This window comes from Apium graveolens, chromosome 5 (assembly GCF_009905375.1).
Source record: "Apium graveolens cultivar Ventura chromosome 5, ASM990537v1, whole genome shotgun sequence".
Classification (NCBI taxonomy): domain Eukaryota; kingdom Viridiplantae; phylum Streptophyta; class Magnoliopsida; order Apiales; family Apiaceae; genus Apium; species Apium graveolens.
The window spans coordinates 106,365,180-106,509,358 of record NC_133651.1 but is presented as its reverse complement, the minus strand read 5'-3'; positions in this window follow the sequence as shown (position 1 = coordinate 106,509,358).

Here is a 144,179-nt window from a genome sequence, read left to right as displayed (position 1 = left end):
TCTTCCACTTCAATATATTCTGGTTTAAACTGAGACTGTTTTTGAATTTTATCCACAAATAAGTCAAGTAAAGAGGTAGAATTTAATATCAGAACTTAGACTTATATCAGAACTTAACAGTCATCAGAACATGATTTCTTAACTCGAAAAATGAATGCCTATCTTAGTAAGTCCTCACACAAATTCTGATTTAGATTCTTCAGAACTTAATCATCAGAACATGCAATCAGAACTTGTCCTCAGAATTTGTGCAATGTGACACAAAAACTGTTCATCTAAAATGACATAGATCACCACAGTTATTTTTATCATTCATATGGAGTGTTTAGTGTGTGCATTAAGCTAATTATCAGACAAAGAGTAAAGTCTAATTCACTTCAGTACATCTTAGAAATAAGGCATAACTAAAATTTTACTAAAAACCTGTCATTATTCTGAAACCTACTATTGAATGAATTCATGCTTGAGTCCACCTCAACTATTTTGTGCTAATTTTGTGCATCTTTTTAAATTCCATTTTACAGTGGCTTCTCAGTGTAAGTGAGTCACGACTGCTTATCAGAATTTATGCTATTATCAGAGTATTTCTCCAGTAATCATAGAGTGTGAAAAGTCACCAAGAAAATATTTTATTTGCTTTTCTGATGCATATTACTTAATACCAGCAATGCACTTGGGTCTTCCCTTCCACATTTTTTCTCTAGATCTCAAAGGAGTACCTGATTTTTAATCCTTGTTTCTTTTTCTATTTCTTTTGATAAGTGAGGTTTATCAGCACTTAGTACATTTAACAGATTTATTAGCATCAGAACTTAACAGATGAGTAGCATTATTCTAGTTTGTGACTTAGTAATAAGATAGACAAAGTAAACTCAACTAAGCTCAATATCAGAATTTGCTTGTGTCAATGAATTTCCACAAGAATAATTACTTTTAACATGGGATCCCTTGTTTATTGAAGACTACTAGGTCAGCATCTAGCACGGGTATCCTCATAGGATTGAATAGTTACCTAAAAAGACATATCACTATCAGAGTTTAGAAAGTTACATCAGACAACAGTCAGTACTTAAGAAAGTTTTCAATTAAGCACAGAATACACAAAGAGAGTAATTTCTGTAAATACTGATCATAAAGTCTGATGCATCAGAACAAAACTAAGCAGATTTAGAAAAAGAACCTGAAACCATTCCAAGTTCATTTACCAATCTTGTAAAAGTAGCTTCACACAATGGTTTGGTTAAGATATCTGCTAGTTGTTGATCTGTTGGAACAAAGCGCAATTCCACTGTACCTTCATCCACATGTTCCCTTATGAAGTGGTACCTGATGCTGATGTGCTTTGTCATTGAGTGTTGAACTGGATTACCTGGCATAGCAATAGCACTTTGATTATCACAGTAAATAGGGATTTTGAAATATGTTAACCCATAATCCAGTAACTGATTCTTCATCCAAAGAATCTGTGCACAACAGCTTCCTGCAGCAATATACTCTGCTTCTGCAGTTGATGTGGAAATTGACTTTTGTTTCTTGCTAAACCAAGAAACCAATCTGCCTCCAAGAAATTGGCAGCTTCCACTTGTGCTTTTCCTGTCAATTTTGCAACCTGTAAAATCTGCATCTGAGTAACCTATTAGTTTAAAATCTGATTCTCTGGGATACCACAATCCCAGATCAGTTGTTCCTTTGAGATACTTGAAAATTCTTTTCACAACTGTTAGGTGAGTTTCTCTTGGATCTGCTTGAAATCTTGCACAAAGACATGTAACATACATGATATCAGGTCTACTAGCAGTTAGATAGAGTAGAGAGCCAATCATACCTCTGTAATCAGTAATATCTACTAATTTACCAGTATCCTTGTCCAGTTTTGTTGCAGTGGCCATGGGAGTGGATGCACTTGAACAATCTTGCATTCCAAATTTCTTCGGCAAGTTTCTGGTTTACTTAGTTTGACAAATAAAAGTGCCTTCTTCATTCTGCTTGACTTGAAGGCCTAGAAAATAGCTAAGTTCCCCCATCATACTCATCTGATACCTTGACTGCATCAGTTTGGCAAACTTCTTGCACAGTCTGTCATTTGTAGACCCAAAAATGATATCATCAACATAAATCTGGACCAGAAGTAAGTCCTTTCCATGGTTGAGGTAGAACAGTGTTTTGTATATTGTTCCTATGGTAAATCCACTTTCCAGAAGAAACTGAGCTAAAGTCTCATACCATGCTCTAGGAGCTTGCTTAAGTCCATAAAGTACTTTATCTAGCCTGTAGACATAATCTGGAAATTTGGAATCTACAAAGCCTGGAGGTTGTTCAACATATACTTCCTCCTCCAATTCTCCATTGAGAAAAGCACTTTTCACATCCATTTGAAAGACAGTAAACTTTTTGTGAGCAGCATAAGCCAAAAATATCCTTATGGCTTCTAACCTAGTAACTGGTGCAAATGTTTCATCATAATCAATTCCCTCCTGTTGAGAATATCCTTTTTTTGATCCTCCTGAATACCCACTTTATACCAACAACATATCTATTTTTTGATCTTGGCACTAGGGTCCAGACTTTGTTTCTTTCAAATTCATTTATCTCTTCCTGCATTGCTTGCACCCAATCAGCATCTTGAAGAGCTTCTTCCACTTTCTTTGGCTCAGTCTGAGAGAGAAAAGAATTGTAAAGACATTCGTTTGAAGTACCTGTTCTAGTTCTGACACCTGCATCACGATTTCCAATTATCAAATCAGGTGTATGTGATTTAGTCCACTTCCTTGCAGATGGAAGGTTTTCTCTAGAACTGGATGCTCCCCCATGATCCATGCTATCTTCATTTTCATTTTCTGATGCTCCCCCTGAAACTATGCTCTCTGAGTTGGATTCTTCATAATTTAGATTTTCAAAACTATCAGAACTTGGCTTATCAGAACTTGATGGATCAGAACTTGAAGAGCCAGATGTATGTTCTGATGCTTCTTGAGATGTGGTAAGATCTTGAGTATGCCTCCCTGCATAGGTGCATCTTCCTTTGGCGTAGTCACCACAGTTTCAATAACATCAGAGTTTAATCCATCAGAGTTTATAGTATCAGGACTTAGACTGTCAGGATTTTCAGTATCATAATTTGAGTCTTCATTTTCAAATCTCAGCTGATCATGATCAATAAAATCTTCAAGTCCAGTAATCTTCTTGTCATCAAAAGAGACATTGATAGATTCCATGACCACTCTTGTTCTCAGATTATAGATTCTGAAGGCTTTTGTAGAAAGTGGATATCCAACAAAGATTACTTCATCAGCTTTTAGATCAAATTTAGATAGCTGTTCAGGATGAGTCTTGAGAACAAAACACTTGCATCCAAATACATAAAAATACTTCATATTTGGCTTCTTTTTCTTCACCATCTCATATGGTGTTTTTCCTTGCTTGTTAATGAGTGTTGCATTTTGAGTAAAACAAGCAGTCTGCACAGCTTCAACCCAGAAATAGGTTGGAAGCTTTGCTTCTTCAAGCATTGTACGTGCAGCTTCAATGAGAGTTCTATTCTTCCTTTCAACAACTCCATTTTGCTGTGGAGTTCCAGGAGTAGAGAATTCCTGCTTAATTCCATGGTTTTTGCAGAACTCTTCCATTATCAAATTCTTGAACTCAGTGCCATTATCACTCCTTATTGTCTTCACATAATCTTTGACCAATTTATCCAGTTGTTTGACATGATCAATCAAGATAGATGCAGTTTCACTTTTTGTGTGCAAGAAATACACCCATGTGTATCTGGTGAACTCATCCACTATGACCATAACATATTTCTTCTTTGCAATAGACATGACATTCACTAGACCAAATAGATCAACATGTAGTAGATGATAAGGCTCAAGAATTGATGATTCAGTCTTGCTCTTGAATGAGGATTTTCTTTGTTTCGCCTTCTGACAAGAATCACAAAGGCCATCAGGAGCAAATACTGACTTTGGAAGTCCTCTCACAAGATCTTTCTTGACTAGTTCATTTATATTGTTGAAATTTAAATGAGAGAGTTTTTTGTGCCAATTCCAGCTTTCTTCAATTGATGATCTACTCATCAGGCAGATTGTAGAACCATCAGTACTTATTGAAAGCTTAGCTTCATAAATGTTACCACGCCTGTATCCTTTCAGAACAACTTTGCCTTTAGATTTACTCACAACTTCACAGTGTTCTTCAAAGAAATCAACATGATAACCTCTGTCACAGATTTGACTTATACTTAGTAGATTGTGTTTAAGTCCTGAGACTAGAGCTACTTCTTTAATGATGACATTCCCAAGATTGATATTGCCATATCCCAATGTTTTTCCAATGTTGCCATCTCCATAAGAAACACTTGAGCCAGCTTTCTCCATAAAGTATGATAGCAGGGCTTTATTTCCAGTCATATGTCCTGAACATCCACTGTCCAGAACTAGGATATTTTTCCTGTTGCCCTGCAATCACAAAGACCACTAATGATTAGTTTTAAGGACCCAGACTTGCTTGGATCCTTTGGTCTTATCAAGTTTGTTAACATTTGCAGCGGATTTAGCATCAGAGTTTATGTTAACATTTTTCTTATCAGAATTTATACTATCAGACTTTGAATCAGAATTTACACTAGAAGGAACAATGGAAACTTTCTTTAAAGAAGGTTTTATTTGATAATAATCATAGTATAAACTATGATATTCCTTACAAGTATAAATGGAATGCCATAAACTACCACAATGAAAACAAGGATTTTGTGGCTTATATCTAACAGACTGACTCTTAACTCTTGACTTTGAAGGTAAGGAGTTTATGTTCTTATTCTTCCTGTAAAAAGAAGCCAGATGGTTAGAACTTCCACAGTTATGACACGTTTTCCTAGGAGCTTCAGGAACAGGCTTATAATTATTACTTTTATTCACACCTTCCTTTCCATTTTCTATTTTTCCTAGGTGATTTTACCTTGTTTGCATTCTTAACATCTTTCAGCTTATGCTTAAGCTGCTTCTTAGTCATTAAGCCTATGTTTACTTCAGCTGTCTTTTCCTGTTTTAGTTTGTCAAAAGTTAATCCCTCTTTAACTTCTAATTTCTCATTATCAGACTTTACAGTTACAAACTTAACAGGTTTTAACTTTGGCTTTTGCTTAACAACAACAGGCTTAATTTCTACAGTTCCTTTATCATTCTTGTCCTCTCCATAACCTAAGCCCTCTTTCCAGTTTTCACTACTTAGCAAATTTTGAGTTGTTCTGCCAGAGTTAGTCCAAGTCCTGATAATCTCTCTTTCCTTTTCTAACTCAGTTTTTAGAGATTCATTCATTTTTAGCACTTCATCCCTAACATAAAAAGCATCATCTCTATCCTTTTGAGTTTGATGGAACATAACTAACTCTTTTTCTAAGAAATCATTTCTTTTCTTAAAAGCAAGATTTTCAGAAGTTAATCTTTCACATGTTAAAGTTTGATCTCTATAACTAACAAACATGGTTTTAAGATATCTTCTTAACTCATTAATATCATCAGTATGAAAAGCATAAGTAGTCTGAGGTACCTTTGATTCAGCAGCTTCAGAACTGCTTTCAGCACTTGCTTTATCAGCATTTGCCATTAAAGCATAATTCTCCTCACTTTCAGAGTCTGAGGTGTCTGTCCAGCTTTTCTTTTTTGTGACAAGAGCCTTGCCTTTGTCACCCTTCACTTTCTTGCAATCAGGAGATATGTGGCCTTTCTCACCACAGTTATAGCATTTGACATTGGTATAATCTCCTCTATCAGACTTTCCTCCTCTGCCCTCAGATCTTCTGAAATTCTTCTTATGAGAACTTGTGCCTTTCCTGGAAAACTTCTTTCCCTTCCTGAATTTTCTGTATGCAATCTTTGTGATCCCTTTCACCATAAGAGCACACAGCTTCATCATCTCCTCATCAGCATCAGTCTTAGGTAAGCTTTCAGAATCTGAGTCATCATCACTCTCAGAACTTGATGACTCAGTATCAGACTTTGTGAAAAGAGCTTTACCCTTGTCTTTCCTTGAGGTAGCTGCCTTGGGGGATTCTTCTTCAGCCTTAAGAGCAACTGTCCTTGACTTTCCTCCTTTCCTCTTGCTTCTTTGTTCCATCTCAAGTTCATGAGTCTTGAGCATTTCATAAATTTCATCAAGAGTTGTTTCATCAAGATTGTAGTTGTCTCTTATTGTTGTTGCCTTCAAATCCCAGCATTCAGGAAGAGCTAACAGGAATTTAAGGTTTGAATCTTCAAGATCATACTCTTTATTAACCAATGACAAATCATTCAAGAGTTTGACAAATCTATCATATAAATCAGTCAATGACTCATTAGCCTTTGAGTCAAAGTGTTCATACTCTTGAGTGAGTATTGTCTTCCTGTTCTTCTTAATTGTATCAGTTCCCTGACACCTTGTTTCCAGAGCATCCCATATCTCCTTTGCAGTCTTGCAGTTAATTACCCTGTTTAACATTACATTATCAATGGCACTATGCAGTAAGTGTCGTACCTTAGAATCCTTAGCAATTGATGCGATATCTTCGGCAGTATAATCACTCTTCTCCTTTGGTATAGTCTTTGCTGCTTCACCTGCAACTGCAACTGCGAGCTTGGTTGGTTTGTGAGGTCCTTCCTTGATTCTATCAAGATATTCTGGATCTGTAGCTTCCAGAAACATGGTCATCCTCACCTTCCATATGGCATATTCAGATGGTCTCAGTATGGGAACTCTGATGGTCTCATACCGACTTTGAATTTGTGTCTTTGGAGGTTCTTCAATTTTGGTAGGCTTAGTTGGAGTTTCTGTGTCAGACATGATTGTGTTTGGATCTTAAACTGTATGTGCGTTAACAAAAGGCTCTGATACCACTTGTTAGGTCACACACACTGTAGAGGGGGTGAATACAGTGTAAAGTACAATCAAATCGAACTCTAATAACTCAAGTAACAGAAAACAAACTTTATTGAAATAATAAACTTTATTACAGTATGGAACTGTTACCTCTCAGTGATGAATAAATATCACGAGAGCTGCTAGTGTTATATGAATAATCTTCTCGAATATATTAACACTTATAGTGTAAACCCTATGTCTGTGTTTATATACTACACAATTACAAGATAATCGCTAATTGATATGGAATATAATTCTGCTTCCTAAAATATATCAATCAGATATCTTTTCTTCTAAGCATTCTATTCTTCATAGAACTCCCTCTTCATGCATATCTCTTCTTATGTTTATCTCGATCTTCTTTCCTTTAATCAGCTGTTGTCCTTATCTGAACGTCCTTCAGTACTTAAGTTCTGATATCCATCTTCTGATGATTATCTCCTGATAATATAAGTACTGATATCTTTAAGTCCTGACTTCCAGTTAGTACTGATTTATCCTGTTTAAGTAAGATCTGAAAACTAAACATAAATCATATTAGCCATGACATTATCAAATATATCTAACAACCATGCCTCCCATGCCTATGAATGCTATGTCTACACAGAATATGAATGCATAGTTTGCTAACATGCCATTTGCACCTAATCCTTATTATGCTGCATTTAGTATGCCACAAATTCCATTTAGCATGTCCTACCGGAATAACATGTTTACTAATAGCATGCCATTCCCTGTTGATTATAATATGTATGATAATTCTGTTGCAATGAATGGTTTCAAAGGCCCAACTCAAATGACCAAGGATGAATCTGATATCCCCAAGTCAAATGAGATAAAGCCTAAGAAAAAGAAAGTTAACAAGGCAGGACCCAAGGAAACTTGGGTACCAAAATCAACTTGATTTGATTTTGATGTGTGCAGGGATACAGAAAGAATCTTTGGTACTTGGATAGTGGTTGTTCAAGACACATGCCTGGTGATTCTATCCTGCTCACAGAGTTCAAGGAGAGAGCTGGCCCAAGTATTAATTTTGGAGATAACAACAAGGGTTATATTGTGGGATATGGCTTGATTTCAAAAGACAATGTCATCATTGAGGAGGTTGCCTTAGTGGATGGTCTCAAGCATAATCTGTTGAGTATCAGCCAGCTTTGTGATAAAGGCAATTCAGTAACCTTCAACTCAGAAGCCTGTGTTGTGACTAATAAGAGGAGCAACAAAGTGGTTATCACTGGTGTGAGAAAAGGAAATGTGTGCCTAGATGACTTCAACTCATCAAATGCAGAATCTATTACTTGTCTTCTCAGCAAAGCAAGTCAAGATGAAAGTTGGCTATGGCACAAGAAGCAATCCCATTTAAACTTCAAGACCATGAATGAGCTAGTAAAGAAAGAACTGGTTAGAGGTATTCCTCTAGTGGAGTTTTCTAAGGATGGATTGTGTGATGCATGTCAAAAAGGGAAGCAGATTAAAGCATCATTCAGGAAGAAACTTGATTCAACAATTAAAGAACCTTTGCAACTGCTACACATGGATTTGTTTGGACCAGTCAATGTGTTGTCTATCTCAAGGAAAAGATTTTGCCTAGTAATTATAGATGATTTCTCAAAGTTCTCTTGGACATATTTCCTAAAGTCTAAAGATGAAGCTAGTGAAATCATCATCAATCACATAAGGCAAGTCAATAATCACCCTGATTTCAAGGTTAGAAGAATCTAGAGTGACAATGGAACTGAGTTCAAGAATTCTGTCATGAGAGCATTATGTGAGGAAAATGGGATTCTGCATGAGTTTTCAGCAGCAAGAACTCCATAACAGAATGGAGTAGTGGAAAGGAAGAACAGATCACTTATTGAAGCTGCAAGGACAATGCTTGAAGAATCTAAACTGCCAACATATTTCTGGGCTGAAGCTGTAAATACTGCATGCTACACTCAAAATATTTCACTGGTTAATCAAGCAAGATGCATGACTCCCTATCAATTGTTCAAGAATAAGAAGCCAACTCTAAATTTTCTTCATGTCTTTGGCTGCAAACGCTATATACTGAGAAATCAAAGTGATCAAAATGCGAAGTTTGATGCTAAAGCAGATGAAGGAATTTTTGTTGGATATGCTGTTGATAAAGCATATAGAGTCTACAATATAAGAACCAACATTGTTGTGGAATCAATACAAGTTGTATTTGATGATAAAAAGATTGAAGGACTGCAAGATGGAGATTACCATGAGAGCCTAAAATTTGACAATATGGAGATGGTCAGTGATGATAGTGATGATGAAAGTGATCAAGAAACGGTATCTAAGGATAATGCAGAAAAATCTACTACCAATGAAGCACAAAACTCAACATCTGTCGAGTTGCATAATGCTTCATCCGTCGGGAGGCAATCTGTGTTATCCGTTGGGAGACAACCAGCTTCATCCGTCGGTACTCAAAATTCACCATCCGTCGGGTTTTTGTCAAGATAGATAACCTACAGAAAGTTCCCCTTTCTTAAATCTAAGATCCACAAACTCAGGGGGAGTTTCTAACAGTCAAAACTCAATCACACATCAAGACAACAATGAGGCCTCTTCATCTAGAGCTAATCTACCTCAACAAAGGAAATGGACAAAAGATCACCCCTTTGAGCTTATTATTGGTGATGTTTCTTCTAGAGTTCAAACCAGAAGAGCAACTCAAGAAGAATGTCTATACATCAGCTTTCTTTCCAAGGAAGAACCAAAGAAGGTAGAAGAAGCTTTGTTGGATATTGATTGGATTTTAGCTATGCAGGAGGAGCTAAACCAATTTGAAAGGAATAATGTATGGAAGCTGGTGCCCAAGCCTAAAGGAAAGAATTCAATAGATACCAAATGGGTATTCAGAAACAAGATGGATGAAAATGGCATAGTAGTCAGGAACAAAGCTAGATTGGTTGCTAAGGGCTATTGTCAACAAGAAGGAATAGATTTTGATGAAACATTTGCTCCTGTTGAAAGACTTGAAGCCATCAGAATCTTCTTAGCCTATGCAGCCCATGCCAATTTCAAGGTCTATCAAATGGATGTCAAAAGTGCCTTTCTGAATGGAGATTTGGAGGAGGAAGTCTATGTTAGTCAATTTCTTGGTTTTAAAGATCCAAATTTTCCAGAACATGTCTATTATCTTTTGAAAGCACTTTGTGGACTGAAGCAAGCACCTAGAGCCTGGTATGACACTTTATCAAAGTTCCTTTTGGAAAATCACTTCACAAGAGGTACTGTAGATAAAACTTTATTTTTCAGAAATGTTAATGGCTCTAGTATACTTGTTCAAATTTATGTAGATGATATTATTTTTGGCTCTACAGATGGGAAACGTTGCAAAAAGTTTGCCAAATTGATGCAAAGTAAGTATGAAATGAGTATGATGGGAGAACTGACTTACTTTCTTAGTTTACAAATTAAGCAAGTTAGTGATGGAATATTCATTAGTCAAACTAAATACATTTTTGAACTTTTAAAGAAGTTTGATCTAGTGGATTGCACATCTGCAAAAACTCCCATGGCCCTGCAACTAAGCTTGAATTAAACACTACTGAAAAGTTTGTGGATATTTCAAGTTATAGGGGCATGGTTGGCTCACTTTTGTACTTAACAGCTAGTAGGCCAGATATAATGTTTGCTACATATTTATGTGCTAGATTTCAGGCTGATCCTAGAGAATCTCACTTAATAGCTATTAAGAGAATTTTCAGATATCTCAAGGGAACACCAAAACTTGGCATTTGGTAGCCTAGAGATTCTGGTTTTGATATAACTGGTTATTCAGATGTAGATTATGCAGGTTGTAGAATTGATAGAAAAAGTACAACAGGAACCTGTCAATTTCTAGGAAACAAGCTTGTGTCCTAGTTCAGTAAAAAGCCTAATTCAGTTTCTACTTCTACAGTTGAAGATGAATATATTGCTGCTGGTAGTTGCTGTGCACAGATTTTATGGATGAAAAATTAATTGCTAGACTATGGTTTGCAGGTTGAGAGGATTCCCATTTTCTGTGATAACACAAGTGCAATTGCCATCACTGAAAATCCAATACAAAATTCAAAGAAAAAATATATAGACATCAAGTACCACTTCATAAGGGAACATGTAATGAATGGTACTGTAGAACTATATTTTGTTCCAAGTGAGAAGCAGCTTGTAGATATCTTTACCAAGCCACTGGATGAATCCACCTTTTCAAGGTTGGTAAGTGAGTTAGGTATGCTTAATTATTCCTAAATTCTTATGAGATTATTTGCAAGTTGAAATGCAGCCAGAAATTTAATTAATTTTTCAATCTAGGATGAAATTTTGGCTAAGTCAAAATTTACATCTCGACGGATGATCTTTATCTATCGAGTTTGATCATCCGTCGGAATACTATTTGCTAATAAAAATCAATTATTTTTCTGGAATATTTTATGACTCGACGGATAACAGTTTTTCCTCATCCATCGAATTGTCTTAATCTTAGTCGTTAATTTTCTGAACATTATCCATCGAGTATACTTACAGTTTGTAAGCATTGCATGACGGATAGTGGGTGGAATTTTCACAGTTTATTTTTAAACGGCTATTTTAGGCTATTTCTATTGGTTACTTTATTTTACTTTACTATTTTTAACAGTTAGTTTTGAGATAGTATAAAAGCTTATTTCATTTCAATCACTTTTCTTTTATCTTTCTCAATTCAACTGCTCAAATTTCATTCTCTCTCAAAGAACTTACTCTCTTTCTCTTCAAGCTCTTATTCTCTAATAATGGCACCTGTTGTAAAGATTATGTCTCAAACTGGGTTCATTTATGAGAAGAACAATTTCACTGCATTAGTAAACAAGGGCATTCAGTAATCTGGTAATTATCACAAGATGATGGACTTTGTGAAGAATTGCAAGCTCAGCTATGCCATGCTGGAATCACCCACAATCTTCTGTGAAGTTGTTGAAGATATGTGGACCACTGCTACCTACAACTTAACAGATAAGACAATCACACTCACCATTAAAGGTAAAGAGTTCTGTATCAATAATGATGTTATAAAAGCATGTTTCAAAATTCCTGATAACTCTGTGACCTCACCACACACTGACACTGATATAATCAATATGCTTAATTCCATGAACTATGCTCTTTCTACTTCTAAGTTAAGTGACATTAGGAGAATGGATCTTAGGAAAGAATGGAGTTTTATGTGTGATGTTGTGACAAAAGTCTTTTCAGGAAAAATCAGTAATTTTGATTCAGTCAATATATCCATGCTTAACATGCTCTACATGCTAATTACAGATAAATTCTATAATTTCAGTGACCTTGTCTTGTTTGAGTTAGGATTTAAATTAGGAGAGTTAAATAAAAGAGGTAAGAATGTGTATTATGATAGATTCTTTATGATGTTAGCTAACCACCTCTGTGAAGAGATTGTGCTTGAGAACCCTAACAACAAATTGGATTATTGGGTTCAAGGGAGAATGCTCATTGCAGATTTGAACAGGGCCAATCATCACAATGATGTGCCATTGTTCTATTTTCCTGTAATGCAAGCACCTCAGGTAAGTGAGGTAAGTTCATCTTTCCCTACCACTATTCCAACCTCACTAATTTCTTTGAGTTCTAGTGTGGCTATGGCAACTGTGTCAATGACCAAACAGTTGCCTACCCAAGCTACCAAAACTGCAAAAATTTTCAAACCCAAATCAAAGAAAGCCCTTGAGTTCTAGTGTGGCTATGGCAACTGTGTCAATGACCAAACAGTTGCCTACCCAAGCTACCAAAACTGCAAAAATTTTCAAACCCAAATCAAAGAAAGCCCCCTCTGGTATCTCTCAAAAGATGCCAGTTGAAAAATCCACTAAATCCAAATAGGGGAGTGCGAAGGAGGGCAAGATAGGTGAGGAAAGGGATGAACATAAAAGAAACCCTAAGGATAAGGATGGATAGTTGAGTGGATCCCAGCCTAGCCACACTGCAGTTTTCCAACAAACTGCAGTGCTTAAAAAGGATAAAAGCTCATTTCTAACTGCATCCTCCTAAAAGGATGTAGTCATTGAACAAAGCTCTCAACCAAGAGCACAGGCCAAGAGGGTTAGGGACACAAGGTCACCCCAAACTTATGCCAGAAAGAAGAAATATAAAACCCTTGGGGATGCACAGGGTACACACACTGTGCAAACTGGTGCAAAAGGCACAGTCACTGCACCTTCACAAATTCAGTTTGATGTGGCTCCAATAAATGTGGAGTCACAGCCAAAATCTCTAGTCATAGAAGCACCTCAAACAGCAAACTCACCAACAAATTCTATGGATGTGGATATGATAAACACATCAATTCCTGATTCCCCTTCTTTAACTCTGTTGGGGAAGCCAAAATCTAGTGCAAGTGAGCATCATCTTTTAGATGATTTGTTGGCTCACTTGCCACTTCTTTCAGGAACTGTTGTATCATCTGTGCCCAAAATATCTTCAATCAGCACAGAGTTAACAATAGTTTCTTTTCCCAGTTCATTCATTTCTACTCTCTCGATGGATATTGCTCATCCGTCAAGTAATGATTGTATCCCGACGGATAAGCTTCACAGCAGCTATCCGTCGGATAGCAAAACCACTCACTCGATGGATATCACTCATTCGTCGAGTATCTCTGCACAACTTTAAACTTCATTTATTTTAAGTGCAGAAGATTTAGTGGTTGTACAGTCACTCTTAGGATTGAGAGAGAAGAGTGTTTTAAGTGAGAGTCTGGGTTGCTCCCAGGAAAAAGGAGAGGAAATGAGTGAAACTATGCAATCCATTTCTTCAGGATTGGCAAAAGAGAGTGAGTGGAGTCCCACCTTAGATGGTGAAGGTGAGGGTGGGGAGCCAGGGTGAGACCCTGATGCAGCAAAAGAGAGAAAATGAGAGAAATGCAGGTACTTGAGCTATAAGGATGAATGTCATTGCTAGTGAGTTAATGAATGTCCAGGATGCAGACAGGGAGGGACTATCTTAGCATCCTAAAGCTGTTATAGATTCTACCTCCCTTGATGTTGAGGCATTTACTCACCCTGTTCCATGCAATGACAATGCAGAAAGGATGCTGAATTTGGTGGAAACCACACAGTCTATGATAAGAGCTAAGGATGCCATCACAGCTTTGCCTTCTACAGCTGGTGATGTGGACTATGAGACTGGTGGTTCAGCTGATTTCTTTGGTGATGAGAGTGGGGATAGTGAAGCTGAGGCAATGGACATAGGGGGAGAAGTAGGTTCAAGTTCAAGATCAGGTATGCCATCATGGGCATTTTCAAAGCACTGTGATGAGCACTACTTCAAGACAACCCTGATCCAGCTAATCAATCAGACAAATACTGCCCTTCAAACCACTACTAATGCCAGCACCAAGAAGCTCCTTTAGGCACATCTAGCCTCCCTGCAACTTCAATAAATCCAGGGCTTCCAGCATGCTAGGGATGTAAACACCATGAAGGGTGGTATTGAGGAGATGAAGAAGGCCATTTTAGACAAGATAGATTCTAAGCTTCCAGAAGCTACAATGCTTGACATCAAGAGGCAATTAAGAAAAAATTCTGATCTTGCAACCAAGATAGATGCCTTGGACACAAGAATGTCAGCCATGGAAGCATCTTTAACAGCCATTCAACTTCATCAAGCCCAACAGACAGATCTACTTCAAAAATTGGTGGCTGCTCAAACCTCCTCCTCTACTCAACTTGATGATAACGAAAAGGGGGAGAAAGGACCAAGTGAGGGGGAGAGGCTTCAGATTCATATCAGTAAAGTAATTGTGCCTTCAATTACTATCTCAAAGCCACCAGTCACATACAATATAGATTTGATCAATGCAGTAGCAGCCAACATAAGAGCAGCTGATAAGGAGAAGTTGAGTTTAGTCAACTGGGAGAAAATTGATGAGGATACACAAAAGAAGTTTGAATTAGTCAATGAGCCAGTTAAGTCAGCCATTCATCACTCTCAAGTCAAGCAAATTAGTGTGAATGAGATGAGCATGAACTATCTGGAAAGGGGACAGTCATCCTGCATCAAATCTCCAAAGGCTGAAACAATTCTGAAACCAAGGGTAAACTACTCAAAATCATCATTGAAGAATCCTTTTGATACTTTGTATGAGACACCTAAGCCTGATGAAAAGAAGCTTCTATCAAGGTCAATTATTTTCTACAAAGATCCAGCTGATTCAGCCTCAAAAAGAAGAATAGCTAAAATTTTCAGGAATGGGAAAGAAATTTGTGTGGTGGCTGGACATCCTCAATTTGCTTAAGCAAAGAGAGAAGAAAAGGCTAGATTGAAGCAGGAAAAGAAGCAAGCTGCTCTGGATGCTAAAAAGACTAAATAAAAGAAAGATCAAATTGCTATCTTAGCCAAGCTACATGTTGTAAATTCATCACAACAAATTCCTTCTCAGCCATCTGAAGTTATTGAATCAAAGAATCAAGTTGAACAACAGAAGAAATCTCCAAGAATCAAGGAATTGGCTAAAAGAATTAAAAGGAAACTGAACATTGTTGATAAGGAATTGGAGAATCAGTTTCCCAAGGAATCCACTCCAACTACAACTCAAGCATCAAAACCCTATGTGGTATTTGAAGATATCAAAGTGGTGGATCCTTACATGAACATCCATGGTGAACATATTGTGCCTAAGGATGAACCAGTAGAATGGGAGAACATACCAATTACTGACTTCTATTTGCCAATCCTTAACAAGCCAAATAGAACAAAGTCAAGAGCAGTCAAGAAAGTGAAGCTGTCACCTCTCAAATCCAAATCAGTAGTCAAAGCTCAATCTAAAGTCAATAAGGGAGATTACATGTACTTGTGTGACATCAAAGAATTTTCTGATCTAAACCTCTATCTAGATGAACTAGATGAAGTGAGAGGAATTGATGCATACAGAAACCTACCTAAAAGGTTAGTGTTCAAGTACAAAGGAGGAAAGGAGATTCAGTGGCCACTTCACAGGATCCTTCAAGAAAGCCAAGTTGTACTGATTAAAGTTTATTCATCCTTCATGAAGAACTTTGGGTTCAATATTACTGGAAGAAGATTGGTATTGAAGAAGATTGAAGAGCTAAGGAGTGTTAGAGCTAAAGATGCACTCCCAAAGACTCTAATCATCCCTTACACAGGGAGAAGAGTACATCTAAGGCCCTACTGGCTGATGGAGTTCATGGATGACAAAGGAATGAGAAGATTTTTCAGATTAGAAGATCAATTGAGTATCTCCAGCAATGAGACTCTTTTGGAAATGCAAGGAAAGTTAAATCTCTCAGAATCTGATGAACTGGAATTCCACAGGTAGCTCCAAAACCAGATTGAGGAAAGTAACAGAAAGCTTGGAAAGAGATCCAGACCTTCAAGGAACTAGATAAATCTGCTCAGGCTAGAGGAGCATCTTGAAAATGACTGTGAGCAAAACTTTGTACATTTTGTTAATTGAAGCACTTTTCAGTATTATCTACTGTCTTTTAAAAGTTGTATTTTTAAGGTATTTTGTTATCATCAAGTGTCTCTTAATTTATGGCTACAATTCCAGTAGATATAAATTGGGGGAGATTGTTGTGTATATGTTGTGTACTTGATGATTTCATGAACAAAACACCTTGGTAGATTTTACTTAGTGAAATTATGTAGCACTCGACGGATAAGATTTATAGTCCCGATGGATGACTCAATATAGTCCCGACGGATGATGACTTATTATCCATCGAGTGAGTAGCTTATGTAACAATAAGTCTGTAGCACATTTCTGCATACGCATTGTTTAGAATCTGTAGTAGTACTTAAGTCATGATTCACTTTAGTTAGATATGCAGAATAGGTTGATTAATTTTACATAGATGATGTCTTGTAATTCTGCATAAGTGAAATGAAGTCAAGTGCCTGATTGCTATCCGACGGATAAACAACAATGAATTCGACGGATGATCAACAACCCGACGGATGATCAATAACTCGACGGATGATCATGAATCCGACGGATAAAGAATTCAAATATCTGTTGACAGTGACAACACAGTCACATGCGTCGAGTAGATGCAAATGGAATGTGGTAGCCTATTCAACTGGGTTTCGAGAACAAAGAAGCATTGCCATTTCCATGCTATTATGAAGATATTCAAATATGCTGGAATAGAGTAATGAAGTAGCATTGTAATAGACTAGATAGTTTTTGTTTTATTATCCTGTCTTATTACTTTGTAATCTTGGTGATATATAAACCAAAAAGTAGCAACTAAAAAAAATATACAGGAGATACAAGAAGAAAAACATTTGTAAGCAGAATTCTTAGCATTTCTATGTATTCTTAGTTGTAAGCAACTGTGAGCTTTTTGCACACAGGGTTCTCTCGATATATATTATATATCTCTGGTGGAATCATTCAAATCCACCCGAAAGTTTTTAAAGACTCTTGTTTTTAATTACTTGTGTTTTGATTCATTTAAGTAACTATTCCGCATTGTGCTAATCAATTCACACTTATATATATATTCGAGTTAGAACATTTGTAATCAAGAAAAAGTTTCAAGAATTCCATTTAACCCCCTTCTGTAATTCTTGTCATATTGTTAAGGGACTAACAAAATTCGAATATAAAAACTTGTGTAGTGTATTTTTTTTATTATTTGGATCTATATGGTCAGTTGATGAAGAAGATCCGACGATCGTGATTGAAAGGAATAAGTAAAATAAGGGGTTAACCAAACTACAAATTATACCCCACACCGGTTATTATATAGTATAGTATAGATGTGATCGATTCTATTTCTAAGATCTGATTAATCTCTAATTTTTTAATATTTTTTAATCAGTTTATTGAAAATAAATTATTCCATATACAATAAATTGAAAACGAATTGAGGAGAAAGACACTCTCGACATTTTATTAATCTCTATGTATTTTTCTTGATTCTAATTTTTGTGTGTTACTTTTATTTCTACTAGTCTAAAACTCGTGCGATGCACGGTTGTTTCAAATTATTGTAATAATATTATTCTTATTTTAATATTTTTTGTTAACTAGATTTGTTAAAATAGAAGGTATCTCTAAATAAGTATAGTTAAATATATTTTCATTAAATTACAATAATTACTTATAATAATTTGATTTTGAAATTGATGACTCCAAACCCAAAAAATAGGTTATGAAAAATATACACCCGACCCAATTAAATAGGTCATGTGTTTGATTAACACATTTTATTTATAGTTACTTAGGTTGCTGATAAAATTTAAATCTTCAACTCATTTTATGTAATGACTATAACTATTATGTGTAATTATAAATTTGATTTGAAAAATTTAATGATTAGAATTTAAGTGAGCAAACTAAAACTGAGTTTACCCGAGATTTGAAGTGTGATTTTTTATTTATTGTTTAACATGATAGATATTAGTGTGTTCGGGCTTGATGTCAGCTTCAAAACGGACAATGCGAGTCTGTGTTTTTTAACCGCATCTGTAGTATTTATTATTTTATTTTAACTTGATGCAACAAATCTAATTACCTATATTTATTTATTTTAATTTTTGAATTTAGCTTGTATAAATAGTGTAATTTTGTTTAAACCAAGATGAATAATGTATATATTTTTCTTTTATCCGGGGCCATTATAAGTACCGACAACTTATCTTGATTTAAATTTGGTTTTAGAAGGTTCAATGGTAAAAATTGTATTGGCCTAGGTGAATTGTTTATGTTATTTTATCTTTTTCCGAGGTATTTTATATATTTAATTTCATTTGTATTATTATTATTATTATTATTATTATTTTGTGAATAATAATTAATTAATAAGAGTATTTTATTTTTAAATATAATAATAAATTAGAGTATGAGCAAAATACAGGTGATCGGACCACACTACCAACAAAACTTTTCATGTTTCATATTTATTATAACTGACTATATTTTTTTTATATTCTTTCAATTTTAGCCCGGATAAATTTCAAAATTTTATTTAATTTCGGATGAATAATGTGTATAGATTATATTTGTATATACATAATTATTTTTTGAATATTAATATTATTAGTCGCTAAACACGCGCTAATAATACACGCAAGTATACGAGTTCGCAAGTAGTATAGAATCTTTTCTAGTTCGTTCCCACATAGACTGTATTGGTTAACTAATTAATTTACGCACTTAAGCAACAATGTACGGTTATTATTCAATGCTAAGATGATAACAAATTAAGGTTGTTTATAACTAAGAATTAAACTAATGATTAGAGCTACGAGAATAAGATTGACTGAATTAATATATATAACAAACATGGGATTCTAACTTCATTAAATACTTCATTCAATAGCCTTATTATTCTTAACCTTAGCATGCAATGGTGATGACACTAATCAGACAACACGAAACTGATAAACGCTAACTTTCGTTGCACGAGTACCATACTACCCGACATCCACAAAAGAGATAGAAGCTGGATAGACACCAATTATATTTTGACCCTATATGTCTATAGAATTTGACAACATAATAGTTTAAGCACAAGTTATCTATCTTGATTACACAGGGCAAGTAAGATGGTTAAAATTACCTACGAATCATGCATATCGAATAAATGAACCTATGCTAGCATGGCAAGTTCTAAATCCTTAAGATCACTTTCGCTTCATTAAGAATTAACATATTATCTTATAAGTTTGCGACGCTCATAAGACGAATACGCACAACCAATACTAGGATATCATATAATCACCACATACTAAGACATCAAACAATTCAACTAAATAAATCCATACATAAATCCGCTAGAACCCCACAATAACGATTAGCCCATAATCGGACTCATCATCAACGTGGGTTCCGATGAAAGCATGGTATATAAAACGTAGTCTTTATAACGAATAAATAAAACCAAGTACAAAACAAGATTAAGGTTCACAAATAAGAAAACTAGCATCCAAATACAACTTAAAACAAAGGTTCACAAGTAAAAATAAGATCTTCTTCGTCTTCATTGAATCGTGCTAAATCGGTCTTCTTACACTCTTCTTGATATGTCTCTGGCTTGATTACTTATTAAAAACGATCTAGAGTTGTTTATATAGCAGCCTCATGCAGCATAGAAGTCTCCCAATTCGAATTAGAATAGAATCAGAATTCTGCATCTCGACACGGCGCGGCCGTGCGCTTGATCAGCGTGGGTGCGCTGGCATTCTGTAATTCGGCGCGGCCGCGCGCTTGATCAGCGCGGGCACGCTGGGCTTCTGCCAAAACTGACTCCTTTATTTTTCTTGCAGCTTCGAGCCGGCTTTTAACGAGCTTTTATTCCAACACCACCTTGACACCAAATTTGCCCCAAAATAATGCTAATGCACCTGATTACCGAGATAATGCCTGAAATGCAAAAACATTCGAAAACACGTTAAAACACTTAACAACTTGAGTACAAAGGCATCAATTTAAAGCTTATTAGAGCATTATAAAGTGTCATAAATGCCACTCAACATACCCCCAAACTTGAATCGATGCTTGTCCTCAAGCATAAACAGACTCAAAGAATAAGAAATAAAAAATGCATGACTGCAACTAATATGAATACATTGATCCCAATAGAGTAACTAAACCAATCAATGAGCAATATCTCAGCAAATGCAATTATTCATATAAAGATCAACCAAATCTCACAAATCAAACTACAAACTAGAGACGCGCGTGTGTGCAAATGCTTACAGTTGTACTATCGCAACTAGATCGACAATCATGACTCACTACTTATCAAGACAATCACAAGTTTATAAATAAAATAAAAGCTAAACTCAAAATAACTTCTAACACTTCAATTCTTATATCAGAATTTTGTATGGATTCATGCTTTAATTCACAATAAAACAACACAAGTATGCTTATTTGATCGTGCAATGAGTGAGTTCCACAAAAGACTTATATAATAGTACCCATGTAGCGAGCGTTAGGTTAGCGGATCCCAGACTATAAAAGCCTTAGGTCACTAGGCACAAAGTCTCCTAAGAACTTAATAACTCGAGTACTAAAGAGCTCACTCGTGATCAATTATACATACACTTATTCTTTTCTTTTTTTTCTATTTTTTCTATTTTTTTTCTCTTTTTTTCCAACAATTTCTGAATGAGTGCATTTCGCTCCATCTCATTCAACCCTAGACTACTCATAAAAATATGAGCTGGCTACTAGCCATTTGACACCTAGCCACACAACTAACAATGAAATCCAATTTTCTATAATTTTTAAATATTCATGTCTTTTATTACTAAGAGAATATCCTAAATTCCAAATATAAATAAGCGATTAAACCTCGACAAACAAACAAACAAACCATGACTATGATCTAGCACTCTAGCAACCTATAAGACTTAGTGAAATACAAGTGTCTCTAGCATGCAAATCAATCCAATAAGACTCAACATTACTAAATACGACATCACTACACTAGCATCAATATCACAAGTCAATCGGAAAATTATCTAAGGGATCATGTTATAATGCAAATGCATGAAACTACATGAACAAAATATCATAAAACTACCAAAAAAAAAACTACATGGCAAAATATGCAACTATATGAAATAAAACTATCATGAATATGCAACTATATGAGAGTCACACAAACTATATTCCTTCAACTACTACCCCCAAACTTAAAATATTCACTGTCCTCAGTGAAGGTAATAGTAAGGAATCATGCATACCTACTATGAATCAAAATCATCACCCTCAACGGGTGGAGTGTCAGGCGTGTCCAGAGGTGGATACACGAAATCCTCACCAAATACTGGCCACTGGATGTCAACACCGGTGGCTCTAAAAGCTATCCCAAGTGCCTGGGTGAGATCGTGTGCAAACCGACTATAGATGTCATGTATCGCATCCATCCTCCTCGTGAGACACCTATACTGCGTCGAACTCAAACCAGCTCCCATCTCTGCTCCTGCTGCTGCTGGTGTGATGAACCAGCCTCCTCTCCATACAGAGCTCTCCAAGCTGCTCAGCGGGCATGCTGAGAACCTCCTGCAGTAGCAGCCTCCATGGGCACACCACCTGGAAGATGATCATATGAATAACCAAGGCCCTTCGTATCGAGTTTCCCTCCATACCACTTCTGCATACTCATGTGGGAAGCGTAGAACTATCAATAGGAGCACTGGGAAGCTGCAGCTGCTCATGTGGTGGCCAATGAACACCAACTGCCACGTACAACTTCGTCACAACAAACACATACAGAATAGCACCTGTAGTACCTCCTCTTAAAAATCTCAAAATCCCCTAATATATCACCATCCCCAATCAATGTTATCACCCTGCAGAATCCCCCACAACAGACGAGCACGCTCCACACTAATCTCATGCACATGCGAAGATGGCATGATGTTAGCACAAATAAACGAGTTCCAAGCCCGTGCAAACCTGTTCATGCATGACGCAGGGAACGTGGAGTAATCAGTAGTGCCCCTCTTGAACTTCCAATGAGTCTCAGGCACACAGAGAGTAGGAACGATAAGATCTAAATCAAAGTCCTCCGGAGTCTTATCGTTCCAAGTGTCCTGACCCACCTTCCTTGTGGGCTTCTCAATCACCGCCCTTATAGCATCAGCACTGTACTCTACAGTCCTCCCCCTCACCACCGTGAAGCCATTCTTCTCCGCCTTCGCGTTTGCATAGAACTCCCGCACAACACTCATGGGCACAAAAGCGAGTGCCTCATAAAAAGAAACCCAGCCCATCTCGAGAATCATCTCTAACAGCTTACCATCCTTCCCTGATGGCAGAAAACTTCGCTCCTTAGCAATAGGCTTCGAGAGAAGCCTAGTGTACTGTTCCTTAACCTCAGGATTAGAAAACCCGGGCCTCACACCACCTGTAGATGAAGAATCAGTGGTGCTGCTTCCAACTTGTGTTCTTTGTCTCTTGGGTGCCATCGGGATTGAAAAAGAGAGAATAAAAGTTTAAGTATTTTAGAGAGATTTTGTGTTTGAGAGTTTGTGAATTGGTGGAGAGGTGTGAATTGTATAAGGAATATAAGTGAGAATTGATTATGGGAATCATGGGAATAATGGAATTGATTAGGAGAGGGAATTATGGGATGTAGAAGAGAAAAAATCGGGTTGGGATTGAATTTTTAGTTAAAAATCCTGATTTTCTCTTAACACTGCCGTTTTTATATTTTTTTTCGATCAGGGACCCGGCGCGGGCGCGCGCTAGGACAGCGCGCGCGCGCTAGGACAGCGCGCGCGCGCTCACTCTCTGGAAAATCGGCGCGGCCACGCGCTAGGATAGCGCGGGCGCTCTTGGTTACTGGAAAACGGCACGGCCGCGCGTTTAGTCAGCGCGGGTGCGCCCATCTTTTGTAGTTGGCCCTGAATTTTTTTCTTTTTCTGATTTTTTTGTGTTTTTCTCCTTTCTTCTTGCTTCTTCTACCTACTAATATACAACATACTTGGTTTGTCTCACAAGAAGCGCTTCTTTTATATCACTAGCTCGACGTAGAATCTCGAGATCAAATGGACAAAAACGGCACTAACCACATCGCGGGTTGCCGTGTCACCATAGTAATGCTTCAACCTCTGACCATTTACCTTGAATGCTTGGCCCGGATTATTCTCAAAAATTTCCATCGCTCCATGTGGAAACACAGTTTTAACATTAAACGTCCGTTACCATCTTGACTTCAACTTTCCAGGAAAAAGACGGAGACAAGAGTTGAACAAAAGAACTTGTTGCCCCGACACAAATGACTTGAGCATTAAACCCCGATAGTGCAACCTCTTGAATTTTTCCTTATACATTTTGTTGTTCTCATAAGCTTGAAGTCGAAACTCGTCGAGTTCATTCAATTGAAGCATCCTCTTTTATCCGGCCGCATCCAAGTCCAGATTCAACTTCTTCAAAGCCCAATATGCCTTATTGTTAGAAATATGTTGTGTACTTGATGATAAGCTAAACAAAACACCTTAGAAGATTTAACTTAGTGAATTTTGTAGCACCCGACGGATGATCAATTATAGTCCCGATGGATGATTCATTATAGTCCCGACGGATGACTAATTGATATCCATCGGGTGAGTAGCTTATGTAATAATAAGTACTGTAGCACATTTCTGCAAACAACTTTGTATAGATTCTGTAGTAGCTTATGAATCATGTAGAATACTAGTAGATGTGCAGAATAGGTTCATTAAATGTAAATATAAGATGTCTTGTAATTCTGCACAAATGAAATGAAGTCAAGTGATAAATGGCTACCCGATGAATGATCAACAAAGCTACCCGACGGATGATCAACAAGGCTACCCGACGGATAACAAGCATGTACCCGACGGATGATCAATTCAAATATCTGTTGACAGTGACAACACAGTCACGTACATCGAGTGTTTGAAAAAGGAATGTGGCAGCCTGTTTAGCAGGGTTTTGAGAACAAAGAAGCATTACCATTTCTATGTTATTATAAAGATATTCAAAGATGCTGGAATAGAGTAGTGAAGTAGCATGGAGTTAGACTTGATATATTTTGTTTTATTATCTTGTCTTATTATCATGTAAACTTGATGATATATAAACCAAGTGTAGCTAGTAGAACAAAAAAACTAATTAAGCAAACACATTTTTAGCAGAGAAACATTTGTAAGCTGTATTCTGTAGAATTTCTTTGTTGTTTGTTTGTTCACTTGTAAAGCAGCTGTGAGCTATTCAAGCTTCACAGGGTTCTCTTGATATATATATATATATATGTGGTGGATACATTCAAATCCACCAGAAAATTTTAAACACCTGAGTTTTTATTGCTTTATGTTTGATTAACTTAACTCTGTATTCCGCACTTTGCAAATCAAACAGTTAGATATAAATTGAGTTAGAACCATTTTTTATAAATCTCAAAAAGTAGCCAGAATTACATTCACCCCCTTCTATAATTCTTTTTGTATTGTTAGGGAATAACAATTGGTATCAGAGCAAGCTCTTGAAGTACAAAGAGTTTAAAGATCACAACAAAACAGCAAGATGAACAAGAAGGATGTTGGAGTCAAAATTCCATTTTTGGATAAAGACAATTATCATCACTGGAAGGTGAAGATGCACCTACATCTTCTTTCTCAAGATGAGGCCTATGTTGATTGCATAGAGAGAGGTCCTCATATTCCAATGAGAGCTGCTACTGGCAATGAGCCTTCAGTCCCCAAGCCTAGGAATGAATGGTCAGATCTTGATATTGAGCAAGTCATGGAAGGACAAAAAGACCATGAATATTTTATTTAATGGAGTTGATGGTGACATGTTTGAGAACATCATTAATTGCAAGACAGCCAAGGAGGTTTGGGACACCATCCAAATTATTTGTGATGGTACTGAGCAATTTAGAGAAAATAAGATGCAGCTGCTAATTCAGCAATATGAGTACTTTCATTGTGAAGACAGTGAAACTCTCACTGACATATTTAGTAGGTTTCAAAAGCTACTAAATACTCTGAAGTTGCATGGAAGAGTCCATCAGGAAAAAGACTCCAATATGAAGTTACTTAGATCTCTTCCAAAGGAATGGAAACCAATGATAGTCTCACTGAGAAATTCTCAGGATTACAAGGAGTTTATCTTGGAGAGACTGTATGGCATCCTGCAAACTTATGAGCTTGAAATAGAGAAGGATGAGAGGATGGAGAAAGGAAAGAAGAAAGGAGGGTCCATAGCACTTGCTGAGTTGGAAAAGGAGAAGGAAGTGAAGGTAGAAGCTGTTGAGTCTACTTCAAAGGTCTGTGAGAACAAGGGCAAGGGGCTGGTAGCTGAAAATGAAGATTCTTTGAGCCAAAATGATATGGATGATATTGATGAACATCTTGCATTCCTTTCCAGAAGATTTTCCAAGCTCAAGATTAAGAAGAACTTTGGAACAACTAAGCCAAATAGAAACATGGTGGATAAATCAAAATTCAAATGTTTCAAATGTGGCTTGGCAGGGCATTTTGCCAGTGAGTGTAGAAAGTCAGATTCCAGCAAGAAGAAGTTTGAGCCTGTGGATTATAAATAGAAGTATTTTGAGTTGCTCAAACAAAAGGAAAGGGCTTTTATTACACAAAAAAATGACTGGGCAGCCAATGGACTGGATGAAGATGAAGATGTCAGCTATGTCAATCTAGCCCTAATGGCCAAGTCTGATGAAACAAAAATATGTTCTTCAAGTAATCAGCTAATCACCACCAACCTAGCACATTTATCAAAAGCTGAGTGTAATGATGCAATTAATGACAAGTCTAAAGAATTATATCATTTGCGTGTTACATTTAAGTCTCTCACTAAGGAAAATGCTAAAATCAAAGAAAATAATCTGTTTTTAAGTGAGAGGAATAATGTGCTAGAGTCTCTATTTATTAAATTTGAGAAATTGAGAATAGAATGTAAGATTGCTAAGGAGGAATTAACTGAGTCCTTGAAGAAATAAGAGATTTTAAAGAAGCAACTTGAACGAGAACATGGGGTGATTAAGGCATGGAAATCATCTAGAGATGTTCATGATCAAATCACCAAAGTTCAAGGTATTGAGTCATTTTATGATGCAGCCTGGAAAAAGAGTAAGGAGAAGTTGGAATCCAATTTGGTTGAAGGATTGCTAACAGATGTGGACTCGACAGATGATGAGAGTCATCCGTCGGATAATCAAAAGGATTATCCGTCGAGTGACACAAATCCTCATCCGTCGACTGTGAGCAGACCTGTGAGCAAAGCCAAACTTGCCAAGTTAAATGAAAAGTATGGATCAGTTTCCAAAAACTTTGTTCCAGGAGAATCAAGTCAAGTGAAGAAGGAGAAAAAAGTGAATGTTGGTCATCTATCTATCAAGCAATTGAATGACAGATTAGAAAAGATTAAGGTTAAAACAGAAACTAAAATGAAAAACAATAGAAATGGGAAAGTAGGGATTAACAAACATAACAGCTACACACCTGATAAAATGCTCCAAGAAAAATATGTGTTAAGTGTGGTAGTGTCAATCATCTGTCTGTTAATTGCAAACTTGCTATGCATATTCCTATATCTATACCATCTTCTTTTTCCAACATGAATGCCATGCCTTCTATGACTATGGATGTTATATCTGCACATAATATGAATGCACAATTTACTATATGCCATTTGCACCTAATCCCTATTATGCTGTATTTAGTATGCCTCAAATAGTTTCAAAGGCCCAACCCAAATGTAAGGAAGAATCTGAAATTCCTAAGTCAAATGAGTTAAGACCTAAGAAACAGAAGAAGAAAGCTAACAAGGCAGGACCCAAGGAAACTTGGGTACCAAAATTAACTTGATTTAGTTTTGATGTGTGCAGGAAAACAGAAAGAATCTTTGATATGTGGATAGTGGTTGTTCAAGGCACATGACTGGAGATTCTACCCTGCTCAGAGAGTTCAAGGAGAGAGCTGGCCCAAGTATTACTTTTGGAGATGACAGCAAGGGTTATACTGTGGGATATGGCTTGATTTCAAAAGACAATATCATCATTGAGGAGGTTGCCTTAGTGGATAGACTCAAGCATAATTTGTTGAGTATCAGCCAGCTTTGTGATAAAGGCAATTCAGTAACCTTCAATTCAGAAGCCTGTGTTGTGACAAACAAAAGGAGCAACTAAGTGGTTCTGACTGGAGTGAGAAAAGGAAATGTGTACCTAGCTGACTTCAACTCATCAAATGCAGAATCAGTCACTTGTCTTCTCAATAAAGCAAGTCAAGATGAAAGTTGGTTGTGGCACAAGAAGCTGTCCTATCTAAACTTCAAGACCATGAATGAGCTTGTCAAGAAAGAACTGGTTAGAGGTATTCCTCAAGTGGAGTTTTCTAAGGATGGACTGTGTGATGCCTGCCAGAAAGAAAAGCAGATTAAAGCATCATTCAGGAAGAAGCTTGATTCAACAATTGAAGAACCTCTGCAATTGCTACACATGGATTTGTTTGGACCAGTCAATGTGTTGTCCATATCAAGGAAAAGATTTTGCCTAGTAATTGTAGATGATTTCTCAAAGTTCTCTTGGACATATTTCCTAAAGTCTAAAGATGAGGCTAGTGAAATCATCATCAATCACATAAGGCAAGTCAACAATCATCCTGATTTCAAAGTTAGAAGAATCAGGAGTGACAATGGAACTGAGTTCAAGGATTCAGTTATGAGAGCATTTTGTGAAGAGAATGGGATTATGCATGAGTTTTCAGCAGTAAGAACTCCACAACAAAATGGAGTAGTGGAAAGAAAGAACAGATCACTTATTGAAGCTGCAAGGACAATGCTTGAAGAATCAAAGTTACCAACATACTTCTGGGCTGAAGCTGTAAATACTGCATGCTACACTCAGAATATTTCTTTGGTTAATCAAGCAAAGTGTATGACACCCAACCAATTGTTCAAGAACAAGAAGCCAACTCTAAATTTTCTTCATGTCTTTGGCTGTAAATGTTATATCTTGAGAAATCAAACTGATCAAAATGGAAAGTTTGATGCTAAAGCAGATGAAGGAATTTTTGTTGGATATGCTGTTGGTAAAGTATATAGAGTCTATAATCTAAGAACCAACATTGTTATGAAATCAATACATGTTGTATTTGATGATAAGAAGATTGAAGGACTGCAAGATGGAGATTACCATGAGAGTCTCAAATTTGATAATGTGGAGATTATTAGTGATGACAGTGATGATGAAAGTGATCAAGAAACAGTATCAATGGATAATTCAGAAAAATCTAATACCAATGAAGCACAAAATTCAACATCTGTCGAGTTGCAAAATACTTCATCCGTAGGGAGACAATCTGCTTTATCCGTCGGGAGACAATCAGCTTCATCCGTCGGAACTCAAAATGCACCATCCATCGGGTCATCAAAAGAAGCTGAAAGTTCCGAATAGATTATTTACAGAAAGTTCCCCTTTCTCAAATCAAAGATCCATAAACTTAGGGGGAGTTTCTAATAATCAAAACTCAGTTACACATCATGACAACAATGAGACCTCTTCATCTAAAGCTAATCTACCTCAACAAAGAAAATGGACAAAAGATCACCCCTTTGAGTTCATCATTGGTGATGTATCTTCTAGAGTTCAGACAAGGAGAGCAACTCAAGAATAATATCTATATAGCAGCTTCCTATCTAAGGAAGAACCAAAGAAGGTAGAAGAAGCTTTGTTGGATCCTGATTGGATTTTAGCTATGTAGGAGGAGCTAAACCAATTTGAAAGGAATAAGGTTTGGAAGCTGGTACCCAAGCCTAAAGGAAAGAATCCAATTGACACCAAATGGGCATTCAGAAACAAGATGGATGAAAGTGGCATAGTGGTCAGGAAAAAAAGCTAGATTGGTTTCCAAGGGCTATTGTCAACAAGAAGGAATAGATTTTGATGAAACTTTTGCTCCTGTTGCAAGACTTGAAGCCATCAGAATTTTCTTGGCCAATGCAACCCATGCCAATTTCAAGGTCTATCAAATAGATGTCAAGAGTACTTTTCTAAATGGAGATTTGGAGGAGGAAGTCTATGTCAGTCAGCCTCCTGATTTTGAAGATTCAAATTTCCCAAATCATGTCTACTATCTTTTGAAAGCACTCTATGGACTGAAGCAAGCACCTAGAGCCTGGTATGACACTTTTTCAAAGTTCCTTTTGGAAAATCACTTCACAAGAAGTACTGTGGATAAAACTTTATTCTTTAGAAATGTTAATGGCTCTAGTATACTTGTTCAAATTTATGTAGATGATATTATATTCGGCTCTACAGATGAAAAACTTTGCAAAAAGTTTGCCAAATTGATGCAAAGTAAGTATGAAATGAGCATGATGGGAGAACAAACTTACTTTCTTGGTTTACAAGTTAAGCAAGTTAGTGATGGAATATTCATCAATCAAACTAAATACATTCATGATCTTTTGAAGATGTTTGATCTAATGGATTGCATATCTGTAAAAACTCCCATGGCCACTGCAACTAAGCTTTAATTAGACACTACTGAAAAGTCTGTGGATATTTTAAGTTATAGGGGCATGGTTGGCTCACTTTTGTACTTAACAGCTAGTAGGCCAGATATAATGTTTTCTACTTGTCTTTATGCTAGATTTCAGGCTGATCCTAGAGAATCTCACCTAGTGGCTATTAAGAGAATTTTCAGATATCTCAAGGGAATACCAAAACTTGGCATTTGGTACCCTAGAGATTCTGGTTTTGATCTGACTGGTTATTCAGATACAGATTATGCAGGTTGTAAAATAGAGAGGAAAAGTACAACTGGAACCTGTTAGTCCCTTAACAATATAGCAAGAATTACAGAAGGGGGGTTGAATGGAATTCTTGAACCATTTTCTCGAAATAAAAATGTTCAACTCGAATATAGATATAAGTGTTTTGATTAGTACAATACGGAATAGAAACTTAATTGAATCAAAACATAAGTAATTAAAAACAAGAGTCTTTAAAAACTTTCTAGTGGATTTAAACAATTCCACCAGAGATATATATTATATATCGAGAGGACTCTGTGTGCAAGAATGCTCACAGCTGCTTACAAATCAAACTACTGAGAATACAGGGAAATGCTAAGGATTTTGCTTACAAAGATTTCTCTCTTTTTGTATCTCAATTATATTCTTTTATTTCTAGTTCTTGGTTTATATATTACCAAGATTACAAAGTCAAAAAGACTAAATAAACATAAAAACTATCAGTCTTAAGCTTTGCTACTTTTCATCCTCTATTACCCAGTTAATGGGCTTCCAAATATACATCTCGACGGCTGTGCTCAGTATTCACTGTTCAACTACTGTTTGAATTCTTTATATGATCATCTGTTGGACTTTATGAATATCCGTTGGATATATGATCATCCGTCGACTTTCAGAACATCCGTTGATGGCTTCATTGATCATCCATTGACTGCTATATTAAACATACGTTGATAGTCATTTAATCATCCGTCGATGGCTTTGTTAATCATCCGTCGGTAGCTATTTTGGCACTTGACTTCATTTCACTTATGCAGAATTACAAGACATCATTTATATACAATTAATCAACCTATTCAACATATCTAGTTAAAGTCAACATGACTTATGGGCTACTACAGAATCTATACAAAGATGTATACACAACTGTGCTACAGACTTATTATTACATAAGCTACTCACTCGATGGATAATTAGTTAACATCCGTCGGGACTATAATAAGTTATCCGTCGGGACTATAATTCTTATCCGTCGAGTGCTACATTATTTCACTAAGTAAAATCTACTTAGATGTTTTGTTTATGAAATCATCAAGTACACAACATATGCACAACAATCTCCCCCAATTTATGTCTACTGGAATTGTAGCCATAAATTAAGAGATACTTGATGATAACAAAACATCCTAAACATACAGCTTTAAAGATAAGCAGATAATACTGAAAGTGCTTCAATTAATCAAAATGTACAAAGTTTGGCTCACAGTCATTTTAAGATGCTCCTCTAGCCTGAGCAGATTTTTCTAGTTTCTTGAAGGTCTGGATCTTCTTCCAAGCTTCCTGTTGTTTTCATCAATCTAATTTTGGAGCTACCTATGGAATTGCAGTTCATCAGATACTGAGAGATCTAGCTTTTCTTGCATTTCCAAGAGAGTCTCATTGCTAGAGATACTCAATTAGTCTTCTAACCTGAAGAATCTTCTCACACCTTTGTCATCTATGAACTCCATCAGCCAGTAGGGCCTTAGATGCACTCTTCTCCCTGTGTATGGGATGATTAGAGTCTTTGGAAGTGCATCTTTAGCTCTAATACTCCTTAGTTCTTCAATCTTCTTCAATACTAGTCTTCTTGCAGTTACATTGAACCCAAAGTTCTTCTTGAAGGATGAATAAACTTTAATCAGTGCAACTTGGCTTTCTTGAAGAATCCTGTGAAGTGGCCACACAGTATCCTTTCCTCCTTTGTACTTGAACACTAACCTTTTAGGTAGGTTTCTGTATGCATCAATTCCCCTCACTTCATCTAGTTCATTCAGATAGAGGTTTAGATCAGAAAATTCCTTGATGTCACACAAGTACAAGTAGTCTCCCCTGTTAACTTTGGGTTGAACTTTAACTACTGATTTGGATTTGAGAGGTGATAGCTTCACTTTCTTGACTACCCTTGACTTTGTCCTTTTTGGCTTGCTAAGAATTGGTAAATTGAAGTCAGGAATTGATATTTTATCCCACTCTATTGGCTCATCCTTGGGCTCAATAAGTTCACCATGAATATTCCTGTAGGGATCCACCACCCTTATATCTTCAAATGCCACAGAGGGCATTGATGCTTGAGTTGTAGCTTGTGTGGGTACCTTAGAGCTAAAGATAATATCCAGTTTCCTTTTTGTTCTTCTAGCCAATTCTTTCTTTCTTGGAGATTTCTTCTGTTCTTCAATTTTCTTCTTTGATTCAGTAGCTTCAGATGGTTGAGAGGGAATTTGTTGAGATGAATTCACAGCCTGTAGCTTGGCCAAGATAACAATCTGCTCTTTCTTTTGTTTAGTCTTCTTTGCATCTAGAGCAGTTTGCTTCTTTTCCTGCTTTATTCTGGCTTTTTCTTCTCTCTTTGCTTGAGCAAATTGTGGATGTCCAGCTACCACACAAATTTCCTTTCCATTTCTAAATATCTTAGCAATTCTCCTTTTTGAAGCTGAATCAGCTGGATCTTTATAGAAGACAATTGATCTTGATAGAAGCTTCTTCTCATCAGGCTTGGGTGTCTCATACACAGTGTCCAAGGGGTTCTTCAAAGATGATTTTTGATAGTTTGCCCTTGGTTTAAGAATTATTTCAGCCTTTGTAGACTTGATGCAGGAAGATTATCCTCTTTCCAGATAATTCATGCTCATCTCATTCACACTGATTTGCTTGAGTTGAGAGTGATGGATGGCTGACTTAACTGGCTCCTTGACAAGTTCAAACTTTTTCTGTATCTCCTCATCAATCTTATCCCAGTTGATCAAACTCAACTTTCCTTTCTCAGCAACTTTCAAATTTGCTACTGCTGCTTTAATTAGATCTATACCATCTGTAACTGGTGGCTTGGAGACAGTAATTGAGGGTACAATTACTTTGCTGATTTGAACTTGAAGTTTCTCCCCCTCACTTGGTTCTCTCTCCCCCTTTTTGTTATCATCAAGTTGAGGGGTTAGGCCTTGTGCTTTAGCCAGTTGCATGAGAAGATTTGTCTGAGTCTGTTGATTTTGAAGAAGGGTAGCCACTGAATTCTCAATAACTTGAACTCTATCTTCCAGCTTGGCCAGCTTCTTTTCAGAATCTGATTCTCTCCTCAATCTTAGTAATAGATCCTGCATGGTACCATATGGCATGACTGAATCTAGCTTCTCAGAATTGTAGGTCTTCAAGTTAGCTATATCCTTTTTGAGTTCATCCACACTCAGATTCTGTCTTAATTGCTGGATCTTCATGAGATGTAGAGAGACTAGGTGATCTTGAAGAATAGCCTTGGTACCAGCATCTGAAGTTTCCTGAAGGGCCTTTTGAATAACCATAACCTGTTTAACCAAAGATACACCGAATTGTCCTGGTGTAGATTCCTTTATCCATGCCCATTCAGGTAAAGTTGGAACAGAACTTGGGCCTTCATCTCCCCCTAAGTTCATGCTTCCATCCAAAGAAATAAAGTCATCATCATTAGAATTTACTCCAAATTCTTCAGATGGCTCATCAGCTGTAGGAGGCATTAAATTGACAGCAGCTTTATCCCTTTTCAGAGATTCTGAAGTATGCACCAAATTTAATATCTTTTCTGCCTCCTCATTACCTTGAGCAGCCAACAATTGATAGGCTGACACAGGATGAGTAAAAGTGTCAGCATCCAAGGAAATGTTATCAATTACAGCCTTGTAATATTGCTGAAATTGTCTTTCCTTTTCAGCATCATCCACAATCATTGACTCATGAGCAATGGCTGTATCCACCCTTATTACTTCTGTACCTGCTTTTCTCTCAAATTTTCTCTTTTGTTGTATCAGGGTCTCACCCTGGCTCCCCACCCTCACACCCTCACCTTCACCTACTAAGGTGGGACTCCTCTCACTCACTTTTGCCAATCCTGAATAAATGGATTGCTGATTTTCACTCCTTTTCTCTCCTTTTGCCTGGGAACAACCCAGCCTCTCACTCAATGCACTTTCCTCTCTCAGTCATAAGAGTGACTGTACAACCACTAAATCTTCTGCACTTGAAATAATTGAAGTTTAAAGTTGTGCAGAGATACTCGACGGATAAGTGATATCCGTCGAGTGAGTGGTAATGTTATCCGACGGATAACTGCTGTTAGGCTTATCCGTCGGGATACAATCACTACTCGATGGATAAGCAATATCCATCGAGAGAGTAGAAATGAATAAGGTGGGAAGAGAAACTATTGTTGACTCTGTATTGATTGATGATATTTGGGGCACAGATGTCACAATAGAATCTGAAAGAATTGGCAAGTGAGCCAACAAATCATCCAAAAAATGATGCTCACTTGCACTAGATTTTGGCTTCCCCAACAGAGTTAAAGAAGGGGAATCAGGAATTGAAGTGTTTATCATATCCACTTCCAGAGAGTTTGTTGGTGAGTATGGTGTTTCAGATGCTTCTATTATTAGAGATTTTGGCTGTGACTCCACATTTATTGGAGCCACATCAAACTGAATTTGAGAGAGTGCAGGGAATGTGTCTTTAGCACCAGTTTGCACTGTGTGTGCCTTGTGCATCCCCAAAGGTCTTAGATTTCTTCTTTCTTGTGTAAGTTTGGGGTGAGTTTGTGTCCCTAACCCTTTTGGTCTATGCTCTTGGCTGAGAGCTTTGTTCAATAACTGCATCCTTTTGGGAGGATGTAGCTAGAAGTGAGCTTTTATCCTTTTTAAGCACTGCAGTTTGTTGGGAAACTGCAGTGTGACTAGGCTGGGATTCACTCAACTTTCCATCCTTATTCTTGGGGTTTCTTTGATGTTCACCCCTTCCCTCACCTGACTTTCCCTCCTTCACACTCCCCTCTTTTGCTTTTATGGATTTTACAACTGGTATCTTTTGAGAGATACCAGAGGGGGTTTTCTTTGATTTAGATTTGGAAATTGTAGAGGGTTTGGAGGCTTTGGTAGTCAACTATTTGGTCATTGGCACAGTTGCCATAGCTACTCCTGAAATCAAAGAAATAGTGGAGGTTGGAATAGTTGTAGGGATGGATGAACTTACCTCACTTACCTGAGGTGCCTGCATTACAGGAAAATAGAACATTGGCACATCCCTGTGATGGTTAGCTCTGTTCAAATCTGCAATGAGTCTTCTCTCTTGAACCTAACAAGCCAGTTTGTTGTTTGGGTTCTCAAGTACAATCTCTTGACATAGATGGTTAGCCAATAACATGAAAAATCTAGCATAATACACTTTCTTTCCTCTTTTAGCTAACTCACCTAGTTTAAAACCTAACTCAATCAAGACAAGATCACTGAAATTATAAAATTTATCTGTAACTAGCATGTATAGCATGTTAAGCATGGAAATATTCACGGAATCAAAATTACTGACTTTTCCAGAGAAAACTTTAGTAAACACATCACACAAGAAACTCCACTCCTTCCTAAGACCCAATCTCCTAATATCACCCAGTTTAGTAGTAGGAAGTGCATAATGCATGGAATTAAGCATATTGATAATATCAGTGTCATTGTGTGGTGAAGTCACATTATTATTAGGAATTTTGAAACATGCTTTTATCACATCACTATTGATACAGAACTCATTACCATTGATGGTTAGAATGATGGTCTTGTCAGCAGAGTTGTAGATAGCAGTGGTCCACATCTCTTCAACAACTTCATAGAAGATTGTGGGTGATTCCAGCATGGCGTAATTTAGCTTGCAATTCTTCACAAAGTCCATCATCTTGTGATAGACCTCTGATTGCTGAATACCCTTATTGACCAAAGCAGTGAAGTTATTCTTCTCATAAATGAACCCAATTTAAGACATAATCTTTACTACAGGTGCCATTGTTAAAGAATGAAAGCTTGAAGAGAAAGAGAATATTTGCTTGAGAGAGAATGAAATAAAAGCAGTTGAATTTGAGAATGATAAAAGAAAACAATTGGAATGAAATAAGCTTTTATACTATCTCAAAAATAACTGACAAAAATAATAAAGAAAAGTAAATTAACCAATAGAAATTGCCTAAAATAGCCGTTTAAAAGTAAACTGTAAAATTCCACCCATTATCCGTCGTGTAATGTGTTAGGAATATATGTGCATTAGTTTGATGATATGTTTAACAAAACACTTAAGTAGAAATTCAGTGTCTGTAGCCTCAACGGATAAGACCACTTTGGCTATCCGTTGATGGTGTAGCTTTACTTAGAAATAAGTCTAGTGTTGTAGCATATTTCAGTCTCTGTATTTAAGATGTAATTCTTAGAAGTTGAGAGAAACTATGAGTCATGTTGACTACTAGAAGATATGCAGATAGGAAGGCCAATTGTAAATATTTCATGCCTTGTAATTTTGTATAAATGAAGTGGTATCAACGGATGACTTAAAGACCTTCAACGGATGAGAAGCTAAGCTTCAACGGATGTCTCTAAAGCTTCAACGGATAACATCCTTTAACGGATGAGTGCATCAACGGATGAAAGCTTCAACGGATGTTCTGTTGATTAACCGTTGATAAGTGGTAGTTGTACCTACAAACAGAGGCACGTGGGTGAACAGAGATAACTGAAATGTGGCAGCCTAATTTCAGGAACATCAGAAAAAGCAGCCGTTCTACTCTAGTATAAAGAGACATTAAGTCAACAAAGTACTGGAGTGAACTGGAGAAGAAACAAGTGGAGATCTTACTTTATTATTTTATATATCCTTGTCTTCACTTGTAAACTTGGTAATATATAAACCAAGTAGTAGCTAGTAATTAGATAAGAATTTTTCCAGAGCTGTTTAGAAAAATCTTGAGAGAAAAATTATCTAGTTTGTACTAGGATGCAGCTGTGATCAAATTCTTAGATCACAGAATTTCTGAAATACCATCTCTGGTGGAACAACAAATCCACCAGAAAAGTTTTTAAAGGTTTATTGTGTTCTTTACATTTGTGTTTGAATATATATCTGTCTGTATCAGCTTAAAGCAATTCACACACTTGTTCATCTTGAACACACAGTCTTTATAAACTGCTCAAAACTTGAAAAAGTTTTGAGATTTACATTCAACCCCCCTTCTGTAAATCTCATTGTTAGTTCTCTAGAAATAACAATTGGTATCAGAGCAAGCTCTTGACAAACAAAGAGTTTAAAGATCTTGGAATCTAACAAAGATGAGTAAGAAGGATATTGGAGTAAAAATCCCAGTTCTTGACAGAGACAGTTATCACCACTGGAAGGTGAAAATGCACCTTCATTTACTCTCCCAAGATGAAGGTTATGTAAACTGTATTGAGAATGGTCCTCACATTCCCCACAAAGTAGCCACAGTTGCTACGGCCACAATTGCTGTTGGTCAATCCATTCCAAAACCTAGAGCAGAATGGACAATGGAAGACACAGAAGAAGTCCACAAGGATAAGAAGGCTATGAACATTTTGTTTAATGGTCTTGACAAGGATATGTTTGATAATGTGATAAATTGCTCAACTGCCAAAGAGGTTTGGGACACAGTTCAGCTGCTGTGTGAAGTTACAGAACAAGTAAAAGAGAACAAGATGCAGCTTCTCATTCAATAGTATGAGTATTTTCATTTTGAAGAAAATGAATCTTTAAATGACACATTTAACAGATTCCAAAAGCTGTTGAATGGATTGAAGCTGTATGGTAGAGTGTACCAGGTGAAGGATTCAAATCTTAAATTCTTAAGATCCTTGCCAAAGGAATGGAAACCCATGACTGTCTCCTTAAGAAACTCTCAGGATTATAAGGACTTCACTCTTGAAAGATTATATGGAATCTTGAAGACTTATGAACTAGAGTTGGAACAGGATGAGGTATTGGAGAAGGGGAGAAAGAAAGGAAGTTCAGTTGCATTGGTAGCTGAAAATGAGAGGGAATGCAGACAAGAAACTGTGAGATCTACATCAAACTCCAAAGATGGTACAAGATATCAGGAATCAAGCAAAGGAAAAGAGCAAGTTGCTGAGAATGAAGACAACTCCAGTCAAGATGACTCTGATAGTGTTGATGAGCATCTTGCATTTCTGTCCAGGAGATTTGCAAAGATGAAGTTTAAGAAAAACACTAGAGCCACTAAACCTCATAAGAACATGGTGGACAAATCAAAGTTCAAGTGTTTCAATTGTGGTATAAGTGGACACTTTGCAAGTGAGTGCAGAAAGCCAACTTCTGAAAAGAAGAAATTTGACCAAGTAGATTACAAGAAGAAATATTTTGATCTGCTCAAGCAAAAGGAAAGGGCTTTCATTACTCAAGAAAAAGATTGGGCAGCTGATGGAGAGGAAGAGAATGAAGATGTGGAGTATGTCAACTTAGCTCTCATGGCTGATTCTGAGGAAAATGAAGTTAGTTCATCAAGCAATCAGGTAACAACTCAGGTAATCACTACTGATGTAACACAACTTACTAAAGAAGAGTGCAATGATGCTTTTAATGACATGTCTACTGAATTGTATCATTTGCGTGTGTCTCTTAAATCTCTTGCTAAAGAAAATAGTAGGATTAAAGAGAACAATCTGTTTTTAAGTAATAGAAATGCTATGTTAGAAGATAAGTTGATTGACCTAGAGAAAACCAAGCTGCATTGTATATCTGTTGAGAATGAACTAGCTGAATCTATTAAGAAAGTAGAAATACTTTCTAATCAATTAAAGAGAGAGCAAGAGGTGATTAAAGCCTGGAAAACATCTAGGGATGTTAGTGCTCAAATTGCCAAGGTCCAAGGAATTGAATCATTCTGTGAAACTGCCTGGGATAAAAACAAAAAGAAACTGGAATTAATTGATGGGCTGTCAACGGATGTGGAATCAACGGATGATGAAGGTTATCCGTTAAAGGAAGAAAATGAGCATCCGTTGAAGGTTCCTCAATTAAAACAGGCAGATGTTTCTAATAGTGAAAATCTAAAGAAACTCAACAAAAAGTTTGGTTCAACTTCCAAGAACTTTATTAAAGAAGAAGCAAGCACATCCAAAGATGTCAGTAAGGTGAATATAGGGCACATGACCTTAGAACAGTTAAATAATAGGCTCAAGATGGTTGAGGATAAAAAGGAAACTAAAAGAAAATCTAACAGAAATGGGAAGGTAGGTGTTAACAAACATAACAATTACACACCTGATAGGTATGCTCCTAGAAAAAGCTGTGTGCATTATAGTAGTGTTAATCATCTATCTGCTAATTGCAAATCTATTAAGAAAACCCCCATAACTGTACCCTCTTCCATGCCTAACATGTCTGCATCATCTCTACATGCTATGCCTACTATGTCTCAACATAATCCTTATGCACATTTTGCAAACATGCCATATTTTAACAATCCTTATCTTGCTGCATTTAGTATGCCTCAAATGCCATACAATATGCCTATGTGGAATAACATGTATGCACAATCCATGCCTTATCATATTCCAAATGTGCTAAATGATTCTGTGACTAACCCTACACCTCAACCAACTACATCCAAGACCAAGGTTGACTCAAAGTTACCTAAGTCTAGAGATGCAGGAGGAATGAAGTCTAGGAGAAAGGCTAACAAGAATGGACCCAAGGAAACTTGGGTACCAAAATCAAATTGATTGATTTTATGGTGTGCAGGGAAATAGAAGAAATCTATGGTACTTGGACAGTGGCTGTTCAAGACACATGACAGGAGATTTCTCCCTGCTCACAGAGTTTAAGGAAAGAGCTGGCCCTAGCATAACCTTTGGAGATGACAGCAAAGGGTTTACTATGGGATATGGCTTGATTTCAACAAGGAATGTCATCATTGATGAAGTTGCATTAGTTGATGGTCTCAAACATAACTTACTGAGCACCAGTCAACTATGTGATAAAGGGAATACAGTTTCCTTCAATTCTGAAGCCTGTGTTGTCACTAGTAAGAAAGACAACAAAGTGGTTCTAACTGGAGTTAGAAAAGGAAATGTGTACTTAGCTGACTTCAACTCTGCAAATGCAGAATCTATTACTTGTCTCTTCAGCAAAGCAAGTTCAGTTGAGAGTTGGCTATGGCACAAGAAGCTATCCCATTTGAATTTCAAGACAATGAATGATCTAGTCAAAAAGGACCTAGTAAGAGGAATTCCTCTTGTTGAATTCTCAAGGGATGGTTTGTGTGATGCTTGTCAGAAAGGCAAACAAAGGAAAGCATCATTCAAAAAGAAGCTTGAAACAACAATTGATGAACCATTACAGCTGCTACATATGGATTTGTTTGGACCAGTCAATGTATTGTCAATTGCAAGAAAAAGATATTGCTTAGTGATTGTAGATGATTTCTCAAAGTTTTCATGGGTCTATTTTCTTGGATCAAAGAATGAAGCAAGTGAAATCATTATCAATCACATCAGGCAAGTCAATAATCATCCTGACCTGAAGGTTAGGAATATCAGGAGTGATAATGGAACTGAGTTCAAGAATTTATCAATGAGGCTGTTCTGTGAAGAAAATGGAATCATGCATGAGTTCTCAGCTCCAAGAACACCTCAGCAAAATGGGGTAGTTGAAAGAAAGAACAGATCCTTAATTGAGGCTGCCAGAACAATGCTTGAAGAATCAAAGTTACCAACATATTTCTGGGCTGAAGCTGTTAATTGTGCCTGTTTCACTCAAAATATCTCTTTGATCAATCAAGCTAAAGGCATGACTCCTTATCAGTTGTTCAAGAGAAGAAAACCAACTCTAAACTTTCTTCATGTCTTTGGATGTAAATGCTTTATACTAAGGAATCAATCTGACCATAAAGGGAAGTTTGATGCAAAGGCTGATGAAGGGATATTTGTTGGTTATTCAGCTGGAAAATCTTATAGGGTCTACAATCTAAGAACCAACATTGTTATGGAATCTATGCATGTTGTGTTTGATGATAAAAAGATTGATGGACTAACAGATGAGGGACAATATGAGAGACTCAAATTTGACAACATTGAGATATATTGTGATGATAGTGAAGAGGAGACTGATGGAGATAACACTTCAAAAGGGATTCAAAACATGCCCTTGGATAATGCACAAAATACTGCATCCGTTGAAAGTCAGAATTCTGCATCCGTTGATAGAGGCAATGCAGTATCCGTTGAAAGACATGGTGTATCATCCGTTGAAGTACTAAATGAAGCATCCGTTGATCATAGTTTATCAACGGATAATCGATTTACATCATCAGTTGATAGAACTCCAAGTTCCCTGCAAAGGACCAACAACTCAGGGGGAGTTTCAACTAGTCAACACTCTGTCTCACATCATGACAATACTGAGGCCACCTCATCTAGAGCACATCTTCCACTTCAAAGGAAATGGACCAAGAATCATCCCTTTGAACTGATCATTGGTGATGCATCATCTAAAGTGCAAACAAGAAGAGCTACTCAAGATGAATGTCTGTATAGTAGTTTTCTATCTCAGGAGGAACCTAAGAAAGTGGAAGAAGCCTTATTGGATCCAGATTGGATATTAGCTATGCAGGAAGAGCTAAACCAATTTGAGAGAAACCAAGTTTGGAAGCTGGTACCCAAACCAAAGAACAAGAGTCCTATTGACACAAAATGGGTATTCAGAAACAAGATGGATGAAAATGGCATTATCATAAGGAATAAAGCCAGATTGGTTGCTAAAGGCTATTCTCAGCAAGAGGGAATAGATTTTGATGAGACATATGCTCCTGTTGCAAGACTTGAAGCCATCAGAATTTTTCTAGCCTATGCAGCTCATGCCAATTTCAAAGTCTATCAAATGGATGTCAAGAGTGCATTTCTAAATGGGAAATTAGAGGAAGAAGTCTATGTAAGTCAACCTCCAGGATTTGAAGATCCAAATTTTCCAGACTATGTATATTATCTGTTGAAAGCACTCTATGGACTGAAGCAAGAACCTAGAGCCTGGTATGAAACCTTATCAAAATTTCTTTTGGAGAATCACTTCACTAGAGACTATGCAGGTTGCAAAATAGACAGGAAAAGTACAACAGGCTCCTGCCAATTCCTGGGAAACAAGCTTGTATCATGGTTTAGCAAAAAAGCAAAATTCAGTCTCTACTTCTACAGCTGAGGCTGAATACATTGCTGCTGGAAGTTGCTGCTCTCAAGTGTTATGGATGAGAAATCAACTCCTTGACTATGGACTTCATGTTGATAGAATTACTATCTTTTGTGACAACACAAGTGCCATAGCCATAACAGAGAATCCTGTACAGCACTCAAGAACCAAGCACATTGATATCAAGTACCACTTCATTAGGGAGCATGTCATGAATGGTACAGTGGAACTACATTTTGTTCCAAGTGAACAACAAATTGCAGACATATTTACCAAGCCACTTGATGAATCAACATTCACAAGATTAGTAAGTGAGCTAGGTATGCTTAATTACTCTTAAAATTCATGTCCTTATTGCAGTTTGAATTGAAGCCTGAAATATATTAGTTGCTAGAACAAATTTGACTTTTAACAAAGTTTATTCCATCAACGGATGTTTCCTATCCGTTGAAAGTCAAAATTGCTCTATCAACGGATATTCATTATCCGTTGAAAGACAAATACATTTCTGGAATTTTTATCCGTCAACGGATAAAACTGAAGTACCTTTCAATGGATGACAATTTGCCTTATCCGTTGAAATGTCACATCAGTCGATTCAGGTGTTTAACAGCCGTTGATTCTAATTTCTTAACCGTTGATACTCATACATACATCTGTATGTATTGGTTTTAAAGGTAGTTGTTAGAATACTTACAGTTTATTCTTAAACGGCTGAAATTCACTAACATATACTTATTGATTAATCTTTTACTAATTTTTTTTAAAGCATATAAGCCCTTCTGATTTTTCATTTTTACTTTACGCTTTCTTAAAATTTCAAGCATTTACCATTTTCTCTCTGCAAAACCTTCAAGTTATTCTCTGCAATTTCTACTCACAACAATGGCACCAGTCGTGAAAATTATGTCTCAATCTGGGTTCATCTATGAGAAGAACAATTTCATAGCTTTGGTAGAAAAGAATGAAGCCCATTCAGACTATCACAAAATGATGGACTTCATCAAAAACTGTAAACTTAGCTATGCAATGCTGGAAGCCCCAACGATTTACTGTGAAGTAGTTGAGGAGATTTGGACAACTGCTGAGTTCAACTCCATAGATATGACTATCTCCTTCACTCTCAAAGGTAAAAATCACTGTATTAACTGTGATGATTTACAAGCATGTTTTAAATTACCTGAGAACAATGCCATGACACCACACACTGATAATGATGTATCCAGCATGTTAGATTCCATAGGTTATTCTCTTAACTCTGCTAGTTTAGGGAGTATTAGAAGAAAAGGCCTTAGGAAAGAATGGAGTTTTCTTGGGGATGCCTTTATAAAGGTTTTCTCTGGGAAAATTAGTAATTTTGATGCCATAACTTCATCTCTTGTTAATATGCTCTATATGCTTGTTTCTGATAGGTATTTTAACTTTAGCAACTATGTGATGCTAGAATTGGGTACTAGATTAGGTAACAAAGCTAATAGACCTAATAACATCTATTATGCTAGATTCTTTATGTTATTGGCTAACCATGTTGCTGAAGGTTTGGTCATAATCAATGAGAATAATAAACTCAAGTGCTGGGCACAAGAGAAAAGAGTTCTTGCAGATTTATTGAGAATGGATCTCAACAGCAGTGTGCCATTGGTATATTTACCAATCATGAATGCACCTCAGGTAGGTGAGGTAATTGCTTCTACAACTCCTACTTCTTCCAACCCCTCTATTTCTTTATCTTCTAGTGTGGCCATGAAATCTGTGACAATGCCCCAACAGATTTTTACCAAGGTCACCAAAACTAAACTTTCAAAATCAAAGACAAAGAAAACCACCTCTGTTGTTTCTCAAAAGACAACAGTTGTAACACCAACCATTAACCCTGAGGGGAGTGAACAGGGTGTGAGTGGTGAGGGGAGGGGTGAACATCAAAGAAACCCCCAGGATAAGGAAGGAGAGTTAAGTGCTTCCCAAGCTAGCCAAGCCACAGTTTCTCAAAAAGCTGTGGTGGTTGAAAAGGTATCTAGCACATCCCTAGTTGCATCCTCCCAAAAGGATGTTACTATTGAAAATAGTTCCCAACCAGGAACACAGAACAAACGAGGGAGGGACACTGAAGCCAAACACTCACCAACAAAAGCTTTTATTAGAAGAAAGAAGGCTAGAACCCAATCTTCTACACAGGGTGCACACACTGCACAGATACATCCATCTGTATCTATGCCTTCTCAAACTCAGTTTGATGAGGCTCCAATAAATGTGGAGTCACAGCCCCATTCTCTCACAATAATCACACATCAATCACCAAACACTTCATCACCATCTCTGGATGTGGATATGTTATTCCCATCAATTCCTGATTCTCCCTCTTTACAACTCAGGGAGGAGCCCCACTCAAATACAGGTGATCATCATCTCTTAGATGATTTGTTGGATCACCCGCAAATTCTTTCAGATATAATTGAAGGATCTGTGTCACCACATCTCAAATCAATCTACACAGATTCAACAGTTATATCACTTTCAATTTCAACTTCTTTTCCTTCTTCAACGGATATCACTCATCCGTTGACAAGTGGTTGCTCTTCAACGGATAAGCTTAACAGCAGTTATCCGTTGATAACATCAGTTTCACCTTCAACGGATATTCCACATCCGTTGATAGTCTCTCCACACATAACTGAATCAATTCCAAGTGTAGAAGACATGAATACTGTGCAATCACTCTTAGGATTGAGGGAAGGGTGTGAAAATTTGAGTGAGAGGCTGGGTTGCTCCCAGGCAAAAGGAGAGATTGAGAGCTCAAAAATGCATGCTATTTCTTCCAGCATGGCAAAAGTAAGTGAGAGGAGTACCACCTTAGTAGGTGAAGGTGAGGGAGTGAGTTGTGTGAGCCAGGGGGAGCCCCTGATGTAAGAAAATAGAGAAAAAGAGAGAAAGGCAGGTACAGTAGATATAAGGGTGGAACCAGCCATTGCTATTGAGTCAATGATTGTGGATGATGCTGAAAAGGAAAGACAATTTCAGCAACATTACAAAGCTGTAATTGATAACATTTCCTTGGATGCTGACACTTTTACTCATCCTGTGTCAGCCTATCAAATGTTGGCTGCTCAGGGCAATGAGGAGGCAGAAAAGACACTACATCTAGTACACACAACAGAATCTCTTCAAAGGGATAAAGCTGCTATTAAAAAGATGCCTTCTACAGCTGGTGAGCCATCTGAGGAATTTGGAGTAAATTCTGATGATGATGACTCTGTTTCTTTTGATGGAAGCATGAACTTAGGGGGAGATGAAGGCCCTAGTTCAATTCCAAATCTACCTGAATGGGCTTTGACAAAGGAGTATAGATCAGGGGAATTCAATGTCTCCTTAGTCAAACAAATCAACACTATTCAACAGGCCATTCAGACCACTTCACATGCAAGTATCAAGGCTATCCTTCAAGCTCACCTGGACTCACTGCATCTCATGAAGTTGCAGCAAGTAAAGCAGAATCTGAGTATGGATGATCTCAGGAAGGATATTGCTGACTTGAAATCCTACAGTTCTGAAAAATTGGATTCAGTCATGCCCTATGGTACATTGCAGGACTTGGTTTTGAGATTGAAAAAGGAATCAGTTACTGAGAAAAGGCTGGCCAAGTTGGAAGACAGAGTTCAAGTTATTGAAGATTCTGTGGCCACCATTCTTCACAACCAACAATCTCAAACCAGTCTCCTAATGCAGCTGGCAAAAGCACAAGGCTTGACCCCTCTCCTTGATGATAACAAAAAGGGGGAGAGTAAAAGGGAAGGGGAAGGAGAGCCATCTACAAAAATCAAAATATCTAAAGTGCTAGTTCCTGCCATCACTACTTCTCCAATCATTCAAATCAAAGGAAAGCCTGATGGAATTGATTTGATTCAGCTAGCAGCAGCTGAAATTCAAGTGAAAGAGCAAAGGAGGAGAATTGATGAAAGGTTGCAACTGTTGTTTAGCTCTACACAAGATAAATCAACATCTGTGAAATATAGCACAAAGATTGAACCAATCAACATGAAGCTCAAGCCAGTAGGGAGACATAAGGATGGAGAAGCTTCTTCCAAAGAACTACAAGCTATAATTCTCAAGCCCAATAAAAGATCCAATAAGGACTCTACAAAGAATCCTTTAAAAGAAGTGGACTTTCCTCCTCCAAAAGCTGATGAGAACAAGCTTTTAGGTAGGAGTATTGCTTATCTCAAAGAGACCATGGATGAGGCTGTAAGGAGAAATAGGGCTATTATCTCTAGAGAGGGAAAGAGCATATGTGTGATGCAAGGACATCCCAAATTCTCAATAGCCAAGAAGGAAGAAGTCAAGCAACTAAAGGCTGACAAAAGAGCACAAGCAAAGCTTGAACAACAGCTAAAGTCAAGTCAAGTTGAAGAAGAGAAAAGGAATTGAAGTTAGGGGTGAAGACAAGATTGCAAACCTAGATGAGGTTTTTGGGAGTATATTTGGTGAGAGTATGGAAGAAAGAGAGGAATGGCAGAAGGGAAACAGAAGAAAGGCCAAGGCACATAGAAGGAGTGAAGATAATACTGAAGTAACCAAATCTATATCTAAACCACTACCTTCCATACCTGAACCTCTTGTTGCTAATCCCACTATAAACATCCATGGTGAACCAATCATTCCAAAAGAGGAACCTATTGATTGGGACACCATCAAATTGCCTACCTTTCTAACCACTCTTCCACTACCAAAGAAACAGAAAAGAAAACCCAAATCTACACCTCCCATAACCTCTAAGAAATTCACTCAAAAACAAAAGCCTAAGCCTAAGCCATCCATTTCTAAAGATGATTATGTTCACATCTGTGACATAAAAGAAATTTCAGACATTGAACTCTATCTGGATGAGCTGGAGGATGTAAGAGGAATAGCTGCTTACAGACAGCTACCAGAGAGATTAGTGTTCAGATACAAAGGAGCTGGGGAAAGAACATGGCCTCTCCACAGGATTCTGAATGAAGGCTACTCTACCTTGATTAGAGTCTTTTCAGCTATACAAAAGGATTCTGGCTTTACCAGAACTGCCAAGACTGAAATTCTCAACAAGATTGCCAATATAAGGAAAACTTGGAGGGAGCCCAATGCTTTACCCAGGACTTTACTCATTCAAGAAAGGGGAATTACAATTCACAAATCACCTCATTGGTTGATGGAATTTAGAGATGATAAAGGAGTCAGAAGATTTTTCAGACTTGAAGACCAACTCAAGATTGCGAGCAATGAAACTCTCAAGGAAATGCAATCTAAGTTGGATATCAGTGTTGAAGATGAAGCTGAATTCTTCAGACAACTCCAACTCCAAATTGAGGAAAATGACAAAGGGCTAGGAAAGAAAACCAGGGAACAAAGAAGAAAAAGATGATTTGCTCAGGCTAAAGGAGTATCCTTGGAAATACTGTAAATCTTCAATTTCCTCCTAGTACATACATTTTTGCAGCATTTTCAAATTTCTACTTAGTTTCAATTCATATATCTGTTAAGTGTTTTGTTATCATCAAGTTAACCTGAATTTATGCCTACAATTCTTATAGACATAAATAGGGGGAGATTGTTAGGAATATATGTGCATTAGTTTGATGATATGTTTAACAAAACACTTAAGTAGAAATTCAGTGTCTGTAGCCTCAACGGATAAGACCACTTTGGCTATCCGTTGATGGTGTAGCTTTACTTAGAAATAAGTCTAGTGTTGTAGCATATTTCAGTCTCTGTATTTAAGATGTAATTCTTAGAAGTTGAGAGAAACTATGAGTCATGTTGACTACTAGAAGATATGCAGATAGGAAGGCCAATTGTAAATATTTCATGCCTTGTAATTTTGTATAAATGAAGTGGTATCAACAGATGACTTAAAGACCTTCAACGGATGAGAAGCTAAGCTTCAACGGATGTCTCTAAAGCTTCAACGGATAACATCCTTCAACGGATGAGTGCATCAACGGATGAAAGCTTCAACGGATGTTCTGTTGATTAACCGTTGATAAGTGGTAGTTGTACCTACAAACAGAGGCACGTGGGTGAACAGAGATAACTGAAATGTGGCAGCCTAATTTCAGGAACATCAGAAAAAGCAGCCGTTCTACTCTAGTATAAAAAGACATTAAGTCAACAAAGTACTGGAGTGAACTGGAGAAGAAACAAGTGGAGATCTTACTTTATTATTTTATATATCCTTGTCTTCACTTGTAAACTTGGTAATATATAAACCAAGTAGTAGCTAATAATTAGATAAGAATTTTTCCAGAGCTGTTTAGAAAAATCTTGAGAGAAAAATTATCTAGTTTGTACTAGGATGCAGCTGTGATCAAATTCTTAGATCACAGAATTTCTGAAATACCATCTCTGGTGGAACAACAAATCCACCAGAAAAGTTTTTAAAGGTTTATTGTGTTCTTTACATTTGTGTTTGAATATATATCTGTTTGTATCAGCTTAAAGCAATTCACACACTTGTTCATCTTGAACACACAGTCTTTATAAACTGCTCAAAACTTGAAAAAGTTTTGAGATTTATATTCAACCCCCCTTCTGTAAATCTCATTGTTAGTTCTCTAGAAATAACATAATGCTTACAAACTGTAAATATACTCGATGGATAATATTCAGGGAATTAATGACTGAGATTTAGACAATTCGACGGATGAGGATAAACTGATATCCGTCGAGACATAAGTATTCCAGAAAAATAATTGACTTTTATTAGCAAGTAGTATATCGACGGATGACTAAACTCGATGGATAAGGGTCATCCGTCGAGATGCAAATTTTGACTTAGCCAAAATTTCATCCAAGACTTAAAAATCAACTAAATTTCTGGCTACATTACAACTTGCAAAGTAACTCAGATAAATTTAAGAGTAATTAAGCATACCTAACTCACTTACCAACCTTGAAAAGGTGGATTCATCCAGTGGCTTGGTAAAGATATCTGCAAGTTGCTTCTCACTTGGAACAAAATGTAACTCCACAGTACCATTCATTACATGTTCCCTTATGAAATGGTACTTGATGTCTATGTGCTTTATCCTTGAATGTTGCACTGGATTTTCAGTGATGGCAATTAAACTTGTGTTATCACAGAAAATATGAATCCTTTCAACTTGCAAACCATAGTCCAGCAATTGGTTTTTCATCCATAAAATCTGTGCACAGCAACTGCCAGCAGCAATATATTCAACTTCAGCTGTAGAAGTAGAAACTGAATTTTACTTTTTACTGAACCAGGACACAAGCTTGTTTCCTAGAAACTGACAGGTTCCTATTGTGCTCTTTCTATCAATTCTACAACCTGCATAATCTGCATCTGAATAACCAGTTAGATCAAAGCCAGAATCTCTAGGGTACCAAATGCCAAGTTTTGGTGTTCCCTTGAGATATCTGAAAATTCTTTTAATAGCTATCAAGTGAGATTCTCTAGGATCAGCCTGAAATCTAGCACATAAACATGTAGCAAACATTATATCTGGCCCACTAGCTGTTAAGTACAGAAGTGAGCCAACCATGCCTCTATAACTTGAAATATCCACAGACTTTTCAGTAGTGTTTAGTTCAAGCTTAGTTGCAGTGGCCATGGGAGTTTTTGCAGATGTGCAATCCATTAGATCAAACTTCTTTAAAAGATCAAAAATATATTTAGTTTGACTAATGAATATTCCATCACTAACTTGCTTAACTTGCAAACCAAGAAAGTAAGTTAGTTCTCACATCATACTCATTTCATACTTTGCATCAATTTGGCAAACTTTTTGCAAAGTTTCTCATCTGTAGAGCCAAAAATAATATCATCTACATAAATTTGAACAAGTATACTAGAGCCATTAACATTTCTGAAAAATAAAGTTTTATCTACAGTACCTCTTGTGAAATGATTTTCCAAAAGAAACTTTGATAAAGTGTCATACCAGGCTCTAGGTACTTGCTTCAGTCCATAAAGTGCTTTCAAAAGATAATAGACATATTCTGGAAAATTTGGATCTTCAAAACCAGGAGGTTGACTAACATACACTTCTTCCTCCAAATCTCCATTTAGAAAGGCACTTTTGACATCCATTTGATAGACTTTGAAATTAGCATGGGCTGCATAGGCTAAGAAGATTCTGATGGCTTCAAGTCTTGCAACAGGAGCAAAAGTTTCATCAAAATCTATTCCTTCTTGCTGACAATAACCCTTAGCAACCAATCTAGCTTTATTCCTGATTACTATGCCATTTTCATCCATCTTGTTTCTGAATACCCACTTGGTGTCTATTGGATTCTTTCCTTTAGGCTTGGGTACCAGCTTCCATACATTATTCCTTTCAAATTGGTTTAGCTCCTCCTGCATAGCTAAGATCCAATCAGGATCCAACAAAGCTTCTTCTACCTTCTTTGGTTCTTTCTTTGATAGAATGCTGCTGTATAAACATTCTTCCTGAGTTGCTCTTCTTGTTTGAACTCTAGAAAAAACATCACCAATGATAAGCTCAAAGGGGTGATCTTTTGTCCATTTCCTTTGCTGAGGTAGATTAGCTCTAGATGAAGAGACCTCATGATTGTCTTGATGTGTGATTGAGTTTTGATTGCTAGAAACTCCCCCTGAGTTTATGGATCTTTGATTTGAGAAAGGAGAATTTCCTGTAGGTGATCTGTCTTGACCTCCTGCTCCTTTTGATAACCCGACGGATGGTGAATTTTGAGTACCGACGGATGAGGCAGGTTGTCTTCCGACGGATAATGCAGATTGCCTTCCGACGAATGAAACATTATGCAACTCGACGGATGTTGAGTTTTGTGCTTCATTGGTGGTAATTTTGTCTGCATTATCCTTAGACACTGTTTCTTTATCACTCTCATCATCACTGTCATCACTAACCATCTCCACATTGTCGAATTTGAGGCTCTCATGGTAATCTCCATCTTTCAGTCCTTCAATCTTTTTATCATCAAACACAACATGTAAAGATTCCACAACAATGTTGGTTCTTATTATAGACTCTATATGCTTTACCAACAACATATCCAACAAAAATTCCTTAATCTGCTTTAGCATCAAACTTCCCATTTTGATCAGTTTGATTTCTCAGAATATAGCATTTGCAGCCAAAGACATGAAGAAAGTTTAGAGTTGGCTTCTTGTTCTTGAACAATTGATAGGGAGTCATGCATCTTGCTTGATTAATCAGAGAAATGTTCTGAGTGTAGCATGCAGTATTTACAGCTTCAGCCCAGAAATATGTTGGTAGTTTAGATTCTTCAAGCATTGTCCTTGCAGCTTCAATAAGTGATCTGTTCTTCCTTTCCACTACTCCATTCTGTTGTGGAGTCCTTGCTGCTGAAAACTCATGCAGTATCCCATTTTCTTCACAAAATGCTCTCATGACAGAATTCTTAAACTCAGTTCCATTGTCACTCCTGATTCTTCTAACTTTGAAATCAGGATGATTGTTGACTTGCCTTATGCGATTGATGATGATTTCACTAGCCTCATCTTTAGACTTTAGAAAATATGTCCAGGAGAACTTTGAGAAATCATCTACAATTACTAGGCAAAATCTTTTCCTAGAGATGGACAATACATTGACTGGTCCAAACAAATCCATGTGAAGCAGTTGTAAAGGCTCTTCAATTGCTGAATCAAGTTTCTTCTTGAATGATGCTTTGATCTGCTTCCCTTTTTGGCAGGCATCACACAGTCCATCCTTTGAAAACTCCACTAGAGGAATACCTCTTACCAATTCTTTCTTTACCGGCTCATTCATGGTCTTGAAGTTTAAATGAGATAGCTTCTTGTGCCATAGCCAACTTTCATCCTGACTTGCTTTACTGAGAAGATAAGTTACAGATTCTGCTTTAGTTGAGTTGAAATCAGCTAGGTACACATTTCCTCTTCTCACACCAGTGAGAACCACTTTATCGCTTTGATTATTAGTCACAACACAGGCTTCTTTATTGAAGGATACTGAATTACCTTTGTCACAAAGCTGGCTGATACTCAACAGATTGTGTTTGAGACCATCCACTAAGGCAACTTCCTCAATGATGACATTGTCTTTTGAAATCAAGCCATATCCCACAGTATAACCCTTGCTGTCATCTCCAAAAGTAATACTTGGGCCAGCTCTCTCCTTAAACTCTGTGAGCAGGGTAGAATCACCAGTCATGTGTCTTGAACAACCACTGTCCAAGTACCAAAGATTCCTTCTATTTCCCTGCACACATCAGAATCAAATCAAGTTGATTTTGGTACCCAAGTTTCCTTGGGTCCTGCCTTGTTAGCTTTCTTCTTCTGTTTCTTAGGTCTTAACTCATTTGACTTAGGAATTTCAGATTCTTCCTTAGTCATTTGGGTTGGGCCTTTGAAACCATTTAATGCAACAAAATTATCATGCATATTATGGCTAACAGGAAATGGCATGCTTGGTGTAAACATGTTATTCCAGTAAGGCATGCTAAATGGCATTTGAGGCATACTTTATGCAGCATAATATGGATTAGGTGCAAATGGCATATTAGCAAACTGTGCATTCATGTTCTGTGTAGGCATAACATTAACAGGCATGGGAGGCATTGCATTCATGTTAGGAAATTGAGACTGAACAGACATGGGAGTAGGCATGGAAGATTTGCAATTAACAGACAAATGATTTACACTACCACACTTGACACAGATTTTTCTAGGAGCATATTTATCAGGTTTGTAGTTATTGTGTTTGTTAATCCCTACTTTACCATTCCTGTTGTTTTTCCTTTTAGTCTTTGTTTTTAACTCAATTTTCTCAAGTCTGTCACTTAGCTGTTCGACAGTCATGTGACCAACATTACCCTTTTTTCCTTTCTTAACTTGACTTGACTCTCCTGAAACAAAGTTCTTGGAAACAGACCCATACTTCTCATTTAGCTTGATTAGTTTGGCTTTGCTAATGGGCTTGCTCACAACCGACGGATGAGGATTTTCATCTTTCGACGGATAACACTTTTTGTTATCCGACGGATAGTCCTCATCATCCGTCGAGTGTCAGCAAACCATCTACCAAATTAGGTTCTAGTTTCTCTTTATTCTTTTTCCAGGCTTCATCACAAAAAGACTCAATTCCTTAAACTTTGGTGATTTGAGCATGGACATCCCTGGATGTTTATGCTCGAGCCGCTTCTTTAAAATCTCTTCCTTTTTCAAGGACTCAGTTAATTCCTCCTTGGCAATCTTACACTCAATCCTTAGTTTCTCAAAATCAACAAACTAAGACTCAAGCACATTATTCCTCTCACTTAAAAACAAGTTGTTTTCTTTGATTTTAGCATTTTCTTTAGTAAGAGACTTAAGTGTAACACGCAAATGATATAATTCTGTAGACATGTCATTTATGGCATCATTACACTCAGCTTTAGATAAATGTGCAAGGTTTTTAGTAATTACCTGATTGCTTGAGGAACTTGTCTCTGTTTCATCAGACTTGGCCATTAGGGCTAGATTGACATAGCTAACATCTTCATCTTCATCCAAACCATCTGCTGCCCAGTCATTCTCTTGTGTAATAAAAGCCCTTTCCTTTTGTTTGAGTAGATCAAAGTATTTTTGCTTATAATCCACAGACTCAAACCTTTTCTTACTGGAATCTGACTTTCTACACTCATTTGCAAAATACCCTGCCAAGCCATATTTGAAACATTTGAATTTTGACATATCCACCATGTTTCTATTAGGCTTGGCTGCTCCAAAGTTCTTCTTAAACTTGAGCTTGGCAAATCTCCTGGAAAGAAATACTAGGTGCTCATCAATGTCCTCCATGTCATCTTGACTCAATGAATCTTCACTTTCTACTGCAATCCCCTTGCCCTTGCTTTCACAGACCTTAGAAGTTGACTCAACAGCTTCCATCTTCACTTCCTTCTCCTTTTCCAGATCAGCAACTAGTGCAATGGATCCTCCTTTCTTCTTTCCTCTCTCCATCCTTTCATCGTGCTCTATCTCAAGCTCATAGATCTTCAGGATGCCATACAGTCTCTCCAAAGTAAACTCTTTATAATCTTGTGAGTTTCTTAATGAGACTGTCATTGGTTTCCATTCCTTTGGAAGAGATCTAAGGAATTTCATATTAGAGTCTTTAGTCTGATAGACTCTTCCATGCAACTTAAGAGCATTTAGTAGTTTTTGGAATCTACTAAAAATGTCAGTGAGTGACTCACTTTCCTCATTGTGAAAATGCTCATATTGCTGAATCAAGAGCTGCATCTTATTTTCTCTAACTTGCTCGGTGCCATCACAGATTATCTGTATAGTATCCCAGACTTCCTTGGTAGTTTTGGAGTTAATAATGTTGTCAAACATGTCTACATCAACTCCATTGAACAGAATATTCATGGCCTTTTTATCCTTCCGGACTTGTTCAATGTCAGGATCAGACGATTCGTGCTTTGGCTTGGGAACTGATAGCTAGTTTCCTATTGCAGCTCTCATTGGAACATGAGGACCTCTTTCTATGCAGTCCACATAGGCCTCATCTTGAGAAAGCATATGAAGATGCATCTTTACCTTCCAATGATGGTAATTATCTTTATCTAGAAAAGGAATCTTGACTCCAACGTCTTTCTTGTTCATCTTGCTGAATTATTCTGATCTTTAAACTCTTTGTAGATTAAGAGCTTGCACTGATACCAATTGTTAGTCCCTTAACAATATAGCAAGAATTACAGAAGGGGGGTTGAATGGAATTCTTGAACCTTTTTCTCAAAATAAAAATATTCAACTCGAATATAGATATAAGTGTTTTGATTAGCACAATGCGGAATAGAAACTTAATTGAATCAAAACATAAGTAATTAAAAACAAGAGTCTTTAAAAACTTTCTGGTGGATTTAAACAATTCCACCAGAGATATATATTATATATCGAGAGGACTCTGTGTGCAAGAATGCTCACAGCTGCTTACAAATCGAACTACTGAGAATACAGGGAAATGCTAAGGATTTTACTTACAAAGATTTCTCTCTTTTTGTATCTCAGTTATCTTCTTTTATTTGCTACGTTCTTGGTTTATATATTACCAAGATTACAAAGTCAAAAAGACTAAATAAACATAAAAACTATCAGTCTTAAGCTTTGCTACTTTTCATCCTCTATTACCCAGTTAATGGGCTTCCACGGTAGATTTGTATACATCTCGACGGCTGTGCTCAGTATTCACTGTTCAACTGCTGTTTGAATTGTTTATATGATCATCTGTTGGACTTTATGAATATCCGTTGGATATATGATCATCCGTCGACTTTCAGAACATCCGTTGATGGCTTCATTGATCATCCGTCGACTGCTATATTAAACATCCGTTGATAGTCATTTAATCATCTGTCGATGGCTTTGTTAATCATCCGTCGGTAGCTATTTTGGCACTTGAATTCATTTCACTTATGCAGAATTACAAGACATCATTTATATATAATTAATCAACCTATTATGCATATCTAGTTAAAGTCAACATGACTTATGGGCTACTACAGAATCTATACAAAGATGTATACACAACTGTGCTACAGACTTATTATTACATAAGCTACTCACTCGATGGATAATTAGTTAACATCCGTCGAGACTATAATGAGTTATCCGTCGGGACTATAATTCTTATCCGTCGAGTGCTACATTATTTCACTAAGTAAAATCTACTTAGATGTTTTGTTTATGAAATCATCAAGTACACAACATATGCACAACAGAACCTGTCAATTTTTAGGAAACAAGCTTGTGTCCTGGTTCAGTAAAAAGCAAAATTCAGTTTCTACTTCTACAGCTGAAGCTGAATATATTGCTGCTGATAGTTGCTGTGCACAGATTTTATGGATGAAAAACCAATTGTTGGACTATGGTCTACAAGTGGATAGGATTCCTATTTTCTGTGATAACACAAGTGCTATTGCCATCACTGAAAATCCAGTACAACATTCAAGAAAAAAGCACATAGACATCAAGTACCACTTCATAAGGGAACATGTGATGAATGGTATTGTAGAACTGCATTTTGTTCCAAGTGAAAAGCAGCTTGCAGACATATTTACCAAGCCACTGGATGAATCTACCTTCTCAAGGTTGGTAAGTGAGTTAGGTATGCTTAATTATTCCTGAATCATTTCAGATATTTTGCAAGTTGTAATGTAGCCAGAAATTTAATTGATTTTTCTGTTTTAGATGAAATTTTGGTTGAGTCAAAATTTACATCCTGACGGATGATTATTATCCATCGAGTTTGATCATCCGTCGAAATACAATCTGTCAATAAAATCAATTATTTTTTTTGGAATATTTTGTAACTCAACGGATAACTGATTTATCCTCATCTGTCGAATTGTCTCAATCCTAGCTGTTAATTCCCTGAACATTATCCATCGAGTATACTTACAGCTTGTTAGCATGACACGACGGATAAGTGACAGAATTTTACAGTTTATTTATTTTTAAACGACTATTTTGAGAAATTTTTATTGGTTACTTTATTTTACTTTATTATTATGACAGTTATTTTCTGAGATAGTATAAAAGCAAATTCACTTTTATTCATTTCTTTTATCATTCTCAAGATTCAATTGCTCTAATTTATTTCTTCTCAAAAGCAAACTCTCTCTGCAAATTTCAAATCTCTAACAATGGCATCTGTAGTGAAAATTATATCTCAAACCGGTTATATCTATGAGAAAAACAACTTCTCAGCTTTGGTAAACAAGGAGATTCAACAGTCTGGTGACTACCACAAAATGATGGATTTTGTGAAGAACTGCAAACTCAACTATGCCATGCCGGAATCATCCACCATTTACTGTGAGGTTGTTGAAAAGATATGGACAACTACAGTGTACAACTCGATATACAAGACCATCACATTGACTCTGAAAGGTAAACAGTTTTGCATAAATAGTGATATTGTTAAAGCATACTTCAAGATTCCTGATAATACTGTAACTGCTCCAGACACAGACACTTACATTGTTAATATGCTTAATTCCATGGGCTATGCACTAACTACTTCTAAATTAAGTGAAATTAGGAGGTTGGGTCTTAGGAAAGAATGGAGTTATCTGTGTGATGTAGTAACTAAGGTGTTTTCTGGTAAAATTAGTAACTTTGACTCTATAAACATTTCTATGCTTAACATGCTTTACATGCTAGTTACTGATAAGTACTTTAATTTCAGTGATTTGGTTTTGTTTGAGTTAGGCTTTAAGTTAGGAGAGATCAATAAGAGAGGTAAAAGTGTCTATTATGCTAGATTGTTTATGATGCTTGCTAACCATCTTATTGAAGATATTGTGATTGAGAACCCAACTAACAAGTTAAATTGTTGGGTTCAAGAAAGAAGGATCATTGCAGATTTAAACAGAGCAAACCATCACAAGGAGGTTCCCTTATACTACTTTTCAGTAATGGAGGGACCTCAGGTAAGTGAGGTAATTTCTTCTGTCTCCACTCTTCCAACCTCACAAATTTTTTTACTTTCTAGTGTAGCTATGACAACTGTGTCAATGACCCAACAGTTGCCTACCCAAGCTACCAAACCAACAAAAGTTCCTAAATCCAAAGCTAAGAAAGCCCCCTCTGATTTCTTTCAAAAGAAATCAGTTGTAAAATCCACCCAACCTAAAGAGGGGAGTGTGAAGGTGGGCAAGAAAGGTGAGGGACAGGGTGAAAATCAAAGAAGCCCTAAGGATAAGGATGGAGAGGTGAGTGTTTCCCAGCCTAGCCACACTGCAGTTTCTCAATAAACTGCAGTGCTTAATAAGGATATTAGCTCATTACTAGTTTCATCCTCCCAAAAGGAGATGTTACCATTAAAATAAGCTCCCAACCAGGAGCACAGGCCAAGAGGGTAAGGGACACAAGCTCACCCCAAACTTATACCAGAAAGAAGAAACCAAAAACCCTTGGGGATGCACAGGGATCACACACTATGCAAACTGGTGCTAAAAACCCAGTCACTGTACCATTTTAAAGTCAGGTTTATGTGGCTCCAATAAATGTGGAGTCACAGCCAAAATCTCTCATAATTGAAGCACCTGATACACCAAATTCTCCCACACACTCATTGGATATTGACATGATAAACACATCACTTCCAAATTCTCCATCTTTAACTCTCTTGGAGAAGCCAAAAATCCATGCAAATGAGCATCATCTTCTAGATGATTTGTTGGCTCACTTGCCATTTTTTTCTGAGACTGTTGAGACATCTGTGCCAAAATTTTCATCAATCTGCACAGAGTCTACTATAGTCTCCACTCCAAACTCAATTATTTCTTCTATCCCGATGGATATTTATCATCCGTCGAGTAGTGATTGTATCCCGACAGATAAGCTTAACAGCAGTCATCCGTCGGATAGTCAAACTGCTAAACCGATGGATATTCCTCATCCGTCGGGTGTCTCTGTACAGCTTCAAATTACATCAATTCTTACAAGTGCAGAGGACTAAGTAGTAGTGTAATCACTCTTAGGACTGAGGGAATGGAGTGATTTGAGTGAGAGTCTGGGTTGCTCCCAGGAAAAAGGAGAGAAAAAGAGTGATCTAATGTAGTCCATTTCTTCAGTACTGGAAAAAGTGAGTGAGAGGAGTCCTACCTTAAATGGTGAAGGTGAGGATGTGAGGGTGGAAAGCCAAGGTGAGACCTTGATGCAAGAAAAGAGAGATAATGAGAGAAATACAGGTACAGGAGAAATAAGGGTGGATGTCTTTGTAAGTGAGTTAATGAATATCCAGGATGCTGACAGGGAGGGACTATCTCAACAAAGTCAAGCTGTTATAGAATCTACCTCCTTGGATGCTGAGAGATTTACTCACCCTATTCCAGCATATCAACTTCTAGCTGGACAGGGCAATGATAATGCTGAAAGAATGCTAAATTTGGTGCACACCATACAGTCTATGCAAAGAGCAAAGGATGCAATCACAGCTCTTCCCTCTATAGCTGGTGATATTGACTATGAGACTGGTGGTTCAGAAGATTTCTTTGGTGGTGAGGATGAAGAAAGTGAAGAAGAGCCATTGGACATAGGGGGAAAAGTAGGCCCTAGTTCCAGATCAGACATGCCATCACGGGTCTTCCCCAAGAAATGTGATGAACATCATTTCAAGACCACACTCATCCAACTTATCAGTTAAACATAGTATGCTCTTCAATCATCCAAAAATTCTAGCACCAAGAAGCTTCTGCAAACACATCTTGCTTCTCTCCAACTACAACAAATCCAAGGCTTCCAACACAATCAGGATATCACTTCTATCAAAATAGAGATCACTTAAGTGAAGAAGGATATAGTTGATAGATTAGATGCAAAACTTCCAGAAGCTACAATGCTTGATATCAAAAGACAATTAAGGAAGAACACTGATCTTGCCACCAAGGTGAATTCCTTGGACAAAAGAATAACAGCAATGGAAGCCTCTCTAACAGCTATACATCTACATTAGGCATAGCAAATAGACTTGCTTCAAAGGCTAGTAGCAGCACAAATCCATTCTTCTACTCAACTTGCTGATAACAAAAAGGGGGAGAAAGAAACCTCTTCTAAGGGGGAGAAAGTAAGCTCAATTGTCTTATTTAGTCAAGGGTAATCAAGAAGTGAGGGGGAGCAAAAAGTGCTAAACATACAAGTCAGGAAAGTGATTGTGCCAACAATTGCTTTCACAAAGCCACCAGTGTTGGATAACATTGATCTAATCCAAAGAGCAGCTGAAAAGATTGAGTTGAAATCCAATCCCAAGATGCTTGATATTACATCTCTAGAGAAAGAAATAAAAGAAAAATAAAGAAAAATACAGATATTCAACAAAAGTTTGGGCCAATTCAGAAGCCAGATAAAGCCTTCAATCATCACTCTAAAGTCATGAAAATTTCTGTGAATGACATAAGTATGAACTATCTGGAAAGAGGTCAAACTTCCTGCATCAAATCTCCAAAGAAAGATCTCATCATGAAGGCCAAAAGGAACTACTGTGTTTGAAACACCTAGGCCAGATGAGAAGAAGCTGTTGGCTAGGTCTATTGTATTCTACAAGGATCCAACTGATTCAGCATTGAAAAGAAGAATTGCCAAAATTTACAGAAATGATAAGGAGATTTGTGTGGTGGTTGGACACCCACTGTGTGTGGAAGCTAAGAAGGAAGAGAAAGAAAGAATCAGGCTAGAAAAGAAGCAAGCTGCTTTGGATGCTAAGAAGCAAAAGCAGAAGAAAGAACAAACTGCTATCTTGGCCAAGCTTCAAGCTGTAAAAGCCACAACAGAAGTTCCTGTACAACCAACTGTAATTACTGAACCTAAGGATCTGAAAATGCAAGAAGAATCACAGCACAAAAGAAGATTTAGATACAAACTCCATTCCAAGAGGAAAGTGAACTTTAATGATGAGGAATTGGAAGACCAATTTCCCAAAAAGCCTATGTTAGTCCCTCAACAATTCAACAAGAATTACAGAAGGGGGTTGAATGGAATTCTTGAAACTTTTTCTTAAATAAAATTGTTCTAACTTAAATATATATCAGTGTGAATTGATTTGCAGAGTGCGGAATAATAACTTCAAATAAATCAAAACACAAGTAATTAAAAACACAAGTCCTTAAAAACTTTCTGGTGGATTTGAATGTATCCACCAGAGATATATAATATATATCGAGATAACTCTATGTAGCAAAAAGCTCACAGCTGCTTACAAATGTTGAACAACTAAGAGTGCAGAGAAATGCTAAGAATATAACTTACAAATGTTTCTCTATTGGTTGCTTAGTTAGTCATTCTATTTGCTGCTTCTTGATATATCACCAAGATTACAAAGTAATAAGATAAGATAATAAAACAAAAACTATCAAGTCTAATACTATGCTACTTCATTACTCTATTCCAGCATCTTTGAATATCTTCATAATAGTATGGAAATGGCAATGCTTCTTTGTTCTCGAAAACCCAGTTAAATAGGCTACCACATTCCATTTGCATACACTCGACGTATGTGACTGTGTTGTCACTATCAACGGATGTTTGAATTGATTATCCATTGATTACATGATCATCCGTCGATGGCTTTGTTGATCATCCGTCGACATCTTTGTTGATCATCTGTCGACAGCTATATTGATCATCCGTCGATGGCTTTGTTGATCATGTGTTGGTAGCTATTTGGCACTTGACTTAATTTCATTTATGCAGAATTATAAGACATCATTTATGTACAATTAATCAACCTATTCTGCATATCTAGTTAAAGCCAATCATGACTTATATGCTACTACAGAATCTATACAAAGGTGTATGCAGAAATGTGCTACAGACTTATTGTTACATAAGCTACTCACTTGATGGATAATAAATCATCATCCGTCGGGACTATATAGAGTCATCCGTCGGGACTATAATCTATATCCGTCGAGTGCTACATTTTTCACTAAGTAAAATCTACCAAGGTGTTTTGTTAATGAAATCATCAAGTACACAACATATTCACAACAATCTCCCCCAGTTTATGTCTACTGGAATTATAGCCATAAATTAAGAGAAACTTGATGATAACAAAACACCCTAAAAATACAACTTTGAAAGTAGATAGATAAAACTGTAAAGTGCTTCAAATAACAAAATGTACAAAGTTTAGCTCACAGTCATTTTCAAGGTGCTCCTCTAACGTGAGAAGATTTATCTAGTTCCTTGAAGGTTTGGATCTCTTTCCAAGATTTTTGTTGTTTTCATCTATCTGATTTTGGAGCTGTCTGTAGAATTTCAGTTCATCAGATTCTGAGAGATTTAGCTTTTCTTGCATCTCCAAGAGAGTCTCATAGCTAGAGATGCTCAATTGGTCTTCTAATCTGAAAAATCTTCTAACCCCTTTGTCATCCATGAACTCCATCAGCCAGTAGGGCCTTAGATGCACTCTTCTCCCTGTGTAAGGGATAATTAGAGTCTTTGGGAGTGCATCTTTAGCTCTAAAACTCCTCAGTTCTTCAATCTTCTTTAGAACCAATCTTCTTGTAGTTACATTGAACCCAAAGTTCTTCTTGAATGATGAAGAAACCTTAATTAGTACAGCTTGGCTTTCTTGAAGGATCCTGTGAAGTGGCCATTGAATCTCCTTTCCTCCCTTGTACTTGAAAACTAACCTTTCAGGTAGATTTTTGTATGCATCAATTCCTCTCACTTCTTCTAGTTTATCCAGATAGAGATTTAGATCAGAGAATTCCTTGATATCACATAAGTACATGTAATCTCCCTTGTTGACTTTAGATTTAGCTTGGACTAGAGATTTGGATTTGAGAGGTGACAACTTCACTTTCTTGACTGCCTTTGACTTTGTTCTCTTTGGCTTGCTAAGGATTGGCAAATTGAAGTCAGGAATTGGTAGGCTCTCCCAGTCTATTGGTTCATCCTTAGGCACAATAGGTTCACCATGAATGTTCCTGTAAGGATCCACCACCTTGATGTCTTCAAATACCATAGTGGGTTTTAATGCTTGAGTTGTAGTTGAAGTGGATTCCTTAGAAAACTGATCCTTCAATTTCTTATCAACAGAATCCAGTTTCCTTTTGGTTCTTTTGGCCATTTCCTTGTATCTTGGAGATTTCTTCTATTCTGATTGAACTTGCTTCTGTGGATCTTGAGATTCAGTGATTCCAGATGGCTGAGAAGGAATCTGTTGTGTTGGTTTCACAGCTTGTAGCTTGGCCAAGAAAGCAGCTTGCTCTTTCTTTTGCTTAGCCTTTTTGGTATCTAGAATAGCTTGCTTCTTTTCCTGCTTCAATCTTGCCTTTTCTTCTCTATTTGCTTGAGCAAATTGAGGATGTGCAGCCACCACACAAATTTCTTTCCCATTCCTGAAAACTTTAGCAATTCTTCTCTTTAAAGCTGAATCAGCTGGATCCTTGTAGAAGGCAATTGACCTTGAAAGAAGCTTCTTCTCATCAGGTTTAGGTGTCTCATACACTGTATCCAAAGGGTTCTTTAATGATGATTTTGAATAGTTCACCCTTGGCTTTAGAATAATTTTAGCTTTTGGAGATTTGATGCAGGATGGCTATCCTTTTTCCAGATAGTTCATACTTAATTCATTCACCTGTTTGACTTCAGAGTGATGAATGGCTGACTTTACTAGCTCCTTTACTAGCCCAAACTTCCTTTGTATGTCCTCATCAATTTTCTCCCAGTTGATTGGCTTCAATTGCTCCTCTTCAGCTGCTCTTAAGTTGGTTGCTGCTGCATTGATTAGATCAATACTATCTGTTACTGGTGGCTTGGGGAAAGTAATTGTGGGCACAATTACTTGACTGATTTGAATTTGAAGCTGCTCCCCCTTACTTGGTCCTTTCTCCCCTTTTTGTTATCATCAAGTTGAGTAGAGGAGGAGGTTTGAGCAGCCACCAGTTTCTGAAGTAAATCTGTCTGTTGGGCTTGATGAAGATGAATGGCTGTTAGAGATGCTTCCATAGCTGACATTCTTGTATCCAAAGCATCTATCTTTGTTGCAAGATCAGAATTTTTCCTTAGTTGCCTCTTGATGTCAAGCATTGTAGCTTCTGGAAGCTTGGAATCCATTTTGTCTGAAATGGCCTTCTTCATCTCATCAATATCACCCTTGATGGTGTTAACATCTCTAGCATGTTGGAAGCTTTGAATCTATTGTAGTTGCAGAGAAGCAAGATGTGCTTGAAGGAGCTTTATGGTGTTGGCATTTGTAGTGGTTTGAAGGGCAGAATTTGTCTGATTGGTTAGTTAAATTAGGGTTGTCTTGAAGTAGTGCTCATCACAGTGCTTTGAAAATGCCCATGATGGCATTCCTGATCTTGAACTTGAACCTACTTCTCCCCCTATGTCCAATGCCTCTTCTTCACTATCTCCACCTTCATCACCAAAGAAATCTGCTGAACCACCAGTCTCATAATCCACATCACCAGCTGTAGAAGGCAAAGCTGTGTTGACATCCTTAGCTCTTAGCATTGACTGAGTGGTATGCACTATATTGAGCATCCTTTCTACATTGTCATTGCCCTGTTCAGCTAGAAGTTGATAAGCTGGAACAGGGTGAGTAAATGCCTCAGCATCAAGAGAGGTGGAATCTATAACAGCTTGAGGATGCTGAGATAGTCCCTCCCTGTCTGCATCCTGGACATTCATTAACTCACTAGCAGTGACATCCATCCTTATAGCTCATGTACCTGCATTTCTCTCTTCTTCTCTCTTTTGTTGCATCAGGGTCTCACCCTGGCTCCCCACCTTCAAACCCTCACCTTCACCATCTAAGGTGGGACTCCTCTCACTTTCTTTTGCCAATCCTGAAGAAATGGATTGCATATTTTCACTCTTTTGCTCTCCTTTTTCCTAGGAGCAACCCAGACTCTCACTCATAGCACTCTCTTCCCTCAATCCTAAGAGTGACTATACAACCACTAATTCTTCTACACTAGAAATGAATGAAGTTTGAAGCTGTGCAGAGACACTCGACGGATGAGTAATATCCATCGGGTTAGTGATTTTGCTAACCGACGGATAACTGCTGTTAGGCTTATCCATCGGGATATAGTCACTACTCGACGGATGAGAAATATCCATCGAGAGAGTAGAAATGAATGAACTTGGAATAGAAACTATTGTGGACTCTGTGCTGATTGATGATATTTTGGGCACGGATGATTCAACAGTTCCTGAAAGAATTGGCAAGTGAGCCAACAAATCATCTAAAAGATGATGCTCACTTGCATTAGATTTTGGCTTCCCCAACAAAGTAAAAGAAGGGGAATCAGGAATTGATGTGTTGATCATATCCACATTCAGAGAATTTGTGGAAGAATTTGGTGTGTGAGGTGCTTCTATTACTAGATATTTTAGCTGTGACTCCACATTTATTGGAGCCACATCAAGCTGAATTTGAGAAGGTGCAGTGACTGTGTCTTTAGCACCAGTTTGCACAGTGTGTGTACCCTGTGCATCCCCAAGGGTTTTAGATTTCTTCTTTCTGGCATAAGTTTGGGGTGAGCTTGTGTCCCTTACCCTCTTGGCCTGTGCTCTTGGTTGAGAGCTTTGTTCAATAGTTACATCCTTTTGGAAGGATGCAACTAGAAATGAGCTTTATCCTTTTTAAGCACTGCAGTTTGTTGGGAAACTGCAGTGTGGCTAGGCTGGGAACCACTCAACTCTCCATCCTTATCCTTAGGGTTTCTTTTATGTTCACCCTTTCCCTCACCTACCTTGCCCACCTACACACTTCCCTCTTTGGTGTTGGAGGATTTTGCAACTAGCATCTTTTGAGAGATACCAGGGGGGCTTTCTTTGATTTGGTTTTTGAAATTTTTGTTGGTTTGGTAGCTTGGGTCGGCAACTGTTGGGTCATTGACACAGTTGCCATAGCTACACTAGAACTCAAAGAAACTAGTGAGGTTGGAATAGTAGTAGGGATAGATGAACTTACCTCACTTACCTGAGGTGCATCCATTACAGAGAAATAGAAAAGTGACACTTCTCTGTGATGATTTGCCCTGTTCAAATTTGCAATGATTCTTCTCTCTTGAACCCAACAATCTAATTTGTTGTTTGGGTTCTCAAGCATAATTTCCCCAGAGAGGTGGTTAGCTAACATCATGAAAAATATAGCATAATAAACACTTTTACCCCTCTTATTTAACTCCCCTAACTTAAAACCTAACTCAAACAGAACAAGGTCAATAAAATTAAAGTACTTATCTGTAACTAGCATGTAGAGCATGTTAAGCATGGAAATATTAACTGAATCAAAATTACTGATTTTACCAGAAAAGACCTTGGTCACTATATCACACATGAAACTCCATTCCTTCCTAAGACCCAATCTCCTAATGTCACTCAACTTAGAGGTAGAAAGAGCATAGTTCATGGAATTATGCATATTAACTATATCAGTGTCTGTGTGTGGTGAGGTCACATTATTGTCAGGAATTTTGAAACATGCTTTGATAACATCACTATTAATGCAGAATTCCTTACCATTAATAGTGAGTGTGATGGTCTTATCTATTGAGTTGTATGTAGCCGTAGTCCACATTTCTTCAACAACTTCACAAAAGATAGTAGGTGATTCCAGCATGGCATAGCTAAGCTTGCACTTCTTTACAAAATCTATCATTTTTGTGGTAGTCACCAGATTGCTGAATCCCCTTGTTTACTAAGGCCGTGAAGTTGTTCTTCTCATAAATGAACCCAGTTTGAGACATAATCTTGACAACAGGCGCCATTATTAGAGTATGAGAGCTTGCAGAGAGAGAGTAAGTGCTTTGAAAGAGAAAGAAATTGAAGCAGATGATTTGAGAATGATAAAAGAAAAGTATTGGAAATGAATTTGCCTTTTATACTATCTCAAAAATAAATGTCAAAAATAATAAAGTAAAATAAAGTAGCCAATTAAAATTGCCTAAAATAGCCGTTTAAAAAATAAATTGTAAAAATTCCATCAATTATCCGTCGTGTTATGCTTACAAACTGTAAGTATACTCGATGGATAATGTTCAGGAAATTAACGGCTAAGATTAAGACAATTCGACGGATGAGGATAAACTATTATTTGTCGAGTCATAAAGTATTCCAGAAAAATAATTGATTTTTATTAGAAAATAGTATTCCAACGGATGATCAAACTCGATGGATAATGATCATCCGTCGAGATGTAAATTTTGACTTAGCCAAAATTTCATCCAAGACTGAAAAATTAATTAAATTTCTGGCTACATTACAACCTGCAAATTATCTCATAAAGATTTAAGAATAATTGAGCATACCTAACTCACTTACCAACCTTGAAAAGGTGGATTCATCCAGTGGCTTAGTAAAAATATCTGCAAGCTGCTTCTCACTTGGAACAAAATATAGTTCCACAGTACCATTCATTACATATTCCCTTATGAAATGGTACTTGATGTCTATGTGCTTTGTCCTTGAATGTTGTATTGGATTTTCAGTGATGGCAATTGCACTTGTGTTGTCACAGAAAATAAGAATCCTTTCAACTTGCAAACCATAGTCTAGCAATTGATTTTTTATCCATAAAATCTGTGCACAGCAACTGTCAGCAGTAATATATTCAACTTCAGCTGTAGAAGTAGAAACTAAATTTTGCTTTTTACTGAACCTGGACACAAGCTTGTTTCCTAGAAATAGACAGGTTCTTGTTGTACTTTTTCTATCAATTCTACAACCTGCATAGTCTGCATCTGACTAACCAGTTAGATCAAAACCAGAATCTCTAGGGTCCCAAATGCCAAGTTTTGGTGTTCCCTTGAGATATCTGAAAATTCTCTTAATAGCTACTAAGTGAGATTCTCTAGGGTCAGTCTGAAATCTAGCACACAAATATGTAGCAAACATTATATCTGGCTTACTTGCTATTAAGTATAGAAGTGAGCCAACCATGCCTCTATAACTTGAAATATCCACAGACTTTTCAGTAGTGTTTAATTCAAGCTTAGTTGCAGTTGCCATGGGAGTTTTTGCAGATGTGCAATCCATTAGATCAAACTTCTTTAAAAGATCAAAAATGTATTTAGTTTGACTAATGAATATTCCATCACTAACTTGCTTAACTTGCAAACCAAGAAAGTAAGTTAGTTCTCCCATTATACTCATTTCATACTTACTTTGCATCAATTTGGCAAAATTTTTGCAAAGTTTCTCATCTTTAGAGCCAAAAATAATATCATCTACATAAATTTGAACAAGTATGCTAGAGTCATTAATATTTTTAAAGAATAAAGTTTTATCTACAGTACCTCTTGTGAAGTGATTTTCTAAAAGAAACTTTGATAAAGTGTCATACCAGGCTCTAGGTGTTTGCTTCAGTCCATAAAGTGCTTTCAAAAGATAATAGACATGTTCTGGAAAATTTGGTTCTTCAAAACCAGGAGGTTGACTGACATATACTTCCTCCTCCAAATCTCCATTCAGAAAGGCACTTTTGACATCCATTTGATAGACCTTGAAGTTGGCATGGGCTGCATAGGCTAAGAAGATTATGATGGATTCAAGTCTTGCAATAGGAGCAAATGTTTCATCAAAATCTATTCCTTCTTGTTGATAATAGCCCTTAGCAACCAATATTGCTTTGTTCCTGACTACTATGCCATTTTCATCCATCTTGTTTCTAAATACCCATTTGGTGTCTATTGGATTCTTTCCTTTAGGCTTGGGCACCAGCTTCCATACATTATTCCTCTCAAATTGGTTTAGCTCCTCCTACATAGCTAAAATCCAATCAGGATCCAACAAAGCTTCCTCTACCTTCTTTGGTTCTTCCTTGGAAAGAAAGTTGTTGCATAGACATTCTTCTTGAGTTACTCTCCTGGTTTGAACTCTAGAAGAAACATCACCAATGATGAGCTCAAAGGGGTGATCCTTTGTCCATTTCCTTTATTGAGGTAGATTAGCTCTAGATGAAGAGGCCTCATTGTTGTCTTGATGTGTGATTGAGTTTTGATTATTAGAAACTCCCCCTGAGTTTGTGGATCTCTGATTTGAGAAAGGGGAACTTTTTATAGGTGATCTATTCTAATTTCCAACTTCTTTTGATAACCCGACGGATGGTAAATTTTGAGTTCCGACGGATGAAGCTGGTTGTCTACCGACGGATAACGCAGATTGCCTTCCGACGGATGAAGCATTATACAACTCGAAAGGTGTTGAATTTTGTGCTTCATTTGTAGTGGATTTTTCTGCATCATCCTTTGATACAATTTCTTGATCACTTTCATCATCACTGTCATCACTAACCATCTCCACATTGTTAAATTTGAGGCTCTCATGGTAATCTCCATCTTGTAGTCCTACAATCTTTTTATCATCAAACACAACATGTATTGATTCCACAACAATGTTGGTTCTTAGATTGTAGACTCTATATGCTTTACCAACAGCATATCCAACAAAAATTGCTTCATCTGCTTTAGCATCAAACTTCCCATTCTGATCAGTTTGATTTCTCAAGATATAACATTTACAGCCAAAGACATGAAGAAAATTAGGAAGTCATGCATTTTGCTTGATTGATCAGAGAAATATTCTGAGTGTAGCATGCAGTATTTACACCTTCAGCCCAGAAATATGTTGGCAATTTAGATTCTTCAAGCATTGTCCTGGCAGCTTCAATAAGTGATCTGTTCTTCCTTTTCACTACTCCATTCTGTTGTGGGGTTCTTGATGCTGAAAACTCATGCAAAATTCCATTTTCTTCATAAAATGCTCTCATGAGAGAATTCTTGAGCACAGTTCCATTGTCACTCCTTGAAATGGACAACACATTGACTGGTCCAAACAAATCCATGTGTAGCAGTTGCAAAGGTTCTTCAATTGTTGAATCAAGTTTCTTTCTGAATGATGTTTTAATCTGCTTTCCCTTTTGGAAGGCATCACACAATCCATCCTTAGAAAACTCCACTAGAGGAATACCTCGAACCAGTTCTTTCTTTACTAGCTCATTCATGGTCTTGAAGTTTAGATGGGATAGCTTCTTGTGCCATAACCAACTTTCATCCTGACTTGCTTTGCTGAGAAGACAAGTAACAGATTCTGCATTAGATGAGTTGAAATCAGCTAGGTACACATTTCCTTTTCTCACACGAGTGAGAACCACTTTGTTGCTCCTCTTTTTAGTCACAACACAGGCTTCTGAGTTGAAGGTTACTGAATTGCCTTTATCACAAAGTTGGTTGATACTCAACAAATTATACTTGAGACCATCCATTAAGGCAACCTACTCAATGATGACATTGTCTTTTGAAATCAATCCATATCCCATAGTATAACCCTTGCTGTCATCTCCAAAAGTAATACTTGGGCCAGCTCTCTCCTTGAACTCTGTGAGCAGGGTAGAATCACCAGTCATATGTCTTGAACAACCACTATCCAAGTACCATAAATTCTTTCTGTTTCCCTGCACACATCAAAATCAAATCAAGTTGATTTTGGTACCCTAGTTTCCTTGGGTCCTGCCTTGTTAGCTTTCTTTTTCTGTTTCTTAGGCTTTATCTCATTTGACTTGGGGATATTAGATTCATCCTTAGTCATTTGAGTTGGGCCTTTGAAACCATTCAACACAACAGAATTATCATGCATACTTTGATTAACAGGGAATGGCATGTTATTAGTGAACATGTTATTCCAGTAAGGCATGCTAAATGGCATTTGTGGCATACTAAATGCAGCATAATAAGGATTAGGTGTAAATGACATGTTAACAAACTGTGCATTCATATTATGTGTAGACATAGCATTCATAGGCATAGGAGGCATGGCATTCATGTTGGGAAAGTGAGGTGGCACAGATATGGAAGTAGGCATGGCAGATTTGCAATTGACAGACAAATGATTTACACTACCACACTTGACACAGATTTTTCTTGGAGCATATTTATCAGGTGTATAGTTATTGTGTTTTTTAATCCCTACTTTACCATTTCTATTATTTTTCTTTTTAGCCTTTATTTTAACCTCAATATTTTCAAGTCTGTCACTCAATTGCTTGACAGTCATATGACCAATATTAGCCTTTTTCCCTTTCTTAACTTGACTCGATTCTCCTGTAATAAAATTCTTGGAAACTGATCCATACTTTTCATTTAACTTAACAAGTTTGGCTTTACTGATAGGCTTGCTCACAGTCGACGGATGAGGATTTACATCACTCGACGGATAACCCTTTTTGTTATTCGACGGATGACCCTCATCATCCGTCGAGTCTACATCTGTTAGCACTCCTTCCACCAAATTTAGATCTAGCTTCTCCTTGTTCTTTTTCCAGGATGCATCACAAAAGGACTCGATCCCTTGAACTTTAGTGATTTGAGCATGAACATCTCTAGATGTTTTCCATGCCTTAATCACCTCATGTTCACGTTCAAGCTGTTTCTTCAAAATTTCTTTTTTCTTCAAGGACTCAGTTAATTCCTCCTTGGCAATCTTACACTCAATTCTTAATTTTTCAAAATCAATAAACTGAGACTCTAGCACATTATTCTTCTCACTTAAAAATAAATTGTTTTCTTTAATTTTAGCATTTTCTTTAGTAAGAGACTTAAGTGTAACACGCAAATGATATAACTCTGTAGACATGTCATTTATAGCATCATTACACCCAGCTTTAGATAAATGTACAAGGTTTGTAGTAATTACCTGATTACTTGAAGAACTTGTCTCTGTTTCATCAGACTTGGCCATTAGGGCTAGATTGACATAGCTGACATCTTCATCTTCATCCAGACCATCTGCAGCCCAATCATTTTCTTGTGTAATGAAAGCCCTTTCCTTTTGTTTGAGCAACTCAAAGTATTTCTGTTTATAATCCACAGGCTCAAACTTGTTTTTATTGGAATCTGACTTTTTACACTCACTGGCAAAGTGCCCTACCAAGCCACATTTGAAATATTTGAATTTTGATTTATCCACCTTGTTTCTATTTGGCTTGGCTGCTCCAAAGTTCTTCTTGAGCTTGGCAAATCTTCTAGAAAGAAATGCTAGATATTCATCAATATCCTCCATGTCATCTTGGCTCAAAGAATCTTCATTTTCAGCTACCAGCCCCTTGCCCTTGTTTTCACAGACCTTTGAAATTGATTCAACAGCTTCCATCTTCATCTCCTTCTCTTTTTCTAACTCAGCAACTAGTGCAATGGATCCTCCTTTCTTCTTTCCTCTCTCCATCCTCTCATCTTGCTCTATTTCAAGCTCATAAGTCTTCAGGATGCCATACTGTCTCTCCAAAGTAAACTCCTTATAATCTTGAGAGTTTCTTAATGAGACTATCATTGGTTTCCATTCCTTTGGAAGAGATCGAAGGAATTTCATATTGGAGTCTTTTGTCTGATAGATCCTTCCATGCAGCTTCAGAGCATTTAGTAGTTTTTGAAACCTACTAAAGATGTCAGTGAGAGACTCACTTTCTTCACTATGCAAATGCTCATATTGTTGAATCAGTAGTTGCATCTTGTTTTCTCTAACTTGCTCAATGCCATCACAGATGATCTGTATAGTGTCCCAAACATCCTTGGCAGTTTTGCAATTGATGATGTTGTCAAACATATCACCATCAACTCCATTGAACAGGATATGCATGGCCTTTTTATCCTTCCTGACTTGTTCAATATCAGGATCAGACCATTCATGCCTAGGCTTGGGGACAGATGGCTCATTTCCAGTTGCAGCTCTCATTGGTACATGAGGGCCTCTTTCTATGCAATCCACATAGGCATCATCTTGAGAAAGTAAATTACCTTCCAATGATGGTAATTATCTTAATCCAGAAAAGGAATCTTGACTCCAACATCCTTCTTGTTCATCTTGCTGTGTTGTTGTGATCTTTAAACTCTTTGTTCTTCAAGAGCTTGCTCTGATACCAATTGTTAGTCCCTTAACAATTCAACAAGAATTACAGAAGGGGGGTTGAATGAAATTCTTGAAACTTTTTCTTAAATAAAATTGTTCTAACTTAAATATACTCCCTCCATCCCTTTCATGGTGCATATAAAATATAGTTATGTAATTTTTTTTACAATTTTGTTTTTCTGAATAAAAATTAAAACATTCAGTTTGTATTCAGAAAAAGAAAATTATAAAAATAAGTTACATAACTATACTTTTTATGCACCTTAAAATGCGTGCCGGACACTTCCCCAGAAATGTAAACAATTGAAAGGGATTGAGGGAGTATATATCAGTGTGAATTGATTTGTAGAGTGCGGAATAATAACTTGAAATGAATCAAAACACAAGTAATTAAAAACACAAGTCCTTAAAAACTTTCTGGCGGATTTGAATGTATCCACTAGAGATATATAATATATATCGAGAGAAATCTGTGTAGCAAAAAGCTCACAGTTGCTTACAAATGTTGAACAACTAAGAGTGCAGAGAAATGCTAAGAATACAGCTTACAAATGTTTCTCTCTTGGTTGCTTAGTTAGTCATTCTATTTGCTGCTTCTTGGTTTATATATCACCAAGATTACAAAGTAATAAGACAAGATAATAAAACAAAAACTATCAAGTCTAATACTATGCTACTTCATTACTCTATTCCAGCATCTTTGAATATCTTCATAATAGCATGGAAATGGCAATGCTTCTTTGTTCTCGAAAACCCAGTTGAATAGGCTACCACATTCCATTTGCATACACTCGACGCATGTTACTGTGTTATCACTGTCAACGGATGTTTGAATTGATTATCCGTTGATTACATGATCATCCGTCGATGGCTTTGTTGATCATCCATCGACAGCTTTTTTGATCATCCGTCGACAGCTATATTGATCATCCGTCGATGGCTTTGTTGATCATCCGTTGGTAGCTATTTGGCACTTGACTTCATTTCATTTATGCAGAATTACAAGACATCATTTATGTATAATTAATCAACCTATTCTGCATATCTAGTTAAATTCAATCATGACTTATATGCTACTCCAGAATCTATAAAAAGGTATATGCAGAAATGTGCTACAGACTTATTGTTTCATAAGCTACTCACTCGATGGATAATAAATCATCATCCGTTGGGACTATATAGAGTCATCCGTCGGGACTATAATCCATATCCGTCGAGTGCTACATTTTTCACTAAGTAAAATCTACCAAGGTGTTTTGTTACTAAAATCATCAAGTACACAACATATTCACAACAGCCTACAACTATAACTCAGACATCAAAACCCTTAGTGTATTTGAAGAATTCAAAGTGGTTGATCCAACAAGAAATATTCATGGTGAACCAATTATTCCTAAGGATGAGCCAGTAGACTGGGATAGTTTACCAATTCCTGAGACAAATTTACCCATTTTCAAGACAAAGAAGACAAAGACTAGAGCTAGCAAGAAAGTGAAGCCTGTATCTCTCAAATCCAAAGCTCTAACCAAATCCCAACCCACAGTCAACAAGAGAGATCTCATGTACATTTGTGATATCAAGGAATTTTCAGACTTGAATCTCTACTTGGATGAACTGGAAGAAGTAAGAGGAATTGATGCTTACAGACATCTTCCTGAAAGACTGGTATTTAGATATAAGGGAAGGAAAGAGATGACATGGCCTCTTCACAGGATTCTCCAAGAAAGCCAATCTGTTCTGATTAAAGTCTATTCATCCTTCAAAAAGAACTTTGGATACAATGTGACTGCAAGAAGAATAGTTCTAAAGAGGATTGAGGAACTAAGGAGTATTAAAGCCAAAGATGCACTTCCAAAAACTCTATCTATTCCCTTTACAGGAAAAAGAGTGCATCTAAGGCCCTATTGGCTGATGGAATTCATGGATGACAAAGGTGTTAGAAGATTCTTCAGATTGGAGGACCAATTGAGTATCTCTAGCAATGAGACTCTTTTGGAAATGCAGGAAATGCTAAATCTCTCAGAAGCTGATGAACTTGAATTCCACAGACAACTTCAGAATCAAATTGAAGAAAACAACAATGGCTTGGGAAGAAATCCAGACAATCAAGGAAATAGATCTATCTGCTCAGACTAGAGGAGCATCTTGATAATAATTGTGAGCAATTTCTTTGTGTATTTTGCATTGTTCAACTTTCAGCAATTTATAGCACTTATCAGTTTTATATACTATTTTTCAATCTGTATTTTTAGGATGTTTTGTTATCATCAAGTTTCTCTTAATTTATGGCTACAATTCCAGTAGACATAAATTGGGGGAGATTGTTAGGAATATGTTGTGTACTTGATGATAAGCTAAACAAAACACCTTAGTAGATTTAACTTAGTGAATTTTGTAGCACCCGACGCATGATCAATTATAGTCCCGATGGATGATTCATTATAGTCCCGGCGGATGACTAATTGATATCCATCGGGTGAGTAGCTTATGTAACAATAAGTACTGTAGCATATTTCTGCAAACAACTTTGTATAGATTCTGTAATAGCTTATGAATCATGTAGACTGCTAGTAGATGTGCAGAATAGGTTGATTAAATGTAAATATAAGATGTCTTTTAATTCTGCACAAATGAAATGAAGTCAAGTGATAAATGGCTACCCGACGGATGATAAAAAAAGCTACCTGATGGATGATCAACAAGGCTACCCGACGGATAACAAGCATGTACCCGACGGATGATTAATTCAAATATCTGTTGACAGTGACAACACAGTCACATGCGTCGAGTGTTTGAAAAAGGAATGTGGCAACCTGTTTAGCAGGGTTTTGAGAACAAAGAAGCATTACCATTTACATGCTATTATGAAGATATTCAAAGATGCTGGAATAGAGTAGTGAAGCAGCATGGAGTTAGATTTGATAGGTTTTGTTTTATTATCTTGTCTTATTATCATGTAAACTTGGTGATATATAAACCAAGTGTAGCTAGTAGAATAAAAAAACTAACTAAGCAAACATATTTTTAGCAGAGAAACATTTGTAAGCTGTATTCTGTAGAATTTCTCTGTATTTTGTTTGTTCACTTGTAAAGTAGTTGTGAGCTATTCAAGCTTCACAGGGTTCTCTTGATATATATATATGTGGTGGATATATTCAAATCCACCATAAAGTTTTAAAGACCTGAGTTTTTATTGCTTTATGTTTGATTAACTTAACTCTGTATTCCGCACTTTGCAAATCAAACAGTTAGATATAAATTGAGTTAGAACCAATTATCATAAATCTCAAAAAGTAGCCAGAATTAGATTCAACCCCCCCTTCTGTAATTCTTGTTATATTGTTAGGGAATAACACTTATACTCGAGCTCCACAGGCAAATGCCACCCCTTACCATAGACCAACTGGTACGGTGACATTCCCAATGGAGTCTTATATGTTGTTCTATAAGCCCAAACAGCTTCATCAAGCTTCAAAGACCAATCTTTCCTTGATGGACACACCACTTTCTCCAAAATGCATTTGATCTCTCTGTTAGATACCTCATCTTGACCATATGTCTGAGGATGATAAGCCGTGGCAATTCGATGATTCATATTATACCTTTTCATCATAGCAGTGAACTTGTGATTGCAAAAATGCAACCCCTCATCACTGATTATGAATCTTAGAGTTCCAAACCTTGTGAATATCTGCTTATGAAGAAAATTAAGCACCACTTTTGCATCGTTCGTTGGCAACGCCTTAACTTCAACCCATTTTGACACGTAATCAACCGCTAACAAGATATACTGATTGTTACAAGATGAGACAAATGGCCCCATAAAGTCAATTCCCCAAACATCGAAGACCTCAACCTTGAGAAGCACATTAAGAGGCATCTCATCCCTTTTGGACATATTACCCACACGTTGACATTGATCACATTTCAAAATGAACTGATAAGCATCTTTAAACAAGGTTGGCCAAAAGAAACCTGCTTGAAGAACATGAGCTGCTGTCTTTTCTCCACCATAATGTCCTCCATAAGCCGTCGAGTGGCAATCTCGCAAGATCCCCCCGTTTCGCTGTAAGGAATACATCTCCTGATGATTTGGTCAGCTCCTTGTCGAAAAAGAAATGGCTCATCCCACATATACCACTTCACGTCATGTAGAAACTTCTTCCTTTGAGCATAGGATAAGTCGGGAGACATGATATTACTCATAAGGTAGTTCATAATGTCTGCAAACCATGGTTCTTCCTCTTGCACCCCAAACAACTGCTCATCGGGAAAAGACTCATTTATCAATGTCTTATCCAATGAAGTAGCATTAGGATTTTCTAAACGCGAGAGATGATCAGCGACTTGATTCTCAGTTCATTTTCTGTCCTTGATCTCTAGTTCAAATTCTTGGAGCAAAAGAACCCATCTAATTAATCTAGGCTTCGATTCATTCTTTGAGATGAGATATCGAATTACAGCATGATTAGTGAAAACTATCACCTTAGTCCCAAGTAGAAAAGATCAAAATTTCTCAAAACCATAGACAATAGCTAAAAGCTCTTTCTCCGTAGTAGTATAATTCAGTTGAGCACCATTTAGGGTCTTAATAGCATAGTAGACCACATGAAATATGTTGTTCTTCCTCTGCCCAAGAACTGCTCCAACTGCATAGTCACTTGCATCGCACATCATCTCAAAAGGCTCATTCCAATCAGATGCAGTTATGAACGGTGCCGTGATTAAACTTTTCTTCAATGTCTCAAAAGCTGCAAGGCACTCGTCATCAAACTTGAAAGGAACATCTTTCTCTAACAGACTACACAAAGGCTTTGAAATTTTCGAGAAGTCTTTGATGAAACGCCTGTAGAAACCCGCATGACCAAGAAAACTGCGAATTTCCTTAACAGAAATAGGTGGAGAAAGATTCTCAATGACCCTCACCTTGGCCTTATCCACCTCTAGACCTTTACTAGAAACCTTGTGCCCGAGAATAATGCCCTGATGCACCATAAAGTGACATTTCTCCCAATTGAGAACCAGATTGGTCTCAACACACCTTTTGAGAACATGTCCAAGATTTTGCAAGCATTCATCAAAAGAATCGCCAACGACTGAGAAATCGTCCATGAACACCTCCACATTCTGGCCAATCATGTCAGAAAAGATGGCCATCATACATCTCTGAAATGTGGCTGGTGCACCACACAGACCAAAAGAAACTCGTCAGAAGGCGAAAGTACCAAATGGACAAGTGAAGGTAGTTATCTCCTGATCTTCTGGAGCGATACAAATCTGATTATAACCCGAATAGCCATCCAGAAGACAATAGTACTCATGACCCACCAACATGTCGAGCATTTAATCAATGAAGGGTGAAGGGAAGTAATCCTTCCTAGTGGCTTTGTTCAGCTTCCTATAGTCCATGCAAACTTTCCACCCCGGAATAAGCTCATTCTTCTCATTTGCTACCACAGTAATTCAACCTTTCTTTGGCACACATTGAACCGGGCTTACCCATGAACTGTCAGATATATGGTAGATGATCCCTGCATCTAGCCACTTAAGAATTTCCTTCTTCACTACTTCCTTCATGATAGGATTAAGTCTTATTTGCCACTCGACCGTAGGCTTTCTACCTTCCTCTAGCAGAATTTTATGCATGCAATAAGAAAGGCTGATTCCCTTGATATCTGCTATAGTCCATCCAATTGCCGATTTGAACTCTCCAAGAATCCTCAAAAGCTTTTCCTTATTGTTCGATTTTAAACGCAGCGGGGGCATGGCAAAAAACTTTTACACATATAAAATCCAAATAAAAGCATATAAATCATGAATAAAAATTCGAGGGATCGAATCTAACCTTTAAAATAATTCGGAGACAACGATCAGAGATCCTTAGGAGTTGCTCCTCAAGTGGGAAGCACTCCACCGGTATCCACCAAGAAAACGATGTTAAGGAGGAGGAAGGAGGTGGAGAGAATTGGGTTTTCCAAACTTTTTGGGTTTTGGGGTTCTTGTGTTAGAATGAAAATAGGGTCTATAATAGTGTATTTATAGGCAAAATTTTTAACTGAAATTTTCCCATAAATATTATTATTATCCCATTTATTATTCTCATTAATAATTAAAACACCTTTTAATTATTAATCCTTTTTCTAAACACTTTAGAAATAATTCTCTCTCTTGATTTAATTTCCAAAAATTAAATCCTTTAATTAATAATATTAAGAACTTTTCTTAATTAATTTATAATCAATTAAATCTCATTTAATCAATTATTAAATTTTCCAATTAATTATTTATTTCATAAATAAATAATTATTAGCCATTATTAATTAATTTTTCCACCATTAAATCATTCTCTTTTTATGGTGTGACCCTGTAGGTTCAATATTAAGCCGGTAGTAAAAATAAATAATAATAAAACTATTTTATCATTATTTATATAAATTCTCTAATTTATTAAATATGATTAATTAATTAATCACATTTATTCTACATCGTGAGGGATACTTCCCAGCATATCGCGACTATCCGGATAATATGAATTCACTGCTTAGAATACCAAGAACCTATTCAGTGAATAGTTACCGTACAATAAACTTCTTCTACCCTACAATGTCCTGATTAAATACAAGGCATGGATCTCGTGTCAAGCCTATCTAATTTAATCACTTGCTTACCATTTACTATGCGTAGTTCTATGCAAATTAGAAACTCCTTTCTAATTTTATTCACTCTGGCCAGAGATTCCTGAACTAGCATAAGTGGATCAGCCTTGAACATTCGCTTCCTTCACTGGAAGGGGTAGATCCTATATTGATCATACACTATCTTCGTGTACAAATTCCTATACCCAGTAGAGCCCTAATAATTGTCCCTGGAGACTAAGAACTAAACCAAAGCATAGTTCAGTGTACACAAGATGACTATGTGACCTCAAGTCTAAGGATACTTGTACAACTATCACTATGTGAACAACTGCTGACACGTGAGTAAACTCCATCAGTTGTTCAGCTGTGCGAGTCATGTTCAGTGAACTTATTCCATAATAAGCACCTACATACTAGCTATAGTGTCACCACACAAATTTCTATGAGAACAGACATCCTTCATAATGAAGCAAGCATAGTATGTACCGATCTTTGCGGATTATTAATTACCAGTTAGTAATCCTATGACCAGGAACTATTTAAGTTTAGAGTTATCATCTTTTTAGGTCTCACTATTATGATCTCATCATAATCCATAAAAAGCTTTACTCTAAACTATGGTATATCTTATTTAAACACTTAAATAGATAGAGCCCGTAATAAAAACAAAACAAGTCTTTTATTAATATCAATGAAATCAAAACAGATTACACAGGAAGTTATTCCTAAATCCTAATACATGATTGGACTTAGGACATATTCCTTTCAATCTCCCACTTGTACTAAAGCCAATCACTCTGGTATCTGATACCCATCTTGTCTTTATGATGATCAAAGTGACTTTCATAAAGTAGCTTTGTGAGTGGGTCTGCTATGTTGTTATGTGTGTCAACTCTAATTCAATACAATATAAGAAATGTTACCGCGCTCCCACTAACCCTTTTGTAGACGCATGGTTCATCTACGTTTTTGATAAAATCAAACTCTTTGATTGTCTCATCAAAACGGATATTCCATCTACGAGAAGCTTGCTTTAAACCACATATGGTTCGCAGTAGCTTACACACCAGGTTTTCATTTCCCTCGGAAAGAAAACCATCTGGCTATATGCCAGATCTCATAGTCGTAGTAAGCAGCAATCGCAAGCAAAATCCGAACTGATTTTAACAGGGCTACAGGTAAAAGGTTTCATCAAAGTCAATCCATTGCCTTTGTTTGAATCCTTTTGCCATAAGCCTGGCCTTATAGGTCTCCACCTGGCCATCTGCTATAATCTATCTTTTGTATACCGTATACATAGATTCCATTCTGGATTTCATGGCACTATGCCATTTCTCTGAGTCAATACTACTCATAGCCTCATTATAGGTTACAGGGTCGTCATCATCAATGATCGACAACTCATTGTCATTCTCAATGATAAGGCCATATTACCTCTCAGGTTGGCGAGACACTCTCCCTGTTCTATGAATGGGCTGTTCCACAAAAGGTTGTTCAGTCAGAACAGGTGTTTCCACTTGATCCGTAGTAGTTTGTGCTTCTTGAACTTCATCAAGTTCAATTTTTCTCCCACTGTTTCCTTCAAGGATAAACTCCTTTTCCAAGAAGGTAGCATGTCTGGAGACAAACACCCGATGATCGGTGTAAAAGTAATACCCTAAAGTCTCTTTAGGATATCCCACAAAACTACATTTTACAGATCGATATTCCAGCTTATCTGGGTCAACTTACTTGACATAAGCTGGACATCCCCAAATCTTAACGTGTTTAAGACTCGGTTTCCTTTCTTTCCATATCTCATACGAAGTTTAAGGAACAGATTTTGGAAGGCACCATATTCAGTAAATATGCTGAGGTTTCCAATGCATAACCCCATAGGAATACTGGAAGATTTGCATAGCTCATCATGGACCGAACTATGTCTAACAAAGTTCAATTTCTCCTTTCAGATACCAATCTGGAGGAGTCCACTGGGAGACTATACCATTTACTTTGAGATAATCTAGAAACACTCCATTAAAGTATTCACCACCTCGATCTGATTGAAGAGTTATAATACTATGTTTGGTTGTTTCTCCACTTCATACTTATATTCTTTGAACTTTTCAAAGGCCTCAGACTTGTGTTTCATCAAACACATATCTGAATCCAGATCTATCATCTATGAAAGTAATGAAGTATGAAAATCCACCCATGGCTTGCGTAGACATTGGTCCACATACATCTGTGTGTACCATTCCTAGCAAATTTGCAGCCCTCTCTCCATGTCTACTAAATGGAGACTGCAGTGCCACAATGAAGTGAGATTTTCATCATCCCTTTTCTTTTATTAGTTTGTTCAATCTGAAGTAAATTATGTCACATATATACAGACCATTATTTAAAGCACCACGTCCATAAAGAATATTATCTCTAAGAATAGAACATTCATTATTCTCAATAATAAATGAAAATCCAGCCAAGTCTAACATGGGAATAATATTCCTCACAATCGAGGGAACAAAATAACAATTATTTAAAACAATAGTCTTGCCCGTAGGCTTATGAAATGATTCTACATCTTCAGCAGCAACTCTTGCTCCATTTCCCATCAGTAGAATCACCATCTCTTCCTCAAGAGTCCTACTTCTCCTTGGTCCCTGCAACAAATTGCAGATATGAAAATCACAGGCGGTATCTAATACCCAAGTAGAAATTTGATTTAATGACATATTCACTCCTATCATGAACATACCTGAATCAGAAGCGGTAGTCTCACTACCCTTCTTCTTCTTCAATTCTGCAAGGTAAACCTTGCAGTTCCTCTTCCAGTGCCCCACCTTGTTACAGTGAAAGCAAACAACTTTGCTCTTGGGGTCTTCAGCTTTTGGTGGAACCGGCGTTTTTTCACCTACTTTCTTCTTCTTGGAAGGGTTCGTCTTCCTTTTCTTAGGATTGGAATCTTCACCAATTAGAAGAACAGAACTCTTCTTAGGGGGAAAATTCGATTCCGCAGTCTTCAACATGTTGTGGAGTTCAGGCAGGCTGACATCCAACTTATTCATGTGAAAGTTCACAACAAACTGCGAGAACGAACTTGGAAGCGATTGCAAGACCAAGTCTTGGCTCAGCTCCCCATCCATGGCAAAACCAAGTTATCCAAGACGTTCAATCAAATTGATCATCTTAAGTACATGGTCATTCACAGATGATCCCTCAGACATCCTACAACCGAACAACTCCTTCGATATCTCATATCGAGCTGTCCTCCCTGCCACATCATACAAATCTTGTACATGCATTAGGATAGTGTGAGCATCCATATGCTCATGTTGCTTCTATAGCTCAATGTTCATGGACGCTAGCATGATGCATTGAGCAACATTTGCATCATCTATCCACTTACGATACACAACATGTTCATCATTATGCGCATCGCTAGCAGGTTCAGTAGGCTTAGGTGAGTCAATCACGTATTCCAGCTTCTCAATCCTGAGAACAATTCTCAAGTTTCAAAGCCAGTCAACATAATTAGGACCAGTCAATTTGTGAGCATCTAGTATGCTCCTGAGTGATAGTGCAGAAGACATAACGTGCAAAGTAAATCTGTAAATGATAAACACATAACAACACTTAGCAAATATTCGATTTCATTTGAAAATACTACATGAATCGGGTCTTTATTCATAAGTGGCTCCCACTAGTTTATCTAATTTATTCAACCCCCTACGTGAAAAATTAAGCATTCATAATGCTAGTGGGAATAGGGATCCTACATTCCATTACACAACCCCGGCTGTAGCACGAACCGCCATGTAATGTTCAATAGGCAGACAACTCTTGTCAATTGCATCTTATGTTATTCCCTAATCAAACTTTAGCCTCTTGAATAATTGAGTCTCGGCTGTGGCACGACAAACTCAATATTCTAAGTCAAGTCAAAGCCAACATTCCGTACAGTTGAATCAGTCCCCAAAGGCCCACGGCTGTAGCACGTACCGACCTTTAGATTCTTATTCAATGTACACATCTCTATGTAATAGACAAGTATTTCTTATTTCGAAATCAAAGCCCTCGGTTGTAGCACGAACCGACAATGATTCAAAATAAGAACTACTTTTCTATCATGTTGGAAGGCTATGACCGACACAAGCCCGTTGTGTCATTGGCCAATTACTACTTGATATTATTTAATTTTAGAGGGATTATATTACGTTACAATCATAATCATATTATAAAGAAATTCTTCCTTTTAAATTAAATATTTCAAATCAATAATCAATAATCAGATGATTCCCAGATCGGGTGGAGCATTGTCAAGAGGCGTCACTTAATAACCCTTTCTTACAGATAGAAATCTGTTATTGACAGAATCATCCTTTCTCTCATATCGAAAATTCATATTCAATTACGTGTTTCATAAACACAAGAATCTTATGATTGTATTCATAATATTGTTATTAAGGTTATGAAACAATTTCACTATGCTAGGTTGTCTAACAAACGCCTTATGTTCATTTAAGTTCACCTAAATCTATCATCGCATGATAAACTAAGCATATATCACATATATAAACATGAATAAACATCAAGGTAGGCATATTACATCATCTAGCATATTGGTCTAAGCATTATACATCTCTATGTATCACATGGAGCATTTAAAAGCAATTAAAAACAGTCAAAAAACAGCTTTAAAACACTTCATAGAAATATAAACAGTTCAAAACTTTTATATAAACTAAAATTGATCACTCCATTAGATTCGTCTCGGAAAAACGAATCCAACGGTATATTGCACGCCTAAAACGGAGTTACGAAACTCCAAGAAAATCAATTTTAATGTAAACAGTCGTGCTGTAACGCATTACAGGAACGCGTTACAAGCCCTGTAACGCATTCCGGTGATGCGTTACAAATCTTTTAAGCAATTAAAAGGTGTAACGCATTCCGTGAATGCATCACAGGGTGTAACGCATTCCCGGAATGCGCGACACCCCCAGCCGCCGCCTGACAGCTTCCTCGATCGCCGTGCTGTTCTGTCTTCTCTGTCTGCTTTTCTATCTTTTCTTCCGTGCAGAATTCAAACAACAGCAGTAGATGCAGATAACTTACAGATGTACATATATATATACTTACAAATAATATATATATATATATGATTTATTTAATTACGAATTTAATTACATGATCTTCAAAAATTCATAATAAAAAATCTATACATCCTAAAATTATGAAAAAAATACCCAGACGATCTACAACACTTGTAGAACCCAGATCAATATTCAAAATTATTCTGAGAAACGATTTCTCATCAGATAAAATTAATCCATGATATAACTTGTAAAAATCATAATTAATTCATACAAGCACATAAAATTCTGAAATTTTTACCACATATCTATATGCATACAACCTAGGCTCTGATACCATTGTTGGATTTTAAACGCAGTGGGGGCATGACAAAACACTTTTACACATATAAAATCCAAATAAAAGCATATAAATCATGAATAAAAATTCGAGGGATCGAATCTAACCTTTAAAATAATTCGGAGACAACGATCAGAGATCCTTAGCAGTTGCTCCTCAAGTGTGAAGCACTCCACCGGTATCCACCAAGAAAACGATGTTAAGGAGGAGCAAGGAGGTGGAGAGAATTGGGTTTTCCAAACTTTTTAGGTTTTGGGGTTCTTGTGTTAGAATGAAAATAGGGTCTATAATAGTGTATTTATAGGCAAAATTTTCAGCTGAAATTTTCCCATAAATATTATTATTATCCTGATAGGGATAAATAAATTATGTTTGTATAATTAAATACTGCATTAATTGTACAAACTGTGGGCTGCCAGGCCCAATAAAAAGATATATGATACTCAGACCAGAAAGGTTAAGCCTGATGGACCAGATCAGGTCTGATGGAATAAAAAAAGCCCAAAAGCCCTGATTATTAATTAATTTCGTAATTAATTAATAAGGGACAAATCAGATGTTGAAAAGAGTCCCGATAAGGGTATAAATCCTTGGAGATTAGCCTCAAGGGGACCTAAAAGGATAAGGAATCAGTTTCCTACTATCTAGGACTCCAAAGTCCATTCTAATTATGAGACTTGCCCACCAAGTCTCCTATACCAAGTCCAATTCAAGGACTCCCAACATCTATATAAGGGGTCTCACCCCCACCAATCAGAACTATGTTTTTTGGCTTTATTCTCTAATTCACAGAGATACGTAGGCATCTTGTAAAGGCAGATTGAGTCACGAAACACGAGAGCAGCCATTAAAGGCCTTGAGCTCCCGAATCTTAGTATTAAATACAGCAAGTAATAACCTTGGTTTTTTATCCATAACATTTGGCGTCGTCTGTGGGAACAACGGAACAACAACCATGGCGAGAACACGGAGAACAACCAGCACTCCGGAGGAGGGAACACCATCAGGGACAACCCAGGTGATTTCATCAACCGTGGAGGTTCCTCCCCATTCAATTTATGCATCTACTCAGGGGGAAGCCCAGACAGGGGCAACTCATCCTCATCCACAAGGGACAACTCCCCCGACTATTCAAGGTACGAATCCTCAAGTTCAACAAATACATATACCTGTAAATTCTCGACCCGTCGGGTATGAATATTCAACTATTGTTACTACTAACCCCCCTTATGGGATGCCCCTTCACCCTGAGGTTGGAGGAAGCGGATATGCCGGGCGAAGCGAAGCACGAGGGCGGTCGCCCCCCTATATACGAGGTTTGGATCCTATCCCTGAGGATCGGGAATTTTCTGGTCCATACACTGAAAGAGACTCCGAATCTTCGGATGATGAAGTGGCCCCGAGAAGGAGGCGTCCTGGAAAAGAGCCAATGGCCGATGGAAGACAACGCCCCCAAAGCACCCCAGGGGCGAATCCCCAAGAAGTGCAGGAAAAGATCAGGGCTCATGAGGCTGAAATCCAAAGGCTGAGGCGTGATTTGGAGGCTCACCAAGCCACCAGACCCCACATACCTCCTAGGGGGAGAAATCCTCCTCCTATCATAGACCTGGATGGTCCGGTAAGAAGAAGGGCTGCTGTCCCAAGAACTGATCCAAGCAATCTCCTTCCCCTTGGAGATCCTGATGATCCAACTCCACCCTTCACATAAGAGATAATGAATGCCCATATCTCAAGGAAATTCAAGATGCCCACTATCAAAGCCTATGATGGCACGGGAGACCCCGCTAATCATGTTAGGACATTCTCTAATGCACTGCTACTGCAACCCGTGAATGATGCTATAAAATGTCGGGCCTTCCCTCAAACCCTGTCGGGTATGGCTCAAAGATGGTACAGTCGCCTACCCCCAAATTCTATTGGATCATTCAGGGAATTAAGTCAGGCTTTTATTAAGCAATTCATCAGTGGAAGAGTCCATGAGAAAAGTTCAGCATCTCTTATGAGTCTTGTGCAGGGAGCTAAAGAATCCTTAAGAGATTACCTAAATCGTTTTACAAAGGAGGCTTTAAAAGTCCCAGACCTTGATGATAAGGTAGCCATGATAGCACTGCAACAAGGAACTAGGGATGAGTTTTTCAAGATGTCTTTGGCCAAACGACCCCCTGAGAGCATGTTGCAGCTCCAAGAGAGGGCAGGGAAGTATATCAAGGTTGAAGAAAGTATGAGGAAGACCGTAGTAAGTAATGAGCCCACTGGAGGCAAGAAACGAAAAACTGATTTGGAGTATATCGCTAAGGATAAATATCCTAGAACCGAACAAAACCCTGATTCAACCCCCAAGAAGGGAGGACCTGGGCAAAAGTTCACTGAATACGCTAAGCTGAATGCTCCCAGAAGTCAGATTTTGATGGAGATTGAGAAAGACAGAGATATTCGCTGGCCTAAGCCCTTGAAGGCTGATCCCGCCAAGGTAGATAAGGGCAAGTATTGCAGGTTTCACAAAGATGTTGGCCATGACACCGATGAGTGTAGGCAGTTGAAAGATGAAATTGAGTTTTTGATTCGAAAAGGAAGATTGAACAAGTATACTGGAGATGGAGGAGACAGAAATAATAATGGAAGGAAGAACTTTGAAGATCGTAGGAGGGACCAAGATGATCAGGGGCGTAATCCCCAACCTAGAGGACCAGTTATAAACACCATTTATGGAGGGCCGAGACCTCGAGGGCCTGTGATAAACACGATCTTTGGAGGTCCAACTGCTGCTGGATTGTCCAAAAATTCCAGAAAGGCATATACTAGAGAGGTTATGCATATTGTTGGGGAAGCCCCGAAGAGGGCCAGGACAGAAGTAACATTGGCTTTTGATGATTCTGACCTAGAGGGTGTGAAGTTTCCCCATGACGACCCGCTGGTCATAACACCGATAATAGGAAATAGCCCGGTTAAGAGGGTCCTTGTGGATAATGGTGCTTCTGTGGATATCTTGCTCCACGACACCTTTCTAAGGATGGGGTATAACGACTCCCAGTTGACACCAACCGACATGCCGATATATGGATTTGCTGGAGTAGAATGTCCTGTGGAAGGGATAATTAAATTGCCAACCACCATAGGTACGGAGCCAAGGCAAGCAACGCAGATGCTGGATTTTGTGGTGGTAAAGGCTAGTTCAACTTATAATGCTATCATGGGGAGAACAGGGATACATGCCTTCAAGGCAGTCCCCTCTTCCTACCATTCAGTCATGAAGTTTCCCACCCGAAACGGGATTGGAGAAGAGAGAGGAGATCAAAAAATGGCTAGAAGCTGTTATGTGGCCTCTTTGAGGGCAGATGGAGTTGGGGGGCAGGTTCTTCCTATTGAAGATATGGATGCTCGAGAAAATGATGAGAATAGAGGAAGGCCAGCAGAAGAATTGGTTTCGGTTCCTTTAGATCCCAAGAATCCTGAGAGGATGACTTTCATTGGAGCCACATTAGAGGAGCCCCTTAGAGGGAAGTTAGTGAAATTTTTGCAAGAAAATAGTGATGTGTTTGCATGGTCAGCAGCTGATATGCCAGGCATAGACCCGGAGTTAATTACTCACAAGCTAAACGTGGATCCAAGCTGGAAGACAGTGAAACAAAAGAAAAGAAATTTTGCCCCGGAAAGACAAGAGGCTATAAAGCAGGAAGTGGAAAAGCTCTTAGAGGCTGGTTTCATTGAGGAGATTCAATTTCCGGAGTGGTTAGCAAACCCTGTAATGGTGAAGAAGGCTAATGGAAAGTGGAGGATGTGTATAGACTTCACCGATCTGAATGATGCATGCCCCAAAGACTGTTTTCCGCTGCCTAGAATTGATACTTTGATTGATGCCACCGCTGGACATGAGATGCTGAGTTTCATGGATGGGTTTAGCGGATACAACCAGATCAAAATGCATAAGGATGACATTCCAAAGGTATCATTTATCACTGACTTTGGTGTTTATTGTTATCTTGTTATGGCGTTTGGTCTCAAGAATGCAGGAGCCACCTATCAAAGGTTGGTGAATAAAATTTTTAAGGATCTTATTGGGAAGACTATGGAAGTCTATGTTGATGACATGCTAGTCTAAAGTGTAGTAAAGACTGATCATATAACCCATTTGAGGGAAGCTTTTGAGGTCCTGAGGTACCACAAGATGATGTTGAATCCCACGAAGTGTGCTTTCGGAGTAGGATCTGGAAAATTCTTGGGATTGATGGTCTCAAAGAGGGGAATTGAGGCTAACCCCGATAAAATAAAGGCAATCCTGGACATGGAACCCCCAAAAACTGTCAAGGATGTTCAGAAACTCACAGGAAGGGTTGCTGCGTTAGGACGATTCATCTCCAAGTCGGGAGACAAGTGCTTGTCATTCTTCAAGTCATTAAAGAACATTAAAAACTTTGTATGGAGTGAGGAAAATCAGAAGGCATTTGAAGAGTTAAAGAAGTATATGGGCCAGGCCCCGTTGTTGGCCAAGCCAGTTCTGAGTGAAGTTTTATTCTTGTACTTGGCTGTTTCAGAAAGCGCCTTGAGCGCGGTGTTGGTTAAGGAGGAACTGAAAGTCCAGAAACCCGTATACTATGTCAGCAAAATTTTGCATGGTGCTGAGTTGAATTATTCAGCCATTGAGAAATTCGCTTTAGCCTTGGTAATGGCTTCAAGAAAGCTGCGTCCTTATTTTCAAGCTCACCAAATTGAAGTACTAACAAATCAGCCACTGAGAAATATCATTCACAGTCCCAAGGCAAGTGGGAGACTGATTAAGTGGGCAATAGAGTTGGGAGAGTTCGATCTCAAGTATAAGCCACGTACGGCCATAAAAGCCCAGGCACTAGCTGACTTCGTGGTGGAATGTACCATACCCAACCAAGAAGTCGGGGGGCAGGAAGATACCATACCTCAAGACAATGGGGACGAGGAGAAAGAATATTGGGTTCTCTATTTTGATGGAGCATCAAAAACAAATTCCAGTAGAGCAGGGTTGGTTTTGCAAAGCCCTGATGGATTCTTAATTGAGTATGCCATGAAGCTAGACTTCCCAACCACAAACAATGAGGCAGAGTATGAAGCCCTGATTGCTGGCCTTGGTCTAGCTGGGACACTTAGAGTCAAAAACTTAAAGGTCCGTGGAGACTCGAAGTTGATCATATCCCAGGTAAAGGGAGAATTTGAAGCAAGGGATGATACGATGGCTAAGTATGTTCGCCTAGTAAGGGCTGTGATGACCCAATTTAATGAATGCCATGTTGAACACATTCCAAGGGAAGAAAATGCTAAAGCAGATGCGCTATCAAAGTTTGCTTCATCTGAGATTGAAGAAAGTTCAGGAAGTGTGTACTTCCGTGTTTTGAAGACACGAAGCATAGATGTTAAGCTTGTGGCTCCCGTAGGCTTGGGGACGTCATGGATTGATCCCATCAAGGCTCACATTCAGACCGGTTGGTTGCCAAGCGATGCAATTGAGGCACGGAAGTTAACTGTTCGAGCACTAAGGTACTCTTTGATAGATGGGATTCTATATAAAAGATCTTTCGTGGTTCCTTACTTGAGGTGTCTCAGGCCCGATGAGGCACGCTTAGCTCTTGAGGAAGTGCATGGAGGTATTTGTGGGCAACACTTGGGGGGCAGGGCCTTGGCTCATAAGATAACTCGTTTAGGCTTCTATTGGCCAGAAATGATGGCTGATGCCAAAGAATATGTAAAGAAGTGTGATCGTTGTCAGAAGCATGCACCAGTCGCCAGACAACCCCCCGAGATGCTGACCTCTATCAACTCACCTATTCCCTTTGCTCTGTGGGGGATGGATATTCTAGGGCCTTTTCCTATGGCCACAGCACAAAGGAAGTTTCTGATTGTAGCCATTGATTATTTCACCAAGTGGATCGAAGCCAAACCTTTGGCCAAAATCACAACTAAGCAGGTTGCACAATTCCTGTGGGAAAACATTATGTGCCGATATGGAATTCCCCGTATCCTCGTCACTAACAATGGAACACAATTCAACAACGAGGAATTCAAGAAGTATTGCGAAGAAAATGAAATTGAGTTACGGTTCACCTCTGTGGCTCACCCGCAAGCCAATGGGCAAGCGGAGGTAGCAAATCGGATAATCCTGGATGGACTAAAGAAGAGGATCGAGAAGTCAAGAAATAATTGGGTAGATGAGATACTTCCAATATTATGGGCCTACAGGACTACTTGTAGAGTCACGACAGATGCAACTCCTTTCATGTTGGCATATGGGGCGGAAGCAGTAGTTCCCGTGGAGATATCACATTCCTCTCCAAGGATTCAGGCCTTCGATGAGAAAGAAAATGAGGAAGGGCAGAGATTAGCCCTGGATTTAATTGATGAAGTGCGAGATAAAGCACATGCAAAGATAGTAGAATATCAGAAAAAGGCTTCATTCTATTACAACCTAAGGGTTAAAGAGAGATTTTTTAAACAAGGAGATCTAGTCTTGAGAAAAATAGAGGCTTCTGGTGTTGGACAGAAAGGAAAGCTTGCCCCAAATTGGGAAGGGCCGTACAGAGTCAAGAGCGTTCAGGGTAGAGGAACCTACAAGCTGGAAACTATGGAAGGTTTTGAAGTCCCGAGGACCTGGCACGCACAAAACCTGAAGGTTTACTATGTGTAAAATAGGAGAAGTATGATTCTCACTTGTCATTGACAAGTAGGTTTAAAAGCACCTTGAAGCTTTGCTTGCATAGGATTTTATATTCCAGTAGAATTTACATTGTCTAGTTATTGTTGATTAGGGTCGAACCCATGCTATGTAAGGTTTTGGAAAACCAAATTTCATATTAAAGAGTTTGAAATTATTTCTATCTAAGGATGTTTAAGGTTCAAATGCATATTAAGATTGTAAAGATAAAACAGAAAAAGGCAAGAAAAGCAACGTATAAAACATAACCCCGAAGGGTAACAAGTTCTGATACAAATAAAGTTCAAAAAGAAGATATACAAGAAGCTAGGCCTTGGAAGGATGAGATTCCTCAGAACCACTATCCGAAGTCTCTTCGGAAGTTTCAGTCGTTTCTTCAGACGTCTCGGTCGTCCCCTCCGAAGTCCCTGTAGAAGTTCCCTCGGCAGAAGATGATGGCTGTTGAGGCACTGCTTTGGGAGATTCTTCCACCCTGGCCTTCTTAGCAACAGGCTCGAATTCCTCCTCGGGGGAATCTTCCTCCTCTCCATCCTTGATCATACCAGCAAGCTTTTCAGTAACACCTCCAAGCTCTGGAACCCGCACTGGACAAGGAAAGGGCAACTGCTCAAGGACCTCGGGAAACTCATCCTGGATGGCCTCCACAGCAGCGTCCCAGCCTTCCTTATAGCTAACAGGATGAAGAAGGGCGTCATGCTCCACCATCAAGTCTTTGAATTCTTGAGTGTCCATCCAGCCATCAAAGGCTTTTTCCTTCTGCGCCTTCAAGATGACATTTTCAGCCCGGGCCGTCTCCAGGTCAGAAGTGGAAGAGGCCAATTGAGCTTCAAGGGCCTCAATTTTTTGATTGGCCTCCTCCAACTTCTTGTTGGCATCTTCCAGGCCAACCTTCCAAGCCTTGGCTTGGTGAATAGCCCCTTGAAAATGGGCGTTAGCCTGCAGGAGAAAACAGCAAAGGTTTAGAAAAGAAAGAAAAGAGAATTGTAAAAAGCATAAGTAAAGTACATACCGTCGCCAGAGCTTGGGCTCCAAACAGCTCATTCCCCTCCAAGTCCTGTTGAAGGACAAAATCTTGATAATCCACCGGGGAAATGGAATGCTTAGACCATTCCTTGGACAGGGCCGTGCTGCCCACAATTGAGTCCTTGCCCCAGATCCCCCAAGCAGGTTGAAAGTAGGCACCTGGCCTCTGCTTGGTGCACAGAACTTGGCTGAGGCCTTCCTCATCTGGCTCCGTCGCCTGAAGAAGGAACTCCGGGAAGCGGTCACCCAGTCGAGGGTCCTTAAAGATCTTCCCAGCCCTCTTCATCCTGGTTGTCTCCAGGTCCTTCGGCTTGGTAGCCTCCTCAATCTTCTCAGCCACTGCAAGAAACAAAGTCAGTTGAAAATCAATGAAATAAAAGTGCAGGAAATAAAGGAGATAAGAAAGGGAACTTACTTTTCTTATTAACGGGCGAAAGGCCGCGTTCTACCAGGACGGTCTCCCGGATAAGGTCCCAACAATGGGAAGTGCCGTTATCTTGCGTAAGGAGGTTGAAACCTCTAGCTTCCTCCTCAGACAAAGTTATGTCATTCGGGCTCCCGTCTACGGCCAGCCCAAAGGATGATCGAAACAGGGAGCCGTCTGTGGGAACAACGGAACAACAACCATGGCGAGAACATGGAGAACAACCAGCACTCTGGAGGAGGGAACACCATCAGGGACAACCCAGGTGATTTCATCAACCGTGGAGGTTCCTCCCCATTCAACTTATGCATCTACTCAGGGGGAAGCCCAGACGGGGGCAACTCATCCTCAGCCACAAGGGACAACTCCCCCAACTATTCAAGGTACGAATCCTCAAGTTCAATAAATACATATACCTGTAAATTCTCGACCCGTCGGGTATGAATATTCAACTATTGTTACTACTAACCCCCCTTATGGGATGCCCCTTCACCCTGAGGTTGGAGGAAGCGGATATGCCGGGCGAAGCGAAGCACGAGGGCGGTCGCCCCCCTATATACGAGGTTTGGATCCTATCCCTGAGGATCGGGAATTTTCTGGTCCATACACTGAAAGAGACTCCGAATCTTCGGATGATGAAGTGGCCCCGAGAAGGAGGCGTCCTGGAAAAGAGCCAATGGCCGATGGAAGACAACGCCCCCAAAGCACCCCAGGGGCAAATCCCCAAGAAGTGCAGAAAAAGATCAGGGCTCATGAGGCTGAAATCCAAAGGCTGAGGCGTGATTTGGAGGCTCACCAAGCCACCAGACCCCACATACCTCCTAGGGGGAGAAATCCTCCTCCTATCATAGACCTGGATGGTCCGGTAAGAAGAAGGGCTGCTGTCCCAAGAACTGATCCAAGCAATCTCCTTCCCCTTGGAGATCCTGATGATCCAACTCCACCCTTCACAGAAGAGATAATGAATGCCCATATCTCAAGGAAATTCAAGATGCCCACTATCAAAGCCTATGATGGCACGGGAGACCCCGCTAATCATGTTAGGACATTCTCTAATGCACTGCTGCTGCAACCCGTGAATGATGCTATAAAATGTCGGGCCTTCCCTCAAACCCTGTCGGGTATGGCTCAAAGATGGTACAGTCGCCTACCCCCAAATTCTATTGGATCATTCAGGGAATTAAGTCAGGCTTTTATTAAGCAATTCATCAGTGGAAGAGTCCATGAGAAAAGTTCAGCATCTCTTATGAGTCTTGTGCAGGGAGCTAAAGAATCCTTAAGAGATTACCTAAATCGTTTTACAAAGGAGGCTTTAAAAGTCCCAGACCTTGATGATAAGGTAGCCATGATAGCACTGCAACAAGGAACTAGGGATGAGTTTTTCAAGATGTCTTTGGCCAAACGACCCCCTGAGAGCATGTTGCAGCTCCAAGAGAGGGCAGGGAAGTATATCAAGGTTGAAGAAAGTATGAGGAAGACCGTAGTAAGTAATGAGCCCACTGGAGGCAAGAAACGAAAAACTGATTTGGAGTATATCGCTAAGGATAAATATCCTAGAACCGAACAAAACCCTGATTCAACCCCCAAGAAGGGAGGACCTGGGCAAAAGTTCACTGAATACGCTAAGCTGAATGCTCCCAGAAGTCAGATTTTGATGGAGATTGAGAAAGACAGAGATATTCGCTGGCCTAAGCCCTTGAAGGCTGATCCTGCCAAGCTAGATAAGGGCAAGTATTGCAGGTTTCACAAAGATGTTGGCCATGACACCGATGAGTGTAGGCAGTTGAAAGATGAAATTGAGTTTTTGATTCGAAAAGGAAGATTGAACAAGTATACTGGAGATGGAGGAGACAGAAATAATAATGGAAGGAAGAACTTTGAAGATCGTAGGAGGGACCAAGATGATCAGGGGCGGAATCCCCAACCTAGAGGACCAGTTATAAACACCATTTATGGAGGGCCGAGACCTCGAGGGCCTGTGATAAACACGATCTTTGGAGGTCCAACTGCTGCTGGATTGTCCAAAAATTCCAGAAAGGCATATACTAGAGAGGTTATGCATATTGTTGGGGAAGCCCCGAAGAGGGCCAGGAGATAAAAAACCAAGGTTATTACTTGCTGTATTTAATACTAAGATTCGAGAGCTCAAGGCCTTTAATGGCTGCTCTCGTGTTTCGTGACTCAATCTGCCTTTACGAGATGCCTACGTATCTCTGTGAATTAGAGAATCAAGCCAAAAAACGTAGTTCTGATTGGTGGGGGTGAGACCCCTTATATAGATGTTGGGAGTCCTTGAATTGGACTTGGTATAGGAGACTTGGTGGGCAAGTCTCATAGTTAGAATGGACTTTGGAGTCCTAGATAGTAGGAAATTGATTCCTTATCCTTTTAGGCCCCCTTGAGGCTAATCTCCAAGGATTTATATTCTTATCGGGACTCTTTTCAACATCTGTTTTGTCCCTTATTAATTAATTACGAAATTAATTAATAATCAGGGCTTTTGGGCCTTTTTTATTCCATCAGGCCTGATCTGGTCCATCAGGCTTAACCTTTCTGGTCTGAGTATCATATATTTTTTTATTGGGTCTAGCAGCCCACAGCTTGTACAATTAATGCAGTATTTAATAATACAATCATAATTTATTTATCCCTATCATTTGCCCCCCAACTTTTGGGAAACATCGATTAGGTTTCGCAGAAGTTAAGTCTATTCGTTCCCTTACAGGGTTTCATTTTTCCGTAAAGTGTGGAGCGACCTACACATTTACAATGAATTTTCCCTTTTATTCAGGAATTATCTTAATTTCCAGGAATTTTTCCCTTATTTCCGGGATTCTTCCCTTATTTTCTGGATTTTTCCCTAATTTTCCGGGGTTTTCCCTAATTTTCTGGGATTTTCCCTAATTTCTGGGATTTTCCCTAATTTTCTGGGATTTTCCCTAATTTCTGGGATTTCCCATAATTTTCTGGAAATATTAACATTTTTCAGAAAATATTTAAGGAATTTTCTTATTTTTTTTAAATAATCAGAAAAACAGAATTTTTGTTGCTCAATACATCCTAGGCGTTGTTGATCCACGCCTAGGAGACAGTTTCCTAACAACGTCTAGGAAAACTTGCGTCCTGGGCATTGTTGGAGGCTGATGCTTCCTGGGCGTTGTTGATCCACGCCTAGGAGACGGTTTCCTAACAACGTCTAGGAAACTTGCGTCCTGGGCGTTGTTTAAGACAGATGCTTTCATAGATCCTAGACGTTGTGCACCCACGCCTAGGAGACAGTTTTCTAACAACGTCTAGGAAACTTGCGTCCTGGGCGTTGTTGAAGACATATGCTTTCATAGATCCTAGACGTTGTGCACCCACGCCTAGGAGACAGTTTTCTAACAACGTCTAGGAAACTTGCGTCCTGGGCGTTGTTGAATACAGATGCTTCCTGGGCGTTGTTGTACCACGCCTAGGAGCCACACTTCTAACAACGGCTAGGGACGATGTATCCTGAGCGTTGTTGAATACAGATGCTTCCTGGGCGTTGTTGTACCACGCCTAGGAGCCACACTTCTAACAACGGCTAGGGACGATGTATCCTGAGCGTTGTTGAATACAGATGCTTCCTGGGCGTTGTTGTACCACGCCTAGGAGCCACACTTCTAACAACGGCTAGGGACGATGTATCCTGAGCGTTGTTGAGGCTGTTCGAGCCTTGATTCATTCATTGAACTTTGATTTTAAATCTTTTCAAAATTCAAATCTTATGGGCTTCCCGCCTTTTTCTTAGGCCCAGGCCCGTTTGTGCATCTTTGAGCTCCTCTATATAAGAGGTGGAGTGTGAGTTCATTTCTCACACTTCACTTTCACAAAAATTTCTAAATTTCAACTCTGCAATTAGTCTCTCAAGAATCGCCACCTCCAAGCGATTTCCGGCTTTCTACTCCGCCGCTTTTCTGGGCTTATTTTGAAGATTCCGTTTGAATCTTCATCTTCTTTTTACTTTCAAGAGCTTCCTGGGTTTTTGTCTTCATCCATGGCGGATTCCGATTCATCTCACTCCCATGTGATAGGGATAAATAAATTATGATTGTATTATTAAATACTGCATTAATTGTACAAGCTGTGGGCTGCTAGACCCAATAAAAAGATATATGATACTCAGACCAGAAAGGTTAAGCCTGATGGACCAGATCAGGCCTGATGGAATAAAAAAGGCCCAAAAGCCCTGATTATTAATTAATTTCGTAATTAATTAATAAGGGACAAAACAGATGTTGAAAAGAGTCCCGATAAGAATATAAATCCTTGGAGATTAGCCTCAAGGGGACCTAAAAGGATAAGGAATCAATTTCCTACTATCTAGGACTCCAAAGTCCATTCTAACTATGAGACTTGCCCACCAAGTCTCCTATACCAAGTCCAATTCAAGGACTCCCAACATCTATATAAGGGGTCTCACCCCCACCAATCAGAACTACGTTTTTTGGCTTGATTCTCTAATTCACAGAGATACGTAGGCATCTCGTAAAGGCAGATTGAGTCACGAAACACGAGAGCAGCCATTAAAGGCCTTGAGCTCTCGAATCTTAGTATTAAATACAGCAAGTAATAACCTTGGTTTTTTATCCATAACATTTGGCGCCGTCTGTGGGACAACAACAACCATGGCGAGAACACGGAGAACAATTGGAGCTCTAGAGGAAGGAACACCATTAGAGGCAACCCAGGTGATTTCATCAACCGTGGAGGTTCCTCCCCATTCAACTTATGCATCTACTCAGGGGGAAGCCCAGACAGGGGCAACTCATCCTCAGCCACAAGGGACAACTCCCCCGACTATTCAAGGTACGAATCCTCAAGTTCAACAAATACATATACCTGTGAATTCTCGACCCGTCGGGTATGAATATTCAACTATTGTTACTACTAACCCCCCTTATGGGATGCCCCTTCATCCTGAGGTTGGAGGAAGCGGATATGCTGGGGAAGCGAAGCACGAGGGCGGTCGCCCCCCTATATACGAGGTTTGGATCCTATCCCTGAGGATCGGGAATTTTCTGGTCCATACACTGAGAGAGACTCCGAATCTTCGGATGATGAAGTGGCCCCGAGAAGGAGGCGTCCTGGAAAAGAGCCAATGGCCGATGGAAGGCAACGCCCCCAAAGCACCCCAGGGGCGAATCCCCAAGAAGCCTATGATGGCACGGGAGACCCCGCTAATCATGTTAGGACATTCTCTAATGCACTGCTGCTGCAACCCGTGAACGATGCTATAAAATGTCGGGCCTTTCCTCAAACCCTGTCGGGTATGGCTCAAAGATGGTACAGTCGCCTACCCCCAAATTCTATTGGATCATTCAGAGAATTAAGTCAGGCTTTTATTAAGCAATTCATCAGTGGAAGAGTCCATGAGAAAAGTTCAGCATCTCTTATGAGTCTTGTGCAGGGAGCTAAGGAATCCTTAAGAGATTACCTGAATCGTTTTACAAAGGAGGCTTTAAAAGTCCCAGACCTTGATGATAAGGTAGCCATGATAGCACTGCAACAAGGAACTAGGGATGAGTTTTTCAAGATGTCTTTGGCCAAACGACCCCCTGAGAGCATGTTGCAGCTCCAAGAGAGGGCAGGGAAGTATATCAAGGTTGAAGAAAGTATGAGGAAGACCGTAGTAAGTAATGAGCCCACTGGAGGCAAGAAACGAAAAACTGATTTGGAGTATATCGCTAAGGACAAATATCCTAGAACCGAACAAAACCCTGATTCAACCCCCAAGAAGGGAGGACCTGGCCAAAAGTTCACTGAATACGCTAAGTTTAATGCTCCCAGAAGTCAGATTTTGATGGAGATTGAGAAAGACAGAGATATTCGCTGGCCTAAGCCCTTGAAGGCTGATCCCGCCAAGCTAGATAAGGGCAAGTATTGCAGGTTTCACAAAGATGTTGGCCATGACACCGATGAGTGTAGGCAATTGAAAGATGAAATTGAGTTTTTGATTCGAAAAGGAAGATTGAACAAGTATACTGGAGATGGAGGGGACATAAATAATAATGGAAGGAAGAACTTTGAAGATCGTAGGAGGGACCAAGACGATCAGGGGCGAAACCCCCAGCCTAGAGGACCAGTTATAAACACCATTTATGGAGGGCCGAGACCTCGAGGGCCTGTGATAAACACGATCTTTGGAGGTCCAACTGCTGCTGGATTGTCCAAAAATTCCAGAAAGGCATATACTAGAGAGGTTATGCATATTGTTGGAGAAGCCCCAAAGAGGGCCAGTACAGAAGTAACATTGGCTTTTGATGATTCCGACCTAGAGGGTGTGAAGTTTCCCCATGACGACCCGCTGGTCATAACACCAATAATAGGAAATAGCCCGGTTAAGAGGGTCCTTGTGGATAATGGTGCTTCTGTGGATATCTTGCTCCACGACACCTTTCTAAGGATGGGGTATAACGACTCCCAGTTAACACCAACCGACATGCCGATATATGGATTTGCTGGAGTAGAATGTCCTGTGGAAGGGATAATCAAGTTGCCAACCACCATAGGTACGGAGCCAAGGCAAGCAACGCAGATGCTGGATTTCGTAGTGGTAAAGGCTAGTTCAACTTATAATGCTATCATGGGGAGAACAGGGATACATGCCTTCAAGGCAGTCCCCTCTTCCTACCATTCAGTCATGAAGTTTCCCACCCGAAACGGGATTGGAGAAGAGAGAGGAGATCAAAAAATGGCTAGAAGCTGTTATGTGGCCTCTTTGAGGGCAGATGGAGTCGGGGGGCAGGTTCTTCCTATTGAAGATATGGATGTTCGAGAAAATGATGAGAATAGAGGAAGGCCAGCAGAAGAATTGGTCTCGGTTCCTTTATACCCCGAGAATCCTGAGAGGACGACTTTCATTGGAGCCACATTAGAGGAGCCCCTTAAATGGAAGTTAGTGAAATTTTTGCAAGAAAATAGTGATGTGTTTGCATGGTCAGCAGTTGATATGCCAGGCATAGACCCGGAGTTAATTACTCACAAGCTAAACATAGATCCAAGCCGGAAGACAGTGAAACAAAAGAAAAGAAATTTTGCCCCGGAAAGACAAGAGGCTATAAAGCAGGAAGTGGAAAAGCTCTTAGAGGCTGGATTCATTGAGGAGATTCAATTTCCGGAGTGGTTAGCAAACCCTGTAATGGTGAAGAAGGCTAATGGAAAGTGGAGGATGTGTATAGACTTCACCGATCTGAATGATGCATGCCCCAAAGACTGTTTTCCGCTGCCTAGAATTGATACTTTGATTGATGCTACCGCTGGACATGAGATGCTGAGTTTCATGGATGGGTTTAGCGGATACAACCAGATCAAAATGCATAAGGATGACATTCCAAAGGTATCATTTATCACTGACTTTGGTGTTTATTGTTATCTTGTTATGGCGTTTGGTCTCAAGAATGCAGGAGCCACCTATCAAAGGTTGGTGAATAGAATTTTTAAGGATCTTATTGGTAAGACTATGGAAGTCTATGTTGATGACATGTTAGTCAAGAGTCTAGTAAAGACTGATCATATAGCCCATTTAAGGGAAGCTTTTGAGGTCCTGAGGTACCACAAGATGATGTTGAATCCGACGAAGTGTGCTTTCGGAGTAGGATCTGGAAAATTCTTGGGATTGATGGTCTCGAAGAGGGGAATTGAGGCAAATCCCGATAAAATAAAGGCGATCCTGGACATGGAACCCCCCAAAACTGTCAAGGATGTTCAGAAGCTCACAGGAAGGGTTGATGCGTTAGGACGATTCATCTCCAAGTCAGGAGACAAGTGCTTGTCATTTTTCAAGTCACTGAAGAACATCAAAGACTTTGTATGGAATGAGGAAAATCAGAAGGCATTTGAAGAGTTAAAGAATTATATGGGCCAGGCCCCGTTGTTGGCCAAGCCAGTTCTGAATGAAGTTTTATTTTTGTACTTGACTGTTTCAGAGAGCGCCTTGAGCGCCGTGTTGGTTAAGGAGGAACTGAAAGTCCAGAAACCCGTATACTATGTCAGCAAAATTTTGCATGGTGCTGAGTTGAATTATTCAGCCATTGAGAAATTCGCTTTAGCCTTGGTAATGGCTTCAAGAAAGCTGCGTCCTTATTTTTAAGCTCACCAAATTGAAGTGCTAACAAATCAGCCACTGAGAAATATTATTCACAGTCCCAAGGCAAGTGGGAGACTGATTAAGTGGGCAATAGAGTTGGGAGAGTTCGATCTCAAGTATAAGCCACGTACGGCCATAAAAGCCCAGGCACTAGCTGACTTCGTGGTGGAATGTACCATACCCAACCAAGAAGTCGGGGGGCAGGAAGATACCATACCTCAAGACAAGGGAGTCGACAATGGGGACAAGGATAAAGAATATTGGGTTCTCTATTTTGATGGAGCATCAAAAACAAATTCCAGTGGAGCAGGGTTGGTTTTGCAAAGCCCAGATGGATTCTTAATTGAGTATGCCATGAAACTAGACTTCCCAACCACAAACAATGAGGCAGAGTATGAAGCCCTGATTGCTGGCCTTGGTCTAGCTGGGACACTTAGAGTCAAAAATTTAAAGGTCCATGGAGACTCGAAGTTGATCATATCCCAGGTAAAGGGAGAATTTGAGGCAAGGGATGATACGATGGCTAAGTATGTTCGCCTAGTAAGGGCTGTGATGACCCAATTTAATGAATGCCATGTTGAACACATTCCAAGGGAAGAAAATGCTAAAGCGGATGCGCTATCAAAGTTTGCTTCATCTGAGATTGAAGAAAGTTCAGGAAGTGTGTACTTCCGTGTTTTGAAGACACGAAGCATAGATGTTAAGCTTGTGGCTCCCGTAGGCTTGGGAACGTCATGGATTGATCCCATCAAGGCTCACATTCAGACCGGTTGGTTGCCAAGCGATGCGATTGAGGCACGGAAGTTAACTGTTCGAGCACTAAGGTACTCTTTGATAGATGGGATCTTATATAAAAGATCTTTCGTGGTTCCTTACTTGAGGTGCCTCAGGCCCGATGAGGCACGCTTAGCTCTTGAAGAAGTGCATGAAGGTGTTTGTGGACAACACTTGGGGGGCAGGGCCTTGGCTCATAAGATAACTCGTTTAGGTTTCTATTGGCCAGAAATGATGGCTGATGCCAAAGAATATGTGAAGAAGTGTGATCGCTGTCAGAAGCACGCACCAGTTGTTAGACTACCCCCCGAGATGCTGACCTCTATCAACTCCCCAATCCCCTTTGCTATGTGGGGGATGGATATTCTAGGGCCTTTCCCTATGGCCACAGCCCAAAGGAAGTTTCTGATGGTAGCCATTGATTATTTCACTAAGTGGATTGAAGCCAAGCCTTTGGCCAAAATCATAACTAAACAGGTTGCACAATTCCTGTGGGAAAACATTATGTGCCGATATGGAATTCCCCGTATCCTCGTCACTGACAATGGAACACAATTCAACAACGAGGAATTCAAGAAGTATTGTGAAGAAAATGAAATTGAGTTACGGTTCACCTCTGTGGCTCACCCACAAGCTAATGGGCAAGCAGAAGTAGCAAATCGAATAATCCTGGATGGATTAAAGAAAAGGATCGAGAAGTCAAGAAATAATTGGGTGGATGAGATACTTCCCATATTATGGGCCTATAGGACTACCTGTAGAGTTACGACAGGAGCAACTCCCTTCATGTTGGCGTATGGGGCAGAAGCAGTAGTTCCCGTGGAGATATCGCATTCCTCTCCAAGGATTCAGACTTTCAATGCTGTAGAAAATGAGGAAGGGCAGAGGTTAGCCCTGGATCTAATTGATGAAGTGCGAGATGAGGCACATGCAAAGATAGTAGAATATCAGAAAAAGGCTTCATTCTATTACAACCTAAGGGTTAAAGAGAGATTTTTTAAACAAGGAGATCTAGTCTTGAGAAAAATAGAGGCTTCTGGTGTTGGACAGAAAGGAAAGCTTGCCCCGAATTGGGAAGGGCCGTACAGAGTCAAGAGCGTTCAGGGTAGAGGAACCTACATGCTGGAAACTATGGAAGGTTTTGAAGTCCCGAGGACCTGGCACGCACAAAACCTGAAGGTTTACTATGTGTAAGATAGGAGAAGTACGATTCTCACTTATCATTGACAAGTAGGTTTAAAAGCACCTTGAAGCTTTGCTTGCATAGGATTTTATATTCCAGTAGAATTTACATTGTCTAGTTATTGTTGATTAGGGTCGAACCCATGCTATGTAAGGTTTTGGAAAACCAGACTTCATATTAAAGAGTTTGAAATTATTTCTATCTAAGGATGTTTAAGGTTCAAATGCATATTAAGATTGTAAAGATAAAACAGAAAAAGGCAAGAAAAGCAACATATAGAATACAAGCCCCGAAGGGTAATAATTTCTGAATGCGATTAAGTCAATACATAGAAAGCCACAATGGGCCAAACAAGAAAAACAAAATACTCAAAGATCCTTGAAGAAGTCATCATCGATGTTTCCTTCATTGGCAGCAGAAGAAGGAACTGGAACATGATCAGCACCTCGAGGAGAAACAGCTTCGGCCTCAGCAGAAGAAGCAAGAATAGGAGAAAGAGGGATGTCATCAAGAAGAGGCTCTTTCCCAGGAATATCAGGGACTGGATAGGCAGTAAGAGTCACCTCCAGAATCTTCTTCCCAATCTCCTCTACTATCTGCTCCCAACAGCTAGAAAAGGTCTCCGGGAAGTTAGCATCGTACTCAGCATTTAGGACATCCTGAAAGTCCTGAGATGCCTTATACTCAGCTATCACCTCAGCTCGGGCCCTTTGAGCATCCAGCTCCAGCTTACGAACTTTCTCCTTCTCGTCCGCCAGCTCCTTCTCTACCTCACGAAAACGAGTGAAGTTGGCCTCGGAAGCCTTGAGGTACCTATCCCTGTCCCTCTCAGCAATAGTTAGGCTGGTCCTCACATCCTTCAAATTGTGAAGGGCAGCCTGGAGATAGGTATTCATCTGCATGAACATGTAGTAAGTAAGTAATAATAAGCAAAAAAAAAAATAGTTAAAAAAGGAAGAGGCTTACAGAAGCCACGGCCTGAGCACCCAGACGTTCAATCTGTAGGTCATCAGAAGACTCGACGATCTCAGCCCTGTCACGAGGCGTGATCACACTCTGAGACCAAACGGCGGCAGCCTCGGAACTCCCTACCACCGTGTCCCTCCTCTGAAGGCCCCAAGTGACGGTGAAGGGAGAGTTATCTTCATCAAGGCTAGGAGGCCTCTGGGATAAAAAAGTAGGGACGGCCTCCTGAACCGTGACTGAAGGGCCGTCACCAATCCTAACCCGCTTGTCGCGGTGGCTCTCAACAGCAGAGCCCTTGGCGGCACGGGCCTCCCGCTTCTTGAAGATCGTGTCCAAAGCGGCCCTAGCTGCAGGCAAATACGAGCACATAAGAAAAAGGACAAATAGAGAATGGAGGAAATGGAACAAAAAGGGGAAAGAAATACCCTCGGGACCAAGGTCACTTAGACCTACACCTTGCAAATTACCCTCTGAAAGGATGAGAGCGCAATGGTGCAAGTTATCAGCAGTAATGGCCTTGATGGCCGCATCCTCATCTATCCCCAATTTTAGGTCTCTTAAAGACCCGTCTATACTTTTTGAGAAGTTGGGCCTGAAAAAATGGTCCCAACCCTCCTCGGAATCCAGAAATATATAAAACCACTCACTTTTCCATGTTGGATACGAGTCGGGATTGGTGCCAGAAATAAAGCAGGAACGAGCCAAGGATCTATGAACTATTTTGACCCATCCTTGGTCCTCAGAAGCATTTACAAATTTAAATAAATAACGAAAGACACAAACATTTGGCTCAAAACCGTGTTTACGAGATTGGGCCATATAACAGTGAATAAAACGCCAAGAGTTGGGTGTGAGTTGGGTCGGACAGACTCGGGCCTCAGCCAAAAGGCGAAAAACAAAAGGATGAGGAGGTAGGCGAAAACCAGCATAGAAGGTTTCCTTATAGACCCGAATGGCCCCAGGTTTTGGGTAGCAGGCCCTATCATTTGGGCCTGGAGCCTCGGCCCTATAAGGGTGGGAAATGCCAAAAAGGAGGGCTATGGTACCTACTTGATCTGGACCAAATCTAGAAGGATAATTATATGCATCTAAGTGTAACATGTTAGGAAAGGCTTGCCCAAATTCGGTTAAAAGATCCCTAAGAGAAATAACTGAGGAATGTACAAGAGATTTTTTACCTCGGCTGGCCCTAGAGGGACGGGCAACAGCTTGGGGGACATGGGAGTGAGATGAATCGGAATCCGCCATGGATGAAGACAAAAACCCAGGAAGTTCTTGAAAGTAAGTAAAGAAGATGAAGATTCAAACGGAATCTTCAAAATAAGCCCAGAAAAGCGGCGGAGTAGAAAGCCGGAAATCGCTTGGAGGTGGCGATTCTTGAAAGACTAATTGCAGAGTTGAAATTTAGAAATTTTTGTGAAAGTGAAGTGTGAGAAATGAAAATTCCCTGAGGATCGGGAATTTTCTGGTCCATACACTGAAAGAGACTCCGAATCTTCGGATGATGAAGTGGCCCCGAGAAGGAGGCGTCCTGGAAAAGAGCCAATGGCCGATGGAAGACAACGCCCCCAAAGCACCCCAGGGGCGAATCCCCAAGAAGTGCAGGAAAAGATCAGGGCTCATGAGGCTGAAATCCAAAGGCTGAGGCGTGATTTGGAGGCTCACCAAGCCACCAGACCCCACATACCTCCTAGGGGGAGAAATCCTCCTCCTATCATAGACCTGGATGGTCCGGTAAGAAGAAGGGCTGCTATCCCAAGAACTGATCCAAGCAATCTCCTTCCCCTTGGAGATCCTGATGATCCAACTCCACCCTTCACAGAAGAGATAATGAATGCCCATATCTCAAGGAAATTCAAGATGCCCATTATCAAAGCCTATGATGGCACGGGAGACCCCGCTAATCATGTTAGGACATTCTCTAATGCACTGCTGCTGCAACCCGTGAATGATGCTATAAAATGTCGGGCCTTCCCTCAAGCCCTGTCGGGTATGGCTCAAAGATGGTACAGTCGCCTACCCCCAAATTCTATTGGATCATTCAGGGAATTAAGTCAGGCTTTTATTAAGCAATTCATCAGTGGAAGAGTCCATGAGAAAAGTTCAGCATCTCTTATGAGTCTTGTGCAGGGAGCTAAAGAATCCTTAAGAGATTACCTAAATCGTTTTACAAAGGAGGCTTTAAAAGTCCCAGACCTTGATGATAAGGTAGCCATGATAGCACTGCAACAAGGAACTAGGGATGAGTTTTTCAAGATGTCTTTGGCCAAACGACCCCCTGAGAGCATGTTGCAGCTCCAAGAGAGGGCAGGGAAGTATATCAAGGTTGAAGAAAGTATGAGGAAGACCGTAGTAAGTAATGAGCCCACTGGAGGCAAGAAACGAAAAACTGATTTGGAGTATATCGCTAAGGATAAATATCCTAGAACCGAACAAAACCCTGATTCAACCCCCAAGAAGGGAGGACCTGGGCAAAAGTTCACTGAATACGCTAAGCTGAATGCTCCCAGAAGTCAGATTTTGATGGAGATTGAGAAAGACAGAGATATTCGCTGGCCTAAGCCCTTGAAGGCTGATCCCGCCAAGCTAGATAAGGGCAAGTATTGCAGGTTTCACAAAGATGTTGGCCATGACACCGATGAGTGTAGGCAGTTGAAAGATGAAATTGAGTTTTTGATTCGAAAAGGAAGATTGAACAAGTATACTGGAGATGGAGGAGACAGAAATAATAATGGAAGGAAGAACTTTGAAGATCGTAGGAGGGACCAAGATGATCAGGGGCGGAATCCCCAACCTAGAGGACCAGTTATAAACACCATTTATGGAGGGCCGAGACCTCGAGGGCCTGTGATAAACACGATCTTTGGAGGTCCAACTGCTGCTGGATTGTCCAAAAATTCCAGAAAGGCATATACTAGAGAGGTTATGCATATTGTTGGGGAAGCCCCGAAGAGGGCCAGGACAGAAGTAACATTGGCTTTTGATGATTCTGACGTAGAGGGTGTGAAGTTTCCCCATGACGACCCGCTGGTCATAACGCCGATAATAGGAAATAGCCCGGTTAAGAGGGTCCTTGTGGATAATGGTGCTTCTGTGGATATCTTGCTCCACGACACCTTTCTAAGGATGGGGTATAACGACTCCCAGTTGACACCAACCGACATGCCGATATATGGATTTGCTGGAGTAGAATGTCCTGTGGAAGGGATAATTAAATTGCCAACCACCATAGGTACGGAGCCAAGGCAAGAAACGCAGATGCTGGATTTTGTGGTGGTAAAGGCTAGTTCAACTTATAATGCTATCATGGGGAGAACAGGGATACATGCCTTCAAGGCAGTCCCCTCTTCCTACCATTCAGTCATGAAGTTTCCCACCCGAAACGGGATTGGAGAAGAGAGAGGAGATCAAAAAATGGCTAGAAGCTGTTATGTGGCCTCTTTGAGGGCAGATGGAGTTGGGGGGCAGGTTCTTCCTATTGAAGATATGGATGCTCGAGAAAATGATGAGAATAGAGGAAGGCCAGCAGAAGAATTGGTTTCGGTTCCTTTAGATCCCAAGAATCCTGAGAGGATGACTTTCATTGGAGCCACATTAGAGGAGCCCCTTAGAGGGAAGTTAGTGAAATTTTTGCAAGAAAATAGTGATGTGTTTGCATGGTCAGCAGCTGATATGCCAGGCATAGACCCGGAGTTAATTACTCACAAGCTAAACGTGGATCCAAGCCGGAAGACAGTGAAACAAAAGAAAAGAAATTTTGCCCCGGAAAGACAAGAGGCTATAAAGCAGGAAGTGGAAAAGCTCTTAGAGGCTGGTTTCATTGAGGAGATTCAATTTCCGGAGTGGTTAGCAAACCCTGTAATGGTGAAGAAGGCTAATGGAAAGTGGAGGATGTGTATAGACTTCACCGATCTGAATGATGCATGCCCCAAAGACTGTTTTCCGCTGCCTAGAATTGATACTTTGATTGATGCCACCGCTGGACATGAGATGCTGAGTTTCATGGATGGGTTTAGCGGATACAACCAGATCAAAATGCATAAGGATGACATTCCAAAGGTATCATTTATCACTGACTTTGGTGTTTATTGTTATCTTGTTATGGCGTTTGGTCTCAAGAATGCAGGAGCCACCTATCAAAGGTTGGTGAATAAAATTTTTAAGGATCTTATTGGGAAGACTATGGAAGTCTATGTTGATGACATGCTAGTCAAGAGTCTAGTAAAGACTGATCATATAACCCATTTGAGGGAAGCTTTAAAGGTCCTGAGGTACCACAAGATGATGTTGAATCCCACGAAGTGTGCTTTCGGAGTAGGATCTGGAAAATTCTTGGGATTGATGGTCTCAAAGAGGGGAATTGAGGCTAACCCCGATAAAATAAAGGCAATCCTGGACATGGAACCCCCAAAAACTGTCAAGGATGTTCAGAAACTCACAGGAAGGGTTGTTGCGTTAGGACGATTCATCTCCAAGTCAGGAGACAAGTGCTTGTCATTCTTCAAGTCATTAAAGAACATTAAAAACTTTGTATGGAGTGAGGAAAATCAGAAGGCATTTGAAGAGTTAAAGAAGTATATGGGCCAGGCCCCGTTGTTGGCCAAGCCAGTTCTGAGTGAAGTTTTATTCTTGTACTTGGCTGTTTCAGAAAGCGCCTTGAGCGCGGTGTTGGTTAAGGAGGAACTGAAAGTCCAGAAACCCGTATACTATGTCAGCAAAATTTTGCATGGTGCTGAGTTGAATTATTCAGCCATTGAGAAATTCGCTTTAGCCTTGGTAATGGCTTCAAGAAAGCTGCGTCCTTATTTTCAAGCTCACCAAATTGAAGTGCTAACAAATCAGCCACTGAGAAATATCATTCACAGTCCCAAGGCAAGTGGGAGACTGATTAAGTGGGCAATAGAGTTGGGAGAGTTCGATCTCAAGTATAAGCCACGTACGGCCATAAAAGCCCAGGCACTAGCTGACTTCGTGGTGGAATGTACCATACCCAACCAAGAAGTCGGGGGGCAGGAAGATACCATACCTCAAGACAATGGGGATGAGGAGAAAGAATATTGGGTTCTCTATTTTGATGGAGCATCAAAAACAAATTCCAGTGGAGCAGGGTTGGTTTTGCAAAGCCCTGATGGATTCTTAATTGAGTATGCCATGAAGCTAGACTTCCCAACCACAAACAATGAGGCAGAGTATGAAGCCCTGATTGCTGGCCTTGGTCTAGCTGGGACACTTAGAGTCAAAAACTTAAAGGTCCGTGGAGACTCGAAGTTGATCATATCCCAGGTAAAGGGAGAATTTGAAGCAAGGGATGATACGATGGCTAAGTATGTTCGCCTAGTAAGGGCTGTGATGACCCAATTTAATGAATGCCATGTTGAACACATTCCAAGGGAAGAAAATGCTAAAGCAGATGCGCTATCAAAGTTTGCTTCATCTGAGATTGAAGAAAGTTCAGGAAGTGTGTACTTCCGTGTTTTGAAGACACGAAGCATAGATGTTAAGCTTGTGGCTCCCGTAGGCTTGGGGACGTCATGGATTGATCCCATCAAGGCTCACATTCAGACCGGTTGGTTGCCAAGCGATGCAATTGAGGCACGGAAGTTAACTGTTCGAGCACTAAGGTACTCTTTGATAGATGGGATTCTATATAAAAGATCTTTCGTGGTTCCTTACTTGAGGTGTCTCAGGCCCGATGAGGCACGCTTAGCTCTTGAGGAAGTGCATAGAGGTATTTGTGGGCAACACTTGGGGGGCAGGGCCTTGGCTCATAAGATAACTCGTTTAGGCTTCTATTGGCCAGAAATGATGGCTGATGCCAAAGAATATATAAAGAAGTGTGATCGTTGTCAGAAGCATGCACCAGTCGCCAGACAACCCCCCGAGATGCTGACCTCTATCAACTCACCTATTCCCTTTGCTATGTGGGGGATGGATATTCTAGGGCCTTTTCCTATGGCCACAGCACAAAGGAAGTTTCTGATTGTAGCCATTGATTATTTCACCAAGTGGATCGAAGCCAAACCTTTGGCCAAAATCACAACTAAGCAGGTTGCACAATTCCTGTGGGAAAACATTATGTGCCGATATGGAATTCCCCGTATCCTCGTCACTGACAATGGAACACAATTCAACAACGAGGAATTCAAGAAGTATTGCGAAGAAAATGAAATTGAGTTACGGTTCACCTCTGTGGCTCACCCGCAAGCCAATGGGCAAGCGGAGGTAGCAAATCGGATAATCCTGGATGGACTAAAGAAGAGGATCGAGAAGTCAAGAAATAATTGGGTAGATGAGATACTTCCAATATTATGGGCCTACAGGACTACTTGTAGAGTCACGACAGATGCAACTCCTTTCATGTTGGCATATGGGGCGGAAGCAGTAGTTCCCGTGGAGATATCACATTCCTCTCCAAGGATTCAGGCCTTCGATGAGAAAGAAAATGAGGAAGGGCAGAGATTAGCCCTGGATTTAATTGATGAAGTGCGAGATAAAGCACATGCAAAGATAGTAGAATATCAGAAAAAGGCTTCATTCTATTACAACCTAAGGGTTAAAGAGAGATTTTTTAAACAAGGAGATCTAGTCTTGAGAAAAATAGAGGCTTCTGGTGTTGGACAGAAAGGAAAGCTTGCCCCAAATTGGGAAGGGCCGTACAGAGTCAAGAGCGTTCAGGGTAGAGGAACCTACAAGCTGGAAACTATGGAAGGTTTTGAAGTCCCGAGGACCTGGCACGCACAAAACCTGAAGGTTTACTATGTGTAAAATAGGAGAAGTATGATTCTCACTTGTCATTGACAAGTAGGTTTAAAAGCACCTTGAAGCTTTGCTTGCATAGGATTTTATATTCCAGTAGAATTTACATTGTCTAGTTATTGTTGATTAGGGTCGAACCCATGCTATGTAAGGTTTTGGAAAACCAGATTTCATATTAAAGAGTTTGAAATTATTTCTATCTAAGGATGTTTAAGGTTCAAATGCATATTAAGATTGTAAAGATAAAACAGAAAAAGCCCAGAAAATTCCAGAAAATTAGGGAAAAATCCCAGAAAATTAGGGAAAATCCCAGAAAATTAGGGAAAAATTCCAGAAAATAAGGGAAAAATCCCGGAAATAAGGGAAAAATTCCTGGAAATTAAGATAATTCCTGAATAAAAGGAAAAATTCGTTGTGAATGTGTAGGTCGCTCCACACTTTACGGAAAAACGAAACCCTGTAAGGGAACAAATAGACTTAACTTCTGCGAAACCTAATCAATGTTTCCCAAAAGTTGGGGGGCAAATGATAGGGATAAATAAATTATGTTTGTATAATTAAATACTGCATTAATTGTACAAACTGTGGGCTGCCAGGCCCAATAAAAAGATATATGATACTCAGACCAGAAAGGTTAAGCCTGATGGACCAGATCAGGTCTGATGGAATAAAAAAAGCCCAAAAGCCCTGATTATTAATTAATTTCGTAATTAATTAATAAGGGACAAATCAGATGTTGAAAAGAGTCCCGATAAGGGTATAAATCCTTGGAGATTAGCCTCAAGGGGACCTAAAAGGATAAGGAATCAGTTTTCTACTATCTAGGACTCCAAAGTCCATTCTAATTATGAGACTTGCCCACCAAGTCTCCTATACCAAGTCCAATTCAAGGACTCCCAACATCTATATAAGGGGTCTCACCCCCACCAATCAGAACTACGTTTTTTGGCTTGATTCTCTAATTCACAGAGATACGTAGGCATCTTGTAAAGGCAGATTGAGTCACGAAACACGAGAGCAGCCATTAAAGGCCTTGAGCTCCCGAATCTTAGTATTAAATACAGCAAGTAATAACCTTGGTTTTTTATCCATAACATTTGGATCCCGTAAAGCACTGATATGATCCCGTAAAGCACTGATATGATCGTGCGCGTCCAGATGCGCATCAGACGGATACTCGTCCCCTCGAGTGTTGATCATGTCGATTAAGGAAGTATACCTCGATCGAATAGGAAAATCATTGGACTTCCTAGCCTCGTTCATCTTGGCCAAACGAGTCATTCTTTTGTCAGCCATCTGAAAAAAAGTATGAGGCACGTAAATAGGCTATCTTAAAATGGCACACAATGGAAAAATAATGAAAGGCAAAGGGAGGAATCTTACCTGAAGAAGCGCTCCTGAAAAAAGGCTTTGAGCTCCGACTTGCTGTTATTCCACTGAGAATCTTAGCAGGAAGATGAAGAAGAAAACTAAGAAATGAGAAAGTGAGGAGTAATAGCCTTTCCTCATTCCTTTATATAAGAGGAAAAGGAAGTTGAAGGGACGAAAAGCCCATTGAGGACAAAAGCCCATAAGAAAAAGCCCAGAAAAAAGAATATTCCAGAATATTCCAAGGAATTCTAGAGCATTCTTAACAGGGTGTATTAAGCCCAGATCAATAAAAAGAGGCCCAATAAGATTTGAAAAGGCCCAATAAAAGAGGCCCAATAAGATTTGGAAAAGCCCAATAATAGAGGCTCAGAAAAATTTAATAAGGCCCAACAAAAAAGGCTAGGCCCAAATCCAATTTGGATTTGGAAAATACAATACCCTAAATTAAAGCTAAATAAAGAAGGCTAGTGGAAGACCAGGAACCAGGTCGAAATCCAGGTCGTGAATCCTGCCCGAAATCTTTCGAGCAGACACCCGAAAATAGCGGGTAAAAAAGACCAGAATCCAGGTCGAAATCAAGGTCGTGGATCCTGCCCGAAATCTTTCGAGCAGACACCCGAAAATAGCGGGTAAAAAAGACCAGAATCCAGGTCGAAATCAAGGTCGTGATCCTGCCCGAAATCTTTCGAGCAGACACCCGAAAATAGCGGGTGAAAAAGACCAGAATCCAGGTCGAATTCCAGGTCGTGAATCCTGCCCGAAATCTTTCGAGCAGACACCCGAAAATAGCTGGAATAACGGAACTGAATTGAGGTCGAAGCTTCGACCAGGAATGAGGTCGAATAAAACCAAGCATCTTTCAAAAAATAGGGATTAAAAACCCAGGTCGAAGTTCGACTAGGATCCTGGTCGAATTCCAGGTCGTGGATCCTAGTCGAAATCCTTCGACCAGGAAGCAAGAAAACCAAAGAATTTTCGAACAGGATTCAGGTCGAAATATCGACTAGAATCCTAGTCGAAATCCTAGTCGATAGGCATAAAAAAAAAAAAAGGTTGAATTTTCGACCTCGATCCAGGTCGAATTTTCGACTAGGATCCTGGTCGAATTCCAGGTCCTAGATCCAGGTCGAAATTTCGACTAGGATCCTGGTCGAATTCCAGGTCGTGGATCCTAGTCGAATTCCTTCGACCAGGATGACAAGGCTGGCCCCATTTTTCGACTAGGATCCTGGTCGAAATTTCGACCTGGATCCTGGTCGAAAAAAGGGCTGGAAATTTGAAAATTCCAGAAAATAAGGAAAAATCCCAGAAAATTAGGGAAAATTCCAGAAAATAAGGAAAAATCCCAGAAAATTCCAGAAAATTAGGGAAAAATCCCAGAAAATTAGGGAAAATCCCAGAAAATTAGGGAAAAATTCCAGAAAATAAGGGAAAAATCCCGAAAATAAGGGAAAAATTCCTGGAAATTAAGATAATTCCTGAATAAAAGGAAAAATTCGTTGTGAATGTGTAGGTCGCTCCACACTTTACGGAAAAACGAAACCCTGTAAGGGAACAAATAGACTTAACTTCTGCGAAACCTAATCAATGTTTCCCAAAAGTTGGGGGGCAAATGATAGGGATAAATAAATTATGTTTGTATAATTAAATATTGCATTAATTGTACAAACTGTGGGCTGTCAGGCCCAATAAAAAGATATATGATACTCAGGCCAGAAAGGTTAAGCCTGATGGACCAGATCAGGTCTGATGGAATAAAAAAAGCCCAAAAGCCCTGATTATTAATTAATTTCGTAATTAATTAATAAGGGACAAATCAGATGTTGAAAAGAGTCCCGATAAGGGTATAAATCCTTGGAGATTAGCCTCAAGGGGACCTAAAAGGATAAGGAATCAGTTTCCTACTATCTAGGACTCCAAAGTCCATTCTAATTATGAGACTTGCCCACCAAGTCTCCTATACCAAGTCCAATTCAAGGACTCCCAACATCTATATAAGGGGTCTCACCCCCACCAATCAGAACTACGTTTTTTGGCTTGATTCTCTAATTCACAGAGATACGTAGGCATCTTGTAAAGGCAGATTGAGTCACGAAACACGAGAGCAGCCATTAAAGGCCTTGAGCTCCCGAATCTTAGTATTAAATACAGCAAGTAATAACCTTGGTTTTTTATCCATAACATATCCCATTTATTATTCTCATTAATAATTAAAACACCTTTTAATTATTAATCCTTTTTCTAAACACTTTAGAAATAATTCTCTCTCTTGATTTAATTTCCAAAAATTAAATCCTTTAATTAATAATATTAAGAACTTTTCTTAATTAATTTATAATCAATTAAATATCATTTAATCAATTATTAAATTTTCCAATTAATTATTTATTTTATAAATAAATAATTATTAGCCATTATTAATTAATTCCTCCACCATTAAATCATTCTCCTTTTATGGTGTGACCCTGTAGGTTCAATATTAAGCCGGTAGTAAAAATAAATAATAATAAAACTATTTTATCATTATTTATATAAATTCTCTAATTTATTAAATATGATTAATTAATTAATCACATTTATTCTACATCATGAGGGATACTTCTCAGCATATCGCGACTATCCGGATAATATGAATTCACTGCTTAGAATACCAAGAACCTATTCAGTGAATAATTACGGTACAATAAACTCCTTCTACCCTACAATGTCCCGATTAAATACAAGACATGGATCTCGTGTCAAGCCTATCTAATTTAATCACTTGCTTACCATTTACTATGCGTAGTTCTATGCAAATTAGAAACTCCTTTCTAATTTCATTCACTCTGGCCAGAGATTCCTGAACTAGCATAAGTGGATCAGCCTTGAACATTCGCTTCCTTCACTGGAAGGGGTAGATCCTATATTGATCATACACTATCTTCGTGTACAAATTCCTATACCCAGTAGAGCCCTAATAATTGTCCCTGGAGACTAAGAACTAAACCAAAGCATAGTTCAGTGTACACAAGATGACTATGATGACCTCAAGTCTAAGGATACTTGTACAACTATCACTATGTGAACAACTGCTGACACGTGAATGAACTCCATCAGTTGTTCAGCTGTGCGAGTCATGTTCAGTGAACTTATTCCATAATAAGCACCTACATACTAGCTATAGTGTCACCACACAAATGTCTATGAGAACAGACATCCTTCATAATGAAGCAAATATAGTATGTACCAATCTTTGCGGATTATTAATTGCCAGTTAGTAATCCTATGACCAGGAACTATTTAAGTTTAGAGTTATCATCTTTTTAGGTCTCACTATTATGATCTCATCATAATCCATAAAAAGCTTTACTCTAAACTATGGTATATCTTATTTAAACACTTAAATATATAGAGCCCGTAATAAAAACAAAACAAGTCTTTTATTAATATCAATGAAATCAAAACAGATTACACAGGAAGTTATTCCTAAATCCTAATACATGATTGGACTTAGGACATATTCCTTTCACTCATCACTACCTGAAAGGTCAGATTCAATAATAACAGGCAGAGTAGATGCATCACCTAAAAATGCATACCTCAAATGCTCAGGCTTAAGCTCAAGAGTGGGAGCCTCCTCAATAGAAGGCTTGAGGCGTGTTAGGAATATGTGTATTAGTTTGATGATAAGTTAAACAAAACACTTAAGTAGAAATCTGGTGTTTGTAGCCTCAACGGATAAGACCATTCTGGCTATCTGTTGATGGAGTAGCTTTACTTAGAAATAAGTTTAGTATTGTAGCACATTTCAGTTTCTGTATTCAAGTTATAATTCTTAGATGTTGTGGGAAATTATAAGTCATGTTGACTACTAGTGGATATGCAAATAGGAGGGCTAGCTGTAAATATTTCATGCCTTGTAATTTTGTATAAGTGAAGTAGTATCAACTGATAAGCTAAAAGCCTTCAACGGATGAGAAACAAAGCTTCAACGGATGTCTCTAAAGCTTCATCGGATAACATCCATCAACGGATGAGTGCATCAACGGATAAAGCTTCAATTGCTAATGCATCAACAGATAAAGCCATCAACGGATGAAAGCTTCAACGGATGCTAAGTTCAATAGCAGTTGACAGTGACAATTCATAAGCTGACAGAGGCACATGGGTTGACAGAGATAATTGGAATGTGGTACCCTCTTGGAGGAATCAAGAAAATGCAGCATTTCCATTCTGGTGCAAACAAAGAAGTATTCAAAGATTCACAGATTATCCTAGATTGCATTGGATAGAGAAATGAAGAAGAAACATGTGAAGAATCTTTTCAATTGTATTTTATATTTTTTGTCTTCACTTGTAAACTTGGTGATATATAAACCAAGTTGCAGCTAGTAATTAGAGTGTGAATTTTCCAGAGCTGTTTAGAAAAACATTGAGAGAAAATCATCTAGTTTGTACTAGGACGCAGCTGTGATCAATTCTTTGAATCACAGATTTTCTGAAATAACACATCTCTGGTGGAACAACAAATCCACCAGAATAGTTTTTAAGTCTTTTGTGTTCTTTACATTTGTGTTTGAATATATATCTGTCTGCATTAGCTCAAAGCAATTCACACACACTTATTCATCAAAACATATAGCCTTTGAAACTGCTCAAAACTTGAAAAAGTTTTGAGATTTACATTCAACCCCCCTTCTGTAAATCTTATTGTTAGTTCCTTGGGAATAACAATTGGTATCAGAGCAAGCTCTTAACTTAAAAAGAGTTTAAAGATCTATTCTACTAACATCATGAGTAAGAAGGATATTGGTGTAAAAAATCCAATCCTGGAAAGAGATAATTATCATCACTGGAAAGTGAAGATGCATCTACATCTTCTCTCTCAAGATGAAAGCTACATCAACTGCATTGAAAATGGTCCTCACATCCCTCACAAGGTGGCCGCAGCTGCAACTGCCACAGTTGATATTGGACAGTCTATTCCCAAGCCAAAAGCAGAATGGACTGATAAAGATATTGAAGAGGTTCACAAAGACAAGAAAACCATGAACATTTTGTTTAATGGCCTAGATCAAGATATGTTTGATAATGTCATTAACAGTCAAACTGCTAAGGAAATTTGGGATACTGTGCAACTTATCCATGAAGGTACTGAACAAGTTAGAGAAAACAAAATGCAGCTTCTCATTCAACAGTATGAATACTTTCATTTTGAAGAAGGAGAATCACGGAATGATACCTTCAATAGATTTCAGAAACTGTTGAATGGATTGAAGCTGTATGGCAAAGTGTACCAAGTCAAGGACTCCAACTTAAAATTTCTGAGGTCTCTACCAAAGGAATGGAAGCCTATGATTGTTTCACTAAGGAATTCTCAAGATTATAAGGACTTCACACTTGAAAGATTATATGGAATTTTGAAGACCTATGAACTTGAGATGGAGCAAGATGAGCTGTTGGAAAAGGGAAAGAGAAAAGGTGGGTCAGTTGCACTTGTAGCTGACAATGAGAAGACTGAAGCCAGGAATGAAGAAAAGACAATGCCAAGTCTCAAAATTGGCACAAGGAAATCAGAATCAAGCAAGGGAAAGGAACAAGTAGCTGAGGTTGAAGATAATTCCAGTCAAAATGACTCTGATGATGTTGATGAACATCTGGCATTTCTGTCCAGGAGGTTTGCAAAGATGAAATTCAAGAAAAATGTTAAATTCACTAAGTCAAACAAGAACATGGTGGACAAATCTAAGTTCAAATGTTATAACTGTGGCATAAGTGGACACTTTGCAAATGAGTGCAGAAAGCCAACCTCTGATAAGAAGAAATTTGAGCAGGTGGATTATAAAAAGAAATATTTCGATTTGCTCAAACAAAAGGAAAGAGCTTTTCTGACTCAAGATGACTGGGCAGCAGATGGAGCCAATGAAGATGATGATATGGAATATGTCAACCTAGCGCTGATGGCTAATTCTGATGAAAATGAAACTAGTTCATCAAGCAACCAGGTAATACTACTGATCTCTCTCAGCTTTCTAAGATTGAATGCAATGAAGCCATAAATGATATGTCCAATGAATTATATCATTTGCGTGTTTCTCTTAAATCACTAGCTAAAGAAAACACAGGAATCAAAGAGAATAATTTGTTTTTAATAGGAATGTTGTGTTAGAGGGTAAGGTAATTGAGCTTGAAAAGATTAAAATCAAATACTTAACTGTTGAGAGTGAACTAGAAGAATCTGTTAAGAAAGTAGAAATTCTTTCTAAACAACTAGAACATGAACAAGAGGTAATCAAGGCCTGGAAAATATCTAGGGATGTTAGTGCTCAGATTGTCAAGGTTCAAGGAATTGAATCACTTTGTGAGAATGCATGGAAGAAAAACAAAAAGGAAGTAGAATTAATTAATGGATTATCAACGGATGTGGAATCAACGGATGATAAAAGTTATCCGTTGAAGGAAGAAAAGGAGCATCCGTTGAAGGCTCATCAATTAAAACAGGCAAGTGATTCTAAAAAGAACAATTTGAAAAATCTCAGTAAGAAGTTTGGTTCAACTTCCAAGAACTTTGTCAAAGAAGAGGCTAGCACGTCCAAAGATGCCAGTAAGGTGAATATAGGACACATGAGTTTAGATCAGTTAAAAAATAAGCTTAAGATGGTTGAGGATAAAAAGGAAACTAAAAGAAAATCAAATAGAAATGGGAAGGTAGGGATTAACAAACACAACAATTACACACCTGATAAATATGCTCCTAGAAAAAGTTGTGTGCATTGCAAAAGTGTTAATCATCTTTCTGCTAACTGCAAGTCAGTTAAGAATGCTCCCATGCCTTTAACTCCTTCCATGCCTAACATGTCTATGTCACCTCTGCATGTTATTCCTGTTATGTCTCAACGGAATCCTCATGCACATTTTACAAACATGCCATATGTTAATAATCCTTATTTTGCTGCATTCAGTATGCCTCAAATGTCATACAACATGCCTACGTGGAATAATATGCTTGCACAATCTATGCCTTATCAAATTCAACCAAATGTGCTAAATGACTCTGTGACTAACCCTACACTTCAACCAACTACATCTGAGACCAAGGTTGACCCAAAGTTACCTAAGTCAAAAGATGCAGGAGGTATGAAGTCTAGGAAAAAGACTAACAAGGCTGGACCCAAGGTGTAACGACCGAGAAATTACGCTTGTATTATATCATAATAAAGATAAATTATGTGTATTATTATGTGATTAAATGTGTTGAGTCATTAAACCCTAACTGCTATGTGTTACGTGTTGTTTGTTTTGATCCAAACGTGTTTTGGATATTTATTGAGTATTTTATTGTAAGTTACATATTTTATATCAAAACCCGTATAGCTCAAAACTATGTTTTAAAAGCCCGTATTTCAAACAAAATTATTGGCCCTATTTTGTTAAAAATGCCCTATACCATATCGCTATTCTGAACCCCTAGACGTTTTATAAATTGACCTTTTTCGCGAAAAATGACTTTTCCGGACCCCTTCGGGTACCAAAAACCCCACAAAAATCACATTTTTATTTTTATATGATCATGAAATTATCATATATCATTTTTCTTTCTATTTTTGTAATATTCACAATTTTTGGGAATTTTTGACATTAATTTTGTATTTATTGGATATTTAAAAATTCAATATTAATACCCAAAAATTATAAAAATTGGGGCCAAATATTTTTATTAGGAGTGTAATTAGACCATTAATTTTATTTAGGAGTATTATTTGCATAAATATAAATATCAGATTTATCATTAATTATTCAGTTAATTAATATTAAAAATCAGAAGAAAAAAAAATAAAAAGGAAAGGGGATTAGGGTTTGAGTGAAGAACAGGGCAGCAGAATCAAAGCTAAGTTTGATCGTGATTCCGGAGTCCAAATCGAATGTGTGAGTACACGTTTTGAAGCTTATTATCTGTAGTTTCTGATTATGCAGTCATTTTTTGTATCTGATTAATCGAATTTAATTTCGTAATTTTCGAATTATTTCTTGAATTCGGGTTTTGTGATTGAGTAGTTGTTTAATGATTCTGTTAGTATAGGCTTGTAGATCGTCGTTTTGCGAGTCGAACGACACCGATTTCGTAGAATATGGTGTTGGTTTTAGCATCGTCGGAAAAACGACGATGCCACCGCTGTTCTTCGCGGTTCCGGCGTCGTGTTCGATGAGAACGAAGAAGGTGTTGGGAACCACGGACTTAGGGTGTTACTACGTTTTACGATAAAGATTACGAAAAGAGGATTACCTTGTTAATGGTTGATTCCACGCTCTTCTATTGTATTCCCAAATTCCCTTGAGCGAAGTGTGGCCTCCGTCTTCTCAAGTTATCCTCTCTTCTTGCTCCTTGGTGGCTACAATATGTTTTCACACAATTCCAAGCAAGAAGAGAATAAGAATATATATAGGCTACAATAGGGACCAAGGATAATTAGGTTGGTCCTTCTAATTACATCTTAAGCCTAGCCCAATGTATTTAAATATTAATTCAATCCACTAAAGAATTAATATTTGCACTACCTTTCCTAATACCGTAATTTAATTAATTCGGTTCCAATATTATTTGCTTATTAAATTCCCCATGTTTAAAATATCATATGTCCATTAATTAAATAAATTACTGATAATTTATTTAATTAATATCTTTTATCCTTGATCATCCACTCAACCTTTATTTAATTATGCCATAATAAATTCGACCTACAGGGTTTCACATAATTAAATCTTTTTGAGCTTTCAAGGGGACATCATTAACCCGAATATTATCAGGACATGGATTCCTTCAATAAATAATATCCACCATGTATATAATTCCATCACCCAAAATATAATGATATAATTCAAAAGAATTATTTCATATATAAATCAAAGCATGTAAATAATATACACGCGTCAATTACTATTTCCGGATTAAGAACCTAAGCATTAATAGTAACATAGAATCTTAGTTCTCCTTCTTAATCAGTATTAAGGGAACAATTCTAAATTTGATCATGTTCAATATACACAAAGTATACTAGTATTATTTATTAGTCAATATAAACTAATCTAAATAATACAACAGCCATACCAGTGGATTGTCCAACACCACCTGTGCTGTGAACCTTATTATATTATATAACTGTATTTAACAATCTAATATTCTGTATCCCATTTGATATTAGATTGTTCACAATATATAATATTAGACAACATGTAAATATTCAAATAATTCTCAAATAAACTGGCCAGAAATAAATGTACATACTTCAAATAAATATTTTCAGTATACACTAACAATCTCCCACTTATACTCAAAATATTCTATGTGTACATCAGTGTTTATTTAATCCACTATTACATAAAAATCTATGTGTCCATCCATCTGACTCCTATCTGAAAGGCATATGGCATAGCCTATTTGTATATTCGAGGATATAACTCAACTCAAATAAGAATGTAATAAGTAAATAGTGGATCTATCGTCAGAGAGATCTCACAAAGTAACATCTGTCAAAGGGTTAAGAAATGCAATAACCCCAATTTTTGGGAAATTTTTGAAACCCTTATGAATAGTGTTTTTGCTGAATGAGAAAACTTTTCATGCCACACTATGTAGGGGTTCTGATATGGATATTCTGAGATTTTATTAGTACTTTATATGGGATATAAGTGTATGTAAAGATCGTCAGAATCTAAATCCGAACACTTTGATTTTTCCCGGAAATACACTAGATACGGAAAGATTTGAGAAAAAGGTAATAGGATAAAATGGATTTAAATTAAAGGATTATAGGAGAGGATCATAAAAGGAATATAATATATTGAGAAAGGTTAAGGGAACCTAAGTAATAAGATCCCGGGTATGATCCTTCAAACGATAAACGAAAACGAAAGTTAAGCGAACCGTATAACAGATCAGCGGTCATTAGGCAAACAATTAGGAAGTTAATCAAAGGGATTAGAGAGGATGATGTCACCCAACCAATGAGAAGAGGACAAGGAGGGGAGGATGACATCATGAGGATGACACAAGCATGACATGGGAAGGAAGGAGATGTGGTGGCTTTTTAACCACACAAAATCAAGGGCAACTAGGTAATTTACTAAAACAAACACAAAAATCAAACCAACCAAGCCAAGCAAATCATTTTTCATCAAAATCAAAAAGAAACCAAGGCATTGTTCTTCATGCTCTCGGCCAAAACAGAACCAGAACACTAAAACTGCTGTATCTCATTCATTTCTCACTCAAATATTGTGTTCTATAGCTCATTGGAAAGGTATTGAGATGGCCTACAACTCTTGTTCACAAGTCTCGTCCAAATAATCATGGTAAGACCCTCATTTTTACAGTTCTTAAAATCGGACTTTTAGAAACTTCAAAGCCTAACTTTGTGTTCTTGATTTCTTTGGAAAGATCAAGCTTGTAGGAGGCTCCCTAAGGCTTCCTAGCAACTTAACACCTCCCAAGGAAGGTATAAACTTCAAACCCTAGCCTTTACTTTATTTGTTAGTAAGTTTAATGGTTGGTGTTGTGAAATGAGAAGCATGGATTGTGATTATTAGTAGTTTGGTTTGATTTGGAAGTGTTTTTGGTAATTGAAGCTTGATTATAGTTCATAGGTCTTGATTGTGGTTGTTTGAGTTGAAAACCTTGGAGATTATGGACTGATGTGGTATGGTTTAGGTGAAGTTTTGTTGTATTGATGGTTATGAGTTGGTTGGTGGTTAATTGGAGTAGTTTAAACATTGGTAATCGCGTAAACATAGCCGTCGTAACGTCCGATTTTCTTTGGACTGTTTTTGTGCATAACATTAGGACCCGAGAACCCCCTGCTAGATTATTACCACTGCCATGTTTAGATAGCTCATGTTACGAGCTTCGTTTTGATATGTAGTTCGTTCGATTCCGATGCACGGTTTAGGAGAAACGACCGTTTCAAGTAACAGCGTTTCACGAACGAAACTTTTCCCCTCGCCTTACTTTGAAACATAGGTTAAAGACCAAAAAGGGTTAATTAATGCATGAAATATTTATGGTAAGTGTGTTAGGCAGTTGGTAAGACACTCGCGAAGGAATCGCCTTAAAACTCGTAAAGGTTAAATTATTAAAAATGGTGGAGCCGAGGGTACTCGAGTGACTTAAGAGAATCAGTAAGCGCAAAACGAGCGTTAGAGTCTGAGTTGGTTAGAGTATAGATTTACAAGTGACTTTGGTTTAATTCCAACTTACTTGTTGTTTATAGGTTACCAGACTCGTCCCGAGCCATTCGTAACCCCCAGTCGCTCAGGCAAGTATTCTACCCGTTATAACTGTTGTTGTGATGTATTTGTGTATATACATGAACTTGCGTTAAATGCATATTTGTTATAGCAAATTCTTGCGATATATTGTAGCATGTTATATGATATATATGCATGCCTGTTTCGTATTCTTGCTATATATATCTGTTGGTTCAAGTTGATAATACCTATGCTAGAGGATAGCGGTAACTTGCTTATACCCTTAGTATAGGGACCCAAAGGTGAAAACATTTTCTAAAACCGGGAGTCGAGGATCCCGAGTAGATTTTGTATATATGTATATAAATATAAATATATACTTATATATATATATATATGGTTATAGTTTTCAAAACTATTAATCGAATAAAGGTTATTCGATAACTTTATATTATTTATTGAATATTATTTCGAATATTATTCGAGGGCTTATGACTCCTATATATTATTATTGAATATTACTTGGATATTCAATCGAGGATGTATGACTCCTTTATTTTATGAATATTATTTATAATATTCATTCGAGGTATTATGACTCCGATTATTACTGAAATATATTCTTTATTTTATTAAAGAATGAGGTGTTAATAATCAAACTTATTTTCAATTATTCAAATAAAGATAGTACTTTTATATAAGTATATCTTTGGTTATTTAATATCCATTTCAAGTATAAGTTTTAATACTTCTACTTCGATTATTTTTATAAAGATTATTCTTTATGGGAATATTATTTAAATAATAATATTCAGACATTTTCTAAATATTCTGGGGACTGATTTACTTCATTAAATCAGCTTCACTCCAAACATTCTTAAAAATGTTTTGCGAGTCTTCAAAATGATTTTTTTAAAGTTAGAGCGGATCCCAAAACTCATTTTTTTAAGATCCTCCTTTCGAAGGGGATTTAAATACTCGCTCAAAACCGGAGGGATCCGGCTCTGTGGTGTGTTTTATATTCGCAACAAGGTTGCTGTTTTGATAAATGAATTGATTACTTACCCAACACTCGGGAAGTAAAATTCTTGGAACAAGTTAATCCATTAACAGGCATCGCCTGGGAAATATCGGTGAGTTTTCCTTTCCAACTAGATACGACTTCTTGGTGAAGCCGTATCAACAAGTTTCTACTTGGGGAAAGGGGGGACGAGCTTTACGTTTCAGAGTCATGGATTTCATCTGAACTAGGAGTGGCGTAAGTGGCCGAGTAGCGCCGGCCCAGCCTTATTATATTGGCCCAAATGGCCTGGAAGTTCCGCTAAGGCGGTCCATTCCTTAGGAGTTCAGTGTTCGGTTGACAAGTAAATCCGATAGGTTCTCCTCTACATGTAGAAAATGGTGGGGTTGTACTACTACGACTGATCATCGTAAGTGGTCTTCATGGCGCGGCAAACTCCCGTAATGAGTTCATCATCCAATTGGATAATTTCTGCAACACTACCCAGAGCACTTCGATAGAAAGGCTACGGTCGGGCGATTGTTGAGTGTTGGCAGGGTCAAGTTTTCAAAATGATGTTTACATCAAATGAAGTATCTTGTAACTTCATCTTTTAAACTTATATCTAGTAAATGATTATCTTATGCATGACAAAGATTTTCAGAAAAACGTTGAGACAAGGTTAGATATATGAGATCACCTTGCAACGATATTTTTATACAGTTATACACCGGGACTTTGTGTATATTATGCATGGAAGAGGACTTCCAATATTTTGAAAAGTATATATGTATATATACTGAATATTTTGCGACTTCATCGCATTATGATATCAAACTTGGTTCATTTCTTTTGACCAAGACTTTCATGAGTATTATGAGTAGGCTCATATATTGTTAATCATTATACATATTATTTTGGTGGGCTTGCTGCTCACCCTTGCTTTCTTCTTTCATCACACAACATCAGATAGACAAGATGAACAGGACCAAGCTCCCAATTCGCGAGCGGATAGGAAACATTCCACAGTTTCCTATAGGCGTTGATGTCGCTGTAGCTGAGGTAGGAGCTACCAATAGGCTAGGCTTTCAACTTTTGATATACCAGATTTAAGTATATTTATGAATTGTAATAATGGCAAAGAAATGTAAATTTATTCAGAAAACCTTTTAAGGTGTATTGTCATATAATTGTGGAATAAAACGACTTGTGATTATTTTTGGATGTTCATCTCTGAGACTATAACGTGTGGTGTGTGTGTTTATTGTGGGGTCACAGTACAGAGTAGTTGAGTAATTATTAAGATTGGGTGTTATTAAGGGAAATGGAACTCGTGACAACCCGGATCCCCGACCCCGGATCTGGGGGTGTTACAGAAATGGTATCAGAGCTAAGCGTTATAAACCTCAGAGATGATGGGACGTTAAGATAATAAGTTCACTAAGATAATAAGAACTCTTGCCAAGTTCATAGTCGGACTACCTAACGTAGTACTGACAGTTAAAACCCTTATGGGAACCCTTATAAATGTAGCGATAGAAGCGTAGTTCGTTATCGTATATGGTAGCGGGACTCCAAACCCTGAAGTTGAGGAACATCAACGCGATGATGTTTTATTACTAATTGGAGATCGGATTGTGGATTCGATAGAGTGTCCTAATGCAGGACCGGATGATGTTGATATTGAGGATGTAGCGGTTGAGGATGTTGTCCTAGATGGGATTGTTGCTGAGGAGGATCTCGTGGAGGATCCTGACAAGAATGAATAAAGGACCACTGATGAATTGATGACCATGGTTAGGGCAACTCCCAGAGGTAGGATTGGCCGGTCACTACCGGAGGTTCGTTCAAGTTTGTAAAGATAGTAGCTCCTTTAACGCGGCTTACTCGTAAGACTGAGAAGTTCGAATGGACAGAGAAATGCGAGAACAACTTTTAAGAACCGAAGCAAAGGTTGGTGACGTTCCCTATGTTGGCGTTGCCGGATGGAAAATGAGATTTTATGATTTGTAAGTGACGCTTCGCATAAGGAATTAGGGTGCTTCTTATATAGCACAGCAAGATAATCGCGTCTGCGTCAAAACAATTAAGGGAATTTAAAATTCGATATCCCCACCCATGAGCTTGGGCTCGTGGCAATAGTTTTGCCCTAAAGATTTGAGGCACTACTTGTATGGAGAGAAGTGTGAGATTCACAAACCATAGGAGCTCTAGTACATTCTTATGTAGAAAGAGCTCAACATACGCCAGAGGAGGCGGTTAGAGCTAATCAAGAATTATGATTGGGAGATTCTTTATCATTCGGGGAAAGCCAATATGGTGGCTGATGCCTTTAGTAAAAAGGAGAGACTCAAGATGATAATGTCTTTTGGAGAGTTTATAAGAGATTTTGAGAAAATGGAAATAGTAGTGAAGGTAACCGGAGCCGGTACCGAAAAGCTGTTTGAGATAGCAATACAGCCCGAAGTATTGGAAAAGAACATATTGTGCCAGTAAAAGTGATGAATGAAGGCAGAGAGCCAACAAATAGGTATGAGATTAATACCGAGAGAGATGATAAGGGAATAATGAGGTATTCCTATAGAATTTGGGTTCCAAAGGTTTAAGTGCTTAAAGATGAAATCTTAGATGAAAGCTAGTTTGAGGAATAAGAGTTAGAGCAAACCCTGAACGTGATAGTCAGGGAGGTTGCCACCAAGACAAAAGGAACCCATAACATGATGAAGTGGAAAATGAGGATTTAAATTATGTAAGATGACCCCAATTATGGGGAGTAGGAAGAAATATTTAGACTGAGGAAACAAAAGTCGAGTAAGGACATGAGACCCGAGATGGTACCCCTATACGGCAATTCATGGACCTGTCTAAAGAGAACTTAGACTATTATCCCCAACCACCACCCTGAGGAGACAGTGCGGTGGGAAATTCTTTCATGACCTTTAAGTCGCTAAGCTCTCAGAGTTCCAAGGAACAAGCTGACCCAGTCGAGGCAAGAGCCTGGCTAAAGGAAATAGATGAATCATTTGAGATTCTAAATGATTGACGAACCACAAAAGACTGTTTTGTCACTTACCCTCCTAAGAGAGAGACCACCCGCTGGTGAAAGGCCAAGGAAGGCACGGAGCAAGAGATTATAATAAACTGATTTAAGTTCAGTCAATTGTTTTCAGGAAAGTACTTCCCAAGGTTATGGAGATAGTGTAAAAGCTTAAGAGCCAGAACAAAGGCAGACGAGTATGATGAATTATGAATCTAAGTTGTAAAAGTTATCAAGATTCGTTCTGAAGACACGAATCCAGAATGACGGGATGTTTGAAATCAATGCTTATGTTGTGTTGGTTCATGAAATAATGATAAGAGAAAGGAATATAAAGGCAAGAGAGTTTGAGGAATGATAAGGGAGTTGGGTATGAGGAAACCCTAAAGACTCGTAGAAATAGAAATAGAAAAGTAGGTAATCGTCCGGATGAGAGTGATTCACCATGAGTTAAATTGATGGTTGAAGGTATAAGAGATACATATATTTTATCCCCTGTAAGTTGGGAAGATTCGAGGAAACCTTGAGATAATTCGAAGGATAAATAATGAGACGCGGATAGACTGAGGAGACAAGAAAGTAAGAAATTAAGAAAATTGGGTGAAGGAAGTGACCTTCAAGAAGGTAAAGTGTAAGACCGGTGGCATGATACCCAGAAAGGGAGACGCCAGATATGAAATATATCCCAACATTGAGATGACTGTTGAGATAAACAACAAAAGTAAATAAGGAATTATTAAGAAGAAGTTCACGTTGAACATGACCAATATCTTCCAGAACATCCATGTTATCATTACCAAATCAAGAAAGAAAAGTGGATGACCATTGTTATCTTTTGGAGGCCATATGGATTGACCTCAATTTGAATAAGGATGCTATTATGAAGTTAGGTATAGACTATCGAGGTGGGAATGATTGAATAAGACACCCTTATCAGGGATATATGACTTGATTTATCCATGGAAGGATGCAGGTACCTTTTAAAGGTGGAATTAAGGATAGAACATCGGTAACTTAAAATGAATCCTAGGGGAATGCATAAAGGTTGGAATTTCACCCTTAATAGGGACAGTATGAGTTTTGACAGTATGATTTGGAAAGGGTTAATGTAGCAACAACCTTTAAGAATCAGTGGAGAAATTTTTCAGAAGTATATAGACAATGGTTCTATTAATAGTAAATGGTATTTTAATATGCCCTGTATCTAGGGAATACAGGAGGAACGATTGAAGGATAACCTTAGAGGTTTTACAAAGAGAAAGGTAATATTCAAAATTTTCAAGAATAGAAATGTTGATAAAGGAAATATGACGTAATTATAATGTTGCCAAGTGGGGCACATGTTAAACCACAAGAAAGTATGGATCGAACCAGTAATGGTCGAAATTGTTCAGGGCAATTAGGATTTAAGAAAAAAAAATGTTCTAATTATGATTGAGAGTCAGTCTTGACAGTGATTAGCCTCTAAAGAATGAGGCAATAACTTATGGAAAAATGGTGATATTTTTTTTCCCATCTGATTTTAAGGAAAACATCTTCACTCAAGCAGTGATCGGAAATAAGGTAGAAAATTTATTTGGAGGTGGTTAAAATGACATTGACTGTAAGGAAATTTTACTATCAGGAAAGGCCAAAGAGGTGGCCGACACTTTAAAGGTAAGTGGATAATTATAGGCGCGTGTGCCAAAAGAATACAGTGATGATGGTTAAAACTGTGAAGGTTGTATTATGGTTTGGAAGATTGACATTCCTTCTGATGACTGTGCAATACCCAACCGTAATAGTAGTTCGGTAAAGGTTTAATTCGTGTAATCGCCATGAACGGGCTATCTATCTTAGGAGGTCCTATCTTGGGATAAGCCAGGACCATGTTTCCAAAAGGACTAGACGAACCTTTGAGTTAAGTCTTCTATTTAAGGCATATGATAAAAAAAATGGTATTAACCTGCTATCGTTGCTTTGATTGAAACTCTTCTGCAATTTTATCTGCTTCATGTCATGAGAGTACGTCAGAGTTTGGAGTGTTCTTCATAAATTATGATTGGTGGTTATGTTAACTCTTAGGAGAATTAGATACGAGATGTATGGACTCCGTATGGTTAGCTATTAAGACTTCATGGAAAATGAATGACTACAGTAGGTCAGTGGTGGACCATAGTAAGGCAGCAATGATTCTGCGAGTGGTGAGCTGATTACAACCGTGAGAGTTGTATTTGAATGGTTGTTGAGATTGAGTACCACTAATCGGGTCGTGGTAGTGTATAAGTTATCATTGATAGACTAATTAAGTAGAGTATCTACCTAGTGAATATTTATTCTTTCTTATCGATAGAGAGTCGTATTATTATACGAGGAAGGTTGCGGTGCAAGCATAGAATTCTAGTAACGATGATGTCTAGAATGAGATCCCAGGTTCGATTTTCGATATCGAGGGAGTTTCAAAGGTGATTGTGTATAAGCTCAAGGAAGAGCCTGGGTCCATAGAATGATGGACGGAATAGCAAAAATATTTAGGCATGTGATATACGATGCTATAATACTTGATGCTGATATAAATACGTATATGTTTTGTTCTCCTATGACAAACCTCTATAGTTCAGAGGTAGGTTCCAAGCCAGATATTTTGTGGCAGTATATTTTTTCATATATACAATTCTCTTCAGTTCGTTCTTTTCTCTTCTTTTCATTTCATGTAAGCTGAGAAGAACAACCCTTCCAGAAGGGGAGGTATTGTCGAATGACTATCTATCTGTGTGATGGAAGCCGAGTAGGATACCAACTATTGTTTAATTGCTTGTCAAGTACTAAAGGCTGGCCACCTTCTGTACTAACTATGCGAGATAACAAGTGTTCATGATCATAGTGATCTCTCAATAAATTCTTTTACTTCTATATGAAGGATTAAGCTTTCGAAAATAGAAACAGCTGAAAAAGGAGTAGTAAAGTTATGGTGGTATTCAGAATGGGAACACATTCGTAATACTAAGGTTGACGTGGTTATTAAAAGGTTATAGAACGCTAACGAGCAAAAGTATAACCAGTATAATATTAGGAACGGAAGGTAGTAGCGATTACGAACTCGAAAAGAATGGGTATTGAGAAGCAAAAGCTCTAATGCTAAACGCTATAATGAGAGTCTGTGCAATAGACTTGAAAAAATTTGGAATGATCACTTAACGCGGATTTAGTTATATCACGACAATAGATCATATGTCATTATCGAGGTGTCACCTTATGAGATCCTTGAGGGAAGATAATGTCGATCTCCCTTATGTTAGGATGAAGTTGTAGAGCGCAAGATGCTCGGACCCGCAGTAGTCCAAAGGACCAGGGATATAATAGATCTAATCAGAGGACGGCTGGTAGTAACCCAAGATGGACATAAGAGGTATGCTGATTTGACTCAAAAAGGACAAAGAGTATGAAATAGGGGGCCTAGTAATGTTATAGGTATCCCCTTGGAAACCCTTGAAAAAGGATTGATGAGGTTCGGAAAGAAAGGAAAGCTAAGTCTACAATTTGTTGGACCCTTGGATATATTAAGACGTTTGGGAAGTTAGCATATGAGCTAGCCCTACCCCCGAACCTGTAGCAAGTTCATAACGTGTTCCACGTATCAATGTTAAGGAAGTGTAATTCGGATGCCAGACAAATAGGGGCATATGAGCGCATAGACATGCAACCAGACGTAACCTATATGGAGCAACCAGGAAGGGTATAGAGTAAAAAGGAACGAGTGCTTAGGAGAAGGGTTATCAAACTAGTAAGAGTTTGATGGTAGAACCACAATGTGGGAAAATTTACTCGAGAGTTAGAAAGTGCAATGCTAAGAGAGTATCCCTATTCATTTTCTATCTGATTCCGGGACGGAATCCTTTTAAGGAGGGGAGACTGTAATAACCCCAATTTTTGGGAAATTTTTGAAACCCTTATGAATAGTGTTTTTGCTGAATGAGAAAACTTTTCATGCCACACTATGTAGGGGTTCTGATATGGATATTCTGAGATTGTATTAGTACTTTATATGGGATATAAGTGTATGTAAAGATCGTCAGAATCTAAATCCGAACACTTTGATTTTTCCCGGAAATACACTAGATACGGAAAGATTTGAGAAAAAGGTAATAGGATAAAATGGATTTAAATTAAAGGATTATAGGAGAGGATCATAAAAGGAATATAATATATTGAGAAAGGTTAAGGGAACCTAAGTAATAAGATCCCGGGTATGATCCTTCAAACGATAAACGAAAACGAAAGTTAAGCGAACCGTATAACAGATCAGCGGTCATTAGGCAAACAATTAGGAAGTTAATCAAAGGGATTAGAGAGGATGATGTCACCCAACCAATGAGAAGAGGACAAGGAGGGGAGGATGACATCATGAGGATGACACAAGCATGACATGGGAAGGAAGGAGATGTGGTGGCTTTTTAACCACACAAAATCAAGGGCAACTAGGTAATTTACTAAAACAAACACAAAAATCAAACCAACCAAGCCAAGCAAATCATTTTTCATCAAAATCAAAATGAAACCAAGGCATTGTTCTTCATGCTCTCGGCCAAAACAGAACCAGAACACTAAAACTGCTGTATCTCATTCATTTCTCACTCAAATATTGTGTTCTATAGCTCATTGGAAAGGTATTGAGATGGCCTACAACTCTTGTTCACAAGTCTCGTCCAAATAATCATGGTAAGACCCTCATTTTTACAGTTCTTAAAATCGGACTTTTAGAAACTTCAAAGCCTAACTTTGTGTTCTTGATTTCTTTGGAAAGATCAAGCTTGTAGGAGGCTCCCTAAGGCTTCCTAGCAACTTAACACCTCCCAAGGAAGGTATAAACTTCAAACCCTAGCCTTTACTTTATTTGTTAGTAAGTTTAATGGTTGGTGTTGTGAAATGAGAAGCATGGATTGTGATTATTAGTAGTTTGGTTTGATTTGGAAGTGTTTTTGGTAATTGAAGCTTGATTATAGTTCATAGGTCTTGATTGTGGTTGTTTGAGTTGAAAACCTTGGAGATTATGGACTGATGTGGTATGGTTTAGGTGAAGTTTTGTTGTATTGATGGTTATGAGTTGGTTGGTGGTTAATTGGAGTAGTTTAAACATTGGTAATCGCGTAAACATAGCCGTCGTAACGTCCGATTTTCTTTGGACTGTTTTTGTGCATAACATTAGGACCCGAGAACCCCCTGCTAGATTATTACCACTGCCATGTTTAGATAGCTCATGTTACGAGCTTCGTTTTGATATGTAGTTCGTTCGATTCCGATGCACGATTTAGGAGAAACGACCGTTTCAAGTAACAGCGTTTCGCGAACGAAACTTTTCCCCTCGCCTTACTTTGAAACATAGGTTAAAGACCAAAAAGGGTTAATTAATGCATGAAATATTTATGGTAAGTGTGTTAGGCAGTTGGTAAGACACTCGCGAAGGAATCGCCTTAAAACTCGTAAAGGTTAAATTATTAAAAATGGTGGAGCCGAGGGTACTCGAGTGACTTAAGAGAATCAGTAAGCGCAAAACGAGCGTTAGAGTCTGAGTTGGTTAGAGTATAGATTTACAAGTGACTTTGGTTTAATTCCAACTTACTTGTTGTTTATAGGTTACCAGACTCGTCCCGAGCCATTCGTAACCCCCAGTCGCTCAGGCAAGTATTCTACCCGTTATAACTGTTGTTGTGATGTATTTGTGTATATGCATGAACTTGCGTTAAATGCATATTTGTTATAGCAAATTCTTGCGATATATTGTAGCATGTTATATGATATATATGCATGCCTGTTTCGTATTCTTGCTATATATATCTGTTGGTTCAAGTTGATAATACCTATGCTAGAGGATAGCGGTAACTTGCTTATACCCTTAGTATAGGGACCCAAAGGTGAAAACATTTTCTAAAACCGGGAGTCGAGGATCCCGAGTAGATTTTGTATATATGTATATAAATATAAATATATACTTATATATATATATGGTTATAGTTTTCAAAACTATTAATCGAATAAAGGTTATTCGATAACTTTATATTATTTATTGAATATTATTTCGAATATTATTCGAGGGCTTATGACTCCTATATATTATTATTGAATATTACTTGGATATTCAATCGAGGATGTATGACTCCTTTATTTTATGAATATTATTTATAATATTCATTCGAGGTATTATGACTCCGATTATTACTGAAATATATTCTTTATTTTATTAAAGAATGAGGTGTTAATAATCAAACTTATTTTCGATTATTCAAATAAAGATAGTACTTTTATATAAGTATATCTTTGTTTATTTAATATCCATTTCAAGTATAAGTTTTAATACTTCTACTTCGATTATTTTTATAAAGATTATTCTTTATGGGAAAATTATTTAAATAATAATATTCAGACATTTTCTAAATATTCTGGGGACTGATTTACTTCATTAAATCAGCTTCACTCCAAACATTCTTAAAAATGTTTTGCGAGTCTTCAAAATGATTTTTTTAAAGTTAGAGCGGATCCCAAAACTCATTTTTTTAAGATCCTCCTTTCGAAGGGGATTTAAATACTCGCTCAAAACCGGAGGGATCCGGCTCTGTGGTGTGTTTTATATTCGCAACAAGGTTGCTGTTTTGATAAATGAATTGATTACTTACCCAACACTCGGGAAGTAAAATTCTTGGAACAAGTTAATCCATTAACAGGCATCGCCTGGGAAATATCGGTGAGTTTTCCTTTCCAACTAGATACGACTTCTTGGTGAAGCCGTATCAACAAGTTTCTACTTGGGGAAAGGGGGGACGAGCTTTACGTTTCAGAGTCATGGATTTCATCTGAACTAGGAGTGGCGTAAGTGGCCGAGTAGCGCCGGCCCAGCCTTATTATATTGGCCCAAATGGCCTGGAAGTTCCGCTAAGGCGGTCCATTCCTTAGGAGTTCAGTGTTCGGTTGACAAGTAAATCCGACAGGTTCTCCTCTACATGTAGAAAATGGTGGGGTTGTACTACTACGACTGATCATCGTAAGTGGTCTTCCTGGCGCGGCAAACTCCCGTAATGAGTTCATCATCCAATTGGATAATTTCTGCAACACTACCCAGAGCACTTCGATAGAAAGGCTACGGTTGGGCGATTGTTGAGTGTTGGCAGGGTCAAGTTTTCAAAATGATGTTTACATCAAATGAAGTATCTTGTAACTTCATCTTTTAAACTTATATCTAGTAAATGATTATCTTATGCATGACAAAGATTTTCAGAAAAACGTTGAGACAAGGTTAGATATATGAGATCACCTTGCAACGATATTTTTATACAGTTATACACCGGGACTTTGTGTATATTATGCATGGAAGAGGACTTCCAATATTTTGAAAAGTATATATGTATATATACTGAATATTTTGCGACTTCATCGCATTATGATATCAAACTTGGTTCATTTCTTTTGACCAAGACTTTCATGAGTATTATGAGTAGGCTCATATATTGTTAATCATTATACATATTATTTTGGTGGGCTTGCTGCTCACCCTTGCTTTCTTCTATCATCACACAACATCAGATAGACAAGATGAACAGGACCAAGCTCCCAATTCGCGAGCGGATAGGAAACATTCCGCAGTTTCCTATAGGCGTTGATGTCGCTGTAGCTGAGGTAGGAGCTACCAATAGGCTAGGCTTTCAACTTTTGATATACCAGATTTAAGTATATTTATGAATTGTAATAATGGCAAAGAAATGTAAATTTATTCAGAAAACCTTTTAAGGTGTATTGTCATATAATTGTGGAATAAAACGACTTGTGATTATTTTTGGATGTTCATCTCTGAGACTATAACGTGTGGTGTGTGTGTTTAGTGTGGGGTCACAGTACAGAGTAGTTGAGTAATTATTAAGATTGGGTGTTATTAAGGGAAATGGAACTCGTGACAACCCGGATCCCCGACCCCGGATCTGGGGGTGTTACAAGAAACATTATTCATCTACAGACTTGAAGACTTAATTTACTGGAAGAAGCTCAAGAAATTGATCAAGCCTCAGTAATATAAATCAAGATTGTGGATTTAATCAAGTGACAGAGATCTCGTCAGGGTATCAATTAATTACAAGGATTTAGTCTGAAGAAAATCAAGAGTATCAAGGTCAAGGCTTGAAGAAACGTCACGGAAGTTAGTCACTCATGAACCAGACAGTACATCGAGTGTCATCATTGAAGTGGTGGAATTGATTTATAATTGACAGTAATTTTCAGAAGATTTTCAGAAGAATAGTTGCTGCTCAAGATTAGTATTAATTCTCTATTAATTAATTAAGTCAAATAATTTAATTAAGAAAATAAATTATATCTGCAAAGATTAATTTATTGATTAATTGAATTAATTGATTAATTAATTCAGAATTAATATTAAGGATTTTCAGAATTGTTATTAGATTAAAATCTATTAATAATTCAGTAAGACAATTTGATTTGAACTACTATGACAATCGGTATGACAATTGATAGTCATACCGAAAGTCTTGCTAGTTCATTCTGATTGTCTTGCTAGCTATTGGGATTGTCTTGCTAGTTCAAGAGGATAGTCTCACCGAAAGTCCTACCAGTTCAAATGGATTGTCATACCAGTTCATTTGATTGTCTTGCCGAAAGTCTTGCTGAGTAAACTGGATTGTTCTGTTTACTTAAACAATAAAAACACAGCAGAAGACATTCATGCAATTTCTCAACAAAAAACACAAGTCAAGAACACAGCAGAAAACAAAGGCACAACATTTTATTTTTCATCTGCTTTATTCAAGATCAAAATTCTAGATTGAAAAGTTAAATCCAATCCACTAGAATTATTTATCTTGTTCTTGTGTATCAATCTAGCGGATTAAAATCCCTAGAACTTAATCTCAAATCGCATTTAGCATTTGATCTTTTAATTGCAAAAATAGAAAAAGTTCATGTCGAATTTATTCTAGATTTGTAATAATTGATTTGAGATTAATCCCTTGTAACCGATACCGTAGTTGTAACACCTTTCAAGTTTAATAAAAGTTTTATTTAACTTGAATTTTGTTTCACATTTTTATTCCGCATTTTATTCGATTAAACGGTATTGTTTGCATTCAACCCCCCTTCTACAAACAAATTGGGACCTAACAATTGGTATCAGAGCCTTCTGATTAACGTACAAATCTAGATCCTAGACTTTTGTGTTGTTTTCACTTCTTGAATTTTTTATTCACTCAAAAAATTCATAATGACTACACAAAAAGTTGGAACCGTTAAAATTCCACTTTTCGATAAAGAAAATTATGTTATGTGGAAGAAGAAGATGCTACTGTTTTTACAAGTTGCTAATCTCAAATATTTGCAAGTGTTAAAGAAGGGTCCAAAAATTCCTATGGTTATTGAACCAGAGGTAATAGAAAATGATGTGGTGATCACCAAAGCGAGAACTTATGTGAAAGATCCTGAGGATTTCTCTCCTGCTGAAATAGAAGAAGCCTCCCTGGATGCTAGCCTTTAATTAATCTTAGTAGATTCCCTTAATCCCTTGATGAATAAACATGTGATGAATTGTAAAGATTCCAAACATATCTGGGAAACTATTGAGATTATTAATGAAGGCACAGAGGAAGTTAGGGAGAACAAGCTAGAAATCCTAACCTCTGAGTATGAATACTTTAAAACCAATCTAGGAGAAGGAATCACTGAAGTGTTTGAGAGGTACAATGCATTGATCAACAACCTGAACATTAATGGTAAATATTATTCCATCAGGGAGGTCAACAAAAAGTTCCTTTTAACACTGCCAACTCATCTCGAACATAGAATCACTGCCATAAGAGAAGCAAGAGATCTGAGTGAGATTTCTTTGGAAAGGCTCTATGGTGTGTTAAAGACTTATGAGTTGGAGCAGATTCAGCAGAAGGAAGTTTATGGGAAAGGAAGAGTGGTCAGCACGTCTACTGCTCTAGTAGCTGATAAACAACAACAACAACCACAATATCAACAACATTCTCAACAGTCAGAAAGAATGGTACAGTCTTCCAAGGTTGAAGATAATGTGATAGTAGCAGAATTTGATCCTCCTACTACAAATCAATCAGGAGATGATTATTATTCCTTGGAAGAACTGGAGCAATTGGAGGATGAGTCAATGGCCCTGATTGTCAAGAGATTCTTAAATGTCAGATTCAAAAGGAATCCCAAGTTCAAGTACAAGTCCAACTACAACAGATTCCAGAAAGATGGATCTTCATCCTCTAACACCAGCAGTGGTGGGTATAAAACAGGGATGGTTGATCGAAGCACCATTCGATGCTTCAACTGTAATGAGTTGGGACACTCTGCCACAGAATGCAGGAAGCCAAAACAAGCAAGGAAGAACTCTTACGATTCTAATTAAAAGAGTAAATATGAAAGGGCTTACCTGGCAAAGGGAAGAAGCTGGGATGATACTGACAGTGAAGATGAAGAAGTTGGGAATCTTGCTCTCATGGCTAGTGATGCAAACACCTCATCGTCAAGAAAAGAGGTAAAATTTACTGATGCTGAATTAGTTTATCATCTAGGAGGTTCCTTAGATTGTGCTCGTCGTGATAATGAATTGTTAAATCAACAAATCAAAGACCTTGAGAAAGAGGTCAATGAATTAAGACTTGTGCACATTAATCAAGATAAATTAAAAGAACAAGTATCTTTTCTAGAGAATAGAGTTGACTGTTATAGACAACTTGAAACTATTCTCAAAGACAAGATCACCGGTCTTGAGGCTAAGGTTAAAGCTTACTTTAATTGTTGTTCGAAGTCCAAAGAGTTTTACAATAAGCAAGCTGTTAATCAAACATCTGGTATAGGTTATGATTACAATGCTGCTATTGGAAAATTAGGCATAAACTCCCCTCCTCATGTTTGTGCTAAAGGCAGGGAAGTACCACATGTGCTTAAGGGTGTTGATGAACCCATCTATAAAGAATCAATTGCTGAACCATTTGATGAGACCTCTTTTATTATTCAAGAAAAAATCCGTGCTGAAGATAATGCTAATGAGAAAGCTGTCTCCAAGTCAAGTGTGTCAAAAGTTCCAGTCAAGGTTGTGAAAGCAACTGAGACTAACTCAGACACACATGAGTTGGATAACACAAATGCCATGTCTACCATGCATAAGTTGCCTATTGTTAATCCCTCTCATAAAGCATGTGGTGTTCCTGATTGTATGTCTTGTGCTTTTAATCTGATGTTTGCTTATTTTAATGGTAAGCATGTTTCTAATGATAAGACTACTCCTCGTCAGCATGTGAATAATAGAAAGCATGATAGGTCTAAGACTGCTAGTCCTCCTAAAGCTAGAAAGGAGACATTTGTGCCTAAGCCTAAACAGAAATTTGTCAAGGCTGTTCACAAGGTCAAATGTTCAGTCATTGAGAACATTGAGAATATTAAAATTAAGAATATTGTTTTGCCTGATAAAGGCCAATTTTACAAGTATGCCGGACCCAGCCAAGCTTGGGTTCCGAAGAAGGTCTAATCCATTTGTATTGCAGGGCATTAAACAGGTACAACCGGTAGTGTGGATTCTTGACAGCGGATCGTCAAGACATATGACCGGAGATAGAGCCCTGCTATTAAATGTGGTTGAGAAAGCTGGCCCAGTGGTTACCTTTGGAGATAATAGATAAAAAGGTGAAATCTCGGAAAGCAAGACTTGTTGCGAAAGGGTATACTCAGAAAGAAGGTATCGATTATGAGGAAACCTTTTCACCGGTAATCATGCTTAAGTCAATCCGTATTCTTTTATCTATAGCAGCTCATCTCCATTATGAGATTTGGAAAATGGATGTCAAGACAACTTTTCTTAATGGAAGTCTTGAAGAAACCATCTATATGCAGCAACCAAAAGGATTCATTAAGGAAGGCCAAGAGCATCTGGTATGTAAGCTTAAGAGGTCTATTTATGGACTTAAACAAGCTTCCTAGAGACTGGAATATTCGTTTTGATCAGGCAGTCCAGTCATATGGATTTGATCAAAGTCCAAGCGAATCGTGCGTGTATAAGAGAAGTGAAGGTAATGCAATGGTTTTTCTAGTACTATATGTAGATGATATTTTACTCATTGGAAACAATGTTGAGATGTTGTCATCAGTAAAGGCATGGTTGTTCAAACAATTTGACATGAAGGACTTAGGTGAAATGACATACATCCTTGGGATCAAAGTTATAAGGGATCGCAAGAAAAGGATGTTGGATTTATCTCAAGAGCCCTACATTGATGAAGTATTAGCTCGTTTTAACATGCAGAACTCCAAGAAAGGTTTTCTACCTTTTAAGCATGGAGTTGCTCTATCTAAGAAGCAGTGTCCTTCGACACCTAAGGATATAGAGAGCATAAAAGCAGTTCCTTATACTTCAGCATATGGAAGCTTAATGTATGCTATGTTATGTACGAGGCCTGACATCTGCTTTGCTGTAGGCATGGTTAGTAGATATCAGTCGAACCCAGGTCAGGAACATTGGAGTGCAGTAAAAACTATACTCAAGTACCTGAGAAGGACTAAGGAGTATATGTTAATTTACAAGGCCTCAGATCTATTTCCTTTGGGATATACTGATTCAGATTTCCAATCAGATAGGGATAAGAGGAAATCAACCTCGGGATATGTTTTTACTTTGGGAGGTGGAGTCGTTATATGGAGGAGTGTAAATCAAAAATGCATTGCAGACTCCACCATGGAGGCCGAGTATGTGGCGGCCTCTGAGGCTGCCAAGGAGGCTGTATGGTTCAGGAACTTCCTTTTGGACTTAGATGTGGTACCTAATTTGCCTAGGAGCTTGACGGTGTATTGTGATAACACTGGTGCTGTGGCAAATTCAAAGGAACCGCGAGACCACAAAGCAGCTAAACATATTGAACGTAAGTATCATCTCATACGAGGAATCGTAAAGCGAGGGGATATAGTTGTGGCTCACATATCATCAAAAGACAACCGAGCAGATCCTTTCACAAAGAGCTTGCCAACCAAGGTTTTTGACAAGCATGTGGAAGCCATAGTGTTAGGTCCCAATTTGTTTGTAGAAGGGGGGGTTGAATGCAAATAATACCGTTTAATCGAATAAAATGCGGAATAAAAATATGAAACAAAATTCAAGTTAAATAAAACTTTTATTAAACTTGAAAGGTGTTACAACTACGGTATCGGTTACAAGGGATTAATTTCAAATCAATTATTACAAATCTAGAATAAATTCGACATGAACTTTTTCTATTTTTGCAATTAAAAGATCAAATGCTAAATGCGATTTGAGATTAAGTTCTAGGGATTTTAATCCGCTAGATTGATACACAAGAACAAGATAAATAATTCTAGTGGATTGGATTTAACTTTTCAATCTAGAATTTTGATCTTGAATAAAGCAGATGAAAAATAAAATGTTATGCCTTTGTTTTCTATTGTGTTCTTGACTTGTGTTTTTTGTTGAGAAATTGCATGAATGTCTTCTGCTGTGTTTTTGTTGTTTAAGTAAACAGAACAATCCAGTTTACTCAGCAAGACTTTCGGCAAGACAATCAAATGAACTGGTATGACAATCCATTTGAACTGGTAGGACTTTCGGTGAGACTATCCTCTTGAACTAGCAAGACAATCCCAATAGCTAGCAAGACAATCAGAATGAACTAGCAAGACTTTCGGTATGACTATCAATTGTCATACCGATTGTCATAGTAGTTCAAATCAAATTGTCTTACTGAATTATTAATAGATTTTAATATAATAACAATTCTGAAAACCCTTAATATTAATTCTGAATTAATTAATCAATTAATTCAATAAATCAATAAATTAATCTTTGCAGATATAATTTATTTTCTAAATTAAATTATTTGACTTAATTAATTAATAGAGAATTAATACTAATCTTGAGCAGCAACCATTCTTCTAAAAATCTTCTGAAAATTACTGTCAATTATGAATCAATTCCACCACTTCAATGATGACACTCGATGTACTGTCTGGTTCATGAGTGACTAACTTCCGTGACGTTTCTTCAAGCCTTGACCTTGATACTCTTGATTTTCTTCAGACTAAATCCTTGTAATTAATTGATACCCTAACGAGATCTCTGTCACTTGATTAAATCCATAATCTTGATTTATATTACTGAGGCTTGATCAATTTCTTGAGCTTCTTCCAGTGAATTAAGTCTTCAAGTCTGTAGATGAATAATGTTTCTTAACCCTTTGACAGATGTTACTTTGTGAGATCTCTCTGACGATAGATCCACTATTTACTTATTACATTCTTATTTGAGTTGAGTTATATCCTCGAATATACAAATAGGCTATGTCATATGCCTTTCAATCTCCCCCTATTTGCTTGTTAGACAATAACAACAAATACCTAGAGGATAACTCAACTAAGAAATAAGAAAAAGATATAAATAGTAATGCAAAGTAAATAGCAAAAAAGTTCTGGATTATATTTAACATTTTCCAGATTCCAAAAGAAATTTACAAGTGAATACAAGATAGATGTTCCTCTAGCCTGAACATATAACTACATTAGACTATCTTGATTCATAAAGCTCTAATCATATTACATTGAGTTTTGAGCTAATTGACTTCAGTTGTCTTCTCTTCTGACTTCACCTTCTTCTAAATCTTGAAGCAACTCTTTGTCAAAGACACGATCCTTTTCTGAAGTGAAGCTTGCTGGTCTGACTGGTTGAACTCCAACTGACTTCAGCTTATTCTTGATCTGATTGTACCTTTTAATATTCTTTTCACAATAAGCTTGAATCAAATCAGCAGCTTGAGTCTTCAACATGGATGAGTATCCAGCAATTCTTAAATGATGTTCCATCAGACCAGATGCTTAGCTGAGTAGTCTTTAAGAGATTGTACATCTAACTGACAGATTTGAAGACAATCAGACTTAAAGAATCTCACCTGATGAGGATTGTTGACCACTTGAGGACTAGCCCTGCTGGCAAACTCTTTAAGCCTTTCTCGAAGAACTTCATTCAATTCTGAGCTTCTTTTTACCTTGTTGAGAAGAACCCAAATCTCTGACAAAGAGCGATTCTCAAACAGATGAAGTGACACCTTGAAAGATCCTTCACTCTGACAATATACAAAAATGCTCATCTCATTTAGGGATCTATCAAAAGCAGCTGTGATCCTTGAGACTTCAGTCTTGATAGCATTCATGTACATGTCATTGTTAGGATTTGAGATTTCCAGCTTGTCAAGAAGATGTAGGAACTGCCTATCATTGTTAGTGCTCAGCTGAGGCATATCAAGTACTCTCCTAGCTTCATCCCATTTTTCACCAATCTTCAGTCTGACATCTCTTCTCCTTTCTTGAGCCTTAATGTCATGAAGACGTTGCTTTTGAAGAGTTTCTGTTCTTTGTATGTCTTTCCTCATGTCAATGATCTGGGAGACCTTTTTGAGTTCAGCTTCTTTTCTTTTCATCTCTGACTGCTGCTGCTGAAACTCTTTCTCAAAGATAGGATCCACTGTAGCTTCCTCTTCCCATTCTCCAAAATCACTTTCCTCTTCAGCTTCAAATAAACCATCTTTATCTTCCAAGACTGGTTCAGTGGGAATGTCAAAAATATCAAAGTCATCCTGTTCTCCACTGTAATAGACATCATCAGCCTTTCCTTTGTCCCCAGCAGAGGTATCTTTTTTATTCCCCTTTCCACTACTCCCTTTCTTCTCCCCCTTAGTTGAGGGATCCTCTACTGACTTTCCCTTAGATCCTCCATGACCTCCATCACCTCCCGAGCCTGAGCCTCCACCAGACGGCCCTTCAAAGTAAGTCCTTTGTTCTTCATTGGGACAGTGAGAATTTATGATCATGTAGTACAGGTGCTTCATCCCTTCATTCAGATGTTCCATACCTGTCTCTATCTTTAGAAATCTAGAGGAATCCAGTGAATGATTCATTTCAACCAAATCTTCAAGAGAAGTCATCCTTGTATGTAGAGAGCAGAAGTTAGAAATGTCATCAGCTGATAAAGTTGGAGTTTCCTGAATGGAATTGAGCTTTGGTGTGACAGTGTTCTTGAGATCTGAGATATCATTCCTTATGAGTGCCAGCTGATTGTTGACAGAGGTGGAAGAAGAAGACCGTTCAACCACTTGTGCTTTGAATGCTTGAGCTTCAGCTTGGCTTTTAGCAAGTTCTTCTATTAGAGCAGCAATTTGAGCTAACAGGTTTTCAGTATCTGTGTCTGTGTGTGCTCTCACCTGAATTGCACTCGTGTTTGGTTCACTCACCTCACGTGCTTGTGTTTCTCTCAATATAATTGCTCGTGAGGAGTCTTCTTGTTGCTGTTCTTCTGTACCTGCAGTTAAAATCACCCTAGCCTCTTCAAGAGAGGTCAGTGGTGGTGCAATGGGAATTCGCGAGTCCCGATTGTAATAACCCCAAAATTTTTCAACTTTTTGTAACCCTTGTGAATAGTGTTTTAGCTGAATGAGAAAACTTTTCACGCCACACTATGTAGGGGTTCTGTTATGGATATTCTGGGATTTTATTAGTACTCTATGAAGTATATAAGTGTATGTAAATATCGTCAGAATCCAATTCCGAACACTTTGGTTTTTCCCGGAAATCCACAAGATACGGAGAGAATTGAGTATAAGGTAACAGGATAAAAAGGATTTAAATTTAAGGATTATATAGAGGATCATAAAAAAGGAATATAATGTATTGAGAAAGGTTAAGGGAACCTAAGTAATAAGATCCCGGGTATGATCCTTCAAACGATAAACGAGAACGAAAGTTAAGCGAACCGTATAACAGATCAGCGGTCATTAGGCAAACGATTAGGAAGTTAATCAAAGGGATTAATGGGAATGATGTCATCCAACCAATAGAAAGAAGACAAGGAAGGAAGGATGACATCATGAGGATGAGGTAAGCATGACATGGGAAGGAAGGAGGTGTGGTTGAATAAGAACCACACAAATTCAAGGGCAAGGTAGTAATTTGCTAAATCAAATACAAATCAAGTCAACCAAGCTAGCAAAATCATTTCATCAAAAATCAAAAACAACCAAGGCATTTGTTCTTCACTTTGCTCTCGGCTTTTACA